Raw genomic sequence first — 144,179 nt, forward strand, 5'->3', positions numbered from 1 at the left:
GTGAATTGAAGGTGAAGTCAAGACAAACAAAATGTGTTTTGTGACTGCTCAGATTAAGATGTCTTTATTTAAAAAGATGTGATTTAGCTATGAGGGGGAAGCAGTATTTACTCTCCTCTGTACTGCTGTCATGTTAATTTCAAAAGCTCCATATGTCCTTCCCCACTTCTTGTTGCCACAGTAGTGTACAAAGGCATAAAAGCTACTTCAAAGTATGGTTTGTGTTCAGCAGTGGATGGACTCACATAATGAGGTGGCTAAATGTTTAAAGATTGTAACAAAGACAGTTGGGTCAGTCTTTCATACATTTTAACCACTGCCCTTTCACTTCATTAGAAACGAGCTCAGTTTGGTCCTGAAATGTTGCGTGCTTGAAAGACTCCAGAATTGTTGCTGATATGGAGAGAATGCTACAGGTTCACTTGATTAGCTGTAGCCTGTTACAACTTCCTGGCCCAGAAGACCCACCCTAATTTAGATTTCTGTCCCAGGCCTGGAACAAAGATTTGTGCATATCTTTGAACCGTGTCTGGGGCGTGGCGGGAGTGCCTTGAAAGACATTATAAGCTGTACTATGGTGCTATAATTAAGGCTGAACCAGCAGAAAATTATATATTTTGTTCTTACCGGTCTCCACATTGATTACAGTACATGGGCCTTCCCAAAACAGACTGCTGCTGGAGATGTGGGTCTCCTAGCTCACAGGTTTTGGGACTTGATCCTGGATATAGTCCTTTTAGCTAGAAGTAAGTAGGAGGATTAATATGATAATGGATATCTATTTTAAAAAAATACTTCTCAGAACTCTGTTTTGGGATATCACTCATCATCTTGGAAAATCCCCAGCTCACAGAAAATTTGGGTTCTCTACAACAGTGCTTGTAACCAAATGACATATATTGCTTAGAAGGAAGAACAATCTGCCTCCAAGGTTAGACATTTAGTACAGCAGCTTAGCCGATTTGGCAGCTAAAGAGTGAATAACATTTCAGAGAAAAGGGACCACAGATCAAATATTTTCAATTTTTTCTAACTTTTTCTAAACTTTTGATTAATTCCTAGCAGATAAAAACTGAGATGTTCCTCTCATTTCCCTTCTCTGATCCTTGTTTTTTCTTCTTTCCCTTCCTTCTCATTCCTTTACCCTTTTGTTCCTTTGTCTGGTTTCTGTTCTCCCCTTAATTGAACAAAATATAAATAAATATAAAAGGAAATTAATTCATATTTGCCTTTTGCTCAGAAATGAAAATAAGCATGGTCTCATCTTAATCCAAGTCCATATGGAGCTCTGATAGTTATCTACCAGAATAAAACTAGAATGCATAATTGACATGATGGTCAGAGTTTTAGAGGGGTCCAGAACTAGGGCTGGGTGAATTTTTTTTTTTTTTGACAGATGGTTTATTTGCTGAAAAAATAAACCAATTTTTGGTCGCCTGAAGCCATTTGCAAAATGAGGTCAAATTCAGCAAATAGTCTCAGCTGAAGAAAAAATGATTTTTTTAAAAAAAGTTGAAATTGACATTTTTGAAACAAAACAGTTTGACTCCTCATTTCAAAATGTTTTGAAATTTAGCTAGATTTTAAAAAGAACTCCCAAAAGGTATAATAAACAAACAAAATCACTGTTTCAGATCAAACAAATGGTTTCATTTGACCTAAAACTCTCCCTCCCTCCCCCGCCCACCAGTTTTCTATGCCAGGGAGAATAACTGAAGACATTCTGTTTCAGGTTGTTTTTTTGTATTTATTTGGTTCAGCCTCTGAACTGGAAAGCAGTTATTCACTCAGCTCTTGCCAGCACTGAAATGGCCTTGATTATGCAGCATTATGCAGTGTGAAAGTTTGCATAGCATCTTTTCTCTACACTAATTCTAAATAGGTTTAGGGTTCCTCACTCTAAGGTCAAATCAAATTTCCAAGGGGAAAATGAGATAATAGGTCTCCGCTCTCTTTTCCAAATTTGTGCAAAACTAAAAATTGAAGAAACTTTGTTTTATTTTTTAGAATTTCAAGACTGAGTAATTAGTTTTGTCTGCAGCTCTGCAAAATGTTCCTTACAAAATCCCAAAGCACAAATTCACCTTGTTTCATATTTTATTACAAATTCAAATATCAGCCCAGGTTCAACTGAGATTTGAAAAACCATTTGAACAATCCTGGGCTGATTTGTGGGTTCCTGTCAAAACAACATGCAGTTCATCATCTTGTATTGATGTGAAACCTGCTACGATCCACTGAATTTCATTTTCCGTTTTTGGGTTTCTTCAAACTCAAAATTAGTAATTTCAAATCCATGTGAACTGAAAATGAAGCAAATGTTCACACAACCCCCCCATAAAACAAAAATGTTGTATTGCATACAGATCTGGTCCCTGTGTGTGCTGCATACTGAAGACGTCAGTTATCAGACATCTTGTGAACAAGAATTCGCCATATTCTGCACTACACTCGGCAGCAGTTTATAGGTCTCTCCCTGCATTTTTCATTCAGGGGAAAACAAAAACAAGAAAACCTTATGTTGACTTTCATGATGCTTTTATTTCCTGAGTTAGGACTGCAGGATCAGCCCCAGCGTTTAAATTCAGCATTGAGCAAAGCAAACTGAGAAGAGCTGTGAAAGCTGCTAACCTCCATAGCAAGCTCAAAGTAAGGCAAAGGAGCTAATCGCCTGGTAGAACATTGCAGGAAGAGAAGCACAGGGTATGTCTACACTGCAATTAAAACCCACAACTGGTCCGGGTCACCTTACTTGGGCTCCTAGAGTTGGGGCTGCTGGGCTGTAAAACGTTCAGGCTCGGGGATCCTTCCCTCTCACAGCCTGAGCCTGAACATCTACACTGCAATTTTACAGCCCAGAAGCCTGAGCCCTGTGAGTCTAAATCAACTGACCTGGGCCAGTGGCAGGTGTTTAATTGCTGTGCAGACATACCCACAGTGTTTTGCTGAAAGGTCAAAAACAAAGGAAGGGTGAGGACCTATTAGAAGAAAGCCAAGTAGGGGTCAGGTGTCTATTGGAGAGTTTCAGGGAAGAGGCAATTAGCATGTAGGCATGCAGAATGAGAGAGAGGGAGAGGTCTTTATCCAAATTAATTTGGACCAGGAGGTCTATAAGTTTCAATGTTACTTAGTACAGCCTCTTTAGTGATAAAGGCAAAGCTTGAAGCCACTCATTACATCTCCACTGCTTCTCTCTCCTGAATATAAATGATGTTTAATGGCTTTATTTCACACATACTCCAATTGACTTAGGGCCATGGCCTGCAAACAAATTGGCAGTACAGACTTTATTGCCTTGCATTTCATGCTCTCCTTAGCCACCATGATTCCTTTTAATCATCTCACCTCATTGTCCTAGAGAAATATTATCAGACATGGAAAAGACTTCTGGCTAGGCTCTAAATTTCAGATCAATATTCATCGCAGTATGCAGAATACTAAAACCAAATTCAGGAGAAGAGAACTGCAGCACTTCAAATTAATCTTGCAATGAGTTTTTACACACAGCACACATTTATTATTAACCTCCCCTATGTCAGGACATTGAAGTAGAAGTATATACTTGCCAAGAGAGATGTATTGACTGGTTAACTAAAAATTAGTGAACTCTTTTAATATGGGGGGCCCCTGGTGCCATGGGTATCTGGAATAAAATCCAAAGTGTTGGGCAGAATATAGAAACTTTCTGTAAATATCCCATGTCCAGAAGTGGATGTGACCTCTGAGCTTGAGTTTGTATTTTGGGCCTCTGGAAGAGTGAACACTTTAAAAAACAGAACTGCTATTTCTTTGAAGAAAAGTCTCTAAATACTCTGAATTAGCCACTTTCTTTAAAGAAACATTTGTGTCTCAGAGGAAAACACTATCATAATGAAAATTTTTAGTGAACTCATTTAATCAAATGTGTGACCTAACAGATAATGCATATTTGGGGGAAAACAAAAGAACCATTTTCCCTAAGTCTAAATTCCTCTTGATTATTTCCTCATTGAAGAGGTAAGTTGTATTGAATAACCTCCCATGTCCTTTGCCCCAGCCCTTCCACCCCACAAACACACCCATGAACTTCCAGCTGCCAACAAAATTTCTTTACTTTTTTTTTCCTCCCAAAAATTGTTTTCTGGCTTCTGCAGTCACAAGTTGAAGAAGAAAGAAGATCTTCAATAGAACAGCATAAAGGCCTTATCTGAGCTATAAAATAATTTCAATCCTTGAGCTCCTGGGTTGGGCATTCTACCCACTCAAATTTCACAAGCAGGAGCTGTTTTTATAGAGAGCAGATACAGTAGTAGACTGCATGCTAACAAAATCAGATACACAGTAGGGGAAATGGTAGTATGAAGAGAATTGTGTTCAGAGATGTGTTTGTGACTTTTTTGACTTGAAGTGGAGATGAGTTTGTTTGACGGCAAAATTAAGCCTCCTGCTTGGACCCGGGAGAGTGTCTTAGGCACAAAGATGTCATTATAACTGTTAGAAATGCTACCTATTGCATATTTAGGTATTTTCACCAAAAAATATAAATATCTTTCTAAAGTTGTATAAAGTTTCCAACTTCTTGGAATAATTCAAATGGTTACAAATATAGGCTTCAATACTGCAGTTGCATCTGCTAGAAGGGATGCCTTTGCAGAACATCATTAAAGATGCAGATCTCATTGCTAGATCAAGGCCAACAATTTTAGGACCCTTCTTCAAACTGTATGTGAACATGTATATGCTTCTTAACCTCTGGGTAGGACAGATATTTCTTAATAGGTTTGGATGATCCTTGTTTTATAGTGGAAGATAGTTGGGGCAGGTACTGTTTCAGTGTAAGTGCTCTGTAGTAATAAATAAGGTATGAGAATGATCCTACTACATCTTCATCCACCAGTCCAAAACCAAAGTAATTTTTTTTAAGATCCCCTCTCCTTTCCCAACTTGGTCATTTGGCCATACATCTCTACCTTCCGCTAGACTGCCCGAGGCCTGCTTTATACAGTTCTTATATTCAAAATAATTTGCAGTGTTCTAGCACATCCCCAAAATTAGTCACTATGAAGAATGACCAACACAAGATTTGTGTTTGTCTGAGGCATTGAAGGGAGAAAGACAAGACACTGGAAAAGTGGTTTAACTAGACTGCAACTTCATGTGAAACAGCTGGGAATTATCCAGTAATAACTCATCCAGTCCAGATCACGCTCCCTTTGTAATCTGTTCTACCTGGTGCAGGGCTGTTGGCAGCCTCCCGCCAACTCCTCCCTTCATATGAGGGTTAAGGGGCTGGGGAAAGGAGGTTATTGCCTCACTGTACCAAACATGAGAAGCCCCAACACCATACCCCAATTTCTTTAGGAGATACCATCCCCTAATCCTCTTACCGTTCTGATTTATTAGGAACTGGATCTCCTATTGAACAAGCACCTGCACTGGGCACAAGTAGTAACAAATGAATTTTAAAATCTAATATCCCTCCCATGACCCTGGCCTAGTGAAAGAAAGGCCTGAAAACCCCCTAGAAAGCAACAGACCAAACAACCCACACACATCTCAGCCTTTTCTTGCTGCCATAGCATGGCATTCCCAGGCAGGGAGAATGACTTAGTTCCTCCCCTTGGGTGCAGAGAAGTCAATAGGCTCCACCTTTCTGTCCAACTCATTAGCCGCAGATCTCCCCTCTTCAAGGAGGATGGGTGTAAAATCCTTAAAAGATCCAAAGGTTTTCTTTCCCTTGCTTCCCTGGACTAAACCTCCACACTTCTGAGGCTGCAGGGGGAGGAAGGGCATCAGAAATAGTTTTGGTTTTACCTTCTAGGAAATGTACTGTGTCTTGCAATGTATTTCTCTTACAGCTCCTACTAAGGGATCTGGAGCAGAGCCGAAGTAAGTACCATAAAGATGAGGTATTTGTGGTTATTAATTGAGCCCTAAGTGGCCACTGAGTAACACTAAAATACAGCATGGAGTAAGGAAATACCGGGGATGCCTATGTAGGTAACCGAGGAACTCATTACGATGGACATTCAAAACCAAGTGTTAAAGGTATTTTTGAGGAAAGAATAAAAAATACTTTGCTGTGGTAAAGGCAGCTTATTCCAGCTGTAAAGACTAAACAAAGTAAAGATAAGGGGACTGGATTTACCAGAATAGCAGAATCTGTTTGTAGAAATCTATATCTCTTCTCTTCCAATGCTGTCCATCTTCACTGCATAAATATCAGACACTTTAACCCACTACCCAAATACAATACAACCCTCTGTGGCTTCACAGGAAGATATTTTTCTTATCAATTGGAACAGCAACTGGCTGTTGCTTTAGAATTGAATAGAATGCTGCATGTAGACTGAGTATGGGGTGAACAGCCCCTTTCCCACAGGAAGCCCTCTGAAACGCTAAGAAAAAAATATCCAAGACTTGTTTTGGGGGGCAGCAAGATACAGGAAAAAACTAGTTCAGTATAGCATACTGATAGATACCAGTTTAAACCAGGAAAATAAATTAAAATATATGAATGAAAATTCCTGACAAATGTTTAGCAATTTGATAATAGTTGTGAAGTAACATGGTCTGTTTAATTTTAATTAAAGGAAATAAAATTAATCAAACAACAAATGACTCTCTATGCTATTGCCTTGGCTACCTTAAGACAGACACTGAAACTTCTGAATCTGGGATTTCTCCTTTGTTTAGCAATGAAATTTACATGTTTAGCAAGCAAAGAATGGGAATTCCCAGATTCAGAAGTTTCAGTGTCTGAGGTAAACTGTCAAACTGTCCAGTCCAGTACTGTCTCTTGATCTGGCTGGCTGGAGTGCAACTGCTGCAACTGACGCCAGTGAATACAATGACTCCAGTCAAAATATTTCAACATGAGCAAAGTGGAAGACCACTTGACCCACTTCATGGCTATTTTAAGAAAGTTCATGAAGATGGCTGAGAGTCTGATATGCAGAACTTGCAAAGGGAAAGTAAGTGGGAAGGCAGACCATGTGAGGAAACATTCTGAACAATGCAGGGGACAGCATGAAGACACTGGAACTACTGACTTTGGCTAAACATATGTCAATATTGGAGTCAGATTCTGAGGATGAAGGTAATGATAATACTGCGTTGTCATTGCCAAGTATATCAAAAGAAAGCAATATCCAGGTCAGCCAAAGACAAGAAGGAAGTGTCATGTTTTTTTAACCATAGATAGATATGTTTGTAACAAAAATAACTGCAGGTTATTTCAAGGTAGACTTGAAAAATTCCGAATTTTTTTTTTGGCTATAATATTCCCTTTTCTATTATTGGGCGTCCATTTTTTCAAACAATGATCAGCTGCCTAAGGCTGAGCTACAAAGCACCCAGTCAAAAGCAAATAGCAGGTGAACTGTTAGAAACAGTTACTGATGGCTTAAAGGTGGAAGCACACAACAATTTACATGGAAAAGCAGTTACATGAATACAAGATGGATGGAGTAATCTGCACAGTGGCCCAGTGATAGCTAACTGCAGTTTCAAGAGAAGCCAAGACATTAGCAAATTAACCGTATAGTTGAGTTAAGAGCTCCTGACAGACAATGAGAAAAAGATGCAAAGTGATTTGGAATAAGATAATAACACTTTGGTTATATATGGATGTGCATCACACTGGCTAAATCTACTTGGACAAGACCTTACACCAAGAGCATTGATGAAACATGATGTGGATTTACAAAAGTATTTTTATAATAACCATCACCTGAAGGCTGGTTAAAAATATGCCAAGTTCTGTAAAATCCCAAATCCCTGGTGACACAAGATAGAACAGTCAAATAACATGCCTGGAAACATATTTGTAAAAATTGGCCACATTATCTCAGGACTGAGAATTATCATAAGGCAAAACTTGAAGATAGAGTGGTCAGTATAATTAATAATCAAGGGATTTACCAAGAAGAAAATAACTTGATCAGTCACTTGAAATCAGTTGCTGTGGCACTTGATGCACTCCAAAGGTATAAATCAACAGTCGCTGTTGCATGCAAAGTATGGCTGGATTTACTGACAAAATGAAGATCTTGCCCCATACAAAGCAAAAGTAAAAAAAAAGATTTCATGAGGCAATTACTCCTGTACACATGTTGGCCAATCTCCTTCATTCAAAATACACTGGAAAGAAATTTGTCAGCTGAACAAAAAAATTGCAAGGCAGAGGTTGCTCAGCAAAAATCCTGACTTTCTGCCACATTTACTTGTATTTAAAGTAGAAGAATCACCAAATCCAAAATTAAGGTTTTCATCTGCTGCCAAGGGAAAAAAATCCCTTTAACAGGGTAGGAAAATTTGAAGGATGCTCACCTTCCATCTGACTTCATAGAACTGGTTGTGCAACTGCATCAGTGTCCAGCAATCATAGAACAAATCTTTTCAGACTTTGGATTTATCCATTCAAAACTGAGGAACAGACTAAGCCTATCCATTACATCAAAGCTGGTCTTCTGCTGCAGAATACTGTGTGGCCAAATGGACCTTTACTGGTAGTCTGCAACTCTTCATGCTTCTGATTGTCTAATGCTTCATGCCTACAACTCTGGATTATTGTTTTCATATAACTGAATGTTTTTGACTTTTGTTTATATCATATTGAAAACAAAAGAGAGTCATGACATGTATAAACTTCCTTAAGAAAATACCAAACCAAAATGTACATACATTCCCATGTTCAGTGTTAAAATTACATCCTAATACAGTAGAACCTCAGAGTTATAAACACTAGAGTTACAAACTGACCGCTCATTTGGCACCAGAAGTACTCAAGCAGGCAGCAGAGACAACAAAAGCAAATATCAAAAAAAAAAAAAAAAAGGGAAAGTTTTAAAAAAAAGATTTGATAAGGTAAGGAAACTGTTTCTGTGCATGTTTCATTTAAATAAAGATGGTTAAAAACAGCATTTTTCTTGTGCATAGTAAAGTTTCAGAATTGTATTAAGTCAATTTTCAGTTGTAAACTTTTGAAAGAGCAACCATAACATTGTGTTCAGAGTTACGAATATTTCAGAGTTATGAACAACCCAAGGTTCATAACTCTGAGGGTCTACTGTATTATACTCACTTTTTATTTGTACAACCCTAACTTAATCTCCTAATCTACTGCCTTATGTAACTACAATTTAAACAAAAACTAAGTGAATATGGTATCCATTAATGACTGAATTTTTAAAACAGCAAATGTCTTAAACTTGCACTAACTAGTTTTTCCCAGGGCAGTGAAAAAGCACGATTTGACCTGGTAAAAACCATCTACAGTAAATACCATTCCATCTCTGGCAAGAGATCAGACTACAAATCCAGCCTGCAGTCTCATGAGTCCTCTGAGATTCACAGGATCCACATGCCAGCTCTTTCCCTGACAAGTCCTGTCTTGCTTTTCTGCTCCCTGAAAGCCTGGTATCATTGAAACCACTTGACCAAGGTTGGCCAAGCTAGCAACTGTACCTAGGACTCAACTTCAGTAGGGATCCCCCCCCACAGTGAGGGCAGGCAAATATAGTACTAGGTAGAATTACTTTTGTTGCACAAGAATCCATCGATAAGTTTATTCTTGAGAGTTCACAATCATACAAAGGGCAAAAATTCTTACAGTTTTGGCCACTATTCCTGGTTGTCGTGATCTAAAGAATCAATCTCTCTACATATCTGAAAAGTTACATAAACTTTGGAGATTTGAAAATGGTTAATAATGCTACATTAATGACAAAAATAGCAGTATCTTTCCCCTTACCCATTAGTATTAAGCCTGTTTATTCCCACAGCGATTATTTCACCATGAAGAAATGCTTTTGTTGTCATGAGAAAGTTTATATATATATATACAAAAGCAAGCCTACAGGATATTATTCTTGTGAAAGTGAAAACATGACACCCTGCGGGTAACAAGCTTGTTTTGATATAGCCTTAGAATTAGCTGTTTAATTTGAACTATACCTGTAGTTTAGGAGACATCAAGCTTTTATGTTTCTCAGATCAAACATCAGTTCATCTTTTACTGTATATTCCTTTCCTAAGAATGGAGTAAAACCCTCACATTAGATTTTTCAACTAATAAGGAGTTGGGCATAAGGAGCTACGTGTCTGATATGAGGCTGGGCTAAAAGCTTACACGTTATGTATAGTAAGCTATTTCTTCTCAAGCCACCACTCTATTCAACTTTTCCAGAACCAGTAACACATTCAAGCCTAAGGAATAGGGAAACACATACACGATAGGGAGGAGAGGAAGGAAAAGAAGCATAATTTAAATCATTTTAAAAGGTATCTTCTTTACATTAGATCTGTTTGGCCCCATGAGCCCAATAATGCTCCTCTTACACATTTTGCCACTTCCCCCCTCTCCCCGACCCAAAATACCCAAGCAATGTGGCTTCTTGTGGAGTATGGTGTGTATTGGGTACACATGCATATTCCTTTTATCTGAGCTGGTGTCGTTTTCAATAAATCCCTTTTGTGCATCCATATTGTCTACATCTTGAATTTATATTTCATGTTGGCTGGACGGCAAGTCTGAAATAAGTTTGAGGGAACTAAGACCCTAGCTCAAAATTACATTTAGGCCATTTTATGCTACAGTATAAAGTGTGTAGAACACCCTCCCCACCCCGAAAATGCCTCATCAGCATGGGTCCTCCATAGTACACGTCTGAGGGCTCTACACCGGCCCTGTTCTTTATGCTAACCACATGGTACTGTGGGCCTCAAGAAGTTAAATTAGCCCTGAAGCTGTTTTTGCAGACACCAGGAGTCACACAGGCCACTCCATTGCTTTGAAATGCAGAGATGGCTCTGTCCTTCTCTGTATCTTCTTCAAGTGCAGATATAGAAGGCCAGATCTACAAAGATCTACTTCAATTGATATATGGATCTGGGCCAGAGTAAATGAGAATCAGGCCCCTCTTTCTTCATCAGATTGTTGTACTGTGTGTCTAAAAGTAGTTTTTATCCCAGGCTAGTCTCAGACAGACTCCTGAATAATCTGTTCTATCATTTGGATCCCTGCTATCCTTTTGGTAAAGCTTCCCTGAGCACTCAAACTGGAAGATCCCTCTTCAAAAGGAAAAACAGTTAACAGAATAAATGAATTTCTCTGTAATTGTCTCTCCAGCATTACGTGGTGAGAATATGTATATGGCTTATGAAATAAACATACTCTAAATAGGCTGTAAAGTTAGCAGTCAATTGAATGAGAGCATACCAGTGGAGAATATAAAATAAAGGACGGAAACTTGAAAACTAAATTTAGGACTTGGTGTGATAACAGAGGATTTAGGAACTCAATGTACTCAATTGCAATCTAAAATAAAACTGAAATATCTGAACACCATCCCTGCAACTCAATTCATTTTATGATTGAAAACAGACTTGTTTTAAAACAAATGCTATTTTATTCAACAACAACCTTAACAATATTGTTTTTCAGCAAATGGAAGTACAACCTGAGGGTCCAGGTGCAAGAAAATGAGCAACTGTATTTCTCATGGACATGTGTTAGCATTGAATATCCATAGTAATAAGGAAATGTGGTGTGAAGTTTCTTCCTAATGTATAAATACAGGCTTTCAAATAAGAGAATGAATATACATGACTTCAAAACACATTAGGTACATGCATTTCATTTAGGAAATTCTATGAAAAATGTGTACTTTTTAAATGTAGAACAAACTTGGTGGGACATATTTGCATTATGAATTGAAATGCAGTGTTGTAATGTATATATGAATGAGATATTTTGGATCACCCTTTCTGAGGTTTCAGTCAAGCTACTGCACAAACTTTTGGGGGAATCACATCTGTTTCATTATCTCTTCCATTTTGCTCTCTGCATTTAGTTAGGACCAGCATGAAGTAATGAATATATTTCAAGTAGGCATCTTCTGAGAAGCCCAATGGACCAGTCCTAAAACATTTACTCAAGTGAATAATTCAATTGATTTCCATGGGACCACTTGCCCAAGTAAGAACTAGAACTGGCAAAAGACAGAAGTTGAGCAATTTCTCTGGCAAACCTAGCCATTTCTTCCCCTCCCAACTAACTGAACAAGTTTATCTCTCTGTTTAGTATTTAAAATAGGTCAATAAATGTCTTGAGTGAACTAATAAATATTACCTTGTGGCTTGTTCACAAACTGTTGACTAAACCTATACTCTTTCATATATCTGTGAAATTATTCACTGGAAATAAGCTGTATTGTTACTGTTTTCTAATTATAGAACCCAGCTTTTGTAGACTTCCCCTTCACCTAAAGCGAACAATAATGAAATGAATTCCATTTTGTGATTAAATTAATTGTGGATAAGAGTCCACAACTTATTTTTCTGCAGATATAATGAAGAAACCTCTCTCCTATGAGTGGTTGTTAAAAAATAAATAAATAAATAAATGGGATGTGAATACAAAGACAAACTCTCTCTTTAGAAGTTACTGAAATGTTCATGACTTTTTGTAATCCCCTAGCTATAGTAAGGATGACTACCTACACGGACGGCTGTGGTATTGCAGACCAGGTTCACAGGCTAGTGTTTCAGTTGGTGCACATATCTGGTCCAAAATGTGAGGTACTTTTCATAACCAGGCCTGATGCAGTGATTGTTTTAATCCCACCCAAAAGATGTCCTCCATACTGCTACGAGTCACATTATCCCACGCTCTCAAGCTGAGCAGTACCTCACTCTTCAACTAACCGCAGAGTGAAATACTGCCTAACACGAGTAAAGAGGGATAAATTGGGCCCTATTGCACCATATGCTCAGATATGTGTTTACATTTCTGACCTAGCCTCAAAGTCTCTGGCCTACGATGACAGCTTCAAAGCTCTGTTTATCTCCTACACATAGAATGCAGTGGAGGGCAAATTCATACAATTGCCTAGTTATTCCATATGAAAGTCAGAGTTTGTCTTCACGTGGAAAAAATGCAAGGTTCTCCTGAAGGTACATGGCTTCTGGAAAAAAGCCCCATCTGCTCTGAACTGTTGCATAGTGTCAACAGTTGCTTCTGCCTTAGTGACTCTTAGGAGCGACCCTGAATGTGACTGGCCCAGGAAGCTGCATCAAAATAGGCAAGGGGCTCCAAATTGCTTGGGTGGAGAAATTTCAAAGGAAAGATTTTTATCCAAAGGAAAAATACCATAACTTACTGTACTCCCTCATCCAAACACTATTTGTAGGAGCAAGTTTTTCCTCTCCACACATGGAGACACAGAGTTGGACATTTCAATAGTGTACTGAGTATGTGCAACTAAGGTGACCTTCTGCTCTACAAGGAAATAAAGAAAACCATATGGAAAACAGTGGATTGGTGTTTTTTAAAGGGATAACAATGTACTATTTTCAGTACAAAATAATAGATTTGTATCGGAATATAATCCTTTCCAGGATGATTGCTTGAAAACATACATATATTCAGCCTGCTATGGGATGTAGAACACTTGGTACAAAAGCTAGGAGGTGACGTAAAATGTGGGACAGGGAGTCACCATGTGCATCATTTATCAGAATGAGATTCTAAAGTGAGGGCTTTACATCAGGGACATTCCTGTAGCCATGAGAGATTTTATTCATGAAAAGAATGAATACCTCCATAACTTTTGTCATGGCTGTCAACTAGTCAAAGAAAAATAATTGAGCCAGGATTTTTTTTTCCAGTGGATACTCAGTGTTAGTCATGTAAGGTCATATTTAGATGCCTAAACAGGTGAATTGATCATCTAAAGTACAGAGCTGCAGCTTCTGTCAAAAGCAGCAGAACTCCTGCTCAGATGATCAGCAGCTCCCTCTACACAACCCCATAAGGTATATGTGAGCTGTACACTGATCAGGAGATATATTGGCCCAGTAAATAAAGGCAAAAATAAAAATCCACTAATCTACAGCTGGATTAGAATAATACAGGGGTTCCCAAACTTGGTTCAAAGCTTGTTCGGGGTAAGCCCCTGGTGGGCTGCGAGACACTTTGTTTACCTGAGCGTCCGCAGGTACGGCTGCTCGCAGCTCCCAATGGCCGCGATTTGCCGTTCCTGGCCATTGGGAGCTGCAGGAAGCACTGCGGGCTGGGCCGCCACTTCCCACAGCTGCCAATGGCCAGGAACGGCAAATCGCAGCCATTGGTAGCTGCGAGCGGCTGTACCTGTGGATGCTCAGGTAAACAAAGCATCTCGCAGCCTGCCAGGGGCTTACCCTGAACAAGCCACAAACCAAGTTTCGGAACCCCTGGAATAATAGAAATGTGGAGTTGGAAGGGACCTTGAGAAGTCATCAAGTCCAGCCCCCTGCACTGAGGCAGGACCAAGTAAACCTTGACCATTCCTGAAAAGAGTTTGTCCAACACATTCTAAAAATCCTCCATGGATAGAGATTCCACAACCTCCTTCTGAAGCATTAGTTACCTGAACCCTGATAGTTAGAAAGGTATTCCTCATATCTAAATCTCCCTTGCTGCAGATTAAGCTTTCAGTGGACATGGGAGACAACTGGTCACCATCCTTTTTATAAGCCTCCTCCCCCCTCAGTCTTATTTTCTCAAGACTAAACATACCTAGCTTTTTTAAAATTTTTCCTCATAGGTCAGGTTTTCTAAACCTTTTATCATTTTTGTTGCTCTCTATGGACTGTCTCCAATTTGTCCACATATTTCCTAAAAAGTGGTGCCCAAAGAGCTAAGGCCTCACCAGTGCTGAGTAGAGTGGAACAATTACTTCCCTTATATTACATGTTTCAGAGTAACAGCTGTGTTAGTCTGTATTCATATTCTGTTCATATTCCGACCTATTCATGATGACAACAGCACCTCCTTTGTCAGCCTTTTTGTCAGCCTTACAACTACAATACCCATCTGCAGAAGTGAAGAAACAGATTGATAGAGCCAGAAGAGTTCCCAGAAGTCACCTACTACAGGACAGGCCTAACAAAGAAAATAACAGAACGCCACTAGCCGTCACCTTCAGCCCCCAACGCATTATCAGGGATCTACAACCTATCCTGAAGGATGACCCATCACTCTCACAGATCTTGGGAGACAGGCCAGTCCTTGCCTACAGACAGCCCCCCAACCTGAAGCAAATACTCACCAGCAACCACATACCACACAACAGAACCACTAACCCAGGAAACTATCCTTGCAACAAAGCCCGTTGCCAACTGTGCCTACATATCTATTCAGGGGACACCATCACAGGGCCTAATAACATCAGCCACACTATCAGAGGCTTGTTCACTTGCACATCTACCAATGTGATATATGCCATCATGTGCCAGCAATGCCGCTCTGCCATGTACATTGGTCAAACTGGACAGTCTCTATGTAAAAGAATAAATGGACACAAATCAGATGTCAAGAATTATAACGTTCATAAACCAGCCGGAGAACACTTCAATCTCTCTTGTCACGCGATTACAGACATGAAAGTTGCGATATTACAACAGAAAAACTTCAAAACTAGACTCCAGCGAGAGACTGCTGAATTGGAATTCATTTGCAAATTGGATACAATTAACTTTGGCTTGAATAGAGACTGGGAGTGGCTAAGTCATTATGCAAGGTAACCTATTTCCCCTTGTTTTTTCCTACCCCGCCCCGACATTCTTGTTAAACCCTAGATTTGTGCTGGAAATGGCCCACCTTGATTATCACACACATTGTAAGGACAGTGATCACTTTAGATAAGCTATTACCAGCAGGAGAGTGGGGTGGGGGGAGAGAAAACCTTTTGTAGTGATAAACACCCATTTTTTCATGGTTTGTGTATATAAAAACATCTTCTGTATTTTCCACAGCATGCATCAGATGAAGTGAGCTGTAGCTCACAAAAGCTTATGCTCAAATAAATTGGTTAGTCTCTAAGGTGCCAAAAGTACTCCTTTTCTTATCTTACATGTGACTCTCCTATTAATACATCCCAAAATGCTATCAGCCTTTTTCACAACTGTTTCACATTGTTGACTCATTTTCAGTTTGTCATCCACCATAATCCCCAGATCCTTTTTCAGCAGTACTATCACCTGAACAGATTCCCCATTTTGTAGTTGTGCAATTGATTATGCCTTCCTAAGTGTAGTACTTTGCACTTGTCTCTATTGAATTTCCATCTTGCTGATATCAGACCAGTTCTCCAGTTTGCTTACAACAGTGTCATGTGGGGCTGTGTCAAAAGCCTTACTAAAAATCAAGCTATATGACATCTACCACTTTCTCCATCCACTAGGCTAATAACTGTGTCAAAGAAGGAAATTAAGTTGGTTTGACATGATTTATTTTTGACAAATCCATGCCGGCTATTCCTTATAATCCTATTATCCTCTAATTATTAAACAATCAATTTGTAAGCACCTAGTTACAGTATCTTTACAGGTATCAAAGTTAGGTTGACTGGTCTATAATTCCCTGGATACTCCTTCATATCCTTTTTAAAGATAGATACTATATTTGCCCTTCTTGTGTCCTCTGAAACCTCACGTGTGCTCCATGAGTCCTCAGAGATAATTGCTAACAATTAATTCCATTTGATTGCATAGTATTACACCAGGGTAAATCCAGAGTAAGAGAGAGAAGAACTGGGGTTTTATGTAGTTAGTAGTCTTTTAGTAGTTTTCTTTAGAAAATACCCTGTGCTATAATAAACCAATTGAAGTGATCATTTATGCTTTAAATTAGCATAGTCATTACAATTTAGGGTCAAGTTGTCTCATTAGATGGGATTCATGCTGTGCTCTATACTGTCTTGCAGAGTAGTAAAGCAAATAGCAGGGCAGGATTGAAGCGTGCACAGTATTGGCCTAATGCTGCTCCCACTGAATTCAGTGGGACCTTTACCTCTAGCTTCAGTGGGAGCAGAGATAAACCAACACAGATTGCACTAGAAAACCCCACCCTATGTGTTCTCCTGATGTCATCACTCTGAGGACCCAACAATTTAGTGTTTGAAACTAATCTGTTACATTTTTGCCATGTACCTTGTTCTCAATATAAAGCACTTGATCCTTTATCCACTAATTTCTATCCTTCTCTCAAACTCCTTTTTCCTCAAAAATATGTACAAATCTTAAATAACTGTTCTGATTTGTACAGTTCACTCCTGGCATGACTACTTCTCACCTCTTTTTTAAGCCCCTTCGTATCATTAAGAGTGCTCTGCTGGAAGTTAATAACCTAAGGCAGGTGTCCCCAACCTTTCTTGTGGGAATAGCATATTGCTATTGCCAGAAGACTGCGGCCGGCGCCAGACACCCCGCCGCAGAAATGCCGCCGCCGAGAAGCGGCAGCAGCAAGAAGCATCACCGCAGAAATGCCGCCGAGAAACGGCAATGCTTCTTGGCAGTATTTTGGAGGCAGGGTGTCCTGTGGGAGCACAAATATGCCCTGGCGGGTACCATGGCACCTGCGGGCACCACACTGGGGACCGCTGACCTAAGGTCATGCTAATAGATTAAGGTCCAGATCCTCAAAGGCATTTAGGCACCTAACTCCCATTGTTTTCAAGTACTTTTAAGGATCTGGGCCTAACATCTCTATTTATTCCATTATATGGGTGATCATAATTCTTGAGTGTCTTGGCCAATAAGTCATTTTCTCCACGACTGTCCTTTTTTCTTGCATCATAGCTATTTCACTAACATTATAGGCCTTACATCCTCCCCTCATCCATTTTAACATAGATGTGGTGTGAAATTTTAACATAGATGTGGTGTGAAATTTATAGAGTCTCCTTTTATCCTATATCCTTAACTTGGTACATGCTACTTTTAGTTGTTATAACATTTATTAATCACTTAACCCTAGATTGAATTTAATATTTAATGATATGTGATTAAATATTTGATAAAGCACAAGATTTTTTGTATCTTAAACTTGTCCCTCAGGAAATCTGTTTTTGAGAAGTCAAAAAGGGACATTTTCCAACAAACAGTTTAATCTTTTAAATAGTTAAAAGAATTTTCTTTATTTCACACAGCAAGATTCAGAGCGAGCTCCTTAATTCGTTCTCTTATGTAGCTGTACATTAAATTATAAGGAGAAATAGCAGCTCTAGGGATGGGGGAGGAGGAGCTCAGCCAGTAGCCAAAAAACCCACTGCTTCCTCCCACCCAGGCTGCAGGGATATGGAGAGTCCGCTGCCCTCCACGCTGCTGGGCATCCCTGCCAGAGGTGTTCCAAAAATCAGTGGGGGAGGGTGTCACGTGAACCTTTAAGCCATGTGTTTAGGGACAGCTAACACTCCTGGGTGTGAAGGCCAGCCGGACTGCGACGACTAATGACCTGCAGGCTCCCAACACCACAGAGGGAGGAAAGACCATGGAATGCCCAATATGACTAGCCACTGAGGAATGATAGAAAGTAAGTCAGGGGAACTTACTGGGGAACTGGTCATAGGACCAGGACTTGGCTCAGTGTGTTTCGGCAGAATCCCTGCTGTGTGTCAGGCAACCCTGCAACCACTGGGGTTTGGGACCTGGTGGAGTAGGGAGGGCCTGGGCCCCACTACCTCGGCCATCGCCTGCCCTGAGGTGGCGGCCCACCTCCCTAGCCACCCCAGCCATCAGGCCCTGCTGCTCCAGGGTAGCCCAATTGACTCTGGCCATTGGGCCAAACAGCCCTGACAAGGAAGACAGCCATATGGACTCTGGCCACTAGGCATCACAGCCCTGTGAGGGAGGTCATCCATATTGACTCTGGCCATTGGGCAACACAGCCCTGAGAGAGAGGGAACCCTATTGATCCCAACCATTAGACCGTACTGCCCAGAAGCCAAGGGCAGTCATCCAGACTTAGCCACTGAGATATAACACTCCTCCACCTCAGCCCCATAACAGAGGCTGAGATTGGCCAACTGGAATATTAAGTATTTTATTACTTACTGCACATTTCTTGTTAACATGTAAATCTTTCAAGCACCCAGACAGATCAGTAAAAACAAAACACAGATTTAGTGAGTCTCACTACATATATTCTATATCACCAGCAATATATTTGTACTATATATTGAAATGTGTGACTTATAAAATGACATGCAAGTCATCAAAGACTCCAGAGGACCCTACCATGTCTCAGCAATTGGGTAGGATGATGAATAATTTCACTGTTCACAAATGTAGGGTAATGCACAACAGAAGAAACAATTTGAACTACTCATCTATACTATTGGGTTGTGAACCAATTGAAAATGCTCAGGAAAATACCTGGGTTTCATCTTGGACAGCTCAGATAGAATATCTGCTAAATGTGCAGCTCTTGTCAAAAAAGAAAATGAAACTGGCTATTGAAGACGAAGATTATAGTACTAGGGCTGTAATAACTTCTGGGCAGTTCAAAAGGAGCTGAATGAGTTATTTTAAAAAAAAATCATACCTCCTATTCCATATGACAAGAAAGGAAAACAGTCTACCTTTCCCAGTGATTGGAGTGTTTAGGGGACTCAAGATTATAGATCTCAACAAACACAAAAGTATAGGCCAGAGATATATCATGTCTCACACTTGCAAAGGATCTTTAAAAATGTTTTTCAGATAGCTTAGTAAGTGAATTTATCCAGTGTTATGATGTTGGGGGATCTAGTAGTATTCTACTCTGTGTTAATCGCATGTCGTCTCTGCTTCCCATTTGTCTCTAAAAAGTGCTCTAAGTCCAGATCCTCAAAGATATTTAGGTGCTTAACCCCCCAAATCAATGGAAGTTAGGCACCTAAATACTTTTGAGGATCTGGGCTCTATTGTCTAAAGCAGTGTTTCCCAAACTTGGGATGCTGCTTGTTCAGGGAAACCCCTGCTGGCCGGGCCGGTTTGTTTACCTGCAGCGTCTGCAGGTTTGGCCGATCGCGGCTTCCACTGGCCACAGTTCACTGTGCCCGGCCAATGGGGGCTGTGGGAAGCGGCGAGGGCCAAGGGACGTACTGGCCGCCACTTCCTGTGGCCCCCATTGGCCAGGCACAGCGAACCACGGTCAGTGGGAGCCGCAATCGGACGAACCTGCAGACGCATCAAGTAAACAAACCAGCCTGGCCTGCCAGGGGCTTTCCCTGAACAAGCGGTGTCCCGAGTTTGGGAAACACTGGTCTAAAGAATTTAAGAGAATAATTATTAATTTGGACTTATATTTGGCACTTACATTATGTTATCCAAGGGTCCAAAGCATTTTACAAAGAGTAATTAATTCAGTTTCAGAACATTCAGACAGTGCACATCTTACTGTGAAGGGTGATTGTCCGCATTTTACAGAAGGAAACTGAAACACAGAAGTCAAGTAACAGAAACCAGGTCTGCTGATTTTACGGTTCTGTGTTCTAGTCATAAAATAATTCTTTCCTAAGGGCCCAATCCAATTCTCACTGGAATCACTGAACAGATAGGAAGATTTAAAAAAATGCAATAAGAATACGGTCTCCAATCATGAGAATCTCAATGGTAATTTTGTTGAGAATGGAATCCTTTTTCTAATACGAGGTAGATGAGTCACACGTGCAGACCCAAGCAAATTGGATAGCTCAATACATTTAAATTTCTACTACTGAACACTTAAAGAAGGTTTTGTACTAACTTGTCATGGGGGAATAGATTTTGTAGGGTTCCACAGAAATTTGATAGATTTGACTGTATTCTCTTGCCCACTGTTTCCTCTCTATCAATCTGTTTGTCACTATATTCCCAACTTGCTGCAGAAATGTGAAACCAATAATCTTTTCTGAGTACAAAAACTGGAAGTACTAAATCAAATATTAAATCTAATACTTTCCTAAGGTCATTAAATTTTTCTGTAGGTAAACTACTTGAATCCATTGCTGGATAAATTTCAGCAGTGTGTTTTAATGATGCAGGTGAGACTGAGTGCTTAGGTCTACAATCTGACTGAAATGACATTTTCACTAACTAACTAACCGTTGATCTGTGTACACTTTAATTTTCCCATTACTTCAGCTATAGTGGCAATAAAGCTCCAGTATCTATTGGATATTTTTTTATTAGTTGATAAGGGTTTCCTGGCATAAATCTTCATTTTAATGAAATAGGCATAATAACTCCATGCAACATGTTTGAGGTATTAAAATAACAAACTGACTGATACCAGCATTTAATCTGACCAAAAAACCCCCCAAAACAAACCACAGGGCCGTATGCTCTGGGCCAAACATTGATCCTGTTGAAGTCAATGAAAATCATGCCACTAAATTAAATGAGATTTGGCCCTCTGAGTCTTAGCAGGTATCTCTCGGTTTACATATTCATGGCATATTTATTTACCACTTTAACCTGTAATGAGCATCCTTCACCAACTTTGTCACTTTACTTGTTTGTTTCCCTTTATATTTTAACTATGCATGCCTAATAGCGGATTGTGAAAGGGTGATCTGCCCCTTTAAGAGTTTGGGGGCTGGGGAGCAGCCAGCTCTGATCTGGAGAGGAGCACAGTAGATGGGTTCTGGGAATCACCTGATCTAGCTGGACAGTCTCAAGTGATTGGAGGTGATGAGTCTCAGATAGGTGCGATAAATGAGCTCCCCAGCTGCTTGTGACTAGCTGACTGGTGGGCATGTACTTTTTTGTGGTTGTAGTAGATGGCTATTAGAGGCTGAGCAAAGTCTATTGAACTCTTTGGGGCTGGGGAGGTCTGGGCCATTAAACTACTGGAGGTTAGAGTTCCCCACAGTTTAGATTAGGACCAGAACTACTACCTTGTTATTGTTTTATATTTCTTTTCTTTGTGCTGAAGAGAAGTACTGGGCCTTGAGGCAAGAGCTACAAAGTGAACTTGGCAGCTTGTTTCTTCTAGACTAGTGGCAGGGTCCATCAGCTTACATTGATACAAGATTTTTGTTTGATGTAAGTACCCTAATAGCTTAGTGAGTGTCTGTATAGGTAGTGATATGCTACTTCTAAGAAGTTAGTATAAAAAATCATGAGACTAAAACCAAAATGCATCACTACCAACAAAAAAGTTAGAGAAACAAGAACAAAAAATTACAGGAAAAAGGGTAGCCTTCAGCTAGCATGCATTACATATTTGGAGTAGTCCATTAAACTAGCACCAGCCCACCTCACATGTAAATGGTGAAGACTGAATATTTGGGGAAAAGCAGCTAGCAGGCAGCCATTAAAATGCTGGGTTCTAAACCTTATACCTTAGTGTTTAGAGTTACAAATCTAGAAACTGGGAAGTAGAAAAACACAAGAGGGAATGGATCAGGTGAGGGAAACAAAAGAAATGGTTTGGCTACCAGCATGACTAAAACTACTCTGAATGGAAAATCTGGTGCATCATGTGAGAGTAGCTTAATTAAAATTTCTGGCATTGAGAGAATATGCAGAAGACTATTAAAATAGAATTCTTAAACTCCTAAAACTTGTAGGAAAGGCTTAGTGAAATTTAAGGGATTACGATCTGGTGTTTAGATGTGGAGGCTAGCACCTGCAGGGTTCATTAGTTGGGAACAGTCCATGTGCTAAGAGGTATGCAAAGACTGGGCATGTGCCTCACTTCTAGTTACAGTGAGCGAAGAAGGGTCCTTGCACTCACCCCACCCACACCTCATGTGCAACCATGCAAGGGCCAGGCCAGGCACAGTCTGGACTCTAAAGCAATAGCATACCTGAGCAAAATGAAACCTGAAAGCATGCCAACATTGTCTGGTTACAAACTGCAACTTCAGGTCAGGTTTACTGACCCTGTGAGTAACATGCAATTCAGCTTGCCTTTGTTGTCATATAACATCCCCAGCAAACACAGCTGCACCACCCCTTTTTCTTCCAGAGGCCCAGTACTGGGGGCATGCCAGTGGGTGCTAGTGACAGTGGCCAAGTGCATTCCTATGTCTGGGCTGTTGGCCCATTACATCACTGGGGATACAGGCCATTGCAGCTAATATGTAAATTAAGGCAGTCTTCAGGATTGCCGTAACCTGTGATTGATTGCAGACTGATTCCTGGCACCCTGAGGAGAGCGGAGATACAAGCCGTTCTCTCTTAGGGTAGGTCTACGTTTTGAGCCAAAGGTGTGACTTCCAGCTCAAGGAAGTCTTATTGAGCTAGCTCTTGAGCACCCTCTTATTGAGCTAGCATAGCCACTGTGATGTGAGTGGCAGGATGAGCTAACCATCCTGAGTACAGTCCCTTCGGAGCAGCTAGGTATGTACTTAGAGTGGTTAGTGCCTCCTGACATTTATGCTGAATTGGCTATGCATCTATTTTTAGTATACTAGCCTGTGTGGTTATGTCTTTTCAAGCTGGAAATTACACCTCCAGCACCAAATATAGATGTACCCTCAGTCACCAGCTCTGGGATGAGCACCTCTCTCTCCTGAACTGAGTTAACTTCAAAGTTTTCTGTCTTTCATCTCCTTTTCCAATTCTGTGGTGCAATTTTGTTGTAAGTCCTGTTAGCCATTCCTATGATAACTGGCTTTCAAATCTGCACCTGTTGTCAAGGGAATCTGTCTCCTTACTAAATTCATTGATTTGAGGTAAAAATGAGGCTGATCTTTGCTTGAACTGAACTTACAGTTTTGTTTTCCATAGCTCTCATCCCCTTCCTCCTACCTCTCAACAATTCACTGAAATTTTCAGATGCACTTCCTCCCTCAGACATTTTTGGTGGGCTCTAAGTAGTATCCATCCTTAAAATTCTGCAGTTTCCTATAATTATCTCTCATCTGTCTTTTTAATTTTTAACAGTTATTAAATTGCCCTGTGAAAATGCACTTTCAACAGACATGAGCAATAAAGGTAACCCTGAGAATAACTGATCTCAAACTGCACAGGGAAAGGGTTCATTAATCACGGCAATGAAATTAACAGTGCATAGTTAAAATAAAATCATCCAGTTCATGGGCTGAGAGAACACAAAAGTTAGAGACCTTTTAAATGCATCAGTTGGCTTTTCAGCAAATTCATTTCTTTAACTTTCCAAGTAATTAGATGATTCAGTAAATTTCACCTTTGAATTCCTATTTACCAAAAGAAAATGATTTATTTAAAATCAAAGTATTTTCTCTATGGTTATTCTTTAGGAACAGTCACTTAGAATCATTTGCTAATGCCAAGATGATTGAACAGCTTCATCTCTTTGCAGCTGCAAGGGAAGTTGTGCAGTTGGTTTATTAGGCAATGTTACCTTCCAACTTTGAATGACTGTCAACTCCCTCTTATTTCTCTGATCTTAAGAGGTATTAAGTTCACATTAACTAGCTTCATACATCTGTCTTGATTTTGAAAATACTGATAGTAAAAATGAGATTGTAATGAGCTAGTGTGCACCTGTGCAGCTGCCCACTGCTGGATGCAATCATATCAGCTCAATTGTTTCACAAGTCATGTGCTTTTAACTCTCAGGAGATTGTTGCTATCATATTTTCCTTAAAAAAGAGGAGGACTTGTGGCACCTTAGAGACTAACAAATTTATTAAGATGCCACAAGTCCTCCTTTTCTTTTTGCGAATATAGACTAACACGGCTGTTACTCTGAAATATTTTCCTTAGTATCATTGGTACCTAACAACTCCCACCTAGCCCTTGAAAGCTAATAATATTTTCTGTGTATTAGGTCTCAGTCTTATCGTGGGAAATATTTTCAGAAATCTTACTAATTCACCACTTGTTATGAATTATTTAAAACGTGAATACACACAAATTCATGTTTCAGCTAAATTATCTAGTTACCTTCTATCACTCCCTTTCCTCATTTCAGAAAGTAACCTTCACCAGCTACATAATACAATAGTTTTTGCAGTCACGTATGCTTTTCATGCAGACTTTTAAGCCTATATAAACACATGTTCTCATTAATGCTACTGTCCTCTTTCCTCATTTCTTCCTATTATTTTTATCCTATCCTGTTCTTTCATATGTACAGCACTGAGACCAGTGGGGTGCAAAAAGCTGACTTGGAAGCTTGAGTTCAATCACAATACAAATTTTTAATTTATTCCTGTGTATTCAGATTAAGTTGTTTTTGCATGATATGTTAGAATTCAAAAGATGAACAGAAATAAACGTTAAGTTTTTCTCTGCATCTTAGGGTCCTGTATTGTACCAGTAACTATAGTAACCAGCTAAGGCCCCAATCCTGCAATCTATTATGCATGTGCTGCTTATTATTTATTTGTATTACCATAGCATAGAGACCACCTAACTATACATACATGAGTAGTCCCACTGAGTTCAACATGACTATTCACTCATGTAAGGTTACGTGTGTGCATGATGCATTGCAGGATTTGTTAAAGTACTCACATTTAAGTTCAACATGGGGAAGAAAAATAAAAGATTTTAAAAGGGGAAGCTAATACTGTCTTTCATCTATACCCTTCACCAAGTGGCACAAGTTTTGCTTTTGCAAAACACTAAAGGATGCTTCAATAACAGTGGTTCAAAATGTACACACTAATGTATATTATTACTAGTTATTTTAACAAATAGACTTCCTTGCCTAAAGATGCCTTAGCAATGATAGTTAAAATCAGAAATAACAGAGGCAATGTGACTCTTAAATTGCCCAATGTAGGCATGGTGTGCATTTAAACATGAGGATAATTATTTTGATGCCCCAACTTCCACATAAAGAAAAGTGAACTAAACTATGCAAGAGGCTGAAACTCATTGGAAAAAACCTCTTAAACACCTAGTTTTTCTGTTCTTTTTTTTCTGCTAGATTGCAAAGATTGTTGATGAAACCAAGTGTATAAAGCAACAGTAGTAAACTAAGGCAGTTTCACTTTTATTCTCATCAGTTTAGGGATTCAATAATGGTTCAAAGCAAATAAACTCCTTTCTCTTCTGTATTTTAATTACATATTAATAATGTGTTGGTTTATAATTTGAGGATGACAGTCATAATTGATTTTGCAGAGTAGCAACCATTCCACACCCTGCACAACTGCTCTTAAAAATCCAATTTAAAAAAAAAATATTTTGAGCTACATTGATGGTTTTTTTTTAAAATCTAATGATGATCAAATGATGTTTAAGCATAGAATTATTTTTTACCTAGTAATATTTCAGTGCTCATCAGCAATAAATTGTTTTACAGGGGAAAATGCTATTTGAATTTGCAGTGGCTTTTAGTGTGAAAGAGTATCTCAGTTCACCAAATAAAGAGATAAAGTGAGAGAACAGCAGTTAATGCAGATAATAGGTTTTCCAGCCCCACACCAAGACATTTTTAGCTGGAAAATGTCAAGACTGTAATACAGCATATCTTTGACAGAGAGTTAACTTCAGCATAACCTCCTCATAAATCACTGTATACACAACTCCTATCAATCTCATCATTTACTGAGGACCCACTGCATCCTTCTCTTCTTCAGTTTGTCTTGCTCTGCAGCACACTTAGGGACATATATATCTTTTCCCACAGAAAACTGTGCAGAAGGGAAGCATGACTCTAGTTAAATCTTTCCTATTGGTCTGCCACATCATTACCTTAAAAGCTTGTCTACACATGCACTGCTGTAGCACTTCAGTGAAAACACTACCTACACCAATGGGAGGAGTTCTCCCTTTGGCATGGGTATTCCACCTCCCTGAGAGGCAAAAGCTGGGCTGACAGGAGAATTCTCTTGTTGACCTAGTGCTATCTATGCTGGGGTTAGGTCAATTTAACTGTGTCATTCAGGGGTGTGGAATTTTCACACTTCTGAGTGGCGTAGTTATATTGACCTAATTTCCTCATGTAGAACAGGCTTTAGATTTGCATGTCATCAGCTGTGTGGAAAAGGGTGCCCTGGCACCGAATCCCATGTACAATTTGTTTGCATAGTCTTACTTGACCATTCATGTGGACCTTAGAATTTATATAATACATAAGCTTCTCCTCTGTAGTGCTTCAGCTGCCTTTTCCTCAGCAATGGTAGCATAACTGTGCTGCCAATGGCACATGCCCAGAAAACTGGACGCTAACGTGGGCATGTAGCCAAACTAGGTATTAGAGCTGGGGCTGGTGATTATTCCTCCTGGCAAAAATTACTTCTGACTCCCTCCACTCATCACCTCCCCACAATCATGACCGATTTCCCAAATAAAAATCAATCAGCTGAAAAATTGGGAACCATTTCCACTCTGCCCAATAAATGTGTCCCCTGTAGAAATAGCTCCTTTGTGACTCGTCTCACTGCTCCTTCTAAGAAGAGCAGGCAGCCTGAACTTTGCTCTGCTCCCTACCTCCTTGCCAGGTCACAAACCTACCTGCTCAAAATCACAGGTTGACCAGTTATTTGTTCCCTCTCCCTCAGGTGCTGCTTGTGAGGTATGGGTGGAGCTCTGCACTAGGACTCTTTGGGGGCATATATTCTTCAGCCCAAAAGGGGACTGTAAATTCAGCATGTGAACAACCTCTGATCTCACCTCTCCTGTGTGTGCTCAGTGGAGAAAGGAACTATTAGGCGCAGGAGACAAACCTGCCTTATGACTGCTGGATGCAGTTCATTATGTTGCCCTCTGGAAGGGACTAGAATCAGCCAGTCACAACTGACCTTCTGCCTCCTGCTTCTCTCTCGATTGTGCAGAGGGAGCAAAGGAGTTGGAGAGGTATGGGTCACAAAGTGGTTTTGGGAGGGGTGTAATTGATAGGGCTTAGTCACTATTAGCTCCTCATTACCACCTGCTACTATCAAAGACTCCACACTCACTCAGAACCATGGAGGATGAGTAGGTCAGGGAAGCAGTACTTCGTGCTGCTCTAGGCATACATTTCAGAGAGTGAAATAGCCAACAGTAGAGCACTTCATCCCTTGGCAGAAAAAGAGTGTGAACTCTCCTGCAAGAGACACCAAAGGAGTGGAATACAGACAGGAGAGTCTGATTCAGGTTTCTTCCTGTTTTGCCTCCCTTGCCCCATCTACCCAAGAGGTAGGATTTCACTGTCTGACTTTCAGGGTGTGAGGCTGGCAGTGGGGGCAGGAAATAGAGAAGCTTTTATGCAACCTCAGTGCATCTGTGTTCTAAAGCTGTCTCCCATGGAAGAGTCATTATACCATTTTTTGTTATTGTTCTTCTTTACGGTAGCTTCTGCACTGAATTAACCCAGTGTAGAATCCTCCTCACACTCATAATTTTATGATGAGTGCAACAAAGCTGGTTCAGCAATCATTCAAATGTTACCACTATAATTATGTATAAATACCAAAGCTACATCATAACTCTTGATACTCTGCTCTTTTCACTGGCTACCTATAGAATACCTGACCACTGGCAGTCCTTCCCTTCCTTCTTTGGAATAGATCTTACTGTAAATATCTCAGAAACTCTCTCTCCCCTGTACAATGATTTCCCATTGTAACTTTGCTCCTTAGGAACTATGAAACTTCCAAATTCCAGTGGGAAGTGGTGAGGGTAGGACACAAGCAACAGGGACGAGACTTTGAAATGTGCTCTAGGAGGACAGTAGAAGTAAACCTTCAACCTTCAGAACAACGTGGAAAGCTTTTCTCACAACCCCACCTGAAAACAGTAAAGAGAAGGAGATGGAAGAGGAGCAAAAGGACATGAAGAAAAATGAGAGAAGACAGCATAGTAGGAGAGGAGAGAAGAGTAAAAGGGGAATTAAAAATTCACAATCAAAACCAAAGTGTTGTCACGCTGCTATGGGAGAAGTAGGGAGGAAACTGGGACTCCAACAACTTGTAGATTTAAGTTTTAACTATTTGAGAGACATAAGAACATAAGAATGGCCATATTGGGTCAGACCAAAGGTCCATCCAGCCCAGTATTCTGTCTACCAACAGTGGCCAATGCCAGGTGCCCCAGAGGGAGTGAACCTAACAGGTAATGATCAAGTGATCTCTCTCCTGCCATCCATCTCCACCCTCTGACAAACAGAGGCTAGGGACACCATTCCTTACCCATCCTGGCTAATAACCATTAATGGACTTAACTGGATAAATTAATGGAGGCTCTCTTTTAAACCCTATTATGATCCTAGCCTTCACAACCTGCTCAGGCAACGAGTTCTACAGGTTGACTGTGCGCTGTGTGAAGAACTTCCTTTTATTTGTTTTAAACCTGCTGCCCGTTAATTTCATTTGGTGGCCCCTAGTTCTTATATTAGGGGGACAAGTAAATAACTTTCCTTTATTCACTTTCTTCACACCACTCATGATTTTATAAACATCTATCATATCCCCCCTTAGTCTCCTCTTTTCCAAACTGAAAAGCCCTAGCCTCTTTAATCTCTCCTCATATGGGACCCGTTCAAAAACCCCTGATCATTTTATTTACCCTTTTCTAATGCCAGTATATCTTTTTTGAGATGAGGGGACCACATATGTACACAGTATTCAAGATGTGGGCGTACCATGGATTTATACAAGGTCAATAAAATATTCTCCATCTTATTCTCTATCCCTTTTTTAATGATTCCTAACATCCTGTTTGCTTTTTTGATGGCTGCTGCACACTGCTTGGATGTCTTCAGAGAACTATCCATGATGACTCCAAGATCTTTCTCCTGATTAGTTGTAGCTAAATTAGCCCCCATCATATTGTATGTATAGTTGGGTTTTTTTTCCAATGTGCATTACTTTACATTTATCCACATTAAATTTCATTTGTCATTTTGCTGCCCAATCACTTAGTTTTGTGAGATCTTTTTTGAAGTTCTTCACAGTCTTCTTTGGGCTTAACTATCTTGAGCAGTTTAGTATCATCTGCAAACTTTGCCACCTCACTGTTTACCCCTTTCTCCAGATCATTTATGAATAAGTTGAATAGGATTGGTCCTAGGACTAACCCTTGGAGAACACCACTAGTTACCCCTCTCCATTCTGAAAATTTACCATTTATTCCTACCCTTTGTTCCCTGTCTTTTAACCACTTCTCAATCCATGAAAGGATCTTCCCTCTTATGCCATGACAACTTAATTTACATAAGAGGCTTTGGTGAGGGTCCTTGTCAAAGGCTTTCTGGAAATCTAAGTACACTATGTCCACTGGATCCCCTTTGTCCACATGTTTGTTGACCCCCACAAAGAACTTGATTAGTAAGACATGATCTCCCTTTACGGAAACCATGTTGACTTTTTCGTAACAATTTTTGTTCTTCTCTGTGTCTGACAATTTTATTCTTTAAAAATGTTTCCACTAATTTGCCCGGTACTGACGTTAGACTTACCAGTCTGTAATTGCCAGGATCACCTCTAGAGCCCTTCTTAAATATTGGCATTATATTAGCTATCTTCCAGTCATTGGGTACAGTAGCTGATTTAAAGGACAGGTTACAAACCATAGTTAATAGTTCTGCAATTTCACATTTGAGTTCTTTCAGAACTCTTGGGTGAATGCCATCTGGTCCTGGTGACTTGTTACTGTTAAGTTTCTCAATTAATTCCAAAACCTCCTCTAGTGACATTTCAATCTGTGACAATTCCTCATATTTGTCACCTACAAAAGACGGCTCAGGTTTGGGAATCTCCCAAACATCCTCAGCTGTGAAGACTGAAACAAAGAATTCATTTAGTTTCTCTGTGATGACTTTATCGTCTTTTAGTGGTCTTTTTGTATCTCGGTCATCCAGGGGCCCCACTGGTTGGTTAGCAGGCTTCTTGCTTCTGATATACTTAAAAATATTTTGTTATTACCTTTCGAGTTTTTGGCTAGCTGTTCTTCAAACTCCTTTTTGGCTTTTCGTCTTACATTTTTACACTTAATTTGGCAGTGTTTATGGTCCTTTCTATTTACCTCATTAGAATTTGACTTCCATTTTTTAAAAGATGCCTTTTCATCTCTCACTGCTTCTTTTACATGGTTATTAAGCCAGGATGGCTCTTTTTTAGTTCTTTTACTGTGTTTTTTAATTTGGGGTATACATTTAAGTTGAGCCTCTATTATGGTGTCTTTGAAAAGTGTCCATGCAGCTTGCATGGATTTCACTCTAGTCACTGTACCTTTTAATTTCTGTTTAACTAACCTCCTCATTTTGCATAGTTCCCCTTTCAGAAATTAAATGCCACAGTGTTGGGCAGTTCAAGTGTTCTTCCCACCACAAGAATGTTAAATGTTATTATATTATGGTCACTATTTCCAAGTGGTCCTGTTATAGTTACCTTTTGGACCAGATCCTGCGCTTCACTCAGGACTAGATCGAGAGTTGCCTCTCCCCTTTTGGGTTCCTGTACCAGCTGCTCCAAGAAGCAGTCATCTAAAGTATTGAGAAATTTTGTCTCTGCATTTCGTCCTAAGATGACATGTACCCAGTCAATATGGGGATAATTGAAATCCCTCACTACTATTGAGTTTTTTATGTTGATAACCTCTCTAATCTCCCTTAGCATTTAATCGTCACTATCACTATCCTGGTCAGGTGGTCAATAATAGATCCCTACTGTTATTAGAGCATGGAATTACTATCCATAGAGATTCTATGGAACACGTGGATTCATTTAAGATTTTTATTTCATTTGATTCTACATTTTCTTTCACATATAGTGCCACTCCCCCCCCCGACCCCCCTCATGGCCAGATATATTTTGTACCCCGGAATGATTGTGTCCCATTGATTGTCCTCACTCCACCAGGTTTCTGTGATGCCTATTATATCAATATCCTCCATTAACACGAGGCACTTTAGTTCACCCATCTTATTATTTAGACTTCTAGCATTTGTCTACAATCACTTTTAAAACTTGTCACTGTTTATTTGTCTGCCCTCTTCTGATTTGTCAGATTCTTTATGTGAATGTTTCTCGTCTTATCTGGCCCATACTTTATCCTCTTCCATCCTCTCCTCCTGACTAAAACCAAGAGAATCTCTATCAATAGACTCTCCTCTAAGAATAGTCTCTGTCCGATCCACGTGCTCCTCTTCAGCAATCGGCTTTCCCCCATCTCTTAACATTAAAAAGATTGCAGAGCAGTTTTAAAACTAAGTGCCAGCAGTCTGGATCCACTTTGGTTTAAGTGGAGCCCATCCTTCCTGTATAGGCTCCCCCATCCCAAAAGTTTCCCCAGTTCCTAATAAATCTAAACCACTCCTCTCTACACCATCGTCTCATCCATGCATTGAGACTCTGAAGCTCTGCCTACCTACCTGGCCCTGTGCGTGGAACTGGAAACATTTCTGAGAATGCCACCATAGAGGTCTTGGATTTCAGTCTCTTTCCTAGCAGCCTAAATTTGGCCTCCAGGAAGTCTCTCCTACCCTGCCATATGTCACTGGTACCTACATGTACCACAACCACTGTCTCCTCCCCAGCACTATACATAAGTCTGTCTAGATGCCTCGAGAGATCTGCTTCCTTCGCACCAGGCAGGCAAGTCACCGTATGGTTCTCCTGGTCATCACAAACCCAGAAATCTATGTTTCGAATAATCAAATCTCCCATTACTAACACCTGGCTTTTCCTAGTGACTGGACACTCAGATATTATGGTAAGGGGTCCTCTTAAAAAACTGATTAGATGAAATAATCAATCAGATTGTTTATGCAAATATGTATAGCCAGACTGAGCTTCATGACAACTAATATTCCTTTCTCAGGAGCTTTTTTTTTTTTGGTCTTATTATTATAATGTAGGAACATAAGAACGGTCATACTGCGTCAGACCAAAAGTCCATTTAGCCCAGTATCTTGTCTTCCGACAGTGGCCAGTGCCAGATGCTGCAGAGGGAATGATCAGAACAGGTAATCAACACGCAATCCATCCCCTGTTGCCTATTCCCAGCTTCTGGCAAACAGAGGCTAGGGACCATCCTTGCCCATCCTAGCTAACAGCCATTGAGGGACCTATCATGCATGAATTTATCTAGTTCTTTTTTAACCCTCTTATAGTCTTGGCCTAACTTACTAAATAGTTTAAAAGACAAAGGCCCCGAGTGTAGTTTATGCAGTAAGATGAAATTTTAGCCTGTTTGAAAGACTGTAACAATTCAGGTATGTGAATGTACATACTGTATACTAACTTTGAGTGAATATCATGAGTTGTTGTCCCATAACAGGTATTGATCTTTGCCTCGGTCAATATTAGTCATTATCCAACAGTAAATACTTGCTCCCTCAATCAATACTTACTTCTTAACCTATCAACAGAAGTCAGTATCTGTATCAACTAGAGAGACTAATACAGTATTTTGGAAAAACCCATATTGAATCAGATTCAAATATCTATGTGTGGAGTTTCCAATGTATTTATGTTCTCTTAAAGGCATATTTAAAGACCAACTGCCTATGTATTTCATTACTAAAATGCCTGTCTGTTGCTGGGTTACTACACCCTATTATGGGGTGTCAGGCCATTAAAGGGGAAAGGAGGTGGGACAGAGAACACCCACCCCCTTTCGGTGATTCTTGCCCCTTGCATTCAGGGCAGTGAGGCCTAGCGGCTAGAGTCTAAGGCTACCCCTGCAATTGGGGGGCAGCAAAGCCTAGAAGCCCATGTCCTAGGTCTTAGGAAGTACCTCCAAATTTTAACTGCCCTTTAAATGATAGATTTGACAGAGATGATAGATCATCTCTGTCCCTGAACTCAATCTAGTGGTCAGTATAGTATGGAGACTGTCCTGTACCTGCTGCACTCTTAGGGGAAACATGACATCCTTGCCTCTAAAGAGCCCTATTGGATATCGTGGGAGAGGGACCAAGCCTATCTTGCACAGATTGTCAAAGTGCCCTGGTGGGAATGATCAGTCAGCGCTGTTCAGACTTGGAGGAAGTGATCTGAGAGGAGAGGAGTTGGCCTCTTGGACCTACTAAATCTAAGAATCTTTAGGTAGGAGGATTTAGATTTTTTTGGGAGCGGGGGAGGAGAGTGGCAGCCCCTGGAAGTGGCAGAAAGAGCACAACTTGGTCAGAGGAAGGCATGTGTGGATTCTCTAACTGTGGGCTTGATTTTGCCACCCTTACTCTGACTGAGTAACTGATATGAATAGGACTTATTGAGTGAGGACTACTTATTCAGTGGAAAGATGGCAGAATCAGGGTCTGTGTGAAAATCTTTTCTTGTGGTTTGTGTAACATCTGCTGGTGTGCTACAGTGACAGTAACTTTTCAATACTCAGTCCTAGTTGCTTCAAGGTTGAAGAGAAACAATTAATACACCTTTGATCTTAAGATGAAATTACTTTGATTTTTGTTGTTGTGTGGTTTATACAATTTCTCAGTCCTTTTTGAGAGCCACATTTCTATTTAACAAGCAGTGCTTTGTTATTAATACATCCTGTTAAAATAAATAGATCAATTCTAGAGTCTGAAATTGGAAAGAAACGCTCTAGACTCGGTAGTCAGTAATATTTTTACTCCACTAGAATTTAAAATCCCATTAACCAACTTAATTTTAATACTGTCCTAATAAGTAAACAATGTTTCCAGAGCAGCCTAAACCCTTGCATGACTAGTTGTCATCCTCAGTATATTTTTCAAGGTAAATTTAAAATCCCCTGAAAATATGTTTACAATTGAAGTGCTGACACAACCTTAACTATAACTGTGCGAATGGCACCCGTTCTAATACAAAAATAAAGAAAATCAACATGTAACTCGATAAAGCAGAAAAGTAAGTGAAAAGCATATATCTGGACTTGCAACCCTGAGGGGATATCTTAACTGTTAGGTACTGCCAAAGTGCAATATTTTTCTTGAGATTTATTCTGCATAAAAGAGACTGAAGTCATTTTCTTGTTTTCAATAATATTAGTCAATTTCTACTCATAGCACAGCACATTAGCCTGTCAAGAAAAATCATCACCTAGCAGCTCCAAATATGTTTATAACATTCCTTTATGGTCTTCAACTAATGGATGCATATCATCAAGACAAACCATTTTGTTGTAATTTTTTTTCACTGAACAACGATATTGCTGAGTTTATACAACATTTTTCCATTTTATGAGCAGTATAGAAATTTACATATAAAGTGGGCTTGTCCCCAAAAAGAAAGAAAAAAAAAGAGTAAAGTGCCAAATCATTAAGTTAAGGAATAGCAGTCCAGACCCATTACTTTAAAATGCTGTTTCTCTTCTTTAGATAAGCTCTTTCTGCATGGTATCGTATTTTTCCAGAGAGGAAAAAAAAGACTAAGAGGCTATAAGGGCTGATTATTTCAGAATGAGTTTTTCTAAGCAATTGTTTTTGTTTTCTTAAATGTTCTCAACACCTTTTCAGTTTTGACCTTAAGTGGATCACAGTTCCATGGTAACGTGAATAACAGATGCATTAACTTGCCTGAGCATAGCCAGTCCGAGACCTGTGAGACGTGTGCAATTGCACAGAACATTATCTGAAACCCATGTAATTTGAACCTTTCCATGCAACCAGGGGTGTAATTTGCTGCATGTGACATCAGAGGACAGACCACAGAGAAAGCCGCTTGTGTAAGAAACTTTCTTTTACTACTTTTGTGCATAGAAGGTGCTGTTATGCTATTGCCTGGCCATCACACAGCTGGTGACTCCTCTTCTGTGTACACTGCCTCCTGGCTCCTCCATTCCTATTTTATCTCATGGGAAAAGCATGGCAAAAGTAGAACCAGGAGGCAGCAAATAAAGAAAAGGAGTTAGCTGTTTAATGCTTCCGAGAAGAAGAGAGCTAGGTGGAGGAAAAGATGGAAGGGGAGAATAGAAAATGGGAGATATAAAAATAGGTATGTTATTAGCATGAATGTGAATGAATCATCTAATGAAAGGGTGTAAAACTTCTTTGGGATTGATTGTGTTAGTATCTGTTAAGTCTCTAAATATGCCCAACACAATGTAGAGGTTTCCCAAAACTTGAGCAGATTGCCTGAAATGAGTGCTCAGGGGTTAATGAATTCCTATGCCCTATCCCTGACTGCTCAACATACATTACGGTGGCATAATTTTTATCAGTCCAAAGATGGAGAAATTATTTCCTTCAGGTCCACTGGACTGGCAAAGGAATTTCACAGAAAAGGGGTGTCAATTTAAGCAACAGTTTAAAACCTTTTTCATTGCCAAGGAAATCTAAGGAAAAGCACCTAAATTGTGCACAGTGACATTTCTCCATGTGCTCAGAGCTTTATAGGTAGGGTGACCATATGCCCTGTTTTGGCCGGGACTGTCACTTATTTAAGCCCTGTCGCGGGTGTTCTTTTTTTTTTTTTTTTTTCCAAAAGTGGCATTTGTCCCGTTTGCTCTTGTCGACTTGATCAGTCAGCACTTACATTTTTGCTGTAAAAGGCCTCTAGGCACCTAAGTTTCTGCTGTGGGCATGCACATTGCTGCCTGAAGTAAGTATCTGCTCAGCACAATCCTTATACCAGGATGAAGATAAGCGTGGCTCTATCTATCTCCCCTGCAGGGTCCAGTGCGGTACACATGCTCAGAGGCCATCCAACACCACACAAAAGAACCTGGGGCTGGGGAAGAAGCCCTATCTTATAACCTTTATCCCAAGGGAGACGGTATTCACTCAGGATATGGGGGATTCCAGATCAGTTTTCCCCTCTGTCTGATGAACAGGGATCTCCTACTTTCCTAGTGAATGCTCTAATCACTGGGTTAGAGAGTGATTCTCATTCTGTCTTTGTCCCAATTAATATTCAGTTAAAGTGCAATGACTTCAACGAGTAAGACTGGGATGCACATAATAATATCCCATTAACCTGTGGTTGGGGCACTTAACTGTTTAAATTGCTTCTCATCAGACAGATGAGAAACATGAACTGGAGTCTCCCACATCCTGGCTGAGTACTCTAACCACTGGACAAAAGGCTATCATGCAAGCTGCCACCATTTCCTCGCGTGTATTTTTGCATGGAGTTAGGCAGATGCCGAAGATATTCTTGCAAGAAATGACTTAAGCCTCCTGACCCTGGGAGATCCCAGGCAAGTGTCCTAATGACTTGGCTAAAGGTTATGATTCAGTGATTCTCAAACTTTTGTATTGGTGACTCCTTTCACACAGCAAGCTTCTGAGTGTGACCCTCCTGCCCTGCTTATAAATTAAAAACACATTTGTCTAATATTAAACACTATTATAAATGCTGGAGGCAAAGCAGTTTTGGGGATGGACACTAACAGCTCACGAATCCCAGATAATAACCTCATGATCCTTTGAGGGGTCACGACCTCAGTTTGAGAATCCCTGTTATAAGTAGACTGACAAATCTACACGTGATTTATTGGCCCAAAAATGACTCCAGGAGAGGGACTTCAAGCTGTGGACTGCAAGCAGAAATAGGTGCCTAACTTTATGGGAGGGTCAGAGTTTAGAAGACATCCTTCTCATTAGTATATTCCAGTGGCTAATTTAGGCAACTCTCCATCTAGGGTGCTGGTATTTGTGGATCTCTTATTCTTAGGGGACTGCATCCCCCAATTCCTTGTATAGGGAGCCTACATGCCTAACTCAGGCTTTGTGGATCCCAGTGATTTTCAAGGTGCCTGAAAGTTAGGACCTAGGCTTATAGCCTCTTCCAAAGTGAAAATCAGGTCTTGGATGAGTGTGAAGCTTTAGAGTGTAGTTATGAAAAAATAAGAGTAGAAAGTGTTGAGAAGCGATATTAGGCCATTGCTTCAGAGGCATTGTCAATTTGATGTTGAAGTCTTGTAGCACACTAAGTCTTGGGAATAGTTATCACTGTATCGGATAGCATCTCAGTCAGCAACTCTAGTACATGTTTGCTTTCTGAAAGTCTAGCAACTAGGACAATGCACATGTTGGACTTGTTTCTGGATTCACACAGTGTTGGCGGAATGTGAATTATATTAAAATATTTGACAAAAGATACTGATGGCCATTGGGAAGACAAATAGAAAGAGGCATGTGAATAGTTTAAAAATATGAATCACCAATTTAAAATATTATGGTCTAGTTAAGCGACATACACACACATATATATAAAATAGTATGGAAATAATTATACTTGACATTTTAAATTATGTTAAAAAGTATTTCAAATTCTATTTACCAGTTAAAAGTGTTTCCTTAAAAGAATTAAAGTGTCTAAAATGTTGGGATGTAAGTATAGGTTTCAAGTTACAAGCATCGCAGTGACTATACAAACAAGAAATAATGTTAATACTGGAATGATTGAGCTAATGTCTGTGTTAATCCTTTGAACATGACCAGCATAAATTAGATATCTCAGGAATACGAAGCATTCTTAGTCCGAATGTACTGATCTCAGTTACCGTTTTCCAATTAGCTCTACTTTGTATGTTTCACACCAAAAATTCTGCGGGGAAAAAAATGTTGTTTTGTTTTGCTTTGTCTGAATTTGTCATGGAAGTTGTCAGTGCTCTTGAAAAAAATAATTTGGAAATGATCTTGTTTAGTTTTGATGGGAAACATCTCACTTTTATTTTGAAAAAGCTCTCCCCCCTCTTTTTCCTCTAGGAAAGTTAAACAAAAAAGTGAGAGAGAATGGCCTTTTTCTTCAAAAGTTCAGAACAAAGTTTATTTTTTGTCCAAATATCTAATGTTTAAATTTCACTGAAAATTTTTAATTAAAATGAATTGTTGACTGGCAATGTGTGTCTAAACCCCTTTTTTCCATGTAAAAAACTCTTAACCATCTCCAGTAAAAATGTCTTCTCTTCAACCAATCTGACTTCTGAGTGATTTTTAAATGTGATAGAAGGGAGTAGTGGTTCTGACATCAGAAGCAAGATGTGGGAGAGCCAGACAAGAACATAAAGGAGCAATGGACAAACAGACGTGGGGAAAATGAGGGCAGAACAGAGAGGAACAGAAGAGAATGGAAAACACCATATTAAGGGAACAGGGAGAGAGAGGGAAATACGGTGGATTGAGGGGAAATAATTACAGAGGCCAGGGCTGAGGGAAGTAGAATAAATTGTAATAGGGGGAAAATGTTATTTTCTTAAACTAATTAGTGGTGTAATTTAATTTTTAAAATAAAAAGGAGAAATGAAAAAGACAGGAACATGAGAGAATAAATAAAAAGTAGAGAGCACATACTACATGAAAGAAAAGGAAGGAAACATAAAAGAAGGGGAAGAATGAACAACCAAGATGGAAAGAGAAGAGTAAAAATCTGGAAAAAGGAAAGAGGAAACAACAAGAGAAAAGTTTTCCGATTGTGAACTGTATTGATTTGTTTCTCTTCCTGTATTTCTTGTATTTTCCTGAGAGATGCCCCAGAGGTGTGGAAGCCAGAGAGAAAGTGGATGAGAAACAATTTTGCACTGAGGACTTTAGTCTTAGAGCTGGCCATAAACTTTTTAAAACGGTGGCAAGTTTTCCCCTATTTGTCAAGCCCTGACATAGCATTGTATCCATTTCTCCATCTGTAAAATGAGGTAAACAATGATTTACTAAGGTACTGAGGGGGTGTGTTATAGTAACTAATATTTGTTCAGAACTTCAAAATGAAAAAACACTTTGTTTTAATGCTAGGTATAATTAATTTTGTGCTAAAGCAAATGAAAGCTAATAATATTGACTTGCACCAGACATAGTACAGGCAGGATTTGCAAAAAGCTCTTGCCAACGCACCTCACTTTTAACCTACAATTTACTGATGAAGTGAGAAGTAGCTCACGAAAGCTTATGCTCAAATAAATCGGTTAGTCTCTAAGGTGCCACAAGTACTCCTTTTCTTTTTGCGAACACAGACTAACACGGCTGCTACTCTGAAACCTATCCCAATCCTGTATCTCTCTGAAGCAGGCACAGCCAGTCATGCCAAATTGTGTGGTGTACAGAAACAATGACTAGAATGAGAAAGACAAAGGTTTCATTTCCACTTGTGAGAGAAAGCAGGAGTCCAATCTCCATGGGTGAAAGAACTCAACTTCTATTAATCCTTTAGCTATTTGAACTAACATTCTAATTCAAAAGAGTGTTGATTTAAGTTAGATTGTGAACTTTTGGAGAGTAGCCTAGCATTCAAATCTCTCACTAATTGTAAATCAGTAGAAAATAGCATCTTTTCTCTGATATATTAATCTCTGTTTGCTTATGATCAAATAGACAAGTTGAATGAGGGAAAGTTAGGGAAAGGAACAAAGATTGTCGGTACATCCTCTTAATTCTCTTTATCTTCAATAAAGCTATTAAAAAAATTCTATGGCAAACTTTCACAATTTTTTTAAATAATTTTCATCTAAATTTTCTGTGGAAAATTTTGATTTCTTGGATACAATTTGAACAATTGGCCATAAAGTAAATTATTTCTATTTGGAAATACTGCCAAGGTAATTAATTGGAGTTGTAGTTAAAATGCTTCTATTCTCCTCCATAAGCCTGTTTCCCGTTTGGACAACATTTCCCATCATGGACCATAGTTTCCCATCTTAGAGAAGGGAGGTAGTGAATCATGGAACTTCCTGGCTGCTGTGCATCATGGGATATGTAGTCCAGCCAGGGAGCCCAGTCCAGAGCAATGAAAAGACGCACTGAGCTATAGTCCCATGAGACAACACAGCAACATATAAAATCAAAATATTTCTGTTTTCAGGCATTTGTTTTTTCAACAAAAATGGAAACTTTCTGTAGAAAACACATACTTTTGCAATAAGGTCTTAGTTAGACAAAAACCCAATTATCCGTTTGGAAAAACAAGTATTAATGGAAATTTATTGTCCAACCCTTGTCCCTCTAGAATTTCCCCAGAGTGCAAAGGAAGAACATACCATTTTCTTGCAGAATGGGTTGCCCCTTTCAGGACAAGCCTGTGTCCAGCTCCACCCTCTTCCAAGATCAGGTACTTTAAAGATAGAAGGGAATTGAAGACAGTAGGACTGTCAGGTGATTGCAAAGATTATGGGAGGGTAGATCTAGTCAATAACTGCTTGAGGAAAGCAAGATGGTATAGGAATTAGGTGTAATGTTTTTGTTTCTCCTGGAGAGGGACAGTTCAAGAGTTGACATAAAATACCTCAAGGAAGAGGAGATATTTTGGGCTTGAAAGTGAGAGAGGCTAGAAGGGATAGTTAGAGGTATTATTTGTGGGTCTCTACCAAAGCACCATGGAAGAATCCCAGCAATAAAAAATAACTTGTGAGCCCTGCATCAAAGGGTAAAGGTTTAACTTTTGGTAAAGATTTAAACCTGTGGAGAGGAGGAGAAGAGTGTGGAGTTGGGGCCTGGTCTGTACCCTTGAGGGGCTATAGGGAAGATGGAAAGAAGTGCATATCCCTGTGTTTAAGGGGAATGTTAACAGCTGATTAGAGTTGTCCCCGGGAGTGGCAAGAACTAGACTCAATCAGATAATTAAGGTGAAGAACTAAGCTGAGGAGGGCAATAGATTGCTTGGTTTCGTTGTGCTGGAAGAGGTTTATTCTCATTTGCCTGGAGGACTAAGTCAATTCACCAGACAGAAGAACACTGCAGATTACAAAGGAAAATAGAGTCAGTGGATCTATTCTGAAGAGGGGGAGAGTAGGTGGAGCTATGGCTTGCCCTGAGAGGGAATGGAATAAGTTACTTCTCACACCCATGGGCTCCTCCTCTGAGGCACCATTACTACCTGGCACTCCTTTGCAGCTGGCACAGCTATGCATTACCTTTTACTCTATGCCAGAGGGATAGCTCTGTGGTTTGAGCATTGGCCTGATAAACCTAGGGTTGTGAGTTCAATCCTTGAGGGGGCCATTTAGAGCTCCGGGGCAAAAATTGGGGATTGGTCCTGCTTTGAGCAGGGGTTTGGACTAGATGAGGTCCCTTCCAATCCTGATATTCTATGCTGATCCCAATGGGTCAGTCTAAACTTAAATCACCTCAAAATATATATGTTGTTTACCACTTGCAGGGAGTTACTGAGTGCCGCGGTACTCTAATACCTTGCAGGTGTCTGGTTGCAAGTTCTATGTATCATAAACTGAGGAGCAAGAACTGTAGGTGCTCCAGGCAAAGGCTCCATCCCTCCTTAGGTCCCGCTTAGCATTTGATTGTCTGAATAAGAAACAGGATTATTTTACTAGGGCTGGGGGAACATTAAAAAGTGCAGATAAAGGGTACACAATGGCTTCAAACATCCTTAACTTAGGTCTGAGGGGCAGGTCAGTTAAGGGGTATTAAATGTAATTGGGCCCATTGGGCTTCTCCCTATTGTCCTGCCATCCACATATGCAATTGTCCTATTCCACTTGCTTGGAAGTTGCTGCTCTGTATTCTCCTACTGCTGTTCTCCTGTCAAGCAACAAGCTGCTTCAGTGCCTGGCTCTCAGCTTTTCAATCCTACCATTCAGTCTGCCCGTTAAATTGCCTCCTCTTTAGATGCAGGGACCAGGGTAACTGCCTCTAGCCTTTCAACTATGAGGAAACTTCCCCCTTTATCCGACCAATAACTTTCCAGTGCAAAGGGGAAAAGCATTTCACTAAATAGTCATCACATTAGACCTTTAAGTCTTGCTCTGACTGAAGGCTAATGAAGCTGTACTCTGATAGAGGTGGAACAGAAGAGAAGTCCATAGCCATGATATGATAAACTGTCAGGGTGAGGGTAAGAAGAAAAAAAAAATCTCCAGCCCCTTAGAGAAGATAGATTTAACAAGAAACAGCTGCAGGAAGCTTAACTATTACAGAATTAGAATAGGGTATGGTCCAATTAGCTACTAAGCCTTAGCAAAACCTGCTGGGAGAGGGAGAGATGTGATGCACTATATAATACAGGCTCAAAGCGGTAGGAGCTGATGCACTACTTAATATGGGTGTGCTGCTGTTAGAGTGATAAGTGAGGAGTGTTTTAAAGACAGCACCAGTCTGGAAAAGAAGTTATTGAATTTGAGATATGTTGGGTAAAGACAGGGGTCTGCTTTTCTAAAAAAGCCTCTGGGCTTTCCCGAGAGGAGAAAGACAATGTGTGTAGGTCAGACACACAAGGTGTGATCCATGAAGCAACTTAAGTGCCTAAACTCCATAGCTAGACACCAAAGTCTCCTTGTGCAGCTCTACTGTGATCCATGTGGCTGACCTGCTAACTCTATTGGTGCCTAAACTGACTTGGTGCCACTTTTCCACTGTAAAAATTTCCTAGGCACCTAAGTTTTAGACCCTGGGGTATGTGCACTGCTCCCCCACTATGGGTGCCTAAGCTCCAGAGCAATTAATGAATAAGGAGAAGGTAGGAGCTTGTCCATCTCAGTCACATTTGGGATTTCCTCTGATAGGCAGTCTCTGAGCATGCTGACTGGATCAGGTCCCATTTGAAATCTGCCCACCTTACCACTTTTAGTCCAGTGGTTAAAATACTCAGCTGGGATGTGGGAGACCCAAGTTCAATACAACCCTCTGCTAGAGGGAGAGAAATTATTTGAAGAGGAGAACTCCAGGTGGGTGCCCTAATCACCGGATTACAGCATCATCTTCACTCTGTCTCTGGCCATTTAAATATTTATCTGCAGTGGAACAATCATTGGATCAGAGACAGAGTGAATGGGAATAACTGTAGCCCAATAATTAGAGCACTCCACTGGGAAGTAGGAGACCCAGGGTCCAATCCCCCTGCTTCAACTACTCTTCCATTATTTATCCACAGTGGAACAGCTGCAACAGCAGAGATGGAGGGACCCCCACATCTAGAAGATGCCTTACGAGAGTGCTCTAACTACTAAGCTGAGAGAGAGGATTTGAAGCAGGGTCTCCATTTTCTCCCTCTGGCAGAGAAGGAGGAATTGAATCTGGATCTCCTGCATTCCTGACAAGTGCTCTAACCATTGAGTTAGTGGGTTTTTTGGCTTTTAAAAAATGGATATACTAAAGTCCCCGTTCCCCAAATGAGAAGTGGGTAACCTGTGTTTACCCTCTGTAACGCTGCTAGCTTGAACTGCTGGGCTAAATGTTACAAGGTGGGCTCCTCCTGGCTGCCTTGTATGGAGCGAGGCAGGCACCCAATTTATTCTCATAAGAAGCAGCTTAGGTGTCTAAGCTGCCTACCCATAGGCACCTCCTTCCAGTGCACCTAACTCTGAGAGAGAGAGAGGGGAGGGGCTAAGGACATGGCATTGGTAGATGCCAGCACACTAGTTAGGGAGCCACCTAAGCTCACTCCTCTAGTTAGCATTTGTGAATAGCCTTTGTAGGTGTCTATCTCTCCCCATTTGTTGTATAGGGAGCCTAGATGCCTAACTCAGACTTTGTGGATTGCAGTATTGTTCCTGTGACTTTTCTAGGTGTCTAAAAAATGAGGTGCTATGATGCTTTAGACTTTGCAGTGCTAATCCCTTTTTGGATCCCACCCACAAAACTTATGGGGAAATGGAACTAAAAGTAAATGGGTGCACATGCTGGTAAAACAATACTGGTGCAGCTTTTAAGAACTGCTACATCTGTCTTCCCTTCTCCATTTTAGAGATTTTTATTTTTGCAATAATTTAATGAATAGGTGATTTAAAAGCTTTTAAGAATATTTAGGATGCACTTTTAAAATAGCCTTTGGGAGTGTCTTAGTGATCATCCACTAAACAAGAATCACATATTTGTTTTGATTTCTAGAATACCTATTGTAGCAGCAATATCCACTCCAGAGATGTATCAAAATTTCTAAGGGAGGGAAGAAAACCCCAAAGCTAGTAACAAAACTATATAGCTCGAAACAGTCAAAATTCCATTAACCCACAGTATCCAGTTTGTGCTGCTACCATTACAAACCTCTTTAATACACATGCAAATAACTTTAGGTCTAACTTAGTCTGTCTGCCAGTTATGTCAGGTGTGTGTTTATTTTTAGGCAGAAGACAGCCATGGCTTCTAGATTCTAAATTTGTATAGTGTGTGTGTGTGTGTGGGGGGGGGGGAGGTTGGAGGCAAGAGGGGCAGTTGGCCCCAGGCCCACTACTTGAGAGGGCTCCCGAACTGAGTGGTGGTGTGATCCGGCACACAGGGTTGCAATGTTACTCACTGAAATTTGGCTTGACAGCCTCCTTCTCATGACAAGAGGGAATCTGGGTCAAACCTGAGTGGCTCAGCAACCCAGCCTGCTGGGTCGCATGCCTGGAATGGGGAGCTGGGCCCAGCCCTATGGGACAGGAGCCACCACTGCAGGGTGTGGGCTCACTCTCCAGCTCCCTCACCCCACCAGGCCTCCCCTCAGTAGTAATTTTTTTGGAAGTGCATGGGGGGGGGTCACAGTTTCAGCTGTTGACCCAGGCCCCCAGAAACCTCTGTGTGGCCCTGCTCTTGAAAGATTTGGCTGAAGGGCCCAATTCTGACCTCAGATACACCTCCCATTTAAATCCATATGTGCATGCATAACAGAAGCAGAATTGGGCCTGTTAACCACTCACCTGAGGCTGCCTGAGGCTGCCTGCCTGAGGCTGCCTTTTCAGCAGAGCTACTAAATGTTGTAGGACCCTTGGGGCAAAGAGAAAGTGGCTCCCCAGGCACAGCTGATACTAGAGGAGTTCCTGGCAGAGAAAATCCAATTATAGCTCACTGGTAGTTTAACTCTACAGGGATGAGGCCTGGAGCTGGTCACTCTGACCACCCAGAGAGTACCCAAGATAATTGTGTACCCTTTATTTGCACTTTTTAATGTTTCCCCCAGCCCTAGTAAAATAATCCCACCTCTTTCCACTATGAAGGATCTTCCTCCAGTAATCATAATGCTGGCCCCAATCAGAATAAATCATCCACCCCGTCTGAAGGACTATTGGAAGTTCTCAAATACACACAGTATCCCTTGCTGCTAAGTGCTGTTTTTCCCTTGTCACAGCTATGCAGCTAGAAGACTAACTTCATGGCTGTGCACAGCCATGAACTTTATTCTTGACCTGGTCAACCCTCCATCTTTTTGATGTGGGCTTACCATTGGGCAGTATTTAATGAAGACCATGACTTCTCTCTGAGAATACAACTAATTTAAGCAGCTATCCCAACCTTTAGGCAAAACTCAATAAGGAGGCATATTGTATGAACACCAGAGTTATGAACTGATCAGTCAGCCACATTTGGAACCAGAAATGCACAATCAGGAAGCAGCAGAGACCAAAAAAAAAAAAAAAAAGCAAGTACAGTACTGTGTTAAATGTAAACTATTTAAAATGTTGCTTTCCTTTTTTATTCTGCATAGTAAAGTTTCAAAGCTGTATTAAGTCTATGTTCAGCTGTGAACTTTTGAAAGAACAACCATAACATTTTTATTGAGAGTTATGAACATTTCAGTTATGAACAACTTCCATTCCCAAAGTGTTAATAACTCTGAGGTCCCACTGTAATATGGACTTGGAAAGTCTAGTGAGACAATATTGCCTTAGTGAGGAAATACACGTTATAGCCAAAGAAATGTTTGCAGTTGGAACAGAGAATTCTGTACTCCCTGTAAGCCCATCTTGTATATCCTTTGATGGGAATTTCCTTTCTTGTAGACTTTCTTCTGCATATAGTTGGAAGACTTATGTACAGTGAAATATTTGCTCCTCCTTCATAGTTCTGTGTTAAGTCTGTTAAAGGTACAAATTTTGTCAACTAGGGGATAGACTCCTGATTTATATAGATAAACTGAGGTCAGGTTGTTGCCTTTTGTGTCATTGAAAGTGTCTGGGAGGGTGAGGGCAATGTTAGCATGAATATCTTCTGACTAGCTCTCCTAGCCTTGTTTTTCATGCTCTGATAAATTACTTGTCCATAGGCCAAGATCTAGGGATCTTTGTCAGGGTCTAAAGTGCAATTGCAGTCCTGGCTGAGATCCCTCTTGTAGACTCATGCATTGGACTTGTGTATTGTGCTATCCAGGTCCCTTGGGTCTGGGCAAGCACCAGTTTCTTGTCCTCTTCAGCTTGTTGAGGATGGAGGTTAGAGTTTCTCTTACTCACAGAATACCCCTTTGTGTTCCCTGAACCTGCCTGTCTTTTTGCTTAAAATGAAAGAAGTGTGTGGGGGGGAACCTTGGCTCCGTTTGTTTGTTTGTTCAGGATTTTCCATCGCTCCAATACCTCCAGCAGACAACCTAAGTAGAAGTGGTTTTACCGAGGCTGCAGCCCTCCCATTCTACCAAAGGGCTGCCATTCCAAAATCAGGCTACTTAGGTTAATGACTCAATTGTTGTTGGTCTGGGAGATACTGACACTAGCTCCAGTAGCAATGGGTTATTCAGTATGCACTGAGACATAACTAGAATTAATGTTTTACACAAATTTCCCAGTCTGTCACAGATGACAACTGTACAAAAACGTTAATAAAAGCCATGGAAACTGTTGACTTCCATTGCCTTTTTGGCAGCCTTTTTGTTTGTTTGTTTTTTACCTTTTGATACTTCTTAATCGTTTGTACTAGAGCTTGCTTATGCTTAGTTGGGGGTTAACCATATTCTTTGCAATGTGTTCTCAGGAAAGTATATTCCAATAAAGTTTTACATCTTGTTTTTCTTAATTAACTCAAAATAGTCCTATAGACTGGCTGGACCCACTTCTGATAGCTGCCCTGATCTCTCTTATTATGGATACTTGTATACTAGTGTCAATATCAATATCTTATTCTCCTCACTCACTGCAATTAATTCCTACTGTAGATCCTGCTCTTATGCTCCGATTTCTCTGCTGTTTAACTTGACTAACTCTAAGATTTGGAATGTCACAATGTTCTAACAACTGTTAAAATATCACCAGAAATGCAAATAGAAACTAATCAAAACCTTTAACAGTGGCTAAGAGCCTACAGAGTGCTGATGAACACAGCTGAAAAGTCTCTGAATGGAGACAAAAATAGCATTTTAAAATGCTATCTTCTGTGAAAGAAATGGTATGGACAAGTGAGTGGAAGGGAATTGGAATAACATGGTGGGAAGGGCAAACAATGATGGAAAGGAGAGAAAAATATGAGAGCTTACAAATCAGCAGAAAAAGTAGAGAGAACTCTGTATGATTGTCAACTGGAAAAATGTTAACTTCTTTGGTCAGCTTTTATCCTTTCTGCAGAGAGTAGTTTTTAGTGAAATATGTGTTTAAAAAGAGGAGCGATTTTAAAAAGCCTAGTTTTAAAATGGTAATTGAAATTTAATATAATAGCATTAAGATACTCCAGGGTGTTTTTTAGTCCACTAATATATGCCCCAGGTGATTGAAAGCAATCAGCCTCACAACACCTTGAGAAATGTATTAATGGTGTAATAAAGCATACTCTGGAGTATCCTAATGTTAAATTTCTACAGCTTTCTTTCTTAGTGGGGACATCTGAATGCCTAAATCACCTTATTACATAGAATGCATAGGTGACATTGCACCCCATATTCTTTGCAGTGATATGATTGTCATAATCATGATGTATTTTATGCAAGATAAGTCATGTGATATGTCTTTGAAAAAGTTATGATTTGCTGAATATCCTATTTGTATGCATGTATCATTTTTGTATCTGAAGTTATTAATATTGACTGTATCTCTATTTCAGTGTAGTTATACCTGGGTAATGACAACTAGACAAGATGTTTTCAGTCTAGATAGCTGGTTGGGAAGGACCTATTCATGCCAATGAGCCATTAAAAAGAACAATACGCCTTAGTAGAAGCTTATCTCCTACCTGGGGAGCCTTCTTGTGAACTCTCCAAACAGCCTGTGAGTGATGGCTGTTGTGATGCTACAAGGACATGTGATGAGACCACATGTCTCTAGACTCCACCTTGGGATGTCAGTGGTTTTGGTGTTTGTTTGTTTTTTGTTTGTTTGTTTGTTTTGCACAGACGGGTGTGGGAATCACACTCTGAAACAAAGGGTTCGTGCCATATGCAAAAGCTATATAAGGCTGGGAGTGACATCTGGTCTTCTTCAATCCCCACACAAGAAGACTCCTGGAAACACTTTAAGAACAAAGATTGAACTGGAGGAAGTGCTGGTCCAAGGCTGAAGGCCTTTTAATCTGTGAACGGAACACCTGGGGTGTCCAAGTTGTAAGCAAGTGCAGTTTGCCCCTTAAGATTCTGTAGCCTGGTTGTATCATCTCTTAGGGAAGTGGTTCCCAAACTAGGGGCACTGCTTGTTCAGGGAAAGCCCCTGGCAGGCCGGGCCAGTTTGTTTACCTGCCGCATCCACAGGTTCAACTGATCGCAGCTCCCAGTGGCCGCAGTTCGCTGTTCTCTGCCAATGGGGGCTGAGGAAGCAGCGTGGGCTGAGGGACGTGCTGGCCGCCCTTCCCGCAGCCCCCATTGGCCTGGAGCGGCCAACCGCAGCCAGTGGGAGCTGTGATCGGCCGAACCTGCAGACACTGCAGGTAAACAAACCGGCCCAGCCCACCAGGGGCTTTCCCTGAACAAGTGGTGCCCCTAGTTTGGGAACTACTATCTTAGGGTGAGAAACTTCTGTTCATATCCCATCCATTTATTATGTTAGGTTTAGGTTGTGTTTTTGTTTGTTTGCTAGGTCATCTGCTTTGATCTGTTTGCTACCACTTATAATCACCTAAAATCTATCTTTTGAAGTTAATCTTCTTTTTGCTTTATTTAAAGCAGTGCATGGGAATTATAACAAAAGAGCAAAAGGCTGTTGCATATTCCTCTCCGCATTGAGAGAGGGAGCAAATTTTTATGCGCTTACACTGTAAAGTTCCCTTTGCAGAGCAAGATGGTAAAATTTGGGGTTTATATTCCAGAGGGGGTGCATGCCTGAGAAGCTGACAGTTGCCCTAGATGTAGCCTTCCTATGCAGGTCAGAAATCCTGCCTGCATGTAACTGCAGCTGGGTGTGCCCCTACCTGTATGTATGTTGGTGAAAGTGCAGGCTATAGAGGGCTTTTGCAGCTTGTCATAGCACTACAGTGTAAAAGGGAGCCCAGGCTCCTGGGTCATGGGGCCTCAATGGTACCCCAGTTCCAGATGGCACCCTGGGGCAACCCATCCCAGCATCCTATTGGGGTGTTAGTCTCATCCAATTACAAGTTAATGTTGCTTTAGTTCAATTTTAACTTTTTGTTTTCAGTGATTCATAAGCCTCTGATCACATTCAGCTTGTCAAAGAACATCATGGAAAAGTAATTGTATTTATGCAATCATATGCACATAACATCTTGCACAGTCCTGTGCACTACTCCATGAATGTCAGACCATCATTGATCACACCTCAAAAGTATATGGTAAAACTTGGTTTAAAACATATAGTGGTTATATTTCATTTGTATTATAACTGTTTGGTTAGCTAGCATTTCTGGTGAAGAAAACCTGAACCAAATTGGAAAGAAATTCAATGTACTGAAAAAATCCACAAAATTTCATTTTTGCATCAAACAAGACATCCACTAACTCTATAGTCATTGGGCCAAAGCAAGGGAGAATGAGATTATAGCCAGGCAGTTAGGACACTCCCTGGGGATGGAGGAGATCCAAGTCAAGTCGCTGCTCCAATGACTATACATGGAGGTACAGTTTCAATAGGCCAGATCTGCACCTGTCTCTCTCTAACCCAGTGGCTAGGGGATTCTCCTTCAATGTAGGCTAAATTCAAATATTTTCTCCACGTCAAGCATAGCAGGGAATTGAACCTGGATCTTCTGTATTCCAGGTGCCAGGTAACCATTTTGGTAAAGGTTATAAAGGAGGTACTGCCCTAGTCTGAGGCAACTATATCTGCATTCCCCCTCTTTTTGGTCTAGCACCCGCTCCAGCCTCTTCAATTATCCCCATTCTTGAATGAAGACCTACATCCCACTCCCTCCTGACAAGGCATTTCCAGGCTGCTCAGTTCCTGCCCTACACAGTGAATTCCCCAGAAAACAGTCTGCCTAAGCAAGCTTTTGCTTACTCCTTGAAGGCTATAAACAGTATAATTGCCACAAGTATAAGTTACCACACAGCTCTTTCTAAACAAGCATAGAAAACATGAAAAAACAATAAAGAACCTACACCTGTGGTAATAACCTTATGAGAGATTACCCCAGAGCAAGGGCTCTGACCAATGAATGATCCTTCAAACCCCACCATAGGATTTTTCTGTGGTTACAAGTTCATAACTCAGAACAAGTACACCTACAAATTTGTGAGTCACTCTTATACAGTTTGGGTTTCCGGTCTGGTCCTCATATGATAAGTGATGAGCAGAAAATGTTTCTCCTCAAGGTGCAGCTTCAAAAGGATGGGTCCAGAGATAAGTTGCCTTCCCCCCTCCTCCCAGGAATTTCTTAAGAATCCCACTAAACTTTGTTTGTCTAACCAATTGTTTCAAAGAGTCTCTTGAAGTACATATGGCTTTCCCAGCCTTAGTCATGTCTCCTAGAGAAGTTGAGTACAATTCCAGAGTAACACATAAACATTTGCATTTTCAATACAATGAGCTCCTAAGATATTTAAACATTGTGATGCTGGCAAACCAGGTCATGCTAGAGTGTACTCTGGTCAATTCACTTGTGTATTCATACAGATCAAAGCAATTAGTGTTTTGGGTATTTAAACTTCATAAAACTAAGTGGGTATTGCATGCATTCTTTCCGCATATCTGTTTGTTATAGTGTAATAAACATTTACATGGTAAATACTCCTGTAACTTAACTCCATCAGACATCAAGGAAGCCTTGTGGAATGTTAATGAAGGACTTTATGAGAATGGCCATTGGATGTGGTGACCTGAGGTAAAAAGACTAACTACATTCCTCACCCTTGACATACAAGGAAAAGCCCATGTGGCTAGAGCCACTGTTAGCTTGTTTTCTGTATAAAGAGACTGAAAATATGGATGCAAAGAAAGTTCCTTTATCTTTGGACTGTTTGGTTTCTAACAGAATAACTGAATGAGAAGATGGAGATCTCCAGAGTTATTCTGGGTAGCCCTGAAAGACTTCTTTTGGGAAACTGGCAGTTTAGTATATCACTGCCACCATTTGGAGTTACAAACTGTGATTCACCTGTACATATGTTTTACTTGCTTTAATCTCTCAATAACTCTCATTCTTTTTGCTTAGCTAATAACCCTTTAGTTAGTTTTACTATAGAAGTGGCTTCCCAGCATTGTTTTTGGTGTGAAAGCCTGAGTACCAATTGATCTTGGGTAAGTGACTAGTCTCTTGCAACTGGGAGAAACCTGATGTAGTGTGATTATTGGTTTATATGACCATTATCACAAAGTCCAGTTTGTCCGGGTGGCAAGAGAGGCTGGAGAATCTCTAAGGGGACTGTCTGTGACTCCATGGTAAAACTGGTATAGTGACCCAGGAGTTCACATTTGTTACTGCCTTGGTGAAATCTAATTATAGAATATACCACCAGTTTGGGGTGTCTGCCCTTGTTTTCTGACAGCCTGCCCTGAGGTAGGGCACTCAGTTGTGAGCCACTCCAGACAGCATGACAAATGTAGTTCACAAAGATTTGTCCAGGATATTATCATATCTGTCACAGGTACCACCAAGAAAATGTTCTGAATCTTCAGGTTTGGGTTAAACCAATTATTTTAAACTACTGTAGATGCAAAAATATCAGTTCACTCTATTCAGTCAGCTTTTTCCTTTCCCTCACTGCTGGGTGCTAGTCAAAAGCATCAACCAGTCTCTCCTCCATCTCCCTGTTCTTAGTTCTTGTGCAGGGTGCTAGGGCAGCCTATAGAGACTTGGAGGAACAATTGCAGGGAAAGTCCAGCTCAGCACTTGGATGGTGAATTCTCAGTACACACAGATTCTTCAGAGAATGTAGCTGCCAAACTTTGAAAAGTCTCTGCTGAGCATATGCAAGCTAAATTTCTAGGGGCTCATAATTTGAGAAGATTTTAATAAAGATGGTGAAAAAGGTGGACACAAGTGTGACTCCCACCAAATTTGCCCATGCTTCAAATCATGGAGATTTCAGAACTTCTCACTAAAAAGGTTATAGGAATTTTGTTAACACTGGCAAAACACTTTGTCTTCACCTTATTCTGCGAAACAGCTGAACTGCTGGTTTTTTCTGCTGAGAAATCCCCCCCCACCGCCCCCTCAAATCCAACTTGAAACAAACACCTGCAATGGAAAACTTCAACCCAAACTGTTAAAAGTTGAAGTTATGTGCATCTGAAAACAGTCTTACAATGGAAATGTCTTTTCATGGAGTTTCTGTCCCCTCCTCTGACTTGGCCAGAAGAAAGGGGCTGCGCAGTGTGGGTGCAGGGAGGGGATTGATGAGAATCTTAGTCTCTTGCTTTGCAGATCCATCTCAGATCTATATTGCATTTGAGAAACAATGTTATCACACAACTGAAGTCACTTGGCCTGAATCAGAGTTGTTACTCCAGTGATTACAATGGAATTACAAGGTCTATTACAACATTGAGTTACTCCTGCCTTACAGTGTGTACCAGACCCAGTATCATAATGCATATTCACAAGGGGGTAAGTTTTAAAGTTGTGTATAGGCAACCTTAAATTTTGCATTTCCAGTCTCTTGAGTGCTTAGATTTGTAGAGTTAATGTTCTTTGAATTAAATCTTCCCCTGAGTAGAAGGTCAGCACAAGATCTAGTCACCATAGAAGGCATAAATATAGGTTTAAAGGGGAGCTTAGGTTCCACTTATTTTGGTGGGGGCCATATACAGAGGGGAAAATCCATTCCTTAAGGTCACTTTTTACAGTGGCATATGAAGAGATTTTTTCCCCTTTGTCTTTTTTAAGAGGTGGTATAAATTAAGCAACTCCAGATTAGTTAATATCTTATAACCCATTTTATATCTCAACAAAAGAATATTAAATGAGTTCAACTTGTATAGACCTTGACAAATTTCAAAGTTCTTTTATTTCAGAACACAGAAAACAGTTTGTTTTTAAAGTTGTAGGAAAGTGGACAAGTGCATTACTTTGTTCAGTTGAAGTTAAACATAAATTCTTAATATAGCGAGAACTCTTGGTGCAAAGCTTGAACAATCACTTCTATCAAATATATTAGTGGTGGACTGCATGGTTTGGTTTATTCCCAAAGAATTTCAACTAGAGTATATCTTGAACCATAGTACGAATGAAGTGGTCCAGCATAGGACTATGTCATTTCTTTCTGTTTGCTTGGCTGGAAAATGGACCAGACCAGAACAAAAAGACCTTGACATATGATCTTGAGAAGTGAGAGCTGCTGACGATTTAAAAATCATTGCTCTAGGAGTGTTTTCTACCTTTCAGTAACAGCCATAAAATTGACCTTGAAACAACGAAAAAAAGAATCACTGTTATGGAATGGATGCTGTTTTAATAGATTGCATCTGTTTCTCCAAATATCGCTATACTACTACAGTCATCTCTTAATTTAGAGACTTTTATCCCAGTTTTACAGATCAAACAGTTTTTACTTCTATCTTGTAAAAACAAAGAAGCATATCACTCTATGCATTGTGAATCAATTTTTAAAAACCCAACAATATGTAGGCAATCTGAAAGCAGGATTCTATGTGAAACAATTGCACATTTTGCTCAATTGTGGGTTGTGTTTTGTGTTTGTGTGTGGCTAGATATGGAACCCCATGTTGTATGCCACCTCATTGTTTGTAGACCTCTGCACTAGAAAGGATACTCAACTCATCCCTCTGTTCCTGACGCTAAAATTCTTTCTTTTTGAATTTAAAAACTCTGACTGGTTATTTGATTTAAATGTGTCGTGAAGTTCTCTTATAAAGAAGATACATTTTAATAGCCTACCAAGAAAATGCATATGCCCTGCTTTTTATTTAATAATAATTAGAAAAAAATATTTCCAACGTGGACCTGATCCCAAGTTTATTTAAAAATATCCTTATTGACTACAAAGGTCTTTTGCATCGAATCTCTTGTGAAAATGTTTAGAGACCTCACCCTGAGATAAAATACTTGCATATATTGTTTCAGAAAGTACAATTTATGAACAAGTTGAGGTTATTCCCCCAAAAGTACTTTGCTAAAAGAAGTAGGTTGACTGATTCAGTTTGGCTGAAGAAAACCAACAATGTTCTTTGTTCCTTTGCCTTACACTGAAACTTAATGTAACAATGCAAATCTAGTAGCGGAGTTGAACATAGCTTAACTAGTCTCTCTAGTGTGACATATCACTTCATCCAAAATAACTATTTTGAAAAGTTACTGTAAATATTGACAACCCAATTAGGCAAACTTCCAAAATTTACTTTAACAAATCTATGTTAATAAAAATGCTTAGCTGTTGCATCTTTCCATACATAGATCTCAAAACATGGTGCCAAGGAGTGAAAATGATCTCCCATTTTCCAAATGGGGAGACTGTAGGAATTTAAAACTCTTTTATTCCTGATCTTATATTGCACCGCCTTATTATGGCATCTAAATGCGTTGCAGGCTAACGTGAAAGTCCCAAGTTCTGTTTCCCCGCTTTCAGGGCTACAACATGCACCTTTTGGCAGCAATAGAACTGAGTAGCGCCCAGCCTCTTTGGAAACTCTTATAAATAGTACATCTGAGATGAGATACAATTAAAAAAAAAACACCAAAGTTCTGATGTATAGACAGTTTACTGTTACAGAGCTAGTAGGGGGTGACTAATTCAAATAGAACAAATATGGGTGTCTTTCAGGTTCCTGTACTTGTGCATGTAGATTGTCATTTAGATGTATAACCAGTGTAATAAAATTGCAACAACTGCATTCACAAATGAAGGTGCTAAATTGTGCATTTACTAAGTGCTTTAAAATGTGACTTTGAGTGAAGGCCTAAAATAAGTGGCATTTTTACTTGCATACTGAACTAAATCCACTTTACATGATTACTGTAATGGAATTTTAAACTGTATTATACTGTTTAGCCACTATGCATCGCAATGTATAAAATAATGAACCTCAGCCATCCCTGGGAGGGCATAAAATATTCTTATGATGAACCCATCTGGTGTGTGTGTACATGCAAGCTTTGTGACCAGTCCAAATCAGGCACAGAAGAATATGACATAATACAGACAAAATGGTAATTTGGACTCCTGGAGGCAGGTATGGAGACATTTAATCATATGGTACATAGTGTTCACAGATTTTGAATGGCTGCTGACCCTGTTTTGTAGACAAGTCCTCTGATAAATTAAAACAAACACTTTAATAGAGTAGAGATGCAAGTATCTAATTATTTTTCAGTAATTAGAAATACCAGCTATTAGTAAATCAACTATCTGTTTCAATCATTTTTGATGCAATACTTTGGTTTTTATTACCACATCATCATTATAAGGCTTACTATAAACCACATAATACTGATAACCCACTTACTGCTCTGTTTTAAGTCATATATGTTGCGTTCACAGCACACTCAGATAAATTAAATAAAACCATAAATACTCTTGTTGGAAGGCTGCAACATAACACTGCTTTTTCTTAGAATTCAGAAGTATCACAGACACAGGAACCTGAAAATGAGGTGTTCCCTACTGCCAAGAGGCACAATTAACCCACCTTGCTTTAAGATGATTCTTTCCATGATAACTCTGATTGCATGCTTTCCTATAGAGCCCCTAGCCTGCAAACATGACCAAGAAACTCTCCTTCCCACCCCTACTCTTAACCTGTCCATAAAGAGTTTGAAAAAGAGTTACAATCAGGAGAGAAATGTTAAAATTATCACTTTGATCGACCCTTTGATCATATTGGATCAGAATCTAATATTCTTACTCTGCTTTATTAGCACCTTACTCCATAAATAATTCCATTGACTTTAATGTGACTACTCAAGAATTAAAGTACTATTCATTGTAAGGAAAGGTTATCGGAAGCTGGTCTGTTGTCAATACAGTATCTTTTTTCACTTCTGTCTTTCTTTTCTCCAACAATTATGAACAATACCTCTAGAGAATCATGGTGACATGTTCAATAGAATTAGCTGGAGACATTTGATACTTAATCTATATACTAAGAACACATCTCCTATGTGAGTAAGCCAACTGAAATGAAATAATTGCCTTTCACTAGAGTAAGTTGCAAAATAGAATCCTTTAAAAAAAAATCCAACCTCCTCCCCCCCCGCCTTTTTTTTTTTTTTTTGTTCTTGCATGGGGCAACCTTCACAACTTCCAGTGTAACTTCTCTTATAGGTGGTTTTCCAAGTTTCAATTCTGTTTGATATTTTTGTTCAGTTTGCTTGAACTGAAAATTTGAAGTGTGACTGTAAGCGTTCAACTCAAGTAAAATGACTTTTAAAATAGATCCTTACAAAACAAAGTCTATTTATGCACATGGCTGATTCTCAGGTCTTTACTCTGTGTAGCATCTTCATTTTCATGCACATTAAACTGACAGGGTCAGTATAATGCAGAAGCATCATTTGTTAATGACTAAACTTTGAACTTTTCTACAATTCTGAAGTTTATGGAATACCCTCATATTACTTAATCTCTTTTATGGAATGTTACACTAACTATTCTCTATCTCCAGACTCTGTTTATACAATACTGGGATTTCATTTATCCTATCCATCTTGAACTGTTCATTGGTTTCAAAAATATAAATAGATCGCTAAAGGCTAGCTGACACCTCAGCCAGCTGTCAATAAAATCAAATAGACCATCATATGGTTAAGTGGCCATTCTTTGAAAGTAAGAAAGTGTGTGCGCAAAACTACATCTTGACAAAGAAACTGCTTGGGATTCACATCCATACAGATGTTTTGTCTCCTGAACCTCAGCTGGAGATGATTCTCAAAGAAGAGAAAGAATTGTAAGGAGGGAGAGAAGATGCCTCAAGTTCTCTCTCACTTTCTCTCTATCTCCAGCATACACAACACCTGAAGAAAAAAGGAAACAGCTTTAGACTCGGGGAAGGATCCTGAATGTAAGATTCTACTGTATGATATTACTAAGAAATGTTCCAAGCCTGGAGAGCAGCCAAATACCAGTTCCCCATAGACAATGGCCACATTTGTAGTTAACATATGTTTTTACTGTTTCAGTGGGGGATGTGGGATAGCCAGAAATGCTATTGCCATGTGTATGTTAAATGGAATTACATTTTTTTCACTACAGTTAGGTCCCTCGATGTACATATATAAATCCAATTAATGTCAAGGGGAGTTGTGTATGTGCATCAAGGGAGACTATAGCCATATAATGTTGGCATGATTAGGATTTTTTTTTTGTTGTTGAAACAGAGCTAATGTCTTCCTTGTTAAAATTGCTGCCTGAAAAAAAGTTACTCATCTTGGCATTGCAAACTGTTTTTATTAATTATCTAAAAGGAAGACTCAAATGGAAGCTGTTTGAAGACTTTTGTCATAAGATACTGCTGCTAATTGTCATAACCAGGCTGTGGGTGGTCAGGCCTAGTTGTCAGAGAAGGACTCAGGAACCAGAAGTCAAGAACTGAGGAGGGCAAGCACCGGGCTGGGAACAAGGCAGGCACAGGAACAATCACACTACAGGCATAAGTGGTGAGCAGCCAGGAACCTGCTGCTGCTGAGCTTAAAAGCAGGCCTGCTAGGTCCCTTCAACCAATCGGGCAAGCCAGCCAATCAGGCAGTTCTACTGCAAACCTGATGAGTTCCTTAATCTGCCTGCAGGCTGGGCTGGCTACTCCTCCAACTCAGTTGAAGGTGCTCAATCCTGATGGTAATATTTGCTCCCTTTCTGACGAAGTAAATTCTTAACTCCTGTGAGTGTTTCTATAATCAAATGTGACTACTCCATTTAAAGTTGTACAGGCAATCTTATTTCAGCCTCTTTGAACATATGCATTATGATATAGCATTTAATGGCATGAGCACAGTATTGCTAAGTCCAAGCATTCCAAAATCATGACTGGGCCACCAAAATTATGAACTCAGTGAAATATCATGATTTTTTTTAAAATTTACCACCTTGTTTTTGAACAGTTAAATTTTCAAGCTTTTCCCCTCAACCGTGAGGGCTAGAAACTGACTTTACATGATCATGTTCTTTTTAATAACTCAACTCCAGGTTTTAGAGTTCTTAAGAAAAACACGTACCCCTGTTTGAGAACCATTGGTTATGATGTACAATTATTCCATGTTTTTCCAGAATATTGATCTATGAAGTATTCAGAAAATGTGTAACTGTTATATTCCAAACTTACCACTAATAAGTTATTTACCATGGTCCATAAATACCATTTTAAAACTGCTTGCATTTTGCATCCATAAGGATATATATGTGGTAAAGTGATATAGTTATTACTTTTATCTAAAGCAAAATTAACACTTTCTTTGAAAAGGTAAGTATGAAACCCATTACACAGTCATTAAAAAAAATAACAAATAGTCTCAAGCGTCTGACAATTAAGAAATAAGTGATACTGTTGTCCTACATTTTCAAAAGATGACTGGGTTTTTTTGGGTGCTTCAACTTTTGGGTGTCCAACTTTAGACCTCTTTAACAGGCTGACTCTCAAAGTTCTGATCACTTCTCTCTTAAAAATAAATCAATCCTTTCAAGTTGAGCATTAACAAATAACCTACCAAACTCTTGTCTCAAACAGGAGGAGTCTGTCTGCAAAAAGAACTCTGGCACCCATTTTAAATTATTCAGTATGGATATGTCTACACAGTAGTTGGGAGATGTGATTCCTAGCCCATGTAGGTATGTACATGCTAGCTCTGCTTGAGATAGCATGTGCAAAGCAGCATTATGATTGTGGAGACATGGGCATCACCTTGGACTAGCTGCTCAAGTATGTATGCAGGGAGTTGGGCACAATTACACTTGGGCAGATAACCTGAGCTACCACCTATGGTGCTATGGCCACACTGCTATTTTTAGTGTGCTAGCTGAAACACAGCTAGAATGTGTATGTTTATACAGCCTGGGAATTGTGCCTCCCAACTGCTGTGTTGACATATCCTTAATTTCAAAACAATCCTAGTTTCAATTCCCCAACATGAGGGGCTGCCCTGCCTATCTTGTCATGGCTCTTGAAATATTTAGTGTTCACAGGGTTTTAAGTGTTTACTTTAACTTTTTCATCAGTGACAGACATTGCAACCCCATGCAGTATCTTTGGGGGCCATTGTATTAAATCTAAGAAGCGTTTATGTATGATTGTGTTTTGCTCATGGGGGGAGTACCACAGCTCCTCCAGGAACTAAAAATAGTATGTGTGTATGGGGGGGGGGAGAGCATGGGGGTGATCAAGGCAGTCACTGAGTATAAACAACTCTAGAGTGGTGAATGGCTAACCAACTACAAAAGCAGTTTCTCCTCCCTTGGAGTTCACATCTCAGCTGCTAGTAGAGGGCCTCATCCTCCCTGACTGAACTAACCTCGTTATCCCTAGCCTGATTCTTGCTTGCATATTTATACCTGCCTCTGGAAATTTCCGCTACATGCATCCGACGAAGTGAGTATTCACCCACGAAAGCTTTATGCTCCAATACGTCTGTTAGTCTATAAGGTGCCACAGGCCTCTTTGCCGCTTCTAGAGAGGTATTACCTCATGAAGTGGTTTGCATGTACTGGTTCAAGCTGAATTTTCCAGACACCAGAAGAGTAAGAAAGGGCTTTTGGTATGAAGGATGAACTTGAACTGATCCAGCAAACAGGCAGGACCTTTTGTCCAAAGTGTTTGCAGAAGCATTGGAAGGACTTTGGGCCCCACAAGACTGATGGGTGACTTGATATGTTAAAATGTGTTTTTTAAAGCTGTTTGTTGTTTTTTATTACGTTTTCTCTGTAAGGCTTTTACCTTAAGAATCAATGTGCTTAGCTTAGCTGTGTGGTAACTTGTAATTGCTGGCAATATGCTATTCATAGCCCTTGGAGAGAAAGCGAAGCAAAGATGCTGGCCTTTAGGCAGACTGCCTTCCTAGGGATATCACAGTGTAAGACAGAGAGTTGTGCAGCCTTAAAACCTCTGGTTAGGAAAGAGAGACACGGGTCTCCACCCAAGAGAGGTGACGAATGGGAGCCAAAAATGTTGTGTGGGTGGTCTGGAGGGATCACGGAGGAGGAATACAGGTGTAGTTACCATGAAACAATAACACCAGCTGAATTCCTCATGAGAAGCTTGAAGAGACTGGGAACATTTAGTGAGAAGATATGAAAGTTATTGTGTAGTGAATATTTTTTTAATAGAGAATGTTGGGTACTTCTATTGATCCTTTCTCATAATACAGTTAGTAGGGTAGATCCAATGAAACTGAGAGCAACAAACTTAAAACTGAACATTTCTCCACAATGTGTAATTAATTGAATGCATTTACTGCCACAAGCTACCATTGAGATAAAAGTTTATATGACTAATGAGAATACACAATGCTAAATTAGATCTTTTATAGAAGGGAAATAAGTCATCATGCTTCAAAGCATAAACCAAACTCTAACTTAAGGCTGGGGAGAAACTTCCCCTATGGATGGGTTAAGTTTCCATTAGGATTTACCCACTACTGGTTGTCATGATGATAACCACTATTTCCTGTCTATGCTAACAGCTAAGCTATGTTTAACATAATATGTATTAACTCTTCAAGATTGTGGTCAAATATGATCTAATTGTCTAATGAAGACATGCCTCATGGGGATTCTTGCACCTTTCTCTGCAGCATTGAGTACCATTCACTGTCAGACAGGGTTTTAGACTAGATGAACCACCAGATTTGGTATGGTCATTACCAAATCATGGTTGCCTGACAAGCATGCACATTTAGCACAGAAGCCTACATTGTGGCAAGTAAACTATTTAAGATTTGGTTTGAAGCTTCACTGTGCAAATGGTATGTAAGTTGATTAGTATTAATTTAGTAATCCTGTATTCCACTCATTTTCTCTCCTGCAATCCTCCAACACGCTCAAACACTTCTTAGATTCCAGCAGGCCGATAGTGTCTTCCCCTTGGCAATATTTATTTTCAATTTCTGTAAGACTTTGCTTTTGTTCAAACTGAAAGCTGATCATATAACTGTTGATTTGTTAGGAAACTGATTAGTGTTATGACAATATTGTAAAAACTGAATGAAAGAGGATGACTGTTCTGAGAACACTGACATCATCTTCTAAAAGGATCAATGTTTATCAGTCATATTTAGTAGCTGGTTTTAGAAGTATTAAAACCTCCTTGCTAGGCTTTTGAGTTCTGCTACACTCAAAATGCTCTGCAGTACCACATTCTGGCTCCTCATTTATCGTGTGCAATTGATGACATTCAGCTCTTGATTATTCTGTGAGTCTTCATTTTCTTCCTCTGCAAAAAAAAAAACAAAACCAGAAAAAAAAACAGGTGCATCTGACAGCAGGCGCTGCATAGTTGAATGATCAAAGATGATAGTTGCTGCTGCTGATAAGCAAAAATAGGGAGGATTACAGAATGCTGAAAACATAGTCGTGTATAATTTTAAATTAATACAAATATATGCAAAGCACAGATTACAATGACTTTTTGAAAACTGAATTAACTTGTAAGTCTGACACAGTCTAATTTGGAAATTCTTGTTATTTATGCACATAAAGCTAATGTTTGTAACAGACTGTGTGAGATTTGAATCAGCAATTTATGTTTTTTTTTTTTCTTATTTGGATTCTTTCTCCTGGTTCATTTAGTTTGAAAGTGTGACCTGCAATAAATCATTATCAACAAATAGATCTATATCCATATGCTCCTTTTAAAGTAATACTGCGATGAAAAAATTGCACAATTTTTCTGGCATATGCAATTACTCCGGATAATTAGGTGTAGACATTAAATTCAGCATGAAACTCAAAGCTCCCTTGTTAAAAGGTTAACACTCTAAATGAAGTGTTCTGAATACACTTAACAATGCATTTAATTCAGACTTAATAGATTAATACATGCTAAGAAAATGTTAGCTTATTTTTAAGAACATAGTAAACCTTAATTGTGAGGTATAAAAGGCACATGTAGGCTGGGATAAGAACAAGTGGAAAGAATGGGTTTCAGGGACTTGAGTTTACTGTCCCTACAGACTCCTGTCAGAAAAGGCCCAGAGAAGGTGAGTGACAGGAATTCTTTGAGATAGTAGGTGTGGGACATTTTTTACCAGTTCAATACGCCTTCCCTGATGGTGACATAAGCTGTCAGAGCTCCTATTCAGTTTGTGAAGCTAAGTGTAGTGTCAATAGCTGATAGATAGACATCTGTAATCTAATCATAAATGAGACCCTTCACTTAGCTTGTAGAATAGACCAAGCTGCATGTTACCCCTGTCCTCTTCAGATGAGTACTTGATTAAGCATGGCATTAAATGTAGATTCTAATACAATAGGCATTGCAGGACCTTGGTGGAATGATGATAATCAATGGGACATGGTAATACCAGGGTACAAAATATATAGGAGTGACACAGTAGGCTGTCCTGGTGGGGGAGTGGCACTGTGTATCAAAGAAAGCATACAGTCAAAGATAGTAAAAATCTTAAATGAATCAAACTCTATCATGAATCTCTAGGGATAGGAATTCCATGTTTGAATAAGAGTACAGTAATAGGAATATATTACCACACACCTGACCAGGATGGTTTTGGTGGTGACTTGAAATGATCTGGGAGATTAGAGAGGCTATAAGAATAAAAAACTCAATAATGAAGGACTTCAAATATCCTCATATTGACTGTCACTTCAGGATGGGATGCTGAGAACTTTTCTACACACCATTAATGACTGCTTCTTGGAGCAGGTAGTCCTGGAACCTGCAAGGGGAGAGGCAACTAGTGATTTAATCCTAAATGGCACACAAGGTCTGGTCTAAGAGGAGAATATAACTAAATGCCTCAGTAATAGTGACCATAATATAACTAAAATTAACATCCCCGTGGAAGGGAAAATACCAAAGAAGACCCCCATGGTAGCATTTAACTTCAGAAAGGGGAACTACACAAAAATGAGGAAGCTAGTTAAATGGAAATTAAAAGGTTCAGTCACAAAACTGAAATGGAAACTTTTTAAAAATAAACATATACCTGTAATGGGATATACAAACCGCACACTGGGACAGAAGGGGTTAAAGGGCTATAATGAGTCCAGCTAGCTCCATCCCTCCAAACCTGCAGAGCATGCTCTGACTGGAGACAGGGTTTAAAAGGGAACAACTCAGTTCAGAAGGAGGTGGCTGGGGAGGAATGCAGACCTACCCTGAAGTCTCTTGCCAAAGGGGACTGGAGAAGCCTCCCTGAAGGAATAGTACTGTGTGTGTGGGCTGGCAGTTTGGTTTCCTTTTCTCCTTATCTGGGACCAGAAGGTGAGTGAGGAAAGCTGGTGGTAGGAAGTGACCCAGGGAAGGTAGCTCAGTGGCCCCCTCCCAGAGGACAAACACTGGTGACCCTCTTAGGGCCCTGGGTCAGAGCCTGTGGGTGGACTGAGTGGATGCTAACTTCTGGGCCCCTTAGCCTACTAAAGACCGTATTACAATACCATAAATAAAAAAACCTAGTAAGAGGACCGAAAAAGTGTGACCATAGCTACACAACTGAGTAAAAGAAGTGTTTAGAGGCAGAAAGGCATCCTTTAAAAATAGGAAGTAAAATTCTACAGAGAAAAGTTAAGTGTAATTAGGCAGACCAAAAAAGAATTTGAAGAGCACCCAGCAAAAGACACACAAATGAACAACAAAAACTTAAGTACATCAGAAGCATGAAGTCTGTCCAACAATCAGTGGGGCCACTAGACGATCAAGGTGCTAAAAGAGCAATCAAGGAATATAAGGTCATTGTGGAGAAACTAAATGAATTACTTGCATTGGTCTTCACTGCAGAAGATGTGAAGAAGATTCCCACCCCTGAGATTAGGTGAAAAATCAGAGGAACTGTCCCAGATTGAGATGTCAATAGAGGAGGTTTTAGAGCAGATCAATAAATTAAATAGCAGTAAGTCACCCAGGACCAGATAGTATTCACCCAAGAGTTCTGAATGAACTCAAATATGAAATTGCAGAACTGCTAAATGTGGTAAGCAACCTATCACTTAAATCAGTTTCTGTACCAGATGACTGGAGGCTAGCTAATGTGACACCAATTTTTAAAGACAGTTACAGAGGCAATCATGGCACTTACAGGTGGGTAAGACTAACTTCAGTACCAGACAAATTTATTGAAACTATACTAAAGAATAGAATTATCAGACACATAGATGAATATGATATATTGGGGAAGAGTCAACACGACTTTTCTCAAGGGAAAACATACCTCACCAATCCATTAGAATTTTTTGTAGAGGTCAACAAACTTGGACAAGGGTGATCCAATGGATATAGTGTACTTGGACTTTCAGAAAGCCTTTGACAAGGTACATCACCAAAGGTTCTTAAGCAAAGTAAGCAGTCATCGGATAAGAGGGAAGGGCCTCTCATGGGTCACTAACTGGTTAAAAGACGGAAGACAAAGGGTAGAAAGAAATGGCCAGTTTTCAGAATGGAGAGAGGTAAATTGTGATGTCCCCAAGGAATGTGTACTGGAATCAGTGCTGTTCTACATATTCATAAATTGTCTGGAGAAAGGGGTAAACAGTAAGGTGGTAAAATGTGCAGATGATACAAATTACTCAAGGTAGTTAAGTCCAAAGATGACTGTGAAGAGTTACAAAGGGATCTCACAAAACAGGGTGACTGGGCAAGAAAATGGCAGATGAAATTCACTGTTGATAAATTAAAAGTAATGCACACTGGAAAACATAATCCCAGATAGTCACACAAAATGACGGGTTCTAAATTAACTGTTAGCACTCAAGAAAGGGATCTTGGAGTCATTGTGGATAGTTCTCTGAAAACATCTGCTCAATGTGCAGGAGCAGCCAAAAAAACCTAACAGAATGTTAGGAAATGGTGGGAAAGGGATAGAAGCTGGTAGTGGAAGATGGGGAGTGGATCGTGCAATAATTCTGCTGTTCTGTTCTTCCCTCTGAAGCATCTCATATTGACCGCTGTTGAAAGACAGGATACTGGGCTAAATGGACCATTGGTCTCACTCATAGCCATTCTTGTGAGCTGGGGAAGGTTATGGAGCTGTACTTTCTGATGCAATATATAAAAAGTACCCATGTCCCAAAATGTTTCCTGTGTGTCTATCTAGCTTTGAGTCTCATCATGAGTAGAGACTGGTGGTGTACAGGCTCTTTTGCTGCATGTCAGATTCCTCAGATGAGTTGACTGGATAAGAATTCAGTCACGTACTGGGGATGTCCAAGTCTGTTACCATAGCTGACTTCAGGGTCCTTCATACAAGCATCTACAATGTCTTGCAATGTTGGTCGGTGGTGGACAATTTAGTAGGTTTGGATTGCCATTACCGGGAAACAGATTAATATTTCCAGCTGTGACACAGCTTTAAACTTTTTGTGGATAAGATCCTTTGGATTCTCCTGAGACTCCTGGCATCACTAGGGACAGAATGACTTGAGGAGAGGAAAATCTGCATGTTGACTTTTTAACCAGCTACACTCACCAAGTTTGAGGTGCTGGTGAAGATTTGGGCATTTACCTGTAAGATAGACCCAGGCCACCCAAATCTTGTAAAATACAGCAACTGTGATGGTTCACTTCTGCAAGTAGATGGAGTGGGGTTTTTAGGATGACATTAATGTATTCATGGCCCTAGGTCTGTGCTCCAGGGAGCATCTTTTGATTTAGGGCAATCTTATCTGCTATCTTGTTTCTAACCTTTCCTTTCTGGGCTTCTGATAAGGTGGGATGAATTACCAAGTCTTGTCATGGATCAAGAACCACCTAAGAGTATGACTAAATAGTAACTTCTGTCATAGCAAATGGTTAACAATGCTGGGCCTCAAGATTCTACATTAGTTCTAGTGTTTAATCAATTTGGAAAGAGGGGTGAGCAGTGAAGTAGCAAAGTCTGCAGATGAGTTATGTAGGTCATAATCGAGTTCAGAGAAAATGCTGAGAAATTTCAGAGGAATTTAACTGAACTAAGTGAATGAAGTTCAGTATTGTAAAGGCAAAGTAGAGCATAGTGGAGGCAAAAAGAAATTGAAATGTATATACACCTTACAGGATTCTTAATTAACTATAAGGTGTCACTGTGGAAAACTCAGAGAAGACTTAATATGCAGCTGCAGTAAAAAAAAAATCTGATCTCATAGCAATGGAAAAAGGCCAATCGCTTTGGATCAACTGACAGTCTGTGATACAGTTGACCAAGTTTCTGTTGACTTGACTGAGACCCTGGCAGGGGTACATAGAATTGCTCTTGAATAGTTCCCTTCTTTCTTCTCTAATCCTAAATGGAGTCCCTGGGAACTAAATGAGTGTTGGGGAAAGTTGAGCTGGGTTCTAGTCTCTCTTTCCTAGTGGGAACATGGTGATAGGAGTGGGGAGGAGGGTTATATAAGCAAGTAGCCATGCTCTACAACTCAAAGTATGTGGGCCTCTTCTGTTGACCCATATTATTGAGATGAGTTAGAACCCTGCCTAAAGCTGCCAAGTTCTGCTGACTTGCCATGGCAGGTGTGGTTTGTGAAATTCACCAGGATATAGAAGTGGGGGGGGGGGTGACCCTCTGCTCAGAGGGAACTGGTAGAGATGGCAAGGTTCTGAAGGAGCTGTAGGAGAGAAAAAGTTTAGAGAAATCAGCTTAGTTTTGGCTGACACTAGATATGTTTGAGTTACTAATAAAAGTCAAACCTTTAGAAGTGGGGAACTTGACTTAAAACAGCACGAGTAGACTTTGGGTGGGTCAGGTTGTGAACATCAGTGGTTCACATGGGGATAGTGAGATATTCTGGACAGCGGAGCCATGGATATAATGTTGTCAGACAGTTCTAATGAATATTTTCATCAGACCTTAGTCACAGTCCAATATAGAGATCTTTGTCATACCAAGCTGGCCGGGGCTTGATCCAAATAGACAGATGTCATACAGGTTTGCTGGAGGGAAGCCTTCTTTTTCCTATGTGTTTTGTCTTTGGAGCAGGGATTGTTTTATGACATACCTTTGTTTATACAATGCCTAGAACAATGGGGCCCTCATCTCAGCTCTTCTAGGAGTTTTTTTTTTTTTTTTTTTTTTTTACTGTTGTCCCTTCTTCAATTTAGTAGCAGACTCTTTGGGAAGGGGGGAAGAAGGAAACGGGTCTTACAGGAAGGCTTTAGTGACGCATCTTTTTAGTATAACTTTTTTTTGCTTACTTTCTACACACCAGTACTTGAACAGAGGCGAGCACAAAGAGAATGCAGGCAATCCCCTCTCTCGGGAATCTCTGTTCCTACACCCAGTATAAAGGGAGCAATTCTGCTCCAGTAATTGGCTAGTTTAAAATCAAAGGAAGAGAGCAAACTTTCAAGCTGTTTGCAACAGCTCCTCCGAAATAACCTGACTGTCAAAACTAACAATACATACCTTCTAATTGTACATTGCTTGTGTTCTAAGAGTTTATAAAACCGTTCTTTCAGCACCATCTGGTGATTTCTACAGAACATAATTAATAAGTACCCTATTCAAATGGAACTCTGTTTTTTTTAGGAGGGCAAGAATGTAACTATCCTACCAGAATCTTGCTAGGACCCTGTATCTTGTCAACTCCCATGCTCTCGTGAAAAGTGCTGTGGCAACTTTGTCTCAAAGTGCTCTGGAGCTTGGTTTGAGGTTGCATCTGAAACCTGTCTCCTCTCCCAGCTGTGCTCTACTGTATCATCATGCTGGGCCAGTCATTCCATTTGGATTTGTAGAGAAGTCTCAAGAAGTGATCACGCTTACTATTTTCTACAGAACACTGAGCTTTTTTTCTCAGATGGCTCTTAATCAAGTATTGACTTTGCTAAGACTTTTATATCTTGTGAGATCTAATGAAGCTGAAGACCAAAATGGTGTATGACCTTTTAAACAATTACTACTTCCATAATTATTGGGCAGGGAGAAGGGGGAAAATGTTACCTTTTTCTTTCTCCACCACCAGAGGATGGACTTAAATTAAAGCCTTGAGAGAAACACTAGATGGGCCAAGTCCTGTGGTCCTATCTCAGGAAAACTAATGAAAAGCCTTTGGGAGCTTGCCTGAGTATGAACCTCTGCATCTGGCCTCTTTGTAAACAAATAGTGAAACAACTGAAAATGACAAATCCTGGGATCATGTTGGCTATAGCTTTTAATTAGTGAATTGTTAAATGCTGGGATTTGATGTGGTAAGTAGGTAAAGTTAATTAAAATCAGAAAGTAAATTCACTTTCAATTTAACAATGTAATTAGATAAATACCAATTACTAACTTAATAATCTTTAATAAAAATACAGCTAATCAATCACAGAAAGGATAGATATTTTTGGAGAACATTAAGCTCAAAGCTTAAAAATGAGCTAAACAAACCTTCCTTGTCACTTTTTAACTATGTTTTAAAATCTGTGTTATCCCTGATCTATTCCAAATGCTTGCCAGCAATTAACACTGGCCCATTACTTTCTTCTTGCTATGCACCATTGGTTTATATGCTATTTGAAATGTAAAGCCAAATTAAGCACTGTTGACGCTCCGCACAGAAGAGGAAATGTCTTATGAATAATGGATAAAGGAAATTATCATTCACCCTAGATTTCTAGATTCATATTTTCATCATATAGCTTAAATGCATCTTTGATAAAGATATAGATTTTAAAAAAACTTACAAGAAATATGTGAACTGAGTTTCTGTTACAAGTATTAGTAGCAAACAGACACAGCACTTTAGAAATATAGCACTTGATGAGTCTAATATGTGGTGGGAAAAGAAGACGACCCAACTAGAGCAAAACTACTACTGTACAAGTTTTATAGTAGCAGTGGGAAAGGGACACCAGTGTCTGGCTTAATTATTGAAGAGACCTGTATTTTAAAATGAATTTCTCAGAAGGAGCAGATTCACTTCATATTTTAAACCAAAATTTTACTACCTTGCATTGTGTGAAAGATGTAATAATTTATCTGTGATGCATTTGTTTTCTGTTGAAACTTCAGTGCAGTTTTTAAACAAACCCATAAAAGAAAACTACTGTGTCTTTATAATGACTTCTTTTTTTCACAAATTTCTCTCTAGTCTCTGCAGTTCCATTCCTGTTATTTGATGAAAGATCATTTGTCATCTGAGACAAACTTTGTATAACATTGTTACATTCTCTAGGGCACAATCCAAACCAGTGAAGAGTTGTCACCTCTTACCCTGTAACCTTTAAGTGCCTTAAATCTTTGCTAATGTTGCTCTCTGCCTGAATCAGCAACAAACGTACTATTTCTATATATTGGGCAGACTCCACTTTTGGATCCTGAAGCCTGCCTGAAATACCACAGACTTCCACTGGTCTCCACCAGCCTTGGTTAACAACTGGTAAGGTGACTCCACACTCTCCCCAATCCCAGCTTTCCCAAAATGCATGTACAACCCTGTCCTGGAACAATCAGGGGAATGTTAAATTTGTTGCTCCTTTTAAAGAGTCAATATCCAACCGTTTGTTAGTTTAACTGGAGTTACCAAACCGTGTAGTTCAAGCACGCACTGAATTGGTTGAGAGTAAAAATAAAGCATGTTTGTTTAATTCTAAAGAGAAATGTTGAGAGAGTACAAGTGTAAGGATTAAAGTCAGAAATGGTTACAAGAGAAATAAAGATAAAATATTTTCTAGTAACTGAAACATAATGAGCTAGACCTGGTTCAAGGTAAAATTTCCACCACACATTTCTATCAAGATGCCTGACCGAACTCTTGGGTCAGGATCTATTCTCCAAAGTCAAAGGGCTGGTACCTTTGTTCTCCTAGGTGAAAGATAGATTAGTTCTGGTTTCTTGGCCTCTCTTTTACAGGGCAACAAATCTTTTAAATTGATTCTTCTGAAGGATACCTCCTGAGAAAAGTCTATTTCCAGCTGTGAGGTAGGCAACATGGAGTCTGTCTTAAGGGAAGTGTCCTGATGCTGCTTCTCCTGCTGGGGTTGTCTGCTAAAATGAAAATTATTTAGTTTCTGACCCCTTTGTAACAAGTGAATGAACGATAGACATGATTTGTCAATCTCCTTCCCCACCATGATAGCATGAGGTTTGCCTCCAACCCTTGTTGGCTTGTAAATATATTCACATTGTCTTTCAAAACGCTTTGTAAGTAACTCCCAGGTAGGGAAATGACCTTCCTTTGTCTAAGGAGGGTAATTACTGGTTGGCAGGAAAACACACTATAAGAATTATAATTTCAGTTTATGTCCATAACTTTGCATCAGTTGCTTGCACCTACATTACACAGTGATATTAATAACCAGTGAGTTGTGAGCTTTTCATTGATACCTGGTATGGCACTTACATAAAGTTCATGACATTAAAGAATTAGGGTACACTAGAACTGGTGAAGCCTGCTGAAATTCATGACCAGATAGCAAGATGCCCCTTGCCCTTGGGCTGTTGTTAATGTCACAGACATGCAACTCATGTTATGTCTTATTAAGACTAAAATGCCATAAAAATGTTGTGCAAGTTCATTTCTAACATCACAGATTATTCAAACTCATGTACTTAAAGGTTACATATGCCATAATAGGAAATCATAGGAACGAAACAAATAGGGCCAGAATGAGATAATGAAATGAGATAATTAATGAAACCAAATTTCCTGGTGATATAAGTGGGTGCATTGCTACTGCTTCATTCTTATCACCTGCAACTTGCCTCATTGCAAGTTTCAGTGGAGACACATGAGGTAAACCTGACCAAAGGAGTCTGATTATATGAAATAAGAAAGAAACCTAAATTCCATCACTATCTTATTTGGCAATGATCATCTCATTATGCCAGAGCACTGTTATTCCAAAACTTAGATAGTAGGTACCTCAAAATTTGAGCAGATCACTTACAAATCAAACCCAGCAAAACTTGTCTCATTCCCTTTTTACTGAATCAAACACGTTTTTCCTCATAATGCAGATTCACAAACATGTGCTCCTTCTGAAAGGGCCAGGCAAAACGACAGGCCTGTTTCCTCCTGAATGCAAGGACTGGTCCCTCCCTAGGGTCCTGTGGACACAAATCATTCCAAGAGGCCTAGGCAGGGAGGAGGCAGGCCATGTCACCCTACTTGCTTACTCCGTAAAAAGAAGCTTAAGCCAAACTACATTCTCCTGAAAGGCAGTGCAAGGTATTAAATCACATTCTCTAACGTAGGAATTCCTTTCAGGAGTAGTGTGGCTCCTCATCTGTCCTAAAGCAGGCCTTTGCCTTTAAGGCACAATCTAGCTCATGGCTCATAAATGAAAGCAAGAAAACCTCTACTTATTTTAGAGTCATCAATTTATTTTTATTTATTTATTTATTTTGTATTTAAAAGAAGGTCCTTAAAGATCAGAAAGCAACACTCCACAGGAGGCAAATTGTATGCATATGAGTGGCAAATCCTTTTCTTTTTCTGTTTTTGTCCTCACAGAGCAACATGGGTTTTGATGTAGATTTGACAAGTAAATCACTTCGTATCTTTATAGGAATGTTTGAGGAGTCCAGCTTTCACAATTTGTGCTTTTGCCTGAAGCGATAGGGGAAGAAAACATTGTGGCTAACCTGTTTATGCATGTCAAACAGTAACTCGGATTCTATTTTAGTGAGAGCTATTCAGGGTATTTTTCCTTTTGCTAAACAGCTGTGGAAAAACAAGCTAGGCATGAAGTCTTGCTAATTCCTGTCAGTTCTGGCACCAAGAGTCATTACACATTACTTAGAGAATTACGTTCACTTTAATAGGAGGAACAAGAATAAGTAATAGCACTCAGTTGCATATCTGTGGAGTGTTTTGGATAGTACAACCAACAGCCTAGAATCGTCAACTAACAGAAGTTATATTGGAGTGATTTGAAGGCCTACAAAATTAAGTGTCTTATTTTTATGTAAATGTAGAATATTATTACAATGAGTGCTACAGGTTAATGTTTCACAGTGTAACACTGAGGCTGAGAGTTCAGGGGGATTCCAAGGTTTGGAGATCTTCACTAGCTGTAGAAATGTCTGCAGTTCATTAGACAGTATTCAAAGTGTTGTAAAGGATGTAAAGAATGTATTAAATGTACTTCCTCTGGCCCCTTTCATTTACCACAGAATTCACTTTTGCTGTTCTCCTGAATCTATTTTTTCAATCCATGCGTCTTGCTGAGAGCATAGGTTAAACTTGCCATGGAGTACATTTAGGGGACCTTGAATCCTCAACTCCTAGTTTTCAGGAATTCAGCCAACCACCAACTATCAGCGGTGAAAAAGAAACTTCTGCTGGGGGGTAAATCATTCCATAATTGTCTGCTAGGAGGTTTCACCTTCCTCCGGAGCATCTGTCAATGGCCACTATTGGAAACGGGATATAGGACAGATGGGCCATGTGTCTGATCCAGTATGGCAATTCCTGTGTTTAATTAAAAAAAAAAAAACTTCAGCACATATACAATCAAATATTGTGTTTTATAATATCTCCATTACAATATCCATAGTGTGTCTGAATAAATTCCATAGTCAGGCTTTGCAATCAAATTGATGTGGATTACCATTTGAAATTAAAATGACAGATGTGAAATGTTTTGTTTTTATTTTTATTATGAGTAAATCACTCTTTGTGAGATGATCACCAGGAAACCTCTCTGTCCATATCTTTTTACTGCTCTTTGAATCCCCCTTTTCTGAGCCCGAAAAACAAGTACCAGCTGGTTTGATCTCACTATCGTGCAGGTTTGGAATGACAAGCAATAGCTGCAGAACTTTTGGATGCACAAGGCCACCTTCCTGGATCTGTGTGCCAAACTTATCACAGCCCGCCAGCTCAGGGACACCAAAATAAGAGACTTACTGATAGTTGAGAAGCAAGTGGCAGTTACATTGTGGAAACTTGCAATGTCAGATTGTTACTGGTCAGCTGGGAATCAATTTAGAGTCAGGAAATCCACCGTAGGGGCAGTTGTCATGTAAGTGTGCAGGGCCATTAATTGCCAGTGTGAAGGATATGGTGGATGGTTTTTTAGCAGTGGGCTTCCCAAATTGAAGTTGGGAAATAAAAAGCATGCATATACCTATTTTAGCATTAGATCACCTTGCCACACAGTGCATCAACAGAAAGGGCTACTTTTCTATGGTTATGCAAGCAATGGTGAATCACTGGGGATATTTTACCAACAGCAATGTGGGCTGGTCAGGGATTGTACATGGTGTGTGCATCTTCAAGAACCCAGCACTGTTCAGAAAGCTGCAAACTGAGATTTTCTTTCCTGACCTGCGGATTACCACTGGAAATGTTGAAATGCCAATAGTGGTCCTGGGAGACCCAGCCTATCTCTTGCTCCCATGGCCATGAAGCCATACACCAGCCACCTCAACAACACAAAGGCACACTTCAGCTACAGGCTTACCAAGTTCAAAATAACAGCTGAATGAGTTTTTGGTCATTTGAAGGGTTGCTCGTGTTGTTTACTTATGTGATTGGACCTCAGTGGGAAAAAATATCCCAACGTTTTTAGCTACCTGCTGTATCCTGCATAATATCTGGAAGGAAAGGGGAGAAAGTTTCTGCCTGGCTGAAGGGCAGACTTGGAGCAGCTGTCTGCTGAATTTGAACAGCTGATTAAAAAATGCTATTGGAAGAGCTCAACTCAGAGCTATATTGATCAGGAAGGCTTTGAAAGAACATTTTAATAGTGAGTTAGAGTAGTGTGTGTTGCTGTAGTGTGCTGTAGCTGGCTTTTCTCTTTTGCATGAATGAATCTTATAGTGATTTGCTTTGTATATAGGAATGTAACATTGGCAATACACCTGTTAATATTGTCTGTGAATGATGTTATGTGTTCTGTGACAAAATGAAGTAACAAGAAATCGGTGTGTGTCAGACTCTCTCATCACCAGCCAGCATATGTTGTGAACTAATAAAGATGAATCTTGATCCAAAAATAGAATTGTACAGAATAGCATGAACCAGGAAATAAAAAAATAATTTAAAAAAATTAAAATTTTAAACTTAATAAACTAAGGGAACAGAACTTCAGGTTGTGGCTTTCACAAGTCCAGTGTAAGTGCAGCTGTGATTGTTTTTATTGTCCCCAGGGTGGAGTGGTATGGGTAGAGCAGCAGCCCCCAATGCCACATGGAACGTTAAGGAGGGGCATAGGGAGGTCCCAATATTGAGTTCTCTATGGGCTGCAGAGGGAGGTGAGCATGGGATTGTTGAACCTGCAGGTCTACCAGAGTCCTCAGCATCTCATTTTGCTGCCTGAGAAGCCCCGTTGTGTCCTGGTGCACCTCCCACTTCTTTTCCTGCTTGGACTCCAAGGCTTTTCTCCTCTCCACTCTCTCCTTCTCCATTCTGTGTGCAAGGGTGATCCTCCAGGCCCTGATCTCATTCTTTGATGCAGCACTGGCTTGCAGGATCTCCTGGAACATTTCATCCCAAGTCCTTTTCTTTCTCCTTCTTCTCTGGCTCATGAATTTCACAGGTGTGGAGGAAGAGACCCTGAAGCCTGCAAAGGCAGCAGCTGCAGATACAACACACAGAGGTACCACTGTCAGTGTATTCACATCAGAAATGAAAACTTAGGATACTGACTTCCCTCCCTTTTATCCCTAAAAATTGTAAGCACTACATTCTCACTTCTGCTTGGGATTGATAGAGCATAGCACCAGTCACAGCACCAGCCATACTGAGTATGGCCCTTGATGGGTGGAGGGATGGTTGGTGAAATGAGGAAGGAATAGCTCACAGGCATGAGTATATTCATATAGGGCAATGGAACTGAATCCTGGCATCGTTTTCTACAGGGGGTGGTGATTTTAGCTGATGTCTCACTCCAGAGGGTGAGAGAGGCAGAGAGAGCACAGCTGCTGCTGGCATCCTGATGCCATGCAGGTTCGTATGCTGCTCCCTTGCCTTCTGGTGCACCTGCCACAGCTCCTGGGCTTTCACGCAGCTCTGCTGCTGGTCCCTGTTGTAGCCCTTCTCCTGAGTCCACCGACTGATCTGCTCATAGATGTCCACATTTCTACATCTGGACTGAAGCTGAGCCTGCACAACCTCTTCTCACCACAGGCCCAGGAGATTCAGTATCTCCTCACATCTGCAGTGTGCAGCTGGCATGGTTGGCTGGGCAGTTACACTCAACAATGGAGAGCTGCTAGATGTGCTCACCAAGCTGGCCAGTCAGGAAAAGGAATTTCAAAAATTCATAGGGCTTTAAGTGGGGTGGTGGGGGAGGAGGAACTATGGAGCGGCTTCCTGCCTACCTGACCCTGGGCAGCAGAGTTCACAACGGTGCCCAGAGCAGTGAGTGTGGGACATTGGGGGAAAGCTCCTGGAGGCTTGTAACAGTCAATGTAAGTAATGGAATATCTACACTGACACTGTGTCGACTTAACTACATTGACACTGACTCTCTGGTGCTTGGGGAGGTGATATTAAGTCGGTTTAGTACTTACATCCAGTGGAGTGAAATTTAAGTGTAGATGCATCCACAGCTTGTTCGACTTAAGCTGCTTTGAGTTGACTAACGGTAGTGTAGACCAGGCCTTGGTGATTGAGTATTCAATGTGCTCGGGTGTGATGTTGTTTTTCTTAGAGGGAGTTCCATATTGTGTGTGTGTTCTCCTGTCCTGGAAAAATAGTGCCTAGTCTCTATACTTGCTGATTTCTTCCTTCCAGTTAAAAGAACAGAGGTAGAACTGGGTCCCTGATGTGCTGGCTGCCCGATGTGCTGGCTGCCCTTCATCTGTTTCTAGAGGTGGGGAGCAGAGACCTAGGAGCCTGATAACTGCCATGGCTGGTATTCTCTAATATTCCCTTTTTCTGCATCTGGTTAACTGCAAAAAGTTACATGCAAAACTATCACACACAAATCTTACCTGTGGGCTCAAAATGAGATTCAACCATGGAAAAAACCTGGGTTTCTTCAGTGAAGCCTGTACTGTTTTGAAATATAGAGCCTGCAACCCTCTGGACTTCATACAAACCAAACCTGGAAGCTTTCCGTAGTGATTTAGTTATATTTACTTTTTAAAATGTATCATTTTTTATCCTGTCTTCAGTCAAAAAATATTACAGCTACATAAACCTTTGCCACCAAAGCTAACAACAACTAAGTTCCTTTACTACTGTTAAGGTCATTTAGTTACAAATGAAGCCTTATCCTACCAGTGGCGGAGCTAGAGTCAGAGAAGTGAGTGTTCTCTAAAGGTTTAGATTTCAACACAACAATGTCAGTGGTAAAGCTTACATGGATTCTTTAGTGGCCGACTACTATAGTCATCTGCTCTAGCCAATGGACAATGCTGAGTCACACATGGGTCTCGGGAGGCACCAGCATACTATTTCATTTCATCAGAGGTTAAAATGGGATGGGTATAGGGAGAGAAAAGTAGGGATATACTTGAGATGAGCCCATAAACCAAACTACTTGCAATGTTACTTGGATTAGATAACGTAGATCTTCATAATGAGATCATTACTCCAATTTCCTGTGCATCCTTGATCAGCAATGAAATAGCTAACAGTTAATATTTAAAGTTACCTTCATTGGACTTCAGAGTTAGTATCTCATTAAGGTGAATAGAAACTCTTCACAGCTCACAAACTCCATGAAACTAGTGCAACTCTTAACCTTCAATATGGCATCTAAACTGCTCTCATAAATATGCACACAACTGTTCTGCATATACCCAACACACTTGTAGGCAATTTCAGACAAGAACTGACTTGCATTCATAAAACTGTGCAACCTGCGTATCCAGTAGGTGCGTACAGATATTTTGCAGATGCATTTTAGGCACCCATATTTTACTATTATTCAGAAATCTACTTGTGATTTAAATGTGCTAGCAAGATTCTTCTGACTTAAAAAAAATTATCAGGAAATATGATCCTTTAAGAACCATACAATTAAATCTTCAGGGTGCGTGGGCACTTTGCACAATAATACCAGGTAATCTGTCATTAAATTCATATATTATCTATTTCACTCAGAAAGGAACCCAACTGTATTTACATCTAGAGCCTTATGTAAATAGCCAAATATTTATTTTCTTTCCTGTGCAAAAGAGGAGAGAAGATTTAGAATGTCCTAACATTTCCTAGGCAGCCTTATTTAATAGGTGTGCATCTCTCGTCTATATCTAAGCAAATCAAAGACCCACTGAATTGCTCAGGCTCTGCTTTTGTTTATAAATTTGAATCATCCAGTCAAAGAATAGAAGCATTACCATGTGGTTTAAATGCAAAATAGCACAGATGAAATAGCAAATTCCAAATAATGAATATTCAATTGAACACGCATCCCTTATGCTCCCATATGTTCATAAAAAAACCCTTCATTGTATAATTACAAACTTATTTAAAAAAAATACCCTGCTCTTGTCAGATAATCTCTGAATAGACTCAGAGGTCACAAACCGGAGACTTTCAAACTCACTAAATTGGGTGACTGGGCAACAAAATGGCAGATGAAATTCCGTGCTGATAAATGCAAAGTAATGCACATTGGAAAACATTATCCTAACTATACATACAAAGTGATGGCATCTAAATTAGCCATTACCACTCAGGAAAGTGACATTGGAGTCATTGTGGATAGTTCTCTGAAAACATCCACTCAGTGTGCAGCAGCAGTAAAAAAAGCCATCAATGTTATGAACTATTAGGAAAGAGATAGTTAACACAAGAACCAGGGGTCATCCAATGAAATTAACACTCATTTTACAGGTAACATAACTCTAACTTCACATAACTTCACAGGCTATGTGAAACTAACTTCGCATAACACCAGAACAAGGGGTCACCCAATGAAACTAATAGGGAGCAGATTTAAAACAAACAAAAGGAAATCCTTCACACAATTCACAGGTAACCTGTGGAACTCATTGCCAGGGATGTTGTGAATGCCAAAACTATAATGGGGTTTAAAAAAAAAAAGATAAGTTCATGGAGGATGGATCCATCAATAGCTATTAGCCAAGATATTCAGGGATGTAAGTCCAAGCTCTGGGTGTCCCACATCTCTGACTGCCAGAAGCTAGTAGTGGACGATAGGGGATAGAACACTTGCTGATTGCCTGTTCTTTTCGTTCCCTCTGAAGCACCTGGCATTGGCCACTGCTGGCAGCCAGGATACTGGGCTAGAGTGACCCCACTGCTCTTGGCTCAGTATGTGCATTCTTACATTCTTATGTTCAAAGTGAGTGATAGCTAGGAAAATAGAAGATGTTAGAAAACCCCACCACTAGAGAATGATCTTGTAGTTAAAGTACATGACCCTTGGCAGGAAACCTAGTTCTGACTCTTACACAAACCTGTTTTGAGCAACTTGTTTGACCTTGAAGGTCACTTTGAGAGCCCAGCACTTGTAAAATAGAGATAGCGATAATGCGTAACTTTCTCACTTTTATGCCAATTGAAGAACTAATTCATGCCAGTTTATAAAATACATTGACAACTTTTGATGGAAGATAAAATGATTAAACACTGGAAAAAATCAAGATAATCTAAAACGATGGGAAATCACACAAATTAAACAAAAAGTAACAGAAGCACTCGCAGCTGCATAGCCAGAAGTTAAAACAAAGATTGCAAAGTGACAGTGTATACTAATGAGATCAACACCTCCCCATATCATAATCCTTTCTCCACTGCTAGTGAATCCAGCTACTTCACAATATACTGTATCAAAATGAAAATATGAACAAGATTATTATTGCCAATGTTGGATCTAAACCCACAGCGAGAGGGATAGAAGAACAGAGGGCTCTTAAACTTGAATTAAATGGATTGAAAATGTGAGATTATGAGTCGAAACATACAGAAGAAAAGCTAAAAAGCATCAAGGTCAAACTTTCAACATTTATATAATATAACATCCCACCTATATCCAATCCCTTTTAACTGTAATTTCTCTAAATGAATACATTTCAGTCATTCAGCGGGTTAGCCCCCTTCATCAGGCTAGCTGGCTCTGAGAAATGAGCCAGCTGATAATGACAAACTTGCAAGGTAATTGAGGATAGACTTATTGTGTACATAAAACATGGCCAGTCACTTTCCAGTCCATCTTACTTGCTTGTATGCTTTTCCCCCACCTTTCATTTCTGGTTCTGTTGTTTGTTTCGTTTTGTTTGTTTAAACAAGTTTTTTTTGGGGGGAGGACAGGGGTAATGACTCCTGTGTTTTGTACAATACCTAACACATTGTGGGCACTAACAGAAACAAATAGTAAGCTTAGAAGCTATTCATATTTCAGTATATATTTGTTTTGTTTTATATATTCTCTCCTTCCTGGTTTACAGAGTTTTCATTCCAGACTTCCTTCTACGGATGCTGAAGCTAACAATACTTCTTCAAAGGGACCTCAGTACATGCACTGGAAAGACAAAGCACAGGAGCCGAAAACCAGGAATTGAAACCAAAAAAGGAAGAAATGTTTTCCTACAGCCAGTGACCCACAGGTAATTTGTATACAATAGATGACAGACACCTGACTGCCATTAATTTTTGCCTAGTATAGTCTCCGTGAACACATAAGTTCCACATACTATGGTTTTGCATAACAAAGAGCTAGTAATCTATTTTCATTAAAAGTGAAATACGAAAGGCTACTTTGCACTTAAAACATTGCAGCAGCACAGCTGTAGCACTTCAGTGAAGATGCTACCTACTCCAACGGGAGGACTTCTCCCATTGGTGTAATACTCCACCTCCCCGACAGTTGGTACTACACCTCATGTTAACTTAGCACTGTCTACACTGGGGGTAAGGTTGGCTTAACTGTGTTGCTCAGGAGCATGGATGTAGGTATCAGACCTAATTTCCTAGTGTAGAGCAGGTCTTATATAACCTTGATTTGGTATCTTTCTCATGTACCATATACAGACTATAATTTAACATTTGTAATAAGGAAAACTAAAACAAAATAATGACTTTATGACAGGAAATATAAAAACAAGTCTTGTCTTCATATAAAACAAAAGAACTTGCAGCCTTCTCTGTGTAGTCTATATATGTGATTCCATTTCTATGCCACTATTGTCAGTGTACTTCTATCAAATGCTATTATTTAATACACTGATCTCTCTTTTTGTGTTTTATTTTGACTAAATAGACTCTAAAGCAATTAGCTATTCTTGCTACTGTCTGTTGTACACTGTCATAGCTTCCCTTTCATATGATTCTTCTTATCCACTTGCTTTAGATGTTTACAAAACTCCTTGCTTTGGGCAACAGTATGTAAGCTATAATGAGGACTGAAATATTTGATACTGCCATTCCCGCCCTCCCACCCCCTCCTCCCCCCCCCCGCCGCTACATTTAACTTAGACAGTACACATTACAGTTTCATGGGCAAATAGATAGAAAATAGATGTCTCCAATATGGATGGCATAAATTCCTGAGTCATGCACCCACTCCCTACTTCTAGTCCCAGATATTCATTTCTCAATACACTTCTTGATCAACATTCTACATGACTCACTGGTGTCAGAGGAAGCAAAGATTGCAGAACAGTAACAGGGGTGGCCAACCTTTGGCTCTGGAGACACATGCGGCTCTTCAGAAGTTAACATGCGGCTCCTTGTCTAGGCACCGACTCCGGGGCTGGAGCTACAGGCTCCAACTTTCCAATTTGCCAGGGGGTGCTCACTGCTCAAGCCCTGGCTCTGCCACAGGCCCTACCCCCACTCCACCCCTTCCTGCCCCCTCCCCTGAGCCTGCCGTGCCCTTGCTCCTTCCCCCTCACTCCCCCCCCGAGCCTCCTGCATGCCACAAAACAGCTGATTGGGAGATGTGGGGAGGGAGGGGGAGGCGATGATCGGTTGGGCTGTCGGTGGGTGGGAGGTGCTGGGAACGGAGGAGGGAGCTGATGGGGGCTCCTGACCTATTACTGTGGCTCTTTGGCAATGTACATTGGTAAATTCTGGCTCCTTCTCAAGCTGGCCACCCCTGCAGTAGAACATTAGCATTCATATAGGCTCATATACAGCCAAACATTTAAGCATATGAGTTCATTCCTTCCCTTATTTTGTTCAAAAGAGTAGGACTTAAGTTGGATATACTTAAGTGTTCAGAATTAGAGCTTCTGGTACCATTGTTCTACCCGATAACATTCCTCAACTGTAGTTACAGTTAACAAACAAACAAACAAAAACCAACTCCTCCAAAACCAAATTGTTTCTTCAAAACTTACCTGGCCACTGAGTTTTTAATATTTACTATGGCAAAAATTTGAACAATGATTTGGGGGTACATTTAAGTTGTCTCATGTTAGGCATCCCAAATCACTTTTGAAAATGTTGGCCTGTGAGCATATATAAGCATTTATGAAACTGATCTTGTAGTCCTTACTCAAGGAAAACTCCCGTTGAATGCAATTTAGCCTTGGGCAGAGGGTCAGCACATTGTGCGTGCACTGCTTTGTGCTGGCCATCTGCACTGTGATGCTTTTTTACCCATTGACTTTCCCAGGAATTTTGTTTTAGTCAGGACTTCAGGACAGAGTCCTTTTGTATGTAAATAAGAGAGCAGAGCAGAATTTGAAGTATGGGTGAGGGGCTAAAATCAATATACTGTTTATGTTACAACCTGATATACAGGGTATGTCAGCTCTTTTTACAGGCCCAAAGTCCAGAGTTTGGTCAAGAGGCCAGAGACCTAAGGCAAATAGTGAACAATATTAGCTAAGAAGCAGAACAAACAAAAGACAACCTTGCTTATTGCTGAGATAAGCTTGGTCAGCAAGATGCCAGATGGAGAATTACAATTGGTGCCTTTATCTAAAAGTTGCAAACAGACCTAAGGAATGAAAGGGGCCCTGTTTCTTCTGTAGAAGAGGTGCCTTCCTTCACACCAACCTTGAGTTTATGGAAGAGGTTCAAACGTGTCAGTATGAGGTATGACATCCTCCCTCTCACAGGTGTACACGCATCCTCCAAGCCATTACCAGTGCCTGCCTTAGAAACACAAATGAACAACTAAAAAGCAATCTTTATTGCCAAATACTTTTCAATGTTTCTTTGTTTTAATCCCCAGGTATGTACCTGTTGGACAATCAGAGGAGCTACTTCATTCCTATGGACCCCAAATCAGAATTCAACATATATATATATTTATACTAACACAGCTTATACATTGTTTAAAGGAAAACACCTGTGTACTAATTCTATGTTACTTGTTAACCTGAAACCATGGGCGGAGACATTATGTAATCTTTGACTACTGGCTACTGTGCTTATCTTGTCTTGCTGCTAGACCTATCCAGGGGTTTGGGACTGCCTACCCCGTCACTTCCCTCTGCCCATGGAAAATCCATATAATCCATTGTAATCGATTGTTTGGCAGTGTCTCAGAGCCAAATAAGCAAGGTGACGCTCCACCAGTGCTGTGCATAATAAACCCAAGTGCTTGATTCTACATGGTGTCCATACTTTGTTCCTTCAATGGGGTTGTCATAAATATAAAGGGAAATATACACCTTTCTGTATACAGAACTATAAAATCCCTCCTGGCCAGAGGCAAAACCCTTTCACCTGTAAAGGGTTAAGAAGCTAAGATAACCTCGCTGGCACCTGACCAAAATGACCAATGAGGAGACAAGATACTTTCAAAGCTGGGGGGGGGGGACAAAGGCTCTGTCTGTCTGTGTGATGCTTTTGCTGGGAACAGATCAGGAATGCTCTTCAGAACTCCTGTAAAAAGTTAGTAAGCAATCTAGCTAGAAATGCGTTAGATTTTCTTTTGTTTAATGGCTGGTAAAATAGCTGTGCTGAATGGAATGTATATTCCTGTTTTTGTGTCTTTTTGTAACTTAACGTTTTGCTGAGAGGGATTCTCTATGTTTTGAATTTGATTACCCTGTAAGGTATTTACCATCCTGATTTTACAGAGGTGATTCTTTTACTTTTTCTTTAATTAAAATTCTTCTTCTAAGAACCTGATGGTTTTTTCATTGTTCCTAAGATCCAAGGGTTTGGGTCTGTGTTCACCTATGCAAATTGGTGAGGATTTTTATCAAGTCTTCCCCAGGAAAGGAGGTGTAGGGCTTGGGGGATATTTTGGGGGGAAGACGTCTCCAAGTGGGCTCTTTCCCTGTTCTTTGTTTAACACGCTTGGTGGTGGCAGCATAGGGTTCAAGGACAAGGCAAAGTTTGTACCTTGAGGAAGTTTTTAACCTAAGCTGGTAAGAATAAGCTTAGAGGGTCTTTCATGCAGGTCCCCACATCTGAACCCTAGAGTTCAGAGTGGGGAAGGAACCTTGACAGGGGTTCATTTATTTCTTGGTAGTATTGTACTAATACACCAATTATGAGCGGTAATATCCCTGGGGTCATATTCTCAGCCACATTAGGTTTTTGCTTTGCACCTCTCTATTCTACTCCACCCCTCCTGTAACTCCCAGTGAAGGGACATAATTGAGGAAAAGTGGAGTGTAGCCTGGTTATCATTGTGTTGTGGAGAATAGATCCGGGAAGGAAATGATTTTCCCATCCCATGAATATTTTCTGAGATTTCAAAATATTTCCTATTGGGATGTACCCAATTCTCATTTTTTAAAAAAGGTACATGAGAAAGATCCTACTCCACAATATCAAGAGAGGGCACTCACCTGGAATGTGGGAGAAGCAGGTGTGAATCCCTGCTCTGCTTAATTGGGAGCAGGAATTTTAACTCATGTCTCCTGCTCCCTAAGTGAGTGCCTTAATCAGTGGGCTATAGAATCACTGTCTCGCCGACTCAGTGAATATATAATTATTTATACATAGTGGAACAGCGTCAACAGGAGAGACTGAGAGACTCTCATTCCAGAAATTCAGTGGTCAGGGCACTCTCTGAGGGTGTGGAAGATTGAGGTTCAATTCCCTCTCATTTTGATCAATCCTGGACCTGAGACACCTTTGTGACAAAAGTTTAGTTGAGACAGACCCTTTCTGACAAAAATGTTTGATCTTGATGATACTTGGTATATTTTGATGAACCCACTTCAATGAAACATTCCTGACCAGATCTAGTGGTGATTCCCCAGCTTGCAGAATGACTCTGTGGGGCACTGCAGTCAGTGCAACTTAGGACAGACTAAGGGCTGCTTTAAGTTGTTTTTTGGGCTCAGGATGTTGCCTCTGGATCCCAAGATCAGGAAGTTTAGTCTGTTTTTGCAAATACCCTATCCCCAAAACACGACCACCACCTAGGGTGACCAGAGGTCCCGATTTTATAGGGACAGTCCCGATTTTTGTGTCTTTTTTTTACTTACATAGGTACCTATTACCCCCCACCTCCTGTCCCGATTTTTGACACTTGCTATTTGGTAATCCTACCAACACCACCAAACCTGTGCGGGGCATGCATAGCCAGTCCTAAAGATCAGAGCCCTGATGTCTTGTTTCTGGGTCTTTACTGTGAATCATACAGTAGCAATGAATCATAAGAGGAATCATACCAGAACTAGTGAGTTTTACCAGGGCTTGCTCAATCTCAACAGAGTGGCAACTGGCCTCCCCTCTCATTCTGCCTACTGCCTCAAGAGCAAATATGTGCCTTCCCTCTGAAGAGGAGGTACTAACAGGAGGAACAGAGATAATGGGCTACTTGACCTTCCCCTGGAGTAAAATAGCAACTCCAGTGAAAGTGGAATCAGGCTGTCTCTTCCGCCCAAAGGAGGACTTGCTGCTGCCATAGGTAAAAAATGTCCCACAGCCTCTCTGAAGATTCTGATATCAATGGCTCCCCTAAAATGGGTAGGAGCTGTGATCTATTAGAGGATTGCTGGGGGGTCTGTGATAACATCTGAATGTCCGCGTAAACTGTGTTTAATGCATCCAAAATTTGGAATGCTTTTCCAAACTGAACTAAGCTGACAAATCTTTTGAAGTTGGGAGTGTTTAGTACTACTGTGCAATTATGTTATTAAAACATAAGCCTTCACAAGTAAAAATCTAAAGGTGCAGTCTAAGGTACTTTACTACTGCATCCATGCTTGTTGGTATGGTACAAAAAGAAAGAAACAAAGATTAAGGGAAAACTGCTTCTGGCTTCCATCTCTTTCAATTTCCCTTTTGATTATGTTATCAATCCTACAGATTCAGTCAAATGGCTGGAAAAAAGGATTATGAAACCCATTACAGAAATGTCATATAGACAGAGGCATAGATGCTTGATAGTAGTTATCAAAAAAAGTTTGTTCCTTGCTTCCAATACTTTCTTTGTGTACTTTGAAGGTATTGGGAAGCTTGAGGTTTTTATTTGCAAGCTAAATACACTTATTAACACACTAGAGATGATAGAATTAATGGCCTCAACTTTTAAATAAGTCATCCATGACCCCTTTACTCATAAGTATTCTTAGACTACATTCTGGCTGTTAACACTATTGAGAAACAACTGAGAAACCTTATAGAAAAATTTAAATCAAGGAGAAAAACTAATCATGTTCAAATACGTTAACTGCTTGTGAGGTGAATAAAATATGTGCTGTCTTTGTAGAATAAATATAACTTTCCATAGATGTTTATTATAGCAGCACAACATTTCCATGTTTTCTTTCAAAAAACTCTGTACTTGATTAACTTTGGAAAACTAGGTTTGAATTGAAATTGAAACCAAATATGTTAGGGAAATTTTAATAAGCAAAGGGATGCTGGATGTCAATATAAGGAGGAAGTACTACTTTGATTAGCAATGAGTACATCAACTTTTTTTAAAATCAGCTGCAAGAAAATGTTTTGTGTCACTGCTGTATCATTGTCTTTTAGTCCTGCCTAAAAAAAAAAAAAAAATACCAATTAAGTTAACACCAAGACCCAGGTCTTGAGTTGTGAATAGGGTGAACTGCTGCATTTTTACAGAGCCGCACTGAAATTAGTGGAGTGTAGGGCATAGAAATTAAGTAGTATCGACTGCTTTAAATTGTCTTTGAACCATCTAGTGACCCTCACTGTCTTCAATGTTTCACAAGCCACCCGATCCCTGCAGATTATGGATATGGGTTTTGCTTGTACCATGTAGTTATAAACATGGTCATTTGGACCACATGGTACCTGTTTTGTTCCTTTATATTGTATATTTTGGATATGTTTGCTCTTTACGTAAATCTGCAGAGCTATGTGAGGCACAGCAGTCTGTCATCACAGCTCAATATAGATTGGGATAGAAAAATAATTATGATAAAGGCATTATTCATTGTTTTCAAGAACCTAGAAGAAATATCTTCCGTATAACATGGACCTACCCAAGGACAAAGCTAATGGATACATTTTAGCCTTGTTTCCTATACAAAGCCCTGGTCTACACTAGGACTTTAGGTCGAATTTAGCAGCATTAAATCGATGTAAACCTGCACCCGTCCACACGATGAAGCCCTTTATTTCGACTTAAAGGGCTCCTAAAATCGATTTCCTTACTCCACCCCTGACAAGTGGATTAGCGCTTAAATCGGCCTTGCCAGGTCGAATTTGGGGTACTGTAGACACAATTTGACGGTATTGGCCTCCGGGAGCTATCCCAGAGTGCTCCATTTTGACCGCTCTGGACAGCACTCTCAACTCAGATGCACTGGCCAGGTAGACAGGAAAAGAACCGCGAACTTTTGAATCTCATTTCCTGTTTGGCCAGCGTGGCAAGCTGCAGGTGACCATGCAGAGCTCATCAGCAGAGGTGACCATGATGGAGTCCCAGAATCGCAAAAGAGCTCCAGCATGGACCGAACGGGAGGTACGGGATCTGATCGCTGTATGGGGAGAGGAATCCGTGCTATCAGAACTCCGTTCCAGTTTTCGAAATGCCAAAACCTTTGTCAAAATCTCCCAGGGCATGAAGGACAGAGGCCATAACAGGGACCCGAAGTAGTGCCGCATGAAACTGAAGGAGCTGAGGCAAGCCTACCAGAAAACCAGAGGGACGAATGGCCGCTCCGGGTCAGAGCCCCAAACATGCCGCTTCTATGATGAGCTGCATGCCATTTTAGGGGGTTCAGCCACCACTACCCCAGCCGTGTTGTTTGACTCCTTCAATGGAGATGGAGGCAATATGGAAGCAGGTTTTGGGGATGAAGAAGATGATGATGATGAGGAGGAGGAGGTTGTAGATAGCTCACAGCAAGCAAGCGGAGAAACCGGTTTTCCCGACAGCCAGGAACTGTTTCTCACCCTGGACCTGGAGCCAGTACCCCCCGAACCCACCCAAGGCTGCCTCCTGGACCCAGCAGGCGGAGAAGGGACCTCCAGTGAGTGTACCTTTTAAAATACTATACACGGTTTAAAAGCAAGCATGTGAAAGGATTAATTTGCCCTGGCATTCGCAGCTCTCCTGGATATACTCCCAAAGCCTTTGCAAAAGGTTTCTGGGGAGGGCAGACTTATTGCGTCCTTCATGGTAGGACACTTTACCACTCCAGGCCAGTAACACGTACTCGGGAATCATTGTACAACAAAGCATTGCAGTGTATGTTTGCTGGCGTTCAAACAACATCCGTTCTTTATCTCTCTGTGTTATCCTCAGGAGAGTGAGATATAATCCATGGTCACCTGGTTGAAATAGGGTGCTTTTCTTCAGGGGACACTCAGAGGATCCCATTCCTGCTGGGCTGTTTGCCTGTGGCTGAACAGAAATGTTCCCCGCTGTTAGCCACAGGGAGGGGGAAGGGTTGAGGGGGTAGCCACGCGGTGGGGGGAGGCAAAATGCGCTATGTATGTAATGTGCTATGTATGTAATGTTAACAGCAAGGTTTACCCTGAAAGAGTGTAGCCAGTGTTTTATAAAATGTGTCTTTTTAAATACCGCTGTCCCTTTTTTTTTCTCCACCAGCTGCATGTGTTTCAATGATCACAGGATCTTCTCCTTCCCAGAGGCTAGTGAAGATTAGAAAGAAAAAAAAACACACTCGAGATGAAATGTTCTCCGAGCTCATGCTGTCCTCACACACTGACAGAGCACAGACGAATGCGCGGAGGCAAATAATGTCAGAGTGCAGAAAAGCACAAAATGACCGGGAGGAGAGGTGGCGGGCTGAAGAGAGTAAGTGGCGGGCTGAAGAGAGGGCTGAAGCTGAAAGGTGGCGGCAGCGTGATGAGAGGAGGCAGTATTCAATGCTGAGGCTGCTGGAGGATCAAACCAGTATGCTCCAGTGTATGGTTGAGCTGCAGCAAAGGCAGCTGGAGCACAGACTGCCACTACAGCCCCTGTGTAACCAACCGCCCTCCTCCCCAAGTTCCATAGCCTCCACACCCAGACGCCCAAGAACGCGGTGGGGGGGCCACCGGCCAACCAGCCACTCCGCCACAGAGGATTGCCCCAAAAAAAGAAGGCTGTCATTCAATAAATTTTAAAGTTGTAAACTTTTAAAGTGCTGTGTGGCATTTTCCTTCCCTTCTCCACCACCCCTCCTGGGCTACCTTGGTAGTCATCCCCCTATTTGTGTGATGAATGAATAAAGAATGCATGAATGTGAAGCAACAATGACTTTATTGCCTCTGCAAGCGGTGATCGAAGGGAGGAGGAGAGGGTGGTTAGCTTACAGGGAAGTAGAGTGAACCAAGGGGCGGGGGGTTTCATCAAGGAGAAACAAACAGAACTTTCACACCGTAGCCTGGCCAGTCATGAAACTGGTTTTCAAAGCCTCTCTGATGCGTACCGCGCCCTCCTGTGCTCTTCTAACCGCCCTGGTGTCTGGCTGCGCGTAACCAGCAGCCAGGCGATTTGCCTCAACCTCCCACCCCACCATAAACATCTCCCCCTTACTCTCACAGATATTGTGGAGCACACAGCAAGCAGTAATAACAGTGGGAATATTGGTTTCGCTGAGGTCTAAGCGAGTCAGTAAACTGCGCCAGCGCGCCTTTAAACGTCCAAATGCACATTCTACCACCATTCTGCACTTGCTCAGCCTGTAGTTGAACAGCTCCTGACTACTGTCCAGGTTGCCTGTGTACGGCTTCATGAGCCATGGCATTAAGGGGTAGGCTGGGTCCCCAAGGATACATATAGGCATTTCAACATCACCAACAGTTATTTTCTGGTCTGGGAATAAAGTCCCTTCTTGCAGCTTTTGAAACAGACCAGAGTTCCTGAAGATGCGAGCGTCATGTACCTTTCCCGGCCATCCCACGTTGATGTTGGTGAAACGTCCCTTGTGATCCACCAGAGCTTGCAGCACTATTGAAAAGTACCGCTTGCGGTTTATGTACTCACCGGCTTGGTGCTCCGGTGCCAAGATAGGGATATGGGTTCCGTCTATAGTCCCACCATAGAATCATAGAATCATAGAATATCAGGGTTGGAAGGGACCTCAGGAGGTCATCTAGTCCAACCCCCTGCTCAAAGCAGGACCAATCCCCAATCAAATCATCCCAGCCAAGGCTTTGTCAAGCCTGACCTTAAAAACTTCCAAGGAAGGAGATTCTACCACCTCCCTAGGTAACGCATTCCAGTGTTTCACCACCCTCCTAGTGAAAAAGTTTTTCCTAATATCCAACCTAAACCTCCCTCACTGCAACTTGAGACCATTACTCCTTGTCCTGTCCTCTTCTACCACTGAGAATAGTCTAGAACCATCCTCTCTGGAACCACCTCTCAGGTAGTTGAAAGCAGCTATCAAATCCCCCCTCATTCTTCTCTTCCGCAGGCTAAACAATCCCAGTTCCCTCAGCCTCTCCTCATAAGTCATGTGTTCCAGACCCCTAATCATTTTTGTTGCCCTTCGCTGGACTCTCTCCAATTTATCCACATCCTTCTTGTAGTGTGGGGCCCAAAACTGGACACAGTACTCCAGATGAGGCCTCACCAATGTCGAATAGAGGGGAACGATCACGTCCCTCGATCTGCTGGCTATGCCCCTACTTATACATCCCAAAATGCCATTGGCCTTCTTGGCAACAAGGGCACACTGCTGACTCATATCCAGCTTCTCGTCCACTGTCACCCCTAGGTCCTTTTCCGCAGAACTGCTGCCTAGCCATTCGGTCCCTAGTCTGTAGCTGTGCATTGGGTTCTTCCGTCCTAAGTGCAGGATCCTGCACTTATCCTTATTGAACCTCATCAGGTTTCTTTTGGCCCAATCCTCCAATTTGTCTAGGTCCCTCTGTATCCTATCTCTGCCCTCCAGCGTATCTACCACTCCTCCCAGTTTAGTATCATCCGCAAATTTGCTGAGAGTGCAATCCACACCATCCTCCAGATCATTTATGAAGATATTGAACAAAACTGGCCCCAGGACCGACCCCTGGGGCACTCCACTTGACACCGGCTGCCAACTAGACATGGAGCCATTGATCACTACCCGTTGAGCCCGACAATCTAGCCAACTTTCTACCCACCTTATAGTACATTCATCCAGCCCATACTTCTTTAACTTGCTGACAAGAATACTGTGGGAGACCGTGTCAAAAGCTTTGCTAAAGTCAAGAAACAATACATCCATTGCTTTCCCTTCATCCACAGAATCAGTAATCTCATCATAGAAGGCGATTAGATTAGTCAGGCATGACCTTCCCTTGGTGAATCCATGCTGACTGTTCCTGATCACTTTCCTCTCGTGTAAGTGCTTCAGGATTGATTCCTTGAGGACCTGCTCCATGATTTTTCCGGGGACTGAGGTGAGGCTGACTGGACTGTAGTTCCCAGGATCCTCCCTCTTCCCTTTTTTAAAGATTGGCACTACATTAGCCTTTTTCCAGTCATCTGGGTCTTCCCCCGTTCGCCACGAGTTTTCAAAGATAATAGCCAATGGCTCTGCAATCACATCCACCAATTCCTTTAGCACTCTCGGATGCAACTCGTCCAGCCCCATGGACTTGTGCACGTCCAGCTTTTCTAAATAGTCCCTAACCACCTCTTTCTCCACAGAGGGCTGGCCATCTACTCCCCATGTTGTGATGCCCAGCGCAGCAGTCTGGGAGCTGTCCTTGTTAGTGAAGACAGAGGCAAAAAAAGCATTGAGTACATTAGCTTTTTCCACATCCTCTGTCACTAGGTTGCCTCCCTCATTCAGTAAGGGGCCCACACTTTCCTTGGCTTTCTTCTTGTTGCCAACATACCTGAAGAAACCCTTCTTGTTACTCTTGACATCTCTTGCTAGCTGCAGCTCCAGGTGCGATTTGGCCCTCCTGATTTCATTCCTACATGCCCGAGCAATATTTTTATACTCTTCCCTGGTCATATGTCCAACCTTCCACTTCTTGTAAGCTTCTTTTTTATGTTTAAGATCCGCTAGGATTTCACCATTAAGCCAAGCTGGTCGCCTGCCATATTTACTATTCTTTCGACTCATCGGGATGGTTTGTCCCTGTAACCTCAACAGGGATTCCTTGAAATACAGCCAGCTCTCCTGGACTCCCTTCCCCTTCATGTTAGTCCCCCAGGGGATCCTAACCATCCGCTCCCTGAGGGAGTCGAAGTCTGCTTTCCTGAAGTCCAGGGTCCGTATCCTGCTGCTTACCTTTCTTCCCTGTGTCAGGATCCTGAACTCGACCATCTCATGGTCACTGCCTCCCAGATTCCCATCCACTTTTGCTTCCCCCACTAATTCTTCCCTGTTTGTGAGCAGCAGGTCAAGAAAAGCTCCCCCCCAGTTGGCTCGTCTAGCACTTGCACCAGGAAATTGTCCCCCATGCTTTCCAAAAACTTCCTGGATTGTCTATGCACCGCTGTATTGCTCTCCCAGCAAATATCAGGAAAATTAAAGTCACCCATGAGAACCAGGGCGTGCGATCTAGTAGTTTCTGTGAGTTGCCAGAAGAAAGCCTCATCCACCTCATCCCCCTGGTCCGGTGGTCTATAGCAGACTCCCACCACTACATCACTCTTGTTACTCACACTTCTAAACTTAATCCAGAGACACTCAGGTTTTTCTGCAGTTTCGTACCGGAGCTCTGAGCAGTCATACTGCTCCCTTACATACAGTGCTACTCCCCCACCTTTTCTGCCCTGCCTGTCCTTCCTGAACAGTTTATAACCATCCATGACAGTACTCGAGTCATGTGAGTTGTCCCACCAAGTCTCTGTTATTCCAATCACGTCATAATTCCCTGACATCACCAGGACCTCCAGTTCTCCCTGCTTGTTTCCAAGGCTTTGTGCATTTGTATATAAGCACTTGAGATAACCTGCTGATCGCCCCTCATTCTCAGTATGAGGCAGGAGCCCTCCCCTCACAGACGTTCCTGCCTGTGCTTCCTCCCGGTATCCCATTTTCCCACTTACCTCAGGGCTTTGGTCTCCGTTCCCCGGTGAACCTAGTTTAAAGCCCTCCTCACTAGGTTAGCCAGCCTGCTCGTAAAGATGCTCTTCCCTCTCTTTGTAAGATGGAGCCCGTCTCTGCCCAGCACTCCTCCTTCATGGAACACCATCCCATGGTCAAAGAATCCAAAGCCTTCTCTCCGACACCACCTGCATAGCCATTCGTTGACTTCCACGATTCGACGGTCCCTGCCCTGGCCTTTTCCTTCCATGGGGAGGATGGACGAGAACACCACTTGCGCCTCAAACTCCTTTATCCTTCTTCCCAGAGCCACGTAGTCCGCAGTGATCCGCTCAAGGTCATTCTTGGCAGTATCATTGGTGCCCACATGGAGAAGCAGGAAGGGGTAGCGATCCGAGGGCTTGATGAGTCTCGGCAGTCTCTCCGTCACATCGCGAATCTTAGCCCCTGGCAAGCAGCAGACTTCTCGGTTTTCCCGGTCAGGGCGGCAGATAGATGACTTAGTCCCCCGGAGGAGAGAGTCCCCGACCACCACCACCCGCCTCCCTTTCTTGGGAGTGGTGGTCGTGGAACCCCCCATCTCAGGACAGTGCATCTCATGCCTTCCAACCAGCGGAGTCTCCTTCTGCTCCCTTCCCTCAGACGTATCATCTGGTCCACTCTCCGCATTAGTACCTGTGGAGAGAACATGAAAGCGGTTAGTTACCTGTGTCCGTGTTGCTGAAGCCCGGACATTCCCCCTTCTTCTGGAGGTCACATGTTGCCAAGCTTTTTCACTGGCCTCTTGGCTCCGCTGTGCAACCTGCTCTAAATCTTTAGAGCTTTGTGCCCGTAGAAGCATATCCTGACTTTTGTCCAGAAAATCCTCAGTTTCTCGTATGCAATGCAGGGTCGTTATCTGTTGCTCCAGACCTTCAATCTTCTCTTCCAATATGGAGACCAGCTTGCACTTTGCACAGACAAAGTCGCTTCTATCCTGTGGAAGAAAGACAAACATGGCACATCCAGTGCAGGTCACAACAGCTGAACCCCCCCCCTTCCATATCACCTTCCTACTATGAGGTTTCTCAGAGGAGTTGGCAAGATGTAAGCCTCACTGGGCTCACTCCAGGCGAACTCCCAGGCAAACTCCTGCTGTGTGCTGCTCTGCTGTCCCCCGCTGCTCAGCTGGTTCACCGCCGCTCAGCTGGTTCGCGAAGCTCTGGCTATTTTTAAACAGCCAGGCTTCCCTGAAACAAACAAGCAGACAGCCCCAATGCCCACCCCCTGCAGGCTACCAGCCAATCAGGCACTCGCTCAGGCTCTCACGCTGCCCTCCCAGCAAACACACACACACTCGGATACTTACTCAGCAAACAAGCACTCGGATACTCACCAATCCCAGGCAAACTCCTGCTGTGTGCTGCTCTGCTGTCCCCCGCTGCTCAGCTGGTTAGGGAATCCCATTGCAGCAAAGCCATCCACTATGACCTGCACATTTCCCAGGGTCACTACCCTTGATATCAGCAGATCTTTGATTGCGTGGGCTACTTGCATCACAGCAGCCCCAACAGTAGATTTGCCCACTCCAAATTGATTCCCAACTGACCGGTAGCTGTCTGGCATTGCAAGCTTCCACAGGGCTATTGCCACTCGCTTCTCAACTGTGAGGGCTGCTCTCATCTTGGTGTTCATGCGCTTCAGGGCAGGGGAAAGCAAGTCACAAAGTTCCATGAAAGTGCCCTTACGCATGCGAAAGTTTCGCAGCCACTGGGAATCGTCCCAGACCTGCAACACTATGCGGTCCCACCAGTCTGTGCTTGTTTCCCGAGCCCAGAATCGGCGTTCCACAGCATGAACCTGCCCCATTAGCACCATGATGCATGCATTGGCAGGGCCCATGCTTTCAGAGAAATCTGTGTCCATGTCCTGATCACTCACGTGACCGCGCTGACGTCGCCTCCTCGCCCGGTATCGCTTTGCCAGGTTCTGGTGCTGCATATACTGCTGGATAATGTGTGTGGTGTTTAATGTGCTCCTAATTGCCAAAGTGAGCTGAGCGGCCTCCATGCTTGCCTTGGTATGGCGTCCGCGCAGAAAAAAGGCGCGAAACGATTGTCTGCCCTTGCTTTCACGGAGGGAGGGAGGGAGGGAAGGGGGGACTGACGATATGTACCCAGAACCACCCGCGACAATGTTTCAGCCCCATCAGGCATTGGGATCTCAACCCAGAATTCCAATGGGCAGCGGAGACTGCGGGAACTGTGGGATAGCTACCCACAGTGCAACGCTCCGGAAGTCGACTCTAGCCTCGGTACTGTGGAAGCACTCCGCCGAGTTAATGCACTTAATGCACTTCTGTGGGGACACACACACTTGAATATATAAAACCGATTTCTAAAAAACCGACTTCTATAAATTCGACCTTATTCTGTAGTGTAGACATACCCAAAGGGGTATAGTAATGTTCCATAACACTAATCTTAATACCACCTATCTTCAATTTTCTACCACTTAGAGGATAAGAAAAATACAGCTAGATCAAATTTATGTTTGATCAATGACTGTAAAAGGAAACAATAGTTAAATATATTGGGACCGGAATGACTGAGCTTTGATTTTTGAAGGATTAATCTATTACTGCAAAATAAAATAAAAATTGATTTGTTACAATTCTTCTGTAGGATTCACCTAAAGATAGTTGGGCCAGTTTCTGCCCTTTTTTTAAAAACCGGCGCATCTTCTCTGTTTTCAATAGGGATTCATGGATGTAACTGAAGGTAGAATTTGGCCTGGTGTAAGTAAACAATATGGGACAGAATAGTTCTAGTGTATAAGCCACTCTGATACACCTTCTATTCACTTGATTAATTGACTGAGCTTCTGTCCACCATGGTATTAGAGATGCTAGTCTTACTGTCATGGGTGACTTCAAAATCAATGTGGATGAGTCTTCCTAAATCCTGAACCCTTTTCAGAGTTGGCTTGAGCAACTGGTGGCCATGGTCATGGCACTCGCTCAAATGGCTACAAATTCATAGTAGCCATATTCTTTCATGGCGTAAATGGTGATAGCTTTTCTGAATTCAGTGGGTTGATGCCTATTTACACCCGCAGAGTACATAAGTGTGGGCATAATTTTCACCCTGTTCTTGAACTGGTAATGGTTATTGTGGGGTGAAGACTTTATTTCTCAGGACTCAATGTAGGTCCAAACAGGAAAACTCCTCAATATATAGACATTGAGAAGGGGACTGAGTCAGCTCAGGTGTCGCTCAGAGCCAATGGACCATTCTGTTCCTTGTCTGGTAGGACATAATAGAGTTAGTTTATCCAGAGAATGCAATACAATTTTCTATACAGGAAATATCTAGAAAAAGGTTAGGAGTTGTACAATTTTTTTTTTAATTATTTGTCATTTGAATTATGGAAGTGAACAAATCTAGTCCTAGGGATTTAAAAATAATAATATAATTGTTTTGGGTCAGATTGTTAAAGATGCAGATATGTGCCTATCTGCATTTAAAGTGCTTAAATTCCTTTATCTGTATACAAAGGGCCATATTTTTCATCACAGAATTTAAGATGATATAACATTTTCAGTCTCAGATGAGTGGCCAGGGCTTTGTTAGTAGACAGTGCATGCAGGTATGTGTATATACATAATGTGGGTTCCTGGCAGAGTGGGGTGCTATTCATGTGAACCACTTTTCTTAAATATGTAAGTTAGGACTACTTTGAACTCTGAGAACAAAGTAACTTTGGCCTTTTCAAACTGTATAATTGAAGAGTGCTGTGATTGCCTCTAGCATGTTGTATACGGGTCTCTTACATTTCAGCCCTAATACTGATCTACTGTTAGAAGTTTATAAATTATTGCATTTCTATTCACTTTGCATAATAAAGTCTAAGATTGCTCTGTACTTACCTGTACAGTTGTTCTTTTTGTAGCATGGTTTAATTGACTTAATATTAAGTGCTGTAATAACATCTTTTTGGGGATTAGAATCTATTATCCTATTTGTTTCTCATTATTAATAGCACTTTCTTCTCTGCTTACAACAAATTTGTGTGTGTTACATTCATATAGAGAAAAATTGACACTTATTATCATGTTCTCTCGCTCTCTCTAGACAGCATTTGTGGTAATTCACAGATGATGTACATTGGGACTTAGCCACTGCAAAATCTCAATTAAATATTCAACATGAACACAGAAATAAAAGCCATGTGCTAATTAGCTAGGCCAGTCACCTAATGCATGAACTTGACCACAAAAATAAATTTGGTAAAGGTATTTATGACAGAATATATGCCTGTGTCCACATCCTACACACTGTTGTAATAATGTTTGTAGACAGTGTACTTTGTGAGGTATCATCTGAAAAGTGAAAACTCATAATTTGTTGGTCAATATTCTCCGGATAAAATTTGTGTGGCAACATTGTATGTGGAGTTATAAGATTTCCCTATATAAGGCTATTAACACATGTTCCCAACCACATTTTGAAGTTGGCTAACAGGTCTGTCTCAAAGGAATGTGTGCTCTGCTTAATTTGTGTTTAAGCAGTAAACAGAGTAATCAAGCAGGAAGGGTAAACAAAGAAACCTCAAACAGGTGAAGAACAGCAGCAGGGAACATCCTTCTCCATTGACTTTTTGTCTCCAGAATCTCTGCAGGAAATGTTTTCCAAGAGAGGGACAGACATTTATAAAAACATCCCAAGGCATCCCTCTTCTCTTTCTCTCGCTCTCTGTCCATCAATTCACTGAACCACAAGGGACAAAGGAAGCAGCCGTTGAACTGGAAAAGGGATCCTGGCCTAAGATGTTGGGTCAGTAAGACTGCTGAGAGCATGTGGTGAGAAGTACATAGTTTAAGTTAGGCACCAGTTGCATTTTATCTTTATTTTTCTTGCAATCATTTCTGACATTTTATGCCTCATTACTTGTATTCACTTAAAATCTCTTTGCAGTTAATAAACTTGTTTTATCTCATGGTGGGTGTTTAAATTGAAGTTTTGTGAAACACCATTTGTGGTAACAAGGTGTGTGCATATTATTTCTATTAAATGCAGACTTTATATGACTTTGTATTGTCTAGGTGAGGGCTGGGCAATGCAAGACGTAAATTTCTGGATGGAAATCTAAGACTGGGAATATATTAGGGTCACCCTGCAGGATAACTAAGTCTGGTAAGAGCCAAGCTGTGGCTGGCTGGTTGCAGCACCACAAACATAGCTGGGAGTGACTTGCATGCTGGAGGTTGTTTGTGAGCAGCCCAGACTGGATGCTACAGCATGAAAGCAGTGTAGAAGGCACCCCAGGTTAGAGGGCAGGGGTGACACAGCTTCTCATTAGTCTGGATTTTACCCTGTGTATGACCCACAGTATTCAATTTTGGACATTTTAAATAAAAAAATTGAGATCATGTTTACCATGAGCTAGATTCAGATCTCACTTATGCTGGGTATAAACTTGAAGTCACTCCACTAGAGCCAGAAGTTATTTGGGATTTATATAACTGGAACTGATTTCACACTCTGACCTTCTAAATTTGATGTGATGAATTTGGCTGTGCACTACTTTTATAGAAGGAGCAAAAAACTGTATAGCTCACTTTATGCTTCTATTTGCTATCCTTTCATAATAACAAACATACAACTCTGCTAGTTCCTTGTATTTTCATTCTATGCCCCAAACATTGCAAACTGCACTAATACAATAAATCATAATTCTACACCTATCACATTATTTGCATTACTGTAATGTCTAGGAGCCCTAGTTATGGACCTCAACCCCATTGGGTTAGGTACTGTACAAACAAGAACAAAAAGGGTTTATAATCTACTATGAGGAGAACAATACCACCTCTAGTGTGAAATTCTACTTATAGGGGGGACAGGGTGTTTGTCTGCCTCTCTCTATCAAAAAAAAAAAAAAAGTAAGGAAGTTAAATCAGTACTTTCCCTTCCCTCCCGCCCCAATACGCTTGAGAGTTCTTTTCCACTCCAAAATATGATCAATTCCAGATCTTCACATCTTTTGTGTGAGAAGAAGATGTTCCAACAGAAAACATGAAATCGCTTGAGAAAAAGGTATTACTGTCACATTCAGCACCCATTAAAACTTTCCTTTCAAAACTGCATACGTTTTCTGTCTCACGTATGCAGACTATGCCATGCTTGTGGTAGAACAGTTCATCTTTCTCTGAGGTAGAGTTGACAGGTGTTTGATGATATAAAGACCCTGGGGTTGATGACCTGAAGATCCCAGGGCAAACAGTTGCATCTGGGAAACTTTTATTGGGTTTTGAAAAATTTCCTGAAGAATTTGTTTACATTAGTATAAATAACACTATGTAAACCTCCATCATACAACCAAGGAACTGCTGCATACACTATTAGTGTGTATATAAATAACACCCCTGACTATGCTACTGGTAAATATATTTTTTTTAAAATAGTAATACTACAACTATTACTACTAAAAAAAAATAATGCTGTCTGAGAAATTACCCTTGTAGAATCAGTTTCTCTCTCCCTCTCTCTTTACTCTTTTGTCATTATTTCAATCCATATGTTTTGTTAGTTTCGTGATTTAGTGAGAACTCAAGTAATATACATTTAGATCACTGTTTTTATCTAATCTTTAGACTACATAATCAGGGGCACTGGTAGCATTTCATGCTGCAAGACAGAGGGCTGTGCTTAATTTAGAGCACTACCTTGCTGTGTTCTTTGCCTACACAACCTACTTATAGTCAAGGGCCTGACTTCATTGTAATCTAATTGACATTGGAAATTAAGGGATAAACTGTATGAGTTGATGCATATCCGCGGCAGTAGGCACGTATGCCATTCTTGCAAGGCAGGGGGAAATAGAGGGGGGGCCCTCCTTCATAACTTTTAGCCCAATAATTAGGTTCACATGTTCAAGAAAGACTGCCAGTTCAAATCCCCACTCCATCTGAGGGGGAGAAGGGATTTGAACAAGAATATGACTGTTCTGAAGTGAGAGCCCAAATCACTGAGCTATAGGATACCCCAATATTGTGCTCCCTTTGTCTCTCCCTTTGTAGCTGTTCCACTTGAAATGAATAAAGAAAGAAGTGAATACACAGCAATGGGGCCAAAAATTATGAGGGAGCTCCTCCTACCATTCCCCCTGGCTGTTTTCTGTGAGCTCATGTTGGGCGCTGAGCGAGTGGGTGAGCTCTGATTATGCCTACTGGATTGGGCCCCTAGGGTGAGTTAGGTGGAGTAGTGCGTATCTTCCCCCCAGTTATGCGTTGCTCTCTGGGGCTTAGGCATCCTGATGCTGAGGTGAGGCTGCAGTGTGCACGTGCAGGGCAGAAACGTAGGTGCCTTGGGAACTTTTACTCCTAACAATTTAGGTGCCGAGCAAGTTTAGGTGCCTTCAGGATTTGGCAGCATCTGAGCAGGAGGTGTTCGTAAATCCCAGCGAGGCTTGATTCTGGGATGCAGGTGCCTAAATCAGCAGTTAGGTCCTAAGTTTTTTGCGACTCTAGCCCACAGTGCCTACTTATTTTTAGAGTTTTAAGCGGATACAGAATTTATATCTGTGGATGCGTATATCTGGGGATATATGTTGGTATTTTTGGAGCTGCAGGGCTCTACCGGGAACCCCAGCAGTGAAAGCAGCAGCCTGGTGGCTGGCCACTCCCAGGAGCTACTGCCCTGAGCAGGCAGTCCTCGGGCATGGCTGTACTGGCCCCCAGTTGTCCATGTGGGCACCAGGCTCACCAGCAGCTGTCCCTAGTTGTGCTAGTGCGTTGGGTGGGGCTGCTGCTTTCGCCACTGCAGTTCCTAGTAGAGCACTGCTGCTCTGCAGATATTGATTTGTATCCGCACAGGGCTCTATTTTTTTCTATGTGCTAGAACACCAAGGCCAGGAAGCCTGTGCAAAGATATTAGTGGAGTTCTTATTCCCTTGCATGGGCATTCAGTGCAAGTCATAATCTTGTCCAAAGCATCACACTGGGTTTAAATTCTTTTGATCTGAACATAAAAACACAAGGAAGGTGAAAGCTATATTTTCTGTTTGACTGAGGCACCATGATGATTCTGTAGAAGTTAGGACCACATACAGTGGATAGTTATCTTTGAGACTCGTGATGGTCAAGTTATGTTTTGCAAATAGATATTATGATCTTAGTATGTTGTAGGGAAATGAGAGCATTGGCTTCTCATGGTTATTTTCCTGGGTGACTTTCTGTTTATGCCAGAGTTCTGTGGTTGTTGCAGTGAGAGCTAGTAGCAAGGAAAGTCCCAGAATTGTATTTTATTAGAGTTTTTTTCCACCACTCTATAGAAGGAGCAGAAAACAAACTTCCATAAAAAGCTAAGCATAGAACACAATAGCAAGTATTAAATAACAAACTCCAACTTGTAAACCTTTCACTGCCAATTCTTCTGGATCATTGAAATGTGTCCCACAATGGCAAATATAGCACTTTCTCTGAAGCACCGTACAATGATATATTTCCTCCCAACAAAAGCCATGAGAATCCCGTCAAAACATTTAACAATCTTCTTTCTCATGAGTCCTTTGATTTCTCCCTAGTAACACCATACAATAATAAATGGCTTCATATTTGTCCCTAACTGAACACATTTCCTTTTTGACTGGGCTTTTCCCCTTCATGTTGTTATTACAAGGCTCAGCCAGACTTGGTCTAACATGGTGGTCTATATAAATAGTAGAAATGTTTCCATTGGTTTGTTTTTTTCAAGTGAAAATGTCTTTTCAACAAAATGGAAATTTGTGTGGAGGAAAATATCCCATTTTCATCAACCTTAATGAAAAGCTTGGAAGACCAGTTTTCAGCAATGAAAAAAAAAAAAAAAAAAAGTGGTTATAAAGGAGTCCTGTTTGCTGACAACCAAAAATTTTGATTTTTGGTTTTTTGACAAAGACTCAAAAAATTCTTAGGAGGTATTAAAAAAAAGGCTCTTGAATTTTTGAGTGTGATAAAAATCATTCCTTGACCAGCTTTGTTGCAATATGTGACCATATTTAACTATGGAGGCAGAGAAGAACCCTATCCTGTTCTTTTTCTGTCAAGGCTTCCTGTTTGTTATAGAGTCTATCATCTTTGCCTGCTGGAGCAGAGGGGAAGATAGAAAATCATGCACTGCGTACCAGCTTCTGCAGCCTAGTAACAGGGGTAAATTTTAATCAGTAAGGAGTATATTGAATCATTAGGTTCTCACTGGACTGAGGGGGTGGTATGTGATGCTCCCAGAGAGGAGCATTGGGATGGAGTTATGACTTTCTGGCCAGCTTCTCTTCCTTGCAAATAGTGACAGAGTGAAAGGGTGTGAGGAAAGAAACTTTGAAGTACAGAGGGGTTAAGCAACTCACCCAAGATCACACAGGAACTCTGTAGGAGAGCAAGACGTTTTAGTTTAATTAATTTTATTATGATTTTGTAACTATTGGCTAATGAGTCTTGAGTTATGCAGCTGTACTTGGATGCCTTCAGAATCAGAACATGTCTCAGCCACTAAGATTTTAGTTCTATAATGTCCTTTTAAGAAGCTTAATAAATTACAGGCTTTTACAACTTTCAAAAATGAGTACAATTTGATTTTATACTGCACATTTCATACTTAAGTTGTCCCAAACTGTAACAATGCAATATATTGTTAAGGAAGATTATATGAACCAAAGCAATATAATAAACTATTTTCTGTGAGGATATATCTTAATACCTAAAATTCAATATTCTCCCCTCTATGCAGGTGTATAACTCATAACTAATCTACCATTGCAACAAGCTGAAAGGCAATAAAAAGAAAAACTGTATTGGATTTTCTGGACACAGTATTTTTCATCACATTACACTTTGGTTAAATTGGAATAATGTGGCAGAGCTCCTGCAGTAAAACCCTATTATAGTAAACTAACTTGACTTAAATATCAGGTTCACCTCTGACCTGAAAAACCATTTTAATCAATTTAAGCACTTAAGCGTATAGTAATGCTAAGCACTTGCTTAAGTCTCACTGGCTTCATTGACTTTTCACATTCATAAAGTTAAGCACATGTTCAAGTGCTTTGCTGAATTGGGACCTAAGTCACATCATGCAGATAAAGAAAAGGAATTTGGTTTTCATGAGGTTTTTGCTGAATGGACATTCTAATGTCAGAGTTCTTTCTCTCAACAACATACTCACTCTAATTGTAAGAAAGGCTCTTAGAACTGTCTATAAAGATACAACAGAGACAAGGTGGGTGAGGTAATATATTTTGTTATACCAACTTCTGACGGAGAAAGAGACAAGCTGTCAAGCTACACAGAGCTCTTCTTCAGGCCCAGGACTTAAACCTGAAGAAGAGCACTGTGTAGCTTGAAAGCTTATCTTTCACCAACAGAACTTGATCCTGTAAAACACATTACCTCACCCACTTTGTCTCTAATATCCTGGGACCAAACCAGGCTACAACAACACTGCTGACTACAAAGATACAAGCGTGAAGTCCAGAGTATAATTTACATCACTTTAACACAAATTAGTAATGAGCTTGAGGAGGCAATATTCAGATCTAGATTAGGGTTTGGTTTCAAGACTGAATTAAGGCCAGGGTTCAGTTTTCAATCTGATGGCATTGACTTCTCAGTGTTCTTGTGAGTTTGGTGCCCAAAATGGAAGAAAGCATGTGAGACATTTGGCATGTTGAACAAAAGAAAAATTTCCAACAACAGCTCATGAGACTTCTATCATCTTGTGCCAAAATTAAGATTTAAACTGCATCTGAATTTAGATCAGATAGTAGATCCCCATGACTTTGAATTAACTTAGTACAGTAGGAGAGGTTTTGGAGCTGAGGACTAAAATCCTGTTAATGCTCATTCATGGTCCTATTTTTTGTTCTATAATAAAATTCTGTTTTCTAGAAGCACCTCTGAGCTGGCACCTATTATCTTTGTTCAGCAAGTGTTTGGTAGATAAACCGAATCAGATGAGCAATCAAAAACACTCATTTGCTGAAGAATTGAAAGTGATTGATTTTTGTATGAAATAGAAATATATTTATACTTCTATTGCTCCAGTTGACATACAATAGAAATGATTAAATGATCAGTGTACCAGAATTCTCCGTTTATTATTTTTATAGCGCTATAAGTATGCATGCTATGTTTGCATAGTGTAATTGGAATTATAAAACAGAAAGCTAAACACATTTGTTTCTTATTGAAAGCTTGTATGATATCTGAAAATACCCCAAAGGGAGATCAGGAATAGGGTTCTTCACATACTTGAGATGTTGCTGTCATAAACTACTTGAGCATGACTGTCATCAGCATGATTTAATGTACTTATACCCATTTATATTTCACATGCTCTCTCTGTCTCAAAATGTTGACTGCCACTTTTATTTGCAGAAAAATTATTGCTGGATGTTGTCACTGTGTCTCAGTAGGTTATAGTTGAGAATACCAGATTCAGGACAAACTGCTGAGAAATGGGGCAGACCAACCCCAAAACTGGTGGTTATTCTTCCTTAAGATATACCAAGCCAGTAACAAAAATAAACTTCTGTCTTACCATGCAGGTTAACAATAAGTCAGAAATGCAGTCTCCTTAAGTATCCCAGTCCTTGTTTCACCACCCAGACACTAGACTTTATGATGAGTGGTTATTTAACACCAATTTAATCAATCAATGGGTCCTTCTGATCCCAAGAGATCAGCCACATAGCCATGTCAATATATAACTCAAATCTTACCCAGTATGTCTCTATACAGCTTCATTTACTGTCTCAGGATATGTAGCTCAATGTCTCTTCCTAATTTCCGAGCTAGCTTATACAAGTTCCCTTTCTATGTTGCCAACAATTTGCCCTTCCTACTAGATGGGGGGGGGGGCATTGGTTCTTGTGGAAGATCCACAGTATCTCTGTTGGAGCCAGGCTGGCAAGGGTTGCTGACAGATGTTATGCGTGAAAGGGAAGCCGCAATGTCACTGTATAATTACCTCTGTGCCACCAATAGCTCTCAAGGATTCATACAGATCTTGGGGATCCATATGTTTTGATGGCCAGACTCATGGTCACTCTGTTGATGGTGAGATAGAGGCCAAGTATGCTTCTCCACCATCCAACTATTGACAAAAGAATTAAGAGAAAACTCTGCAAGTAAAGTTTTCAGAGCACAACAAGGATTATCCCCACACATTGGAACCTATGGGATCTTCAATGACTATACGATATTTAATATATCATTTCAATTTCATAAAAAGAAATCTGTTTAGAGATGTGCCATCATTCAATCAACTTAAGCTGTAGTGCTTTCTGATAATACTTCTATTAATATCTAATTGGGTTACAAATATTTAGTACTGGGGTCTTCAGTCTAGCAGAGAAAGAATAACATGATCCAATGCCTGGAAGCTGAAGTTAGACAAATTCAGATTGGAAATAAGGGGTACATTTTTAACCATGAGAGTAATTAACCATTGGAACAATTTACCAAAGGTCATGGTGGATTTTCCGTCAGACAATTTTTAAGTCAAGATTGGATATTTTTTTTCTAAAATACATGATCCAGGGATTATTTTGAGGAAGTTCTATGGCCTGTTTTATATAGGATTTCTGGCCTTTGAATCTATGAACTTCTTCTAGAAGGATTAATCAGCAGTTATTCAAGGTGACTTAATGGCAGAATGGGAGAAATATCGTAAAATGTGTGATTACTCACTCAACTTTAACATTTCATTAACTTTGGCTATTCTTGTACTCTTTTGTGTTCACTTTACATGAACATGCAAGTCTTTTTTACTTGCACAAATGCTAACAGAAAAATGTTTTAAGCTCAAACATCAAATTTGTGTGAATGCTTAGTAGGTAAATGTTCATATCAACAAAATGACAAAAATGAAGTGTTAGTAAATGTTAGTCAAATAAAAGCTGTATTGAATGTACCTTTTTATTTGTAGATCAGAGTACTTTACAAAACATCTATATGCTCTGAGGATGAAAGGGTTTCCTAACTAACTTCACGTTAATAATTCAAAGTTAATTTTTTCATCTGAAATACCTGTTTCATTTGGGAGCAAGTCACGTGCAAGTTGATTTGTCTGACAGTGAGTCTCACACCTTTTTAAAAGATCCAATTCTGTGAGGTGCCGAGCACCCTCCATATCCATTAGTGAAAGTCTCATATCACTTTAAAGAAGGTGCTCATTCCCTCACAGGGTCAGGCTCAAAGCCAAACATTGAGAAACCTAATTTGTTGGTGCTCACAGTCAGATTAATTTTAATTTTCTCTTCTAAACACTCAGTGTTCTGAGGAAAAATAATCATTCAACCTGACATATTTTCCCCTGAAGGTATTAATGCTTTTTAGGTAATATTTAATTTCTAAGACATTTGTCAGCATTATATGCTTCTCTTTGCTTTAATAAGGAAAGGCCCAATCCTGGTCCCATTGCTAGATGTTGCAGGCCAGATTCTGCCACTGTTGCTCACACTGGTTAGCATCCTACTCTGAAGGTAGTGCTGTTGCCTATTTTATGGATAAGTGTAGAGTAGGTTTGGTTTTGAACTGTACACATAATGTTAGTCCTGTTTTTTCTTTTAAGTTGCTTTGCCTTTGTTTTTACAAACTGTGAACAGGAGTTTGAGCTAGCATTGTAGGAGAGAATGGGATGGAAAGGGAAGAATGTGAAGAAGGGCAGGGAGGCCACGAGGTATATAGGTTCAGAGAAGTTGCTTTAAGTGTATGGTCAGTATAGGAGGAAGTGAGGCATTTGTGAAAGAAGACGTGGTTGGATGCATCAGGAGAGGTATTTCTAGTAGAGATAAGGAGGTGTTAATACCGTTATACAAGGCACTGGTGAGACCTCATGTGGAATATTGTGTACAGTTCTGGTCTCCCATATTTAAGAAAGATGAATTCAGACTGGAACAGGTACAGAGAAGGGCTACTAGGATGATCCGAGGAATGGAAAACCTGTCTTATGAAAAGAGACTCAAAGAGCTTGGCTTGTTTAGCCTAACCAAAAGAAGGCTGAGAGGAGATATGATTGCTCTCTATAAATATATCAGAGGGATAAATACCACAGAGGGAGAAGAATTATTTAAGCTCACTACCAATGTGGACACAAGAACAAATGGATATAAACTGGCCATCAGGAAGTTTAGACTTGAAATTAAATGAAGGTTGCTAAACCATCAGAAGAGTGAAGTTCTGGTACAGCCTTCCCAGGGAAGGAGCAGGGGCAAAAGACATATCTGGCTTCAAGACTAAGCTTGATAAGTTTTTGGAAGGGATGGTATGATAGGATAGCCTAATTTTGGCAATTAATTGATCTTTAACTATTAGTGGTAGATATGTCCAATGGCCTGTGTTAGATGGGGTGGGATCTGAGTTACTACAGAGAATTCTTTCCTGGGTGTCTGGCTGGTGAGTTTTACCCACATGCTCAGGGTTTAGCTGATTGCCATATTTGGGGTCGGGAAGGAATTTTTTTCCAGGGCAGATCGGCAGAGGCCCTGGGGGTTTTTCACCTTCCTCCACAGCGTGGGGCACGGGTCACTTGCTGGAGGATTCTCTGCACCTCAAAGTCTTTAAACCACAATTTGAGGACCTCAATAGCTCAGACATAGGTTAGGGGTTTGTTACAGGAGTGGGTGGGTGAGATTCTGTGGCCTGCGTTGTGCAGGAGGTCAGACTAGACGATCATAATGATTCCTTCTGACCTTAAAGTCTATGATTCTAAGAATACAACCAGAAAAATCAAGGAAAATAGATTTGGCAGACCACAAGGGAGACAGAGGCATAAGATGGAAGCTGACATGTAGGCTGAGGGACAGCGAAGTAGAGCCTTGAAGGCAAAGATGAACATTTGAATGTGATGCAGGCAGAGATGTGCACCCAGAGAATGGACTCAAAAAAAAAAAAAAAGAGTGATGTGGGTATATTTCCATATCAATGAAGCAAATAATTCATAAACTTAAGACAAAAGAATCTATTTTTACAAATATCACTCACAGTTTTGTGTCATGAGATTACTCTTGTGGGTTTTTTTTTAAAAATAAATAAAGCCTTAGTTAGAGTTGGCTGTTTCATATGAGCTTTGTGAGAATATAGGTGTGAACACATATTGCTACATGATGAAGTATGGTAGAACGCACCAGACTGAGGGTCACAAGTCACCCTACATAAAAATAGGCGGTCTGAGGAAGATTATAGGCTACGCAGATTAGAAAACTGCCAACAAAAGCTGAAAGCACACGATTCTTGAAGTCTTATGTCTTGGAATATCTAACTTCTGTAAAAATTATACACAGCCATCTTAAATGATGTCACTATTCCAAGAATGCATCTGATGAAGTGAGCTGTAGCTCACGAAAGCTTATGCTCAAATAAATTGGTTAGTCTCTAAGGTGCCACAAGTACTCCTTTTCTTTTTGCGAATACAGACTAACACAGCTGCTACTCTGAAACCAAGAATTACTGACATTTTAAAGTACTTTCCTGAATGACCTCGCATGACAGCTAAGGCTATTTGAAAGGTACTGACAGACCAGTTTCCTGATATTTGATGTACGCATGAGATAAATAGAAACTCTGGATGTTATATCAACAGAAGTTGCCACTGGCAATATACATTTCAAATTATATGGGTTTATTTTCGAAGTCTTTGCTCAGGTATATTCCACTAGGTTTTGCGTTTGTGAGGACTGCAGGTCCAGGCTTTAAACTGTAGCAATAGAGAAAATTGAAACACATTAGTCCTCTATCTATTTACATCCAAACAGGATTAGTTACGTTATTTATGATTTGAACTAAAAAATTCTAAACCACACATTAGATATATGTATTTTATTTGTTTATATTTAGTGAGATAGAGATGCTTAATACAGGTATAGACAGGCAAAATAGCTGCCTGGATATGTAGTATACCTTCTCTTTTCTCCAATATTACTGTTTTGTCAGTGGTCTGGTTCGGAGCAGCTTAATGGTTGACAAGTTCAATGAACATTATATGAAGCAAAAATTTCTTTCAGCATAAATGTACTTCTAAATGTGCTGACATTTAGTGTCTTCTAAGACTGGATATTAATCCTACTTAATCTGTCAAAATTGTACACTTTATACTCTCTTGATTTACAGTCTCTTCTAACAAGAAGATTAAAGCTTTTATGCTCATGGCACTATAGTGTAGTGACATCATTATAAATCAGAAGAGAAATGTTTGTATGGTGACTTTATCATTCAGTTTATCATTTGAGCATCTGATGGATGAGAACATATTATTTCATAAGAATACATCTCTGTAAGCATGCATTAAGTTGCCTGATTGATACAATGATCAGAAAGATTATTTTCCTTTCCCCCATTTAAAACATAACTTTTTGCAAAGGGTACAAGATAGTTATTTTGACCTGTTTCAGTAAAAGATGCAGCAAGCAATTGCCATATTATTGAATTTACATTTCAATCAGACCAAGATAATTAATAGATCAAATAGTCAAGACCTCATTCCTTTATTCCGTGAATATGAATAGCAGTCTGATGCTTGTAATCTAATAGTTGCATAAGATAATGTCAAATGCGAGTCAAATTGTCATTCAGATACACATTAGAACGTGCATGAACATTTGCAGAATCTGATAAACAGTGATTAAATTAAAAAAGTCTGACCTTTATTAAGGGATTTAGAACATCAATTCATTGCCAATATATGCAGCTTTCTTTCCCCTAAGATTGAATTGACAGCCTAATTTGATAAGAGGAAAAACAGGTACATTTGAACAGACAGAATAATTTTACAGTGGGTTGGCCAATTCGCTTTTAACTCTTTCAGAGAATAAATTGTTTATTATGCTTCAACCCCCCTTCATTATTAGTTTTTTGGTTCTTCTTTCATTCCATATCATATCAGTGTTCACAGAGGACTGAATAATTTAGAGCCAGATTCTCATATTTTTAATCACATTGAGTAACACTGTATTTTCCACTGCATGCATCCGATGAAGTGAGCTATAGCTCACGAAAGCTTATGCTCAAATAAATTTGTTAGTCTTTAAGGTGCCACAAGTCCTCCTTTTCTTTTTGCAAATACAAACTAACATGGCTGCTATTCTGAAACCTACTTTATGAGTGGCCTCACTGACTTCAGTGGGATTACTCATGGCGTAAGGTATTTCTTCATTTGAGTATGAATGGCCAAAACTGGCCCATAATAATTTTGAATGTGGTGTACCATCAGCTGCCAGTGGCATTTTGCTACAAAGCAGAAAATAAGCCCAGGCACTGTGTTCCTGAAGTAGAAGCCATGTTATAAAATTCTGCTATTACAATAGGTGTCTTTTTAGAACCTTAATTCGATGACAGTAAGCAAGACTTGATGGAGTGTGCTGCATAGGCATTACATGATATTTGACCTATCTGTGATGGGTGACATATTTAGAATATACCCAGAATCATGGTATAATCTGACATTATCCATTGGGATGCTTGTATTTCCATAGAAACATAAGTTTGCTTCAGATGCAGGTAAATCCTGTCTTTCCCTGCCAAGCCTGATTAGCTGGGCTTGACAAAGTTTTTTGTAGAAGGAAGAAAAAGTAATATTGCTATGCCTGCCCTGGCCATGGGGTCCTAATATATCGCCACTTCTGTGCTTTAAGGGACAATGGCCAGTAAATCCACACACAGCAGTCAATCTGGTCTTGTATCTGCTCCTCCATTGCAGTGCCCGGCTGGCCTTGCAAAACCTCACTGTGTGGGAACACATAGGGCCCCATCCCATCACAGGCAGGCTCCTTGCACTGCCTCCCCAAATCTTGCCCTTTCCCTGTAAAACAGAACTGTGCTGCTTCTGTGCCCAGACAGAAGGGGAAGGAATTGCTTCATAATGCTATTCAAGGTTAGGAAGATGATTATTATAATGTATATTAATGAATGAGAGAGACAAGGTGGATGAATATCTTGTATTGGATCAATTTCTATTGGTGCAAGAGAAGTTTGAGCTACACAGAGCTCTTCTTCAGGTCTGGGAAAGCTACTCAGTATCACAGCTAAATAAAGAGGTTTATCTTAAATAGTCAGCAAATATTCTAAGGAACCATTCAAGGTGAAGTGGCCTATTAGCACCTCTGTAGTCATACGACAAAAATGTGGGATTAGTAAGTTACAGATTGTTGTAATAAGCCATACATCCAGTGTCTTTATTAAGATCATGATTTCTAGGGCTTGTACATACAATCACCTATGTCAGTATAACTTATGTCACTCAAGAATGTGAATAAGCCACTCCCCTGAGCGATATAAATTACATCAACCTAAGTGCCAGTGTGGACAGTGCTATGTCAGTGGGAGAGCATCTCCCACCAACATAGCTACTGTCTCTCATGGAGATGGTTTTATTATTCCAACAAGAGAGCTATCTTCACCAGATCGTGCAGCAGCATTGGTGTAGGGCTTCTAGTGTAGACTAGCCTTTAGTGTCTAGCAAAGTTATCACTTTCAGCTCCTGATTTGATCTTTTGAAGGTGATGTGCAGATTTCCTTTGAGGATGAGGATTGAGCAGTCAGATATGAAGTGATCGTTTATTCTGGAATAGCTATTTCAGTAAAGCCCCTGTGTGGACCCTCTTATTTCGCAATAAGAGTGCCTTTTTCTGATTTAATAGTGGATTAAATTAAATTGGGAAAGGTTGCTCTTATTCTGCAATAAGATTTTACATCAGGCCTTAAACCTAAATAAATAAATCAAACGTCTGAAATAATTTTGGTAAATTTCCAATGTACACAAACCTTTAATTTTGAGACTTGAACCTATTTTTCCTCCCTTTTACTTCACATTTAAATATAGCCCAAGACAGGAGGCTAAGTAATTAAGATATATGGTATGTCAACATAATGCGGATTTATAAACCACTTTCATAACCAGAGCCATATTTCTGGAACATTTATGTGTAATAGGTTAGAATATGGTCAAAGTTTTGCATTTTCACTCACACAGAATACATCAAGCATTAACAGTAGACTTTTGTTCATACTCTGATAATCTTAACACTATAAATCATAATGAGAGTTCATTCTTGGCATAACTCCATTGCGAGTAGGTTTTACCTCCATTTTGCAAATGGAAACACATGGCTACCTAAGTTAGGCACCTAAATCCATACTTAGACACTGTAATAAGTGACCTGAACTTCAAGAGGGATGAGCACCTGCAGATCCCATCAGTGTCATGGAAGACGTAGTTGGTCAGCACATCTGAAAACCATGCTACTTACTTCGGTGCCAAATGTATGCAACAAAGTTTGAAAATCTTGTCCTCCTGGAACTGGCATGAGTTACACAGAAGGCATGCAGGCATTGTGCAGGTTTTCCACATGTCTCAGTTTCGATGTGATGCTTAACTCTTGAGGTTCTAATTGTGGAATGCTCTTGAGCAGAGACATGCTGAATGTGGCTATGAAAGGAACACAGAGAAAGAACCTAACTCATTTAATGTGCATTTCTAGTTAAGCGGAGTGTACTATACTACCAGGCTACCTAGCCCACCCACCATACTATAGTATAGTAAGTGCATCTTACTACCAAAACACTGCTTTCCCCATTAGATTACAGTATAGGCAGACTCAAGATGGACCTAAACCAAGAAGTTCTGATCAGGATTTTAGAGCTGGAAACAATTTTTTTGCTAATATTTGTGTAAACTTCTTAATGAATTTGCTATAGCTGTATTCATGCTCCTTTTATTTTCACTTTTCACAAATATACCTATGGGTCAGTTTTAAATGTGCTTTTTTGTGCGCATTCCTGCTAGAAACCTGATTTAAGGTTATGCTCATCCAATCAGGGAACAGTAATATACTCTGATTTGTGTGAGTAGTCCCAACCAAGTGCCCGCATAATCCAAAGGGCAAATGTTTGAGTAAGCGCACTTTAACGCATTTAGTAAAATTTTAAATAAAAAATAAATTTTAGAAAGTGACAGTCCACGGATATTCCAGAAACAGAAAGAAGCAACATACATCCAATATATAACTTATCACAAATTGCTCACTCAGTCCTACAGGATCTGAACTTCTTCAGATCCAGCATTTGTTTGTTTGGATACAATCTCTGAGAGCAAACACTTGGTGAACAAAGACCAGATCCAATGTCCATTGATACAAATGTGTGTCATTCCATTGACCTCAGTGGGCTTGGGATCAGGTCCTCATCTAGTCTGGTACCCTATATGCTAGTTTTCACCTAATTTTAAAATATTTGCAATTTACTTTAACATGTTGAAATCCACGTCTTCACTAATCTATGTTATCCATATCCTGTGCATTTGTAGAGTAACAGCCATAACAGTGTTGTTGCCCTATTTTATGAGGCAATCATAGGATTCTAGCTAAGTGAAAATGAAGGCAGAAAATAAAAGGATAAACGTCCAGGAAAATAATCTCTATTATTTCCCTTGTCCTGACTCTTTGTGAGGGAGCTGATTTAGAAACCATTTTCAGGAAGGGATGCAGGGAGGGGAGGAGAAAAAGAAGGCAAATGTGAAACAAATACAATATGACTCTGAAGGAAACTACTGGATGGGAAAAGGTGAAAATTACATGTCATAAATTCCTAAAGACTCTCATTTTCTCCAGTGCTGTTTCCAAACTCTCACTGCTTGTTAAAAAATAGAGAAACAACAACTTAAAGTAGCTGGAAGCTGTCTCTGCCAACAAGGATGCCCGTTATGTTTTTAGAATGGTCTCTTACTACACCATCTGGCTAGTGTGAGTTTGAGGTCCAAATACCAAACCACATGAGACCACATTTGTAACCGAGACACTTATGAGAATGATAGAATCATTTTTACATTATTTATGTGGTAGATTTTTTTCCACTCTTTAAAAACAGATTTTTATTCTATGGTTAATAGTATTTAAATTAGCCGGCCTTCCTTCCCATTACCTCCCCAACCCACCATTGGTTGGTACAAATTGATCTTCAGCTGTAAAGGACTTTAGTACCTTGTTTGGAAAAAAAAAATAGATGTGACATAACTGCTTCTCAGATTTATTTCTTACCATGAATAAATAAAATCATGTGGGTCAAATGAGAAGTTTGTGTTTTACATGGTGAGTCTAAGAACAGTTCCTAACCAATGGGAATATTCTTCAGCTGGAGTTCTGAACTCCTGACAAACTGAAATACAGGGAGTGACTTGAACATACCAGCGCGAGACAAATAATGTGGATAATTTAGCAGCAAGCCTCCTCTCAGAAGAAGGAAATCACCAATAGTGCAGGCAAATGAGCTGGCAGAATAATTATGCTCCAGAATCCTGATAGTTTGACTAGAAAGTTCTTTCATTTTATCAAAGCAAATAAACATAATGAACCTGGTAAATTTTCCTATCAGAAGAACTGGGCCATTCAAGGCTAGAATGTGGCACTGAGTAGCACCACCCCCCAACACGACTGGGGAGGCTTTGTGCCTGAGCTCCCCAGCAGGAGTGGCACAAGTCCTAAAAGTGTGGGAGCCATCGCTGCCCAAACCGTGGCCCTGCCCCTCACACCGCCCCTACTACCAGAGGCCTCGCCCCCCACACTGCCCTTTCTCACTGAGACGCTGTCATTATATGCCCTTTCCCCCTTTGTCCTAAGCTCCTGTGCCTACTCTTCCCCTCAAGACCCCACCCCCCAACTCACTCCTCTCTGCCCTCTCCCCCCTCGCTTGCCCTTACAGCTGGTAAAAAGTGGGAGGACACAGCACCCCATCTTTTAAAAGTGAGGGGACATGGCCCCCCACTCCTCTGGCAACCCTATTCCCCAGTATACAGGAAAAACATACAGGTAGACATCCTTCCTTGACTTAATGTAGCTTGCTCCTCTCATTGTGACTAGTCATCTTCATTGACAGGCTTGGTGGGGGTACAGGATCATGATCCTGCCTCCTTTTTGCAACAGAGTGAGAAGTCTCCATCCCCAACCCTGGTCTAAGGGCAGTTGTCCCTAGTCCTTGTGTAGGGGAAGATCTTTTTCCCTGTACATTAGAGAAAGGTGAACCAGGTCAGAAAAACTAAGTTCCCCCCCAGTCTTTGCATGGAAACATTTTACAGATAATCTGTCATTTGTGTAAGCCTCTTCCTTCTGGATTTCTGCCACAATCAGAGACAGATGTGTTAAAATACTATGAGAAGCCCTTCTCATGGTTCATCTGATCTGCCTGGAAGCAAAGAAAGATGCAGGAAATAAACTAAAAGAAAATACACAGAAAGAAAACTTGTTCTTTTTCTGAGGCAAGTTATCAAAGAGCCCTAAAGACATATGGATGATAAGAAGGAAAAGATTGTTTGGGATCCATAGAGTTGATATTGGTGGCTAGTCTGTGGTCAGAATGACTTCCATCTCTACAACCATATATAATGGTTACTAAGTATATTTTGGGATTGTGACAAGATGAGCAATGTTAGTTTGGTAGGTCCTGCACTTTTCTTGGCAGGGAGCTAAGATACCACCCCTTGCCCCTGTTCTTGGGGCATCAATGGCCCCACTTGTGGCCCAGGAAGGAGGTAAAGGAGGGAAGGGGTCTGGGTTTGCTCCTCACTTTGAGCCCCAACCCCTGCAGGTTCTTACCTTCTTTCCCCTTGGGTGGGGTACCTACAGTCCTTAGATGCTGGGGAAGGGAATCTCCCTCCCCTACTGGGGCAGGGTCCCCCTTACTTCACTTCTCTGATTTTCCAAGTCTCACAACACATCTCCACACTCCAGTCCTCTCCCTTTCCTCCTCTGTTTGCCCGAAGCAGGGGGTTTTATTAGGTTCCTAACAGGGCCTTAATTGACTGCCGTGCTCCAATTAACCTGCAGCCACCTTCTCTAGTCTACAGGGAACCATGCCTTAATTAGCCTTGAGTTTATATATTTCCCCTCTAGCACTCTCTCCCTGGTCCTCCGGTATCACAGGATCCATAAGCTTTTGTAGCCAAACTATGATGGGTATGGTCATCCTGTTGCCTGAAGGTGCAGGGAAAATTCCCTCACTACTTCTATAAGGTGGCATTTTGACCATGGAGGTGGCTGGTGATGTTTCCTATGTTCCCATTTAGTCTCGAGATCAGATCTGAGGTATGCATTGAACCAGAGAGAATTTATGAGTGTTTTAAGATAGAGAGAAAGAGGAAATTAATCTTCAGAGTTTTGTGTCTGTGTCTCTGTTGCTGTGGATGCTGAAATCTCCCAGGATTGTTGATCTTCACGAACATAGCTGACTGTCTTAGTCAGCCCCTTTTAAAAATCCATTGGTCATCAGGGGTGTGATTGCTGGCAGACCATGTGCCAACTTGTGCCAAGGTCCCTGGCCTCAACTGAACAGAACATAGCTGGAAACCACTCTGGCTCAAACATTTATTAATATTCTCAGAATAGATGTTAAGTGTATAAGACTTTGTTTGGTGTTTAGACTTTTTGAAATGCTTGTAAGTTGCTGCATGTGCTAATCTCACTTATAATATCTGTATCCCATGTTATATAAGATAATATTTATGTGTTTGCTTTGAAGCTGTAAAACAACCAGTCCAGAAAGAAGCATTACCAAGTGTAAAAACTCTAGTTTTCCACAGGAGCTGTTATCTCCTCTCCAACAAAAGAAGACCCATATACCCACAACAAACCATTGTGGAATATCAGAAGAAAAAAGACTGTTAATTGCCTCCCCACCCAACTACAAAGAGGAGAGATGCACATGAACTTGTCCCATCATCTTGAATTCTGGAGGAAGGGACTAAATATCCCTGCAAGAAGAAATTGTTTCTCTGTGCTGCTTTGATTTTGGGAGGGCAAGGTTTCTAAGCGTAAGCAAGGGATCCCCTGTTGCTTAGCCTGGGTTACCCCTAGAGGACGTATAAAGCTTGCCCATTACAACAGTTTCTATTATATTTTGAAATCCTAAGACTGTAACTCATTTATGTGTGTATGTTTATCTGCTTTAACATGATAAATAACTCTGGTTTTTTTTTCCTTAGGTAATAAATATTTAATTAATTTATTATAGGGGTTATCTTTGTTATCTTTGTGTAAGATCTAAAGTGCCATTGACCAGGGGTAAGTGATTGGTCCTTTGGGACTGGGAATATTCTGAATATTGTTGTGATTTTTGACAATCTATCATAAGGCAAGTTTGCCAAGGTGGCAAGATAGACCAGAGTACCCAAGAGGACTGTGACTTCCTGGTTAGGCTACTAGAATGCCTGAGGTGTTTATGCTTGGGACTTGGTTGGTGACATTTAAGTATAGAATTCACAACCAGTTTGGGGTTTGTGCCCTGCTCCTTAACAGTCTGCCCTGAGGTTGGTACTCACACTCGTCTTGAGCCACTCCAGGTAGCTTACAGGAGGGTGGAGGTGGTGGTTGGGGTGTCTATAAGTGAAGCAGAAAATTCAGATTCCTTTTTCAAGGTTAAATGTAGGAATTCCGAGGATTTTGGAGTTCTTGATGTGCCTCTTAATTTCAGTTTGGATTGTCTGGCTGAATCTCATAAGCAACTTTGGCTATCTCAACCACTGTTAATAAAAACTAAGTGTGCATGCTTCTTTGTTCTTTAGACAAAGAAAAAAGTTCAGTCCCTTTGTCAAAGTGGTTACAGTATAAAGCTCCAGTCCTCAAGCTACTGCATGTGGGTTAGCCCCAGAACCAAAGTGGAACCTCTTTCAGGATTGTCAGTCTGTTACATTCAGTTGTTTTGAGATCACAAAATACATCACTTTTTGTACTAATTTTCCACTGGGTCAAATTCCACTTTCAACTTACAGTAGAGTGTAAACCTAGAATAACTCCATTGGCTCAGCATATTCATTCTGAACTTACAGTTGTGCAACCCACAGCAGAATTAGGCTGATTGCTCTGCTGGACTTCCAGGCCTTATGTATACAGAAGCATAGAAGAGAACATGACCCTTATTTAGTTATTGTACTTAATGTAAACTTGTGTATAACAGGTGCATGAACTTATATATAAAATTATATCAACCTTTTTGGAGTAGTAGGTTTTGGACAAACTATAGGGTTTTCTATGCCTTTCTATTTGTATATTTGACAGTTACCAGTAGTGACTTTCCAGTTTTAGTAACTACTAATAAAATGCACTTGTTTACCCTGCATGTATTGAGTGTATATTTTTCATGTGCTGTGGCTAGAACAAAATGAAATGAACTTTTCCTATTTGAGGGAAGTTTTAAAATGTGTATGGTTGCAGATAATGTTTTATGACAGTAATGAGCACTAAAAATAAAACTGCACACTGACAATCCCAGATCAAAGGGTATTAGGCTCATCTTCTGGGAGAAATTCTTTCAGTTTTGATTGCTTTAGGGTGCCTTTCTAAAATAAATACCAGCTTTGCACTTTAGAGTCTATAAAGTCAGTGAGAGAGTAGCACGGTCTGTGGCACTGAGTACTCAATCAAAGGAGGGTGGGTGCTCACACAGGTGTCATTGAGATTTGAGCACAGCAGCAATCAGAATCTGCTGTTATCCATAAATTAAGTTTCTCAGGTCAGGGACTATGAGTCAGTACCTTAGCTGGTATACATTAGGGCAGCTCCATTGAAGTCATTGGGGATCTGGTCCATTAGTGTCGCTTATTTGTCTTTTAAAGCACCCTTATTGTGCAGTATAAATAAGTATCAGGATGATTCCTGAACTAATCTTAGTCCAGCATTACATCATGTTGTATGAGTCAGTAATATAACTACATGTATTACTCATGCACCAACCTTCTGGTACACGTCTGTGATAAAGCCAGAAAAAGAAACCAGATGGCCTGATTCTCAGAGCATGCACTAGCAGCAAAACAATCTAACACCATTTATAGTGAAGTAGAATGAAAGTACTGAATTGCCAACAATCCCAATGTGGAATTGCATCCCAGCTATAGTGGGTCTGTGTTTAATGTGGAATTGTACTTTAAATAAAATAATTTACTATAAGAAGTTTACATTCTCTATATACTGTATGCATTCTAACCCACATTATTGAGATAAGAAATTGATTAGTGAAGAAGGCACAGAGAGAGAGATTCTTTTTTTCATTCATTCTCTTCTTCCTAAGTGTTAACTCAATATTTTGTAGTTTGTCAAAGCTAAATAAATAAATAAATTTGGTCTCTCTCTCTCTCTCTCTCTCTCTCTCTCCCTTTACACTAGATGGCACACCTTCTCAATTAGTGAGGAACTGTGGAGAAACCCTTCTATAAAATTTATGCTTTTGTTCCATGGGAAGTTTATCTTCGCTTCATTTACCAAATGTATTAGGCCAATTTAGTATCAATGGAGGGTCCAGCAATGTCAAAACTGTCTAATGTGCACCAGATTATGAGATCAGGGTGTTTAAAATAAATGTGTAATATGTTAAGACTTAGTGAGAATGAGAGTCCTTTACAATGACACTTGTAATTGCAGGATTAGTTAAGGGGTTGTCAGATTTTCATTATAACTCAGCAGAAGTTTATAACTCAGCCATAAATATCTCTACAGTACACCGGGTTTCTAAAATATCAGGCAAGAAAGAAATTTTTCACTTTCACAGTTAGGAAAAAATCCTGAGAGCAAAATCCTTAGTTAATTTCTTACACACTGATCCTGTTTCAACAACAGTCAATGACATAACTCTCATAGACTTCAGTGCCAACAAGATTGCACCCTAAAGTTTTATCATCTCCTGATTCCTTCCTCATGCCAAATACTTTTTGGCTTCACAAACTTAAATGGAAGTTCTGCCAAAATAAGAACGAGGGATATGGCCCATGATTTCAACATTTGTATATTGAAGGGGAACACACAATCTACTTTCCCCCCACACCTTATCTGTCCAAATGTCCTGCAACTGCATTTTCAATGGACTGTTAACAGGGAAGTCTTGGGATGACAGTGCAAATGTACTTATTATTAGCTGTTCCACTGCTATCATTTTAGGATCCAGCTATTTGTAGCACTACGAAAAGAACATGATCAGATTATCACCACTTATTTCACAATTTAAATTCAACCTAAATAGGGTGAATTAAGGAAGAGATTTCAGCCTCAAATTGGAATTTCATTGGTTTTACTGGTCTAGGGTCAAGCCTATAACATTATCTTGAACACAGCACCTCTGTGTGGCTTCACTTTCTGAGCTTTCATCTTTGCTTCTTCAGTGAAAATTGTTTTGGGAAATTTAGAGGATTATAAGACCATAGAGCAGCAGCCAATAAAAAACAACAAAGAAACAGCCTGGCATCTCTGATAGAAGATAGAATTATGAATATGATATGGCCGTAATGTGCAAAGAACCCCTAAACAGAACAGCCTAGTTTTCCCCTGCAGCAAAATAGGCAAACCCTTGAGTGCAAGATGCAGTTAAAATTAAAATGGGAAGCTTATGTCCTTAATCACCTTTTCTTCCTATAGATGCTTCCCATACTATGCTGCTCAAAAACACTAAGTTCTCTCTTTCTCTGTGCCCATCATTCTTTCTTCCTCGAATGAACAATAAAATATCATTCCCAGGAATGCTAAGCAACACATTCGTTTGTAAATACACATGGCCTCACCAACCTGAAATGAATGAACTAAGCCTGCATGTAACAGTTCAGTATCAGAGAACCTGCAGCAGTTGGAAACAGAGTGAAGCAGGTTGACAGCATGCATTGCAACTTATTAGTCAGGGATTTCAGAAATAACACCATTCTCTGAGCTAAGATCTATTAATTCGATACTGCTGTTAGACTGAAAAGGGAGATGGCAACAGGAAGGGAATAATCCAGAAAACATTAGTCATTTTCCCCCTCCCCTCTCCTCCAGGGTGGGTACACCCAGGCAGCCTTATTCTCCCTCTTCACATCTGCAGTGGGCATCCACCAGGCCTCTTCTTTTCTTTGCCCCTAATAGGATATGGTTGGTGTGTTGCTCACTTCTTGCCACCCACATGTGGCAGCCCCAAATACCAAGAGGACAGACTTTCCATACTTCTCAAGTGTGATTTGGTTCTCACCTCACTGTTTCAGCACAGGGGCTACTTCTCCCTCATGTCAGTCTGGTGTATCTTGTACAATCTTCTTATGCATAGATTGAGTTACAGTTGCCTTCATTTTTTATTCATAACACGACATCAGATGTAAAGGTTTTTGAATGCTGCAGTCTTTCCAGGGGCATCAGGCAAAGCCAAGTAGCATACAAATGAAACAAATTTAAATAGACATTTATTTGGCATTCATCATTTGGTAACTAGATTGTTTGTAGTCTTCTGATGTTTGGAAGCTATGGTATTGTCAAAATACCTTAGGTCCTAATCCCACAAAGCCTTATCCAAGTACTTACTTTTTACTGTTAAATGTCTTTTGTACTGCATCCTGTGGAACTTAGTTCGTTTATGCATATGGCAGTTCTTATTTAAGGCCATTTCTAGCCATCTCTTTACAGCAGAGATTCTCAAATTGTGGACCACTGAGCACACGTAGGTGATTTGCAGAAAGCTGTCAAGCCAACATCAGGCTGGCTTTCCTTGTTTCCCTCTTCAATCTTGCATTAAAAATCTGCTAAAAATACAATGAACACTTTCCTAATATTATTCTCCATATAAGCAAAAGCACTAGATATTATTTGATTGCCAGTGTGGGAGAGGAGCTGTCTGCATGATCATGAATGACAGGGGAGATGTCCATGAGACAAGCTGACTATTAAGATGTGCTTCATGCTATGCAAATATTAGAAAACCAGTGATCTATGGTATTTATAAAGTGCCAGCTACTGTAGTATCTGAGTACTGAACAGAAATAATAAGTCTTAAAACAAGAGTAAGCTCTGCTCACAGCTTTCCACTGTTAGCGAACAGTCACATAACACACCATCCTCACTAAAGTCCAAATATGTATTATCATGAATAATAATAAAATAAATTATTTGCATGTTGGTTGTGCTGCTGAACTTTTACAGTGGCTTTTCAAAAAATACAGTGCTACAAAATATCACCTCTGAAATGTATTTTGTCTCCATTGGCTAAAGCTAAAGCAGCAACAGCCTGTAATCTATTCTGCAATGTAAGTTGCTTCAGTGCAGTCCCACAAGACAGAGAGGTAGATGACAAATTGATACCTCACAGCAAGTTGTGTTCTGTCTGGTTACTGCGTATCACATTAGTTTAATGTAGCTCAATGTGAATATGCGGCACATGTAACCCAATATAAAAGTCAGAATTTTTTAAAGCATTTTCCTCCAGCACGCTGGCTGCTATGAATTCAGATAATGATCAAACCCAATTTACTATAGAATACCATGGAGAAAAATAAAATATGAAAGCGCTGTACTGTAAGTATCTGCATTAGGCACATTGCAGTATTTAGGTCCATCTAGGTATACTGACAGTGTTAGAGGTTTCATCATTTAAATTTACAGTAAACTATACAATTGATCTGGGAGTTACACTGAAATGCAGATACAATTGTTGCAGTTTGTAAAGTCTGGCTTTACAAATTATTTGTTTGTTTCCTAATCATATCGCAGTGGTGTGTGTTCTCTTTATCTGCCTGCCTTCCTTTCTGTCTATTCCTTATATCCACACCTAAGTTTACATTTTCCAGAAGAAATCAAGTGCCAACCAGGGCTCTCGGAGATGCCAGTTAAACTTACTACTCATTTTAGCAAGCTTCTTATTCCAAATCTTCTTTGTGAAAATCTTGTTTAAAATTACATAGCTTGCATTTGAAATGATAATGCTGAATTAACTACTGATTTACAGGTTTATAGGAATATATAAAAATGAATCTTTCTAAGGATCATCTCTTCCTTTTTGTCTTGAACTTTAGAGATCAGCTGGCTACAGAGGCACAGTCTGTGATCAGCCAGCTGGCGGGAATCCTGAGTTAAAGGATGTCTCTGGCTAAGCGTCTTAGGAGACATAGCAATACGCTTGCACAGCTAATCCAAATAACCAACCTTCAAAAAGATATGACAACACAACACATGGGTTGTAACTTGTAAAAACATCCACAAATCATTATGGCATGAATAAGAACTTTAGCCAAATACATGGTTGTCATTTCTGTGGGATTAGCAGGTTCATTTGAAGGGTTTAATTTAAAGGATTCATATAAACATCCTTAAGGCCTGGCATTAAGGCACAAACTACTGTGTAAATCCATGTTTCGAAGTGCTAGGGACAGCAAAAATAGGTTTATTTTTGCTCTTGATTAAACGTTTGCATACATGGCAAAATACCATAACAGGGTTTTTATGTGATTATGACTTTTTAAAATATTTTCATGTGGGAGGGTGAGAGGTAAAACAGAGTCTATCCTCTTTAAGGCAATCCTCATCCTACTCAATTGTTGTCTGATTCATAGTATTTAGCACATTTTTATTGCCTTTTCTAAAGTAGTTTTCCACTTAAGAAACTGAACTTTCTACAGTGACTCTCCCACCCTCTCTAGCAACGCTGCTGTGTGCTGATCAGTTCCTGTTATTAGTAAATTACAACAGAACAAGCAAAATCCTGCCATGTTGCACTTGAGGAGAACAGGGTGGAGTGTGACTTCTCTCTAGCAGACAGCAAGAGAGGTGAGATTTTAACTAGGGCTGTCAATTAATCGCAGTTAACTCATGCGATTAACTCAAACAAATTAATCATGATTAATCACAGTTTTAATCACATTGTTAAACAATAGAATACCAATTGAAATTTATTAAATATTTTGGATGTTTTTCTATATGTTCATATATATTTATTCTATATTGTAATTGATATCAGTGTATATTATTTTTATTACAAATATTTGCACTGAAAAAATGATAAAAAAATAGTATTTTTCAATTCACCTCATGCAAATACTATAGTATAATCTCTTGGTCGTGAAAGTGCAAATGTAAACTTTGTTACATAACTGCACTCAAAAACAAAACAATGTAAAACTTCAGCGCCTACAAGTCCACTCACTCCTACTTCTTGTTTAGCCAATCGCTAAGACAAACAAGTGTGTTTACATTTACAGGAGATAATGCTGCCCTCTTCTTATTTACAATGTCACCAGAATGTGAGAAAAGGCATTTGCACGGCACTTTTGTATCTGACATTGCAAGGTATTTATGTGCCAGATATGCTAAACATTCATATACTCCTTCATGCTTCGGCCACCATTCTAGAGGACATGCTTCCATGCTGATGATGCTCGTTAAAAAAATAATGCATTAATTAAATTAATGACTGAACTCCTTGGGGGACAATTGCATGTCCACTGCTCTGTTTTACCTGCATTCTGCCATATATTTCATGTTATAGAAGTCTCGGATGATGACCCAGTACATGTTGTTCATTTTAAGAACACTTTCACTGCAGAAAAATGTACCAATGTGAGATTTCTAAAGATACCTACAGCACTTGACCCAAGATTTAAGACTCTGAAGAGCCTTTTAAAATCTGAGCAGGACGAGGTATGGAGCATGCTTTCAGAAGTCTTAAAAGAGCAACATTCCAATGCAGAAACTACAGAACCTGAACAGCCAAAAAAGAAAATCAACCTTCTGCTGGTGGCATCTGACTCAGATAATGAAAATGAACATGCATCGATCTGCACTTCTTTGGATTATTATAGAGCAGAACCCATCACCACCCCTGGAATGGTGGTTGAAGCATGAAGGGACATATGAACCTTTAGCGCATCTGGCACGTAACTATCTTGCGATGCTGGCTACAACAGTGCTGGGCGAACGTCTGTTCTCACTTTCAGGTGACATTGTAAACAACAAGCAGGCAGCATTATCTTCTGCAAATGTAAACAAAATTGCTTGTCTGAGCGATTGGCTGAATAAGAAGTAGGACTGAGTGGACTTGTAGGCTCTAAAGTTTTACTTTGCTTTATTTTTGAATGCAGTTTATTATATAATTCTACATTTGTAAGTTCAACTTTCATGATAAAAGATTGCACTACAGTAGTTGTATAAGGTGAATTGAAAAATACTATTTCGTTTCTTTTTTTTCAGCGCAAATACTTGTAATCAAAAATAAATATAATGTGAGCACTGTACACTTTGTACTCTGCATTGTAATTGAAATCAATATATTTGAAAATGTAGAAAACATCTAAAATATTTAAATAAATGGTATTCTATTATTGATTAACAGTGTGATTAATCGCAATTAAATTTTTTAATCGCTTGTCAGCTCTAATGCTAACCTAGCACTCCGTTGATAACCAGATTGCCTAGCTAATATGTCTAACAATGCTCCAAAGCATTGAGGGAATGTATTGCATTGATCTGGATGCATGGCTGGCTACCCAGGCCTCTGCATCTATTCCTCTGCTCCTGCCAGGTTCTAGTGGGAAAGGACACATGCCACTCTTCTTGCCTTCATGAGCTCTTTTGTCTTGCACTAACAGAATGGATCTAGTCCCTCTTCCCACCCTGCATTGCTGCTCCTGTTCCAGTTCTCCCTGGCAGCACAGCAGCAGTCCTTCAGTCAGGAAATGAAGCTATGGTAGGCCTCCAGAAGCAATAGCATATGTGATCATCGCCGCTGCTGCTGACTAATAATCAGTAGACCTAGAATTCTGGAGCATTTCAATGCTCCTTTTTGAGGCAAAGATGAGAAATTTTAGACAGCACTTAATTAAAAACTAATAAACAAATCCAAAGCATTTCTGTGGTGGAACTGAAATCATCCTGCCATCATTGGATGTGTTAGGGCTTGACTACACCAGCAGTAAATTTGTGGTAAACTGAGGTGTGAAATCTACCCTGCACTTGCCTCCCGCAGATTAACTGTGCGTGTGGATGCTGCTGAGACTAATTAACAGTTCATTAATGCACTTTGATCCAGTGCTCTTTGAAATGGGGCTAGATCAAAGTGCATGATCAAACTGTTAACTCTCCAACAGGAGAGTGGGTTTGTGCGGGGGGGGGGGGGGAGAAAACCTGGATTTGTGCTGGAAATGGCCCAACTTGATTATCATACACATTGTAAGGAGAGTGATCACTTTAGATAAGCTATTACCAGCAGGAGAGTGGGGTGGGGGGAGAGAAAACCTTTTGTAGTGGTAAACACCCATTTTTTCATGCTTTGTGTGTGTATAAAAAGATCTTCTGTACTTTCCACAATATGCATCCGATGAAGTGAGCTGTAGCTCACAAAAGCTTATGCTTAAATAAATTGGTTAGTCTCTAAGGTGCCACAAGTACTCCTTTTCTTTTTGCAAACTGTTAATGTGCCTCAACAGGGTCCACATGGACAATTAGTATGCAGCAGGCTAGTGTGGGGTAGATTCACACCCCAGCTTGCTGCAACCTAAACAGTCATGTACACAAGCCCTGTCTGTGTGTGCATGTGTGTGTGTGTAAAAGAGAGAGAGAGAGAGAATGTATATTTAAAATGGAATACCCTATATCCATAGCCAATTAGCAGTAAAATTAATATTTTTCTATTCCAATATCAATAGAACATTGAACCATGACTTTGGAAATGAGTTTTGATAATCCTTTCTAGCAACTGCTTTAACTAATTTAATTTAATTTAATATTTAATTGTGAACTTAAAAACACCCAGTTAGCCTTTTTAAAACAAAAAGAACAAAAAAAGTAAATGTTGAAGGCTGTTGTCTACCATGGATATCTTTACAAGGAGAAGAAGGGATGATTACTTATTAAGTTGTACATTTATAATTAAATCTTCTTTCTTTGCTGATATTTAGCCCTCCCATCCCCTTTAGCCTTCTTTTTCTTTCCTCTTCCTTTCAGTGGCTGAATAGTGTTACCACTTTTTGAACTTCTGTGGCCAATCCTGAATGCATTAATGTACCCCTTATGGAAAAGCAAAAATGTAATAGAAAACAGTAACTTTTCTATAAGATATTTGGACCATACTATTGAGTTAAGTACAAAAATATATCCCTTCAGTTATGGTTCAATATGCCTAAAGAAAATTTAAATAAATAGAAACTGCTATCCATGTGTTTAACATGTTGTTTTCTATGGCACCATCACCATCTTTTTAATTAATTAAATCTGCATTTTGAGGTTCACAGTAGATGCATGGAGTTTTCTCTCATCCATGTTAAGAGGGAGTTTTGCTTGAAGTGTGTGAATAGTGTTAGCACTTTTGACCCAAGTGGCAAGCCAAAAACCTGGGAATCTTGTAGGTTGTTCCAGGTAGGAGAATAATTTGATGATACTCAGGTATATCTTTGACACAATTTTGTTTATTTACAAAGAATGTACAAAGTCCTGTGTCTCTGAAAACAGTGGAGGACTCAGAACTTCCTTGCTCACAGCACTAAACTTGTTTAGCCAGTATCTCTACATACCATACTTCCAGGCTGTGTCTCCTTTGCTCTTTTCCTGCTCTGTCTCTCTCCCCAGCATGGTCTATGCTACAAAATTTGGTTGACATAAGTCATCTTGCGTCAACCTATTTGTACAACTGTCTACACTCTAATTTGTCTCCAGGTGTACTAAGTGCCCTGTTATGGTGACACAGTAAAAGAACATCCCTGAATGGCATTGAGCCATAGTCAATCTACTGAGGCTGACACAGTGTGAGTGTAGACTCTGCATGACTTATGACGACCCTAACAGTCCTCTAGCAGCTATCCCACAATGTACCATGCCCTGTAATAGTGAACACTGCTGCCCAGGGGGATCTCGGAGACTGGAAAAATACTGCTCTTATTTTTTAAACACCTTTTCCTGATTGGCCCAGCTTGACAAGCACACCTCGTAGCTCACCCTTGTCATTTGCAGTTCTCCAACTGACCATGCTGCACCCACGCATTGGATGTGCTCCTGCCAGGAGTAGACAGAGGTAATGGATCTCCTGGGTTTGTGGAGAGAAAATGCTGTGCAAGAACAGCCAGAGATCAGCTGTAAAAAATATGGACTTCTGTGAAAAGTTTGCACGGGGGATGCAGGTGAAGGAGTGTGAAAGGGATCCTGTAAAAAACAAAAAGATGGCAGCAGGTGTACCATGAGTCCAGGGAGGCCAACAATCGATCTGGTGCTAAGTCACAGACATGCTGCTTTTAGAACGAGCTGCATGCCATACTTGGCAGAGACCACTGTGCACACCTCAGAGGAGCCTGAGACAGAGACCTCTGCTATGAACAGCAAGGAAAAGGAGGGAAAAGGGTGGGGGAGGGAGAGACATGGCGGGTGGGTCCAGCTATGCTATGAGGCAGAACCAGTTTGAGATTCCACCACAGTCTAGCCTTGTCTTGCCAGCTGAGCACAGATGAGCCCAAAGCAGGGAAAGATCCTCAGTTAAGCGTGAACGTTCATTCTCCCTTAAAATCGTTAAATAAAACGATGGTACCCAGCCTATCTCCAAGTTAACAAGACACAGGTATCAACTTTTCACTGTTTTACTTGTACGAGAAGAGGTAGCAGTAAAACAGAGGTAGAGTTATCTGCTTTTCATTCCCCTGTCAGGTTTTGGGGGAATGCAAAGCAGTTTGTTTGTGTACATAGGGACGTCCCTTGTATCCTTCTGAGAGATCTCACTGAAACTTTAATGGAAATGTTCGGCAATTCTCTATCAAAGGTTTCTAGGGATGTCAGCCTTAGATCTTCTTCTGTGGTAGGACACTCTCCCATGCCACACAGTGATGACTTTGGCAGGTACTACTGCACAAAACAGGCTAGCAGTATACAGACCTGGGCGGCTTTGTGCCTTTGTTACCCTCAGGAGTGAGATAACAGCTAAAATTACCACTGCCTGTGGGAAATAGTGCCAGTATTCAGTACCATTGCCCTATATGCATGCCCATGGGAAAAGGGACCATGTTTTATTGTGTTATGCAACCAAAAATCTTAATGCCCTCCTCCTTTCTGCCACCTCCAACCCCAGTGGGCCATACTCACCAAGACTAGGGCCGGAGAGTGATGCGGGGCAGAGGCACTCAGAAGCTGAAGTGTCAATAAGCATGTCTTATTACAAATTTTCTTGAGAAACCCGCTGAGATATCTGTGGGTTTTAATCTGTAGCTGCTGCCATTGTAGCCTTGAAGGGTGCCCCCTCCTCACCCTGAATGCCTGACCCCCATGAGGAGGAGCAGGGCCGGCTTCAGGCACCAGCTTTCCAAGCAGGTGCTTGGGGCGGCATTTAGAATGGGGCGGCAGTCTGTGTCCCGCGGCGGCAATTTGGCGGCAGCTTCGCCACTCTTCCCACCACAGTGGCTTTTGGGCGGCAGCTCCGCTGCTCTTCTGGGTGCGGTGGCAATTCGGCTGAAGCTCCGCCCCTGTTGCGGCAGCGGGAATTCGGCAGCGACTGCTTGGGGTGGCAAAATTGGTAGAGCCGCCCCTGAGGAGGAAAAAGAAAACTAGGGAGAATAGAGTGACCGAGATCCAGCAAGTCATCATTGCATGAAACTGCAAACAAAGGGCCAGGAGACCAACACGGCAGATGGTCTGGAGAAGGACAATGGAGACAGACCCAGGAATCCCAGCAGGAAAAGAAAAAAGTGAGTGAGATGCACCAGGATGTAATGGGGCTTCTCAGGCAGCAAACACAAAAACTGCAGACTCTAGTTGACCTACAGGTCCCGCAATCATGGACTTGCCACCCTTTCCAATCCTTGGAGAACTCCACGGTAACAGGTTCCTACACCCTCCAACATTCCACTTGCCACCATGGGTCGCAACCCTACCCCTACCACTCCACACTGGGAGACAGTAAGGGCAATCACAGCTTCATATATACTGGTGTGTGAGAGCCACAGTTGGTGTATTTGTAGCCAGAAAGGACATTTGTGCACTGAAATAGACAGAAATATTTGCTGCCTTTCTAATTGTAAAGTTCTGTTCTGTTAATATGTCAGAGGTTTTCATTATATTGTCTTTTTTTATTTGAACATTTTTGCACTGATTTTGCCACTGAATAACCTTCTACTTGTTGAAAATAACCTCCTCTTTATTAGTTCACAACACACACTGCATAGTGCATGCATAGTGGTACTCAAAGCACTCAGTACATGTAAGGATATAGCACCGCAGAACTCATAATTCAAGAAAACACTAAGTCATATGTGTACATGTACAGCAAGCTCCATATAATTTGTAGGTTCAATGAAACACATAGTGTAATATTTATAAATGTGCACCAAGCACCACAAAATTTTCAAACCTTCAGGGCTAGAGCACAGTCCAGCACTGCAAATTAATGAGGCTGTCTTGTAAAATGCTCTTTCAAAGCCTCCTTCAGCTGCACAGAAACAACAAGGAGTCCGGTAGCACCTTGAAGACTAACATATTTATTTGGGCATAAGATTTTGTGGTTCAAAACCCACTTCTTCAGATGCATGGAGTGAAAATTACAGATACAGGCATAAATATATATTGACACACGAAGAGAGCTGCATAGCTCCACCCTGAGCTCTTGTAATGGCCTTTGTGTTTGGCTGTTCAAACTCAGCAGACAGTTGTTCTATTTCCATCCTGGCAGCAAATTTTCACCCTTTGCCTCACAGATATTATACAGGACAGAAGCGGCAGTTATAACCATTCAGAATTTGTTGTCACTGAGATCCAATATTGTGAGTAAACTCCACCAGCATCCCTTCAATCTACCAAAAGTACATTCAACATTCATTCTGCACCTGCTGAGCTGGTAGTTAAAAACATAAGAACGGCCATACTGGGTCAGACCAAAGGTCCATTTAGCCCAGTATCCTTTCTTCCAACAGTGGCCGATGCCAGGTTCCCCCGAGGGAATGAACAGAACAATTAATCATCAAGTGATGCATCCCCTGTTGCCCATTCCCAGCTTCTGGCAAACAGAGGCTAGGGACACCATCCCTGCCCATCTTGGCTAATAGCCATTGATGGACCTATCCTCCATCAATCGTTCTATCAAGATAGCTAGTATACAGCTTTATGAGCAAAGGATAGGCCGGGTCCCCCAGAATCACTGTGGGCATTTCAATGTTGCCAACATTAATCCGCTGAGCAGGAGAGAATGTACCTATTCGCAGCTTTCTGAACAGTCCTGTCTGTGTTCCTAAAGGTGTGAGCATCATGCACCTTCTCTAATCTAACCATGCTAATGTCAGTGAAGTTTTCCAATGACCACCAACGCTTGCATGACAGAAAAGTAGCTCTTTCTGCTGATGTACACTGTAGCAAGGTGGACTGGTACCAAAATAGGGAAGTGCATGCCATGTATTCCCTCACCACAGTTCAGGAACTCCATTGCAGCAAATACATCCTCTATGTCCTGCACATTGTTGAGTGTCAGAGTCCTGCATATCAGGAGATGATTAATGATGCTACATATTTGCATAACAGCCCCCAGAGTGAATTTTCCAACTCCAAAATGATTTCTCTTTGGGCAGTAGCAATCCGTCATTGCAACCTTTCACAGTGTGGTTGCTACTTGCTTCTCAACTGTCAATGCAGCCCTCATTCTGGAGTCTTTGTGCTGGAGGACTGGGGCGAACTCAGCACACAGAGCCAGGAACATAGTCATTCGCAGCTGAAAATTCTACAGCCACTGCTTGTTGTCCCAAACAGTCATAATGTGATCCCACCAGTTAGTGCTCATTTCCTCAGGCCCAGAAGCAGCAGTCTACCATCTGCAGCTGCTCCATGAACAACACCAACCACCTTGAATTGTTTTTTGCTTTGTCCATGAGCAATCTGTCCTTGAAGAAATTGTCATATCCTCTGTTGTGGTGGTTCTTCCTGTGGCTCTGGAAATATTGGAGCATCATGAGTCTTGTATTAGCAAAGCTAATGAGAACAGTGCAGCGCTGTGTAGGACCCACACTTCCAACCAGGATGATGGACACTGAAAAGAGCCAAAGGCTTGTGGCTTATAAAAGAAAAGCATGAGAATTATAGGCCATGGATGGCATTATAGGATGGAGAAAGTTACATCAAGGACATTTGATCCCTAGCTCCCACAAATTCCTACGTGACTCATTTCTACCTCTGAACACATTGTAAAGATTTCCCAAAAGCCATTGTGACAGATGGTGGTGTGTGCAGGACACTTGGCATTGACACAAGAATTCCTGGTAAGTATGTGCAGTGCTGATGGAAGCAGCTAAATATGCATATACAGGAGCGATACTTACGTCACGGGCTGTACACCATCAAAACTTGTGTCAACCAAAGTTTGTAGTGTAGACATGGACTTTGTATGCATTTGTCCAGCTCCCCATACTTAACTCAAAACAATACTTAGCAAAAACCTCTCTATAAGATGGTCATAGATGTTCCTCCATCTGTCAGAGAAGGAGGCCATGACCACTCGCTACAAGTCCTCTGGAAGGGCACTGTTCGGGGGGAATTAGCACTGGGGTCTCTGCCACTTGGCGATGTGGTACAGTACTGAATCTAGGACCCCCAGACCTCCAAAAGGGCAGGGCATCAAACAATTAGAGGACTCTAGCCTACAACCGGGGTAGAGCAGCAATGTCTATAAGCCCTGGCCCTCTGGCAGGGTGGGGCGGCAAGCAATTAGGAGGCTCTGGCCTGTATTCAGTGCAGAGAAGTAATGAGTCTGTAAGTCCAGACCCTCAAACAGTGCAGGGTGCCAAAGTCCAGAAACCCAGGGCCTCAGTCAAGGCAGGGCAATAAAGTCAACAGGCTATGGCCTGTATCCAGGACAGAGCTATGGTGAGTCTGTATGCCTGGACCCTCAAACAGGTCAGGACAGCAAACAGTCTGTGGTCCTGGCTCTGGCAGACCACCAACAAAGGCAGGCCATTTGGCCTATGGTGGGGAGGCTGCCATCCTAGGGGTAGGGTGGCTGGGGTCGGGGAACACGGGCCCACCCGACTCCACTGTGTCCCGACTCAGGGCCCTAACAGTGGTGGAGTGTTCTACCACTGGGACAGTGGGGAAATCCAGCTGCAACACGCTGGCCAGCTGTCAGTCTGCAACACTGACAAATGATATTCGGCTCCCTGGGCTACTTCCTACACTCCCATAAGAGGGAGTGACCTTGGTCCCGGGGTTGTTGTTCATTTCACCAGGGTAAACAGCTAATGGCAATCCCACCAACTCCTCTGTCTCTGGGGACCAGCAGCTCTGGCAGTCTATCCAGGTCTCAGGCGCTGTAGCAGTCAGTATTGGGTCCAAGCTCCAGCAGTGGGTGGGAGACTTCCTTCTCCTCCAGCAGCTCATCTGCAGCTTAATTGGAGGGCCTGACTTTTATAATTCCGGTTCCTGTCCCACCCCTCTGCTTCTGGCGGCGTGGGCGTGGATGTCCTGTCTCTGTCCACCAGGGAGAGGTTGCAGCTGTCCCATCATCCATCTGGGAGGGAATCCACGCCCCCTCGCTACACTCTCCAACCAGTTGTTAGAATTCCTAAATGGCCTTAGGCTGGCCTTTATTTTGGAGGCCTCTGTTGTTTCTTATGTTTAACCTGAATGAAGAATGGCTGTTAAACTCACCAGTATAAGGAGTTTTAATCTAATCCATAACAATATCATTTAATCATTTCAATTATAATGAGAAAGCTTTCTAAGGTCTTGCAGCATTCTCTAAACATGGTCAGAATCTGGATTAGTCTGACAATATCTCTGTCTGGCTGAATTTGATAATATACTTTCACAAGCTTGTGTTCTACAACCTTTAGTAATGAATAAATTTCTTATGACACTCCTGTGCTATCCCCTAGCTTGGTCCATCCAATGGAACATCCAGACTTGCCACATAATCCAAATCCATGCCCTGTACCTAAATGGCCATGCAGTATGCTGCTGCTGCTGCTATTCTAAGACTGCTCTCATTTCATGGCTTTTTTAATAATTTTGCTCAGTGTGTGAGCTTCACTGGTCTGTAATAACAATAAAAATTAAATCACCAAAATACATTATGGGAGATGACAAACTGGTCCACCAGTCTGCAAGCAATACAAGTATTTTAGTGCTTGTCTTTTTTTCCCTCTGAACGCTTGTTTTTAAATTTATGATGCATCACAATTCTGAAAATCTTCATGCTGCACAATATGCTCCAGTGCTGTACCCAACACAGGTTATGAGCCAAAAGAAATCAATAGAAATATTTCATAAAATCTTTTGGGGCTTTGTACAAATGTTGTAGGGAAGGTATTTCAGTGACAAAAATGCAATTTTATGCAACCAAATACACTATTAAATACTTAAATATGCCAGTATACAATGCAGAGGAAAATACTAACAAGTACAGTCCACATGTAGGGAACACATGTAGGGAACACTAACAATATCATCGGTCACCACTCAGACATTTGTCTGGAGATAGCAGGTGTTTTAGGATATTAAGCATCAAGTAATTTTATCTCAAAAATTACTGACAAAATTATTCTGTAGAGAAACTAGAAATGGCATATCAAATCTTAATGAATGTCTTCCTTGATGCCAATTCAGGGTTGTAACCACCCTTTCCCCTGCACACACGCTATTTTAGTTTCATAGAATTTTTGCCATGCCTTATGGAACACTATGATTACAGGAAGGCAACATACAAATATTACCTACAAATATTGTATTACTAAAGAGGCAAAAAGAAAAAAGAAAAAAAAAAAGACAAAACAAAAGAGAACACAAGTACTAAGCAATGATTACTTCCATTGTAATCTTTTCTGTCAACCTCAATCAACAAAGATTACACTTCAAGAGTGGACCCTGTCTCTTTAGGGTAAATTAAGATAAAAATATCTTATTTCTCAAATCAGTAGTGAATCCTGCTTTAGTGTATCATAGTTAACTCAATAGTTTAGGGAGGGGCAAAGGAATTTTGTTTAAGAGGATTGGTGAATCCTGTTTGATTTATTATGCATAACCTAATGGTATAAAATGGGGAGGAGAACTTAAATTCTGTGAAACTGAAGAAAATATTTAACTTAATTATTTAATTAAATAATTTAATTAATGAAAATAAGCTATTCAAAGAACAGTTCTGAGACTGGCAAATTAATGAATTCTAATCTTAAATTCAAATTAAATATCACAATTTATTTCTGTTTATCAAGGCTAGCCTATATCTCTTTTCCAGGAGTAATAAGTCTGAATTAGCTGGTGTCTAAGAGGAGAAGGGTTTTAGTACCTTATATTGTAACAGTATTTCAATATTTCATTAAAATTATTACAAGAACAATTTAAGGGCACATCTACAGTACTACAGAAGTTGGATATATCTCTACATTAGCAGAGTTACAGCGCCGGCAGTTACAGCGCTGTGTAGGGGTTGGCTACAGTTGCGAGTTAGAATGCATTAAAGCAGCTCCAGGCGCCCTAGCTAACTACCCTGTCCACACTGGCAAGGCACGTAGAGTGCTCTGTCTCCATGGCTAGAGTGCTCCTGGTACTCCACCTCGGCGAGAAGATTAACACTTGATGCACTTTGGCTGAAATGCCCGGGCGTCAGTGTGAATGAGGTGTTGCATTACTGCACCCTGATCAGCCTCCAGAAGTGTCCCATAATCCCCTTAAATCAAGTGGCCACTCTTGTCATTGTTGTGAAATTGGCTGCAGGAATGCGGATATGCCCTTTGAAAGCTCCATTTCTGACAACTGGCATACTTATCTGCTCTGAGACAAAGCAAGCCATTAGTGTGGAATGCTGTGTGTGAGAGAGAGAGGCGGGGAGGGAGGGGGGCGTCTGCTGCTGTCTGAATTTATAAGACAGCATACTGACATGCTCTCAGCCCCCCAAAAACCCATTCTCTCTCCCCCCACATATACACAACACACTCCCTGTCACACTCCACCACCACCCCCCATTTGAAAACCACGTTGCAGACACTTGCATGCTGGGCTAGCTACCACAATGCACTGCTCTATGTGGCCATTGCAAGATCTGCTAATGTGGTCATGCCAGATTACAGCCTACTGCGCTCTACGAAGACTGGTTTAACTCAAAGCGCTCTACATCTTCAAGTGTAACCATGCCCTCAGAGAGTGCTGAAGAGAAACTGCTGTTGTGTGCTCACACTGTCAGCTGCCTGCGTAATAGCGTGTTCACACTTCTGGCACTTGCAGCGGTATTCGGAGCGGTGCACTCTGGGCAGCTATCCCACAGAGCACCTCTTTCTCTTCTGCCGCTAAGACTTGTTGAAGGCAGAGGGGCTTGTGGGGCATCCTGAGTCCTGTCCCAATGCCCTGTGATGCATTGCTTCACATCCCAGCAATTCCTGTGCTTCCATCCGCATTTGGCACCATCTTTCAATGGTTTGTGTACTGCGCGCCCTGCCTCTTTGGGTTGTAGGAATGGATCCTGAACTGTTGACCATAATGCTGCTCACTCTGACCAACACATCACGAGTGGCAGTGAAGTTATTCCTTAAACCACAGAGGCAAGAGGAGTGTGACATTGATCTCACCACACATACTAGCTACGACACGAGATTGCTTGTGGCATTCACGGAGGTGCTGACCACAGTGGAACGTCGCTTTTGGGCTCAGGAAACAAGCACTGAGTGGTGAGATCAGATCGTTATGCACGTCTGGGAAGACGAGCAGTGGCTGCAGAACTTTTGGATGAGGAAAGACACATGCATGGGACTGTGAGATGAGCTCACCCCAGCCCTCCGGTGCAAGGACACGAGAATGAGAGCTGCCCAGCCATTGGAGAAGTGCGTGGCGATTGCACAGTGGAAGCTGGCTACTCCAGACTGCTACTGATCAGTTGCTAACCAGTTCGGCGTGGGAAAGCCAACTGCTGGAGTTGTGTTGATGGAAGTGTGCAGGACCATTAATCGCATCCTGCTCCGAAAGACTGTGACTCTGGGTAACGTGTGTGACATTGTGGATGGCTTTGCACAAATGGGTTTCCCTAACTGCAGAGGGGTTATTGATGGCATGCACATTCCAATTCTGGCACCAGACCACCTACCACCAAGTACATTAATCGCAAGAGGTATTTCTCAGTGGTTCTCCACGTTCTTGTGGATCACTGTGGGCATTTCACAGACATTAACACAGGCTGGTCCAGAAAGGTGCATGGCACGCACATCTTTCGGAACATTGGTCTGTTCAAGAAGCTGCAAGCAGAGACTTTCTTCCTGAACCAGAAGATCACCATAGGGGAAGTCAAAATGCCCACTGTGATCCTAGGAGACCCTGCCTACCCCTTAATGCTATGGCTTATGAAGCCATACATGGGGCAACTTGACAGCAGCAAGGAGTGGTTCAACAACAGGCTGTGTAAATGCAGAATGACTGTTGAGTGTGCTTTTGGACATTTAAAAGCTGCCTCTATGGGAAGCTGGACCTGGCCATGACAATATTCCTATGCTTATAGCCGCGTGCTGTAGGCACCATAATATTTGTGAAGGGAAGGGTGAAAGCTTCACTCAGGGCTTGACTGCAGAGGCTCACCGCCTCGAGGCTGAGTTTGAACAGCCAGAGACCAGGGCTATTAGAGGGGCACAGCACGGGAACATAAGGATCAGGGATGCCTTGAGGCAGCAATTTGAAGCTGAAAGCTACTATTATTTGTTGCTATGCTCGGGAGTGCAGTGCTTGTAATGCTAGGAGGTGATTGGTGCACATGATGTAATAAGAGGGTTTAACATAATTGTATGTTGCTTTGCAGTGCTCTTTTTGCTTTCAATTAATAGAATAAAGATTGATTTCAAACAAACACAATTCTTTTATTAAAAGACAGAAGCCGGAGGAGTCAAACACAAAAAAAACCATCAGCAGTGAGGGGGGTGGGGGAAGAGAAGGTCCCAGGAGGAGGAGGGGTCCCAGGATGCCTAAAGATTTGTGTATGTCTAGGGATAATATCCAACCTTCTCCTTTGGAGTACAATGCAGTGGGTACTGTACTTCAGCAGGGCCAAACTGCAGAGGGATGGGTGTTGAGTGCAGTGGCTAGTGGGAGTCCACAGTGCTGGACTATGAGGAGGGAGGAGTGGAACACTGTGGGTATAGACTGGAGCCAGAAGGTTGATAAGAGTGTGTTGGTGGTATGTGTGTGGAGGGCACATGGGAAAGAGTTTTGTGACAGTGGCTGCAGGGGTAGGCGGGCACGGAGCTACTCAGTTTGAAGAGCTAGTATCACCTGGAGCGTGTCTGCTTGGCGCTCCATAACCTTTAAGAGCCATTCTGGCATGTCACGTTCTCCTTTTGGTCCTGATAATCATTCTTGTCCCCCCACTTTCCACAGGATGTGATCATTATGGAAGATATCTCACTTCTGAGGGTGAGCAGGGAATCAAGGGAGGGTCTTCTCCAACCCTTCTGCCCTGGCCCCTATGCAGCTTGCCTGTGTGCAGCAATGGTCCCCCCTCCAGTGACAGCAGAGTGGTGTGGGAAAGTTACCCTTATTGGGGCAAGAAACAAAGCAGCTCTGCTGAAGAACCCGTGGCAACGGATTGCCCAGTATCTCCACGAGAGTTTCCTGGAGATCTCTGAGGGAAATTCCTGTGAAGTGAGGGAGTCAATCAACAGTCTCTTCCGCCTCTTTCGATAGCCTCACTGAAGGCCATGCCTCTTTCAGGGGCTTCTCTAACTTCAGATATCAGCTGCTGTCACCTTTCAGCATCTTTATGGGATGATCTTGATAGCATCTTCAGTGAATATTCGATCTGCTAATGCAATGTTACAGGCTTGTAATGCTTCTCCAACTTCATAGTCACACTGCTTTTGTCTATGAGAAATTCTCATAACATCTTTAAAAAAAGAGTTTTAATGCTTTCTTTTGTTCAGATCATTATAGGAGTAATTCCTTTTAGTTCTTAATAGGAGTTGAAATTCTGTCTCAAATGAGTCCAAACTTTTCCTATAAAAAATATTTGAGCTCTTAAAATAGTTTTAAAAATTCCCCCAAAAACAAAACACCTAATTTATTCGTAAAGAGAGTCTTCAACATAAATGGTCATCAAAAAAGTCATTGTCCTTTCTTACCATCCAAGGTTCCTCTTGTCTTTTTGAGTTTGATAAGGAGTTGCTTGGGCACTGCAAAATAACTAATTCCCCAATTAATACAAATATTCTTATTATCCAGTGGCTCCTTTATTTAATAATCAGTTACAGCATCAAATGACCTTGTTATATTTATACAAAAACCAACTTATTATTCATATAACAATGGTGTCACACAATTATTATATTAAAAAAAAACATTTTCCAGTAAATGTTTCAAAAGAAGCTTATGACGTCATAAGCATTTGCAGCAAAACAAAAGTTTTCACCTTCAACAGGAAACAAGTTAGAAATAAGCAAGATCTTGTGTGAGACATTTTCCAATGATAAATATTCTCAGTTTATCAAATGAAGACTTTAGAATGTTTATAAAAGAAATCAGTTTCAATATGTGTATTTCTAAAATTCTTTGTGTTTAAAACTAAATGTTTTTCTCTTTGGAAATAGCAGGAGTAAAGATACCCACTATGCATTAGTTTATAGCTTTGATAACACTTCCTAAGTATCACTCATCTTTGGAATATTCTGAATTGAGAACATCCTCTCATTCTTTTACATAACCAGGTCTCTTTCTAAAACATAAATATGCTGAGAAGTTTGTCTTCTTGAGCTAAAGATCATGTCTGTACAGGACTGGTGTCTTGCAAAGGGAAGAAGTGTACTGTCCTTTGAGAATAAATTCTTGTTGATTGTTTGCCTTTTGACCAAATGGCTTCCAGATTTGCAACTAGATTTGTTAGTACATTTAGAATTTATAGATAGAGATTTTGATTATGTAAAAAACCACAGACATTCTATACCAGGTACCAATCACAATAACTAACCCATCTTTCAAAACATAGTATAAAAGAAAATAATAATGTTAAAGAAAAATAGAAGATATGAAGATGCATTCTAATGTCTCTCATATCTGGAGGTGATGAATATGGCTTTATGGCTAAAGTGATGTCATCCTCTTTGTCATTTTTGGTGTTGGTTACTGAGTGACAGAAACTGGAGATTTCCTAGGAATTTCTTTATTTAGCTTGAACATTTTATTTAATTAAATAAGCAACCAAAACATAAGCATGTGAACTATAATATTATCCAAGCATCATAAGTATGAAAATAAAGGTATCTCTAAATCAACAAAAATGAAGGCAAGTTTGTAATAATCTAAAATTAGAGTTAAAATTATAAATTATTAATAAGAGGTTTTGGATCAATATCAATGTCTATCTCCTATCGTCCAGTTCACGAAATGACAAGGGATAAAATTTATGACACAAACTATTCTCGGAACAACTGAAAATAACAATCCAATATATTAAAGTCAGAAACTGTAAACAGATAATTGTGAACAGAAGAAAAGGTTACAGTCAGATAAATTATGTTCAATTAATAATTTGACTATTTACTATTTATGCCCCAGTATGCCCCAGTATTTGAAAAGTATTGGTTTAGGTGTTGCTGTTTTCCAGAGTCCCATGTAACCCCCTATCTTGATGCTTTATTGTCTAGCTCATGACAGAGAGGCTACAAGAAGATAAAAAGCATGAAGCATTACCTAAATTATAATGTTGTGACTAGCTGTGATCCTAGTTGTTGCTTCTTATTTATGTTAGGACAGGAGTTCTCAAACTTCATTGCACCACGACAGCCTTCTGACAACAAAAATTACTACATGATTCCAGGAGTGGGGGACCAAAACCTGAGCCTGCCCGAGCCCTGCTGCCCTGGGTAGCGGGGTTGGGGAGAGGGGGGCAAAGCCCAAGCCCCACTGCCCTGGGTGTGGGGCAGACCAAGCCCAAGGGCTTCAGCCCGAGGTTGGGGGTCTGTAACCTGAGCCCCACCCCCCAGGGCTGAAGCCCTCAGGCTTCGATCCCAGGCTGTTGGGCTGAGGATTTGGCTCTGGTGACCCCCTTAAAATGGGATCATGACCCACTTTGGGGTCATGACCCACAATTTGAGAACCACTGTGCAAGGAGTAACACAGATCAATATAGGGTGCTTAATAGGACACCAGATCTTTCCTCCTACCCCAAAAACAGAATTGGGACTTGGTTCTGTAGGTGCTAAACACTCTGACCCTGATTGAGTAAAGCATATAAATGTGTGCTTACCTGTGAGCACATGAGTAGTCTCACTGAAGTTCCAGATGTTGCAGCAAGACAAGACACAGCTTATGTTGTTTAACTTGGCTGCAACATAGTAATTTGACACATAGAGGAAACTAACTGGCAAAAACTCAACCTTTCTTCAGCCATCAACAGTACCTGAGGAGAGTTGCTAACCGTCCTCTTCTCTCCATCTGCCATTTCTCAAACCCTTACCTTGGCACAGAAATAGTACTGGGACTCCACCAGACCTTCCCTGGTACAAGGATTGAACTTATGGGGGAAAAGAGGGCTCCTCACTGACTTAGACATTAGAAGCCCCAGTCCCTTCCTCTCTTCTTGTGGGGAAGCCCTCCTTTAATACTGACTGCAATGTCAGGAAACCTCTCCTCTCATAAAAATGAATTCCTGCACTAAACATCTTGCAAGTTGTGAAAACATGAATCCTTAAACCAGGCCCACTGACCAGGTCTCTGGAGTTCTGAAAGGAACACAAAAAACCCACCACTATCTAGGCCAGTCTGACAGCATAGGTAAAATTTAGACAAAAAGATACTGTCCAGAAAAAGGTCATTTTTCTATGGGCTAAACGGTCCAGTATGGTTATATAGAGTAGAAAAAATATATAAATGTATTAATAAAAATATATAAACATTTGCTACTTACAGCATTGTGGTGAGTGGCAGTCAAAGTCTACAGTCATAGGTGCCAGCATGTGTACTTGTTCCTCTCCACTTCCATCAGTTTTGTGGTGGAGAGGTGTTCCTGTAATCAATCTCTTTATTTTCTTCTTCTCTCTCATGTACAGGAGCCGTTGTTGTGGTTTGTCCTTACACTTCCCATCCACTAAGTTTTATTTTCAATTGCCATCACATCAAGTCTGCTCTATCTATCATGCAAAGCTGGTTTCATAATTTCAGAAACTATTTCACTGTATTCTTTGCTGCTTGAAATGAAATAATGAGACAACTTTCTTGAGGTGCTGATCATTTCCTGAATCTGATGGTCATGTTTACATTGCTTTGATGCATTTTGTCACCTGAGACGTTGTCGGGGAACTGAATAAATCATTTACCACACACAGTGCTTCATGTATTTGATCCATATCCACACTGTTCGCTTTACATAAAGTTACTTCTTTGATGAATACAATAAATGTGCACTTCTTCAGTAGGAACAACAATTTCTTCTGCAAATTGTTGGGACATGAGTCATCATTATGGTTGCTGTGCTTCTGGGAATGTTCACAAAAGGCAAGAAAATCATTCACCTTTCTTTCAATCATTGAGTTTTTTTATTTCTGTGTTTGTAGGGTGGTGAAGAATCTGTCCCTTGTGGTGGAGAATCTATCTCTGTATCTATTTTCTAACTCCTTGTCCAAACCAGATGTCTGCTTATATAAGTTTCTTAAAGAGAATTTGTGCATCTCAAGTGCCTCAGGATAAATCTTCCAAGCATAACTGAGAAAGTAACACAGTTTCAGGCACATTCAGATATCATTGTTCTCTGAATTAGTTCCAGATTACATCTGGCATCAATCCTCATCTAGACTCTGGAGTATTTTATAAGAGGGGGACAAGCTGCTCCTAGTCTGATAATGGCTAGAAAAGTGATATCTGTCTCGTGCCAGCATGTCAGAGAACTGTGCATGCGTCTGTTTTGACAACACTTCCATAAATGCCTTGCTTCTGCCCTAATCCTACCCAACAGCTCCCAGGACAGAGGAAGCATTGAAACATGACAGCAGGTGTGGGAGTCAATGAAGCATGTTGCTGTCCAAGGATTCCCAGTTGCTGATGGCCTCTTGGGGAGTCATCGCCAGTTGGCATAAATTACAGCAGCCCTTAGGCTGCTCTAAACTACACCAGGGCTGGCCTCAAAATCAAGAAAATGCAATCAGCTTCTTTGCACTCCTTACATCTCTCCTCACCCCACAATCATGCTGTGCTTAATAGAGACTGGGTACAACATTTTTAAAGGTACAAAGTCCAGCTAGGCACCCAGCTCCTGTTGGTGCTTAACTACCCTGGCTGTCTTTGAAAAATGCCCTCTCTGACTTCTGATGTCTACATTTAGTTTAGCTCATGCATGCCTTGTTACAAGTTTATATGTTATAATTGACAGTTATTGTCTCCTGTATATTCTCTGACCTTTTGTACATCCAGCCATTGTCATCCAATTTCCGTAAAATATTAGCAACAATGGTTTGGAAGGTTTCATTAGGCTCACCGTAAAAGTCAACTAAAAAAATGCTTTATGTCTTCTTCTACACGGAAGTATCTTGCAACTAATGGAAAACACTTTGTAGATCCCTTATTAGATGATTGTTGTAGCTGAGTAGTACAATTCATTCACTTTTATATAGACTTTGTGATTTTAGAAAAATACGGAGCTAATACTTTTTTTTGTCGTGATTTTTTTTCTTTGTTTTCTCACAAGAGATAGCAGGATTCATGTTTTTCACCCTCCACAGAGAAGTCCAAGCTTTGCCAGGACAGAGCACGTTTACTGAATAAGTGAAGCACAATCCTGCTGTCATATGGTTTGCACGAGACAATGAAGAAGAGGTTAAAAATTAGTCGAGATTTATTCACTAGTTTAATAAAGGCTAAATCTTCACTGCAAAAAAGATGTGTTTTTACAATCAAAGTAGCTATCTTGGCATAAATTCCTAGTGGAGACAAGGAACTGTAGTTTCTGTGCAGCTAGTGGAGGTCAGTCGAAGTGGGGGTGAGTTTAAGGGGACTGACGTCTATTAGCTACATCAAGATAAAAACTATGTCTGACTTGACTCACTAGGACTCATATAGGAAGAGCTATACCTTTTTCTGCAGTGAAGACAAAGACAAAGAGTTGTTGGTCCCTCACTAATCCCTGCCCTTCTGGGAAGTGGAGCTTTTAAAACAGAAAATGTTTTCATGCTGCACTGAGTGTGGTACCACAGTATCTCCTATTTAAAATATAAAAGGATACTGCAGTTACTGCAAGTGCTTAAACTGGTAAATGGTGGATTTATAAATAGCACCATCCTAGAAGGTAAAGATACATCTTCCAAATCCAGTTATTTACTTTTTTTAAAGCAAAAGTCATCATCTCTATCCATCTCAGAGGAGAAAAGAAAGCCAGCCTTTTCTTCTCAACATTCAGGAAAATTCCTTTATGTGGCCACATGGGAGGTGATGTGTGTGAGTGAGTGGGAAAGGCTAAGCCAGGTGTTCTCAAACTAGGGGTTGGGATCCCTCAGGGCGTTGTGAGGTTATTACACAGAGGGTCAGGAGCTGACAGCCTCCACCCCAAACCCTGCTTTGCATCTAGCATTTATAATGGCCTTAAATAGATCTAAAAGTGTTTTTAATTTATAAGGGGGGGGGGGCTCGCACTCAGAGGCTTGCAATGTGAAAGGGGTCACCAGTACAAAAGTTTGAGAACCACTGGGCTAAGCTGTAGCCTTGCATTGTATGGAAAGGGTTAGGCTATGGCCATGTT

At 40.7% G+C, this 144,179-nt stretch overlaps 1 long non-coding RNA gene across 1 annotated transcript; it reads left to right on the forward strand.

Moving 5' to 3' along the window:
- The first annotated feature begins 35,151 nt into the window (after positions 1-35,151).
- On the forward strand, positions 35,152-82,771 carry LOC141981543 (uncharacterized). Its single transcript, XR_012637819.1, has 3 exons — positions 35,152-35,280; positions 79,880-80,038; positions 82,615-82,771. It is a non-coding gene; the product is annotated as an uncharacterized LOC141981543 (long non-coding RNA).
- The last annotated feature ends 61,408 nt before the right edge of the window (positions 82,772-144,179 follow it).

Source organism: Natator depressus, chromosome 2 (genome assembly GCF_965152275.1).
Source record: "Natator depressus isolate rNatDep1 chromosome 2, rNatDep2.hap1, whole genome shotgun sequence".
Taxonomy (NCBI): domain Eukaryota; kingdom Metazoa; phylum Chordata; order Testudines; family Cheloniidae; genus Natator; species Natator depressus.